The sequence below is a fragment of the Hypanus sabinus genome, chromosome 3, assembly GCF_030144855.1.
Source record: "Hypanus sabinus isolate sHypSab1 chromosome 3, sHypSab1.hap1, whole genome shotgun sequence".
Classification (NCBI taxonomy): Eukaryota; Metazoa; Chordata; class Chondrichthyes; order Myliobatiformes; family Dasyatidae; genus Hypanus; species Hypanus sabinus.
In genome coordinates, this window is record NC_082708.1 from 145,366,003 (window position 1) to 145,487,898 (window position 121,896).

Sequence of the window (121,896 nt, forward strand, 5' to 3'; positions counted from 1 at the left end):
GGCACATTGTCTCACTTCCCCAATTTGAGAGAGTTCAAACAAGGTCACGACATGATAAATTCGGAGTATTTACATTCTGCAATCATCGCAATGCAAACATCGTTTGGGAAACGCTTCTGTGAGTTCAGAGAGGAAAAAAACACATTATCCTTCCCGGTCACTCCCCTAAGCATCGATCCATCCCTACTGAATACGACTGCATTGTCAGGTGTGAGTCAACCTGACCAAGTATGATAAATATTTTAATTGCCTATTATTTTACGTATATTCATATGTTTTCATTGTTCAGTGAAATAGTCCTTTTATTTTTCAGGTTGACAGCTGGCTGACGTTATTTTTGGTTTGCTGCTGGCGGCAAATTTAAGTTTAGCGTTTTTCATAAATACAAGAAGGACTCAAATAGACGTTGAGTATTTTACTTAAAAGTAACCTTCAACCCAACGTCTTATTTTCGGAGTTCAAAATGCTTTTGTTGCATGCAGAAATGTAATTTAGTTTTCTCTGCAGGAGCTCATCAATTTCATAAATGCAACACATTATAGTTTGTTTATACATAGCATAAAGGCAAAACAAAAAGTTGTATGCAGTGTTATTTCATTTTAAATGTCATACGGGTTTTGCGGCTCCCAGTGTTTTCTTTTCTGTGGGAAACGGGTCCAAGTGGCTCTTTCAGTGGTAAAGGTTGCTGACCCCTGGCCTAGTCGATCCAGTCTTTCTTCATATGAAAGTCCTGCCATCCCAGGAATCAATCTGGTGAACCTTCTTTGTACTCCCTCTGTGGCAAGAATGTCTTTCCTCAGATTAGGGGACCAAAACTGCACATAATATTCTAGGTGCGGTCTCACCAAGGCCTTGTACAACTGCAGTAGAACCTCCTGTACTCAAATCCTTTTGCTATGAATGCCAACATACCATTTGCCTTTTTCACCGTCTGCTGTACCTGCATGCCCACCTTCAATGACTGATGTACAATGACACCCGGGTCTCGTTGCATCTCCCCTTTTCCTAATCGTCCACCATTCAGATAATAATCTGTTTTCCTGTTCTTGCAACCAAAGTGGATAACCTCACATTTATCCCATTAAATTACATCTGCCATGAATTTGCCCACTCACCTAACCTATCCAAGTCACCCTGCATCCTCTTAGCATCCTCCTCACAGCTAACACCGCTGCCCAGCTTCGTGTCATCTGCAAACTTGGAGATGTTGCATTTAATTCCCTCGTCTAAATCATTAATATATATTGTAAACAACTGGGGTCCCAGCACTGAGCCTCTAGTCACTGCCTGCCATTCTGAAAAGGTCCCATTTACTCCCACTCTTTGCTTCCTGTCTGCCAACCAATTCTCTATCCACATCAATACCATACCTCCAATATCATGTGCTTTAAGTTTGCACGCTAATCTCCTGTGTGGGACCTTGTCAAAAGCCTTTTGAAAATCTAAATATACCACATCCACTGGCTCTCTATCCCTATCCACTCTACTAGTTACATCTTAAAAAAATTCTATAAGATTCGTCAGACATGATTTTCCTTTCACAAATCCATGCTGACTTTGTCCGATGATTTTACCTTGCTTTTTAATTTACTGTTGTACAGGATTTCATCTTGCTTCTTAATTTCCTGTTGTACAAGTAACTTTTGGTTATTGGTACAAAGTTACTTGGGGCCCCTGGCTACGTTTTGAATCTCATCAGAAAATGTGTTTTAATTGATCAAACTGATTACATGTTTTCTATCTGCCATGGCTTTCTCCATTCACTTAGCCTATTCATATTGCAGCAGGTGCAGCACTGCCAAGCAACCTGTCATTTGTAACGACCAAAAGAAATACAGCTGCTCCCACTCCTACACCATGTAGCACTGCACATCACATTTATCCAGCTCCTTTTTGATAGCTAGAATTAAATTAACTTCCACTACTATTCCTTGCACTACTGCTCAAACCCACTTCATTATTATCAAGAGAAATTCAGCAGATGCTGGAAATCCAAGTAACACACAAAATACTGGAGGAACTCGGCAGGCCAGGCAGCATCTGTGGAAAAGAATAGAGGAAGGGAAAAAGATGCGTTAGAGTTAGAAGGAAGAAGTGCAAAGTGCTAGGTGAAACGGGGGGGAGGGTGAAGTAAAGAGCTAGGAACTTGTATTCTGTCTGGGTATCCTCCAACCTGAGGGCATGATCATTGACTTCTTGGACTTCTGGTATTATTACCCTCTTACCTTCTCTCGCCTTATTTCCTTGCCTGTCCATTGACTCCCTTTGGTGTTCCTCCCCTTTTTCTTTCTTCCGTAGCCTTCTGTTCTCTCCTCTTAGATTCCCCTTTCTCCAGCCCTGTATCTCTTTCACCAATCAAATTCCCAGCTTTTACTTCACCCCCTTGCAGTTTCACCAGTCACCTTGTGTTTCTTTCTCCCCTCCCTTCTAACCCTGATTCCTCACCTTTTTTTCCCCATTCAGTCCTGTCTTGGCCTCAAGCATTGACTGTACTGTTTTCCATAGATGCTGCCTGGCTTGCTGAGTTCCTCCAGCATTTTTTGTGTGTTGCTTACTTCATTGTTGATTTTAAAAATACTTTCTGAATGTTGGGGGCAAATGCATTAAACGTGAGCAAGTTTCCTGCATGTTGTCTTTTCATAGTTTGGTCACAATTTTTAATTAAAACAAGAAGCATGGTTACAGGTTGATTAGTCCAGTCTTTGAGTTTATTTGTCCATTTAATCAATCTAATCTTGGTGTCAACACACTTTTTCCTCAATCTTCCTTTAAATTCCTGATAGTGCAAATGTTTATTGACCTCTCCCATGAACATATTTAATGACTCTGCCTCCTAAGCTGAGGTAGATAATTCCAACAAATTATAACCCTCACCACTGTTAAATACGTGTCCCCTGTTTTACGAACGTTCACTTTATGCCACTTTGCTTTTACAAAAGACCTACATTAATAACCTGTTTTTTGTATTACAAAGAGCATCTTCACTTTTACGAAAATTTTTCTCATTAATTAATGGTTCTTCGCTTTATGTCGTTTCAGCTTAAGTGAGGTTTCATAGGAATGCTCTACCTTTGTAAGGTGGGGGGGAGACACCTATAGACCCTTATTCTTTAAATTATACCGTGTATTGATAAACTAGTGGAAATGTCTTGTTTGAATCCATTCTGCAATTCCCATCAGGGTTATTCTAAATTCCAATGAGTAAATGCTCAACCTCTCTTCAAATTTCTTTCCTTCCATCTACAAATCAAACAGGTGAACCTTTTCATTGCCTCCAATGCAAGTATATTCAGAATCAGGTTTATTATACTGGCATGTGTCGTGAAATTTGTTAACTTAACAGCAATAGTTCAATGCAATACATAATATAGAAGAAAAATAATAGTAATAAATAAGTAAATCAATTACAGTATATGTATATTGAATGCATTAAAAGAAGCAGAAATAATATATATCAAAAAAGTGAGGTAGTGTTCAAGGGTTCAATATCCATTTAGGATTCAGATGGCAGAGGGGAAGAAGCAATCCCTGAATCGCTGAGTATACACCTTCTGGCTTCTGGTAACAGTGAGAAAAAGGCATGCCCTGGGTGCGGAAGGTCCTTAATAATGGATGCTGACTTTCTGAATCACTGCTCCTTGAAGATGTCTTGGGTACTCTGTAGGCTAGTACCCAAGATGGAGCTGACTAGATTTACAACCCTCTGCAGCTTCTTTTGGTCCTGTGCAGTACCACCTCCACCTCCATACCAGACAGTAATGCAGCCTGTCAGAATGCTCTCCACAGTGCAGCTGTAGAAGTTTTTGAGTGTATTTGATGACATATCAAATCTCTTCAATCTCGTAATGAAGTATACTTGCTGCCTTGCCTTCTTTATAACTGCATTGAAACGTTGGGACCAGGTTAGACCTTCACAGATCTTGACACCCAGAAACTTGAAACTGCCCACTCTCCACTTCTGATCTCTCTGAGGATTGGTATGTGTTCCTTCGTCTTACCCTTCCTGAAATCCACAACTAACTCTTTCGTCTTACTGACATTGAGTGCCAGGTTGTTGCTGTGACACCACTCCACTAGTTGGAATATCTCGCTCCTGAACACCCTCTTGTCACCATCTGAGATTCTACCAACAATAGTTGTATCATCAGCAAATTTACAGATGGTATTTGAGCAATGCCTATCCACACTGACATGTGTATATAGAGTGTAGAGCAGTGGGCTAAGCACACACCCCTGAGGTGCACTAGTGTTGATTGTCAGTAAGGGGGAGATGTTATCACCAATCTGCACAGATTGGGGTCTTCCAGTTGGGGATCCAGTTGCAGAGGGAGGTACAGAGGCTCAAGTTCTGTAACTTCTCAATCAGGATTGTGGGAAGGATGGTATTAAATGCTGAGCTATAGTCGTTGAACAGCATCCTGACATAGGTGTTTGTGTTGTCCAGGTGGTCTAAAGCTGTGTGAAGAGCTATTGAGATTGCATCTGCCGTTGACCTTTTGTGGCGATAGGCAAACTGCAATGAGTCCATGTCCTTGCTGAGGCAAGAGTTCAGTCTAGTCATGACCAACCTCTCAAAGCTTTCATCACTGTAGATGTGAGGGCTACCAGGCGATAGTTATTAAGGCAGCTCACATTATTCTTCTTGGGCACTGGTATAATTGTTGCCTTTTTGAAGCAAATGGGAAATTCTGCCTGTAACAGTGAGGCATTGAAAATGTCTTTGAATACTCCCGCCAGTTAGTTGGCAGGTTTTCAGAGCATTACCAGGTACTCCATTGGGACCTTCCACTTTGCGAGGGTTCACCCTCTTTAAAGACACCCTAACATCGACCTGTGAGACAGATCAGAGTTATCAGGTGCAGCAGGAATCTTTACAGCTGTAATTATATTCTCCCTTTCAAAGCGGGCATAGAAGGCATTGCTTGATTACCAGATGAACTCATCGCTGCCATTCATGCTATTGGGTTTTGCTTTGTAGGAAGTAATGTCTTGCAACCCTGCCAGAGTTGTCGTACATCTGATGTTGCCTCCAGCCTCGTTCAAAATTGTCTCTTCACCCTTGATATATCCCTCTGCCAATCATTCCTAGTTTTCTGGTACAGGCCTGGGTCATCAGACTTGAATGCCACAGATCTAGCCTTCAGCAGACGATGTACCTCCTGGTTCATCCACGACTTTTGATTGAGAAGGTACAGTAAGCCTTTGTAGGCACACACTCATCCAGACAGGTTTTAACGAAGTCTGTAACAACTACAACATACTCATCCAGGTTTGAAGATGAATACAGTCCAGTCCACTGAATCAAAGCAGTCCTGTAATTGCTCCTGTGCTTCCCTTGTTCATACCTTCTTGGTTCTCAGTCTTCATTCTCTGCCTATACTCGGAGTAGAAGTACAGTCAGGTGATCAGATTTCCCAAAGTGAGGGTGTGGAATAGCACGGTAGGCATTCTTGATGGTGGTGTAATAATAGTCCAGTATGTTTTTTCCTCTAGTATTGCAAGTGATCTGTTGATGGTAATTACGTAGTGATTTTTCTTTTCCCGTAGCTCAGATTATTTAAAGCGTGACTGATATTGGTCTGAAGTGCAATGTATACTTCTACCAAAATGATCCTGGAAATCAACCGCAGTAGGTAAAAAGGATGACACTTTACTGCTAGTTATTCCAGGTCTGGTGAGCAGAATTGGGACAGTACTGGTATATTTGTGCACCAAGGAGAGTTGATCATGAGGCATACTGTTCCACCTCTGCTTTTCAGAGACTCTATAGATCTATCCTGATGGTGTATAGTAAACCCATTGATTTGAATTGCTGCATCCAGTACAGAAGGGGTTAACCAGGCTCCCATGGAACATTGCATCCAGTACGGAAGGGGTTAACCAGGATCCCGTGAAACAAAGGACAAGTGATCCTAATGTCCCTCTGATTCAGCACCTTTTTTTGTGACCAAATCAGAATGTAATACTGCAAGACCATCAAGTTAAATAAATTCTTGCTGCTTGTAAATTCTTATATTCCTTGTAAATGCCTTGTAATACTCCTTGCCAATATTCCATATGTCTCTGTAATTACTTAATGTACTTACATACCTTGCTTTGAGATTCCTGCACTAGACATCACAAATCCTCTTGTATCCAAAGTCTTTCGCTTCACTCAATTTAAATAATTTCCCTTTCATTCTTCCTTTCAAAGAAATGTATATTGCATTTTCCTACATATTCCATCTGACAACCTTCTTCCAATTACTGAAAAATTATGACTTTGCAGGCACTTCATGTACTGCTATCAACTTGCTAATTCATCCGTGGATGTCTTCAGCTTAGAGTCTCTGTGATAAGGAGTGAATGTTGGCTTTTACCCCCTTGTCTCCAATGAGCCTTGTCGAAAGCATATCTGAAGTAATAATGAAAAGCAAAGGAATTAATCTTAGTCTGCTACCAAACATTTCCCCTACAGCTCCTTACCACCCTAGACTTTTTAATACTGTATTTAATTGGCTTTTTAACATTCATTATAATGTACGTGCCTTAGTGAAGCTGTTGAAAAATTCAGCAACTTTGCTCATGTCCAAAATTCAGGACCTAAAGAACAGATATGGTACTAAAGCTTAGTCAGCTCAAACCACCTGATTTATCAGCATAAAAGAGGAATCTGCCAAATCACTGTTTTCTGTTATGAGTGTTCTTATGTACTTTTTGTACAATTGTTCATTCTTGTAAAAATTGTTTAGTTTTTCGTGTGAATGCTGCTTGTATGATGCCATATGCCTGTGATGCTGCTGCAATTAGGCTTTACATCGCACCTGTGCATACTTGTGTGTGCATATGTCAAGCTACGATTGTACAGAAGCACAGGTTCTGTAGCTGTTCAAGCAGAACTTTCTACTGTCTAAGCAGAGACTCCAAGAGATATGCTCATTTTTAATTACAATTTTACAAAAAAAGGACTATTGTTCCTGGATATACAAAAATAATGTTTGATCTTGATAGTGTATATTTATGTTTGAAATTTACAAATGTTTATAGAACACATTCCTCTTGGAAAAGATATGAATTATTTTCTTTTTTACCTCCTCTAACCAGTATGTACCAACTAAAGGTGAATATGTAATAGGAATTGTGACCACAAAATCTGGTGATATATTTAAAGTTGATGTCGGAGGAAGCGAACAAGCCTCATTATCTTATTTAGCATTTGAAGGAGCTACAAAACGAAACCGACCAAATGTACAAGTAAGTATTGCTTTTCTTACCCTTTAAAGACAGACCAGATTGAATAACAGCCTTAAGATTTTTACTGCATATATCTTGAGCGCTAGACTAATGATGAACATGAGCTGTGTTTAATAATTATCTAGTCTTCACAAATTATAATTATTAATAAAAATCAAATTCCTATAGTAATATATTTTAAGTTTAATGCTAAATACTCCCACTACTTTTGTCAGCTTGGACAGATGACCCAGCATCAGCAGTGTAAGCCTGTATAGTGGAAATTTTTGGAAGACTTTTTACTATGCAAATATTCTATCACTGTCGCTATTCAACACAAAGCCCTTAAGACATAGGAGCAGAATGGAGGCACCACAGTGACATAGCTATTACAGTTCAGGCCTTCTGGAGCATGGAGTTCAATTCCAGTGCCATTTTATGAGAATCTGTACGTCTTCCCCGTGGAATGCATAGTTTCTCTGGGTGCTCCATACTGGGTTGGTTAATTGGTCATTGTAAATTGTTCCATGATTAGGCTAGAGTTAATCAGGTTTGCTGGGGCAGCATGGCTTGATGGAATCGAAGGGCCTACTCTGCACAGTTTTGTTAAGTTTAAAAAATAATTTTTAAAAATACCTCTTGGCCCATCAAGTCTGATCCGGCATTCCATCATGGCTGATTCATTAACCCCATTCTCCTGCTTTCCCTTAACGTTTGATGCCCTGACTAACCAAGAACCTATCAAGCTCTTACAGCCAGGACTTACTGATGCCCATAATGTCACATCTGCTAATCTCTAACTGCACTACAAGATAATCTACTTTTTTTTTGTATTCAAATATAACATTTTCAGTCCTGTATTGTTCACACTTTCTGATGTCTACACCCATGTTGTACTTCAACTCATCCCACTGACTGTAATTTTGCCTTGTTATCTGCCTGTCCTTCCTCAGTCTCGCTGCATCAACTTGTATACCAACTGCCTCAACCTTATCACTCCAGTTCCCATCTCCCTACCAACTTAGTTTATACCCTCCCTAGCAGATCTAGGAAACCTGCCCGCAAGTGTATTGGATCCCCTCTGTTCAAGTTTAACCTGTCCTTTTTGTTCAGGTTGTCATTTCTCAGAAGAGACCCTAATGATCCAGAAATCTGAAACTCTGCCTCCTGTTTTACTTCCTCAGCCACTCATTCATCTGTACTGCCATTCTGTTCCTGCCTTGACTAGCATCTGGGACTGCGAGTGATCCAGAGGGTACTACCTTGGAAGTCCTGCTCTTCAGCCTCTTCCTCAGCTCCCTATATTCGCTGTATAAGACCTTTTCCCCCTTTCTATCCATGTCATTAGTGCCCAAATGCAAAACAATCTCTGGCTGCTCGCTATTCAACTGACAAGCCTCACAGGCTCCGCTCGTTTTTAAAAACTGGCGCACTGTGTCCGCAAGGAACTACCTCCAACTCGCCCCGTGATCATCCGCTCCACAGTCAAGACCCCATTTGGTTTTTTAAAGGGCAATAATGTAGACTGCTTTGAATGTCTACTTGTAAACAGCAGCCCAAGACTCTGCCAAAGGATCAGACATTCAGTAGGAAATACTGAGGCTGGCTGACGTGTATAAGTTACAGTTGGTTCACTTTCGGTGACTAATGCACATTATAAAGCATGGTTTGCTATGTCACCTGCTCTGCCCGCCAGAAGAAATTGCAGAGACTTGAGGATACAGCTCAGCGTATCCATCATTCTTGCTACCTCAGTGAAGTAGCCATCAAAATCGAAGATCCCAGCCACCCTGATCATTCAGTCTTCTCCCCTGCTCCATCAAGCAGAAAATGCAACCTGAAAGCACGTCCCAACGGGCTCAAGGACAGCTTCCATCCTGCTATTAGAATGCAATTCAATGTTTCCCTAGTACAATAAGATGGATTCTTGACCTCATTCTACTTTGTTACACTTACTGTATACCTGCACTGCACTTCCTTGGTAGCTTTTACAATTTAATTCTGCATCCTATTTTTGTTACACTAAGTACTACAATGCACTGTGTAATGATCTGTATGAATAGTATGCAAGAGATTTTTCTTTTGTGCCTCGGTGATGATAACCTAATTTCAATTAAAATTATAATTGATATATTGCACAAATTAATGACTGGGAATTTGTAGCTTTCTGATTCACTGTTACTCTTCTGACTTCACCTCTGTTTGTAGGTAGGAGATCTTATCTTTGCGCAGTTTGTTGTGGCCAATAAAGATATGGAACCGGAACTGGTTTGCATTGATAGCTGCGGACGATCCAATGGAATGGGAGTGATTGGTCCTGATGGATTATTATTTAAAGTCTCACTGAGCGTTGCACGCAAGTAAGTTACTAAATTGTGAATATGCTGAGCGCTTCACTGTCACAGTTATCTGATTTATATTTTGTTTAATTATTGATTTCAGGCTCCTTTCTCCAAACTGTGAAGTCATCAAGAACCTTGGAGAATTGTACCCTTTTGAGATAGTCATTGGAATGAATGGACGAATATGGGTAAAAGCCAGAACACTTAAGCATACTTTACTTGTAGCCAATATACTAGAAAGCTGTGAAAACATGACCTCGGAGCAAAGAAAACAAACTTTCAAAAAATTGTCTGAGAATGTGCCGTAAATCTGTCATTTCTGATTAAATAAAAGCATTTGTATTTTGGCCCTGCCTGAATATTTTAATTACTCCATTTGTTGATGGTCAGATCTGACTTATTTCTGCAATGTACTTGAATTCTCAACCAGTTATCACAATAACTGACAACAACATAGTGGACTGACAGCATCTATTCAAGCTGTGCTACGGTGATAAAATTAGTGCAAACTAGACAAGCTTCTTGAAGGTTTAATTGAGAAATTTACTGAAGAACCTTGATGTACAATGATGAGTGTTTCATTTTAAAATGCGGCAAAGGTAAGGTTTCATTTTTTGAATGTTCAGAATTAAGTTGTGAGCTTCCTGTTTTAATTGTACCAATCAATCCTGTAGCATTTGGGAAGTTGACAGATTATAGAATTAGAATGCTATAGTTCTGAATGTAACAATTTTATTTCTGCAGTGCACAGTTTAAGTAATGCTTTGTGAAAGGTATATTAAATGCAAGTAAATGCTTTGGTTTTTCACATGTAGATTTCACTTTTGGTAAACTATATTGAATCTTAATCAGTGCATTTGGAGATTAATCTTCACTTTTGTTTTAAATGACCTTTTATAACAAAATATTTGTACAGTAAGAAAAACAATGTTTTTCTTAGTATCAAGATTTCTTAGTATCTTGTGATCAATGCACTGTGTGGTGTTAACACTTATAATAAAACAATGCTGTGGCCTGCCGTAGTGATACACTCTTCCAGTGTTTCATATGCTTCCCCACCTCCCTCTGCCTCTCCATGTCTGATAGCAAAAGGACTCAAAACTATGGTCCTTCCCCAGGGTGCTTTAACCAAGCTTCAGTTCATTCCTCAACATGCACTTCATGCAGCTTGAACCTGCTAATTGGTAGTATTCCTGTACAGGCATCTCGCCATTTCCAAGAACCAAGAAGTTTCAGTCAAACCAAAAATTGTTTTTCACCAAGTTGATGATTGTCCTGTAGCAGCTGATATCTGTCCTGGTGTGTAACCTTGGAAACAGCCTGTTGATCGGAGAGTCTCCACATGGCATAGCACATGGTCATTGTTGAGCAGTTCTTAATTTGTCGGCTTTCCCTTTTACATTGCATGTATAATGTCTGGTGCATACTGTAAAAAATATATAAAGTTTTTGCACAAAGCTATGTGTATAGAATATCTATGTGGATATTAAAAAACAAGGATAATCTCAGTTCAGTGACTGGGAGAGCTAGAATTCTGGGAGTCTATATATGTAAAGTTGTTGTTGTGTATGTCACTGTATTGCTAGAGAAGACCATGGCATAGCAGGATTAGACCATTTGGCCCACCGAGTCTTCTCCATTCATTATGGCTAATTTATTATCCCCCTCAACAGCATACTCCTGCCTTCCCCCGTAACCTTTACCCCCTTACTAATCAAGAATTCCTCATTTTCTCTATTCTGTAGGGACATCCTTCTATTCAAAAGCTGTGCCCTCAGTTCCTAAACACCCCCCCACTATAGGAAATGTCTTTTTTGTGCCAATTCTATCGACCTTGAAATATTTGGTAGGTATTAATGACATTCCCCCCACACCCCCATTCTTCTGAACTCTAGAGCCTACAAGTCCGGAGTCATCATGTCTCTTACTTTAACACTGTCATCTGCGTAAACATCCTTTGGACCCCCTCCATTGCCAGCACATGTTTTTCTTAGATAAGGGGCCCAAAACTGTTCAATGCTCTGCAAGTGCAGTCTGGCCAATGTCTTATAAAGCCTCAGGATTAAATTCTTGCTTTTAAATTCTAGTCCTCTCAAAAGGACATTCACTGAAGGTGAATGAGCAAGTGCAGCAGGCAGTGAAAAATGTTGGCCTTTATTACAAAGGGAATTGAGTACAAGAGCAAGGAAATCCTCTTGCATTTGTACAGAGCCCTGGTGAGACCACACCTGGAGTATTGTGTACAGTTTTGGTCTCCAGGGTTAAAGAAGGACATCCTGGCTGTAGAGGAAGTGCAGCGTAGATTCACGAGGTTAATTCCTGGGATGTCTGGACTGTCTTACGCAGAGAGGTTAGAGAGACTGGGCTTGTACATGCTGGAATTAAGGAGATTGAGAGGGGATCTGATGCAAAATACAAGATTATTAAGGGATTGGACAAGATAGAGGCAGGAAATATGTTCCAGATGCTGGGAGAGTCCAGTACCAGAGGGCATGGTTTGAGAATAAGGGGTTGGTCATTTAGGACAGAGTTAAGGAAAAACTACTTCTCCCAGAGAGTTGTGGGGGTCTGGAATGCACTGCCTTGGAAGGTAGTGGAGGCCAATTCTCTGGATGCTTTCAAGAAGGAGCTAGATAGGTATCTTATGGATAGGGAAATCAAGGGATATGGGGACAAGGCATGAACCAGGTATTGATAGTAGTTGATCAGCCATGATCTCAAAATGGCGGTGCAGACTCAAAGGGCCGAATGGTCTACTTCTGCACCTATTGTCTATTGTCTAAAATGAATGCTAACATTGCACTTACCTTCCTTACCACCAAGTCAACCTGCAAGTTAACCTTTCAGGAATCCTGTAGGAGGACACTCAAGCACTCCCTTAGCACCTCTGATTTCTGAATTTTCTCCCCATTAAAAGCAGTCTCCACTTTTATTCTTTCTACCATACACATCCGTACACTATACTAATCTGCCACATCTTTGCCCATTCATCCAATCTAAGTTCTGCAGACTCCTTGCTTCCTCAACACTACCTGCCCTTTTACCTAACTTATTATCGTCTGCAAACTTGGCCTCAAAGCCTTCAATTCTGTCATTCAAATCATTGACATGCTGTATAATGTTAAATTAAATGGTCCCGGCACCACCCCCTGTGGAGCGCAACTAGTCATCAGCAAGAAAATACCCCCCTTTATGGCCTGAGTTTTGCCTCCTGTCATTCAGCCAATCTTCTACTCATGCTGGTATCTTTCCTGTAATATCAAATTTTGTTTAGCAGGCTATTATGTAGCACCTTGTCAAAGACCTGTGAAAATCTAAGTAAACTGACATCCGCTGCCTCTCCTTTCTCTATCCTGCCTGTTATTTCCTCAAAAAATTCCAACAGATTTGTCAGACAAGATTTCCTCTTAAGGCTGCGTTTCCCAACCTCTTTTGTGCCATGGACCCCAGTCTGAGAACCCCTTCGTTAAGGAATCTTCTGTTTTATAACTCTGAAACATAAAACTAATAAAATGAAAACCAGACCTGGGAGATGCGTGTGAAATCTGTTTCTTTCTTTAGTGAGGTGCACATTTGAGTTGTGATGACGTATGTCATTCAGGTACTTCTACATATAACCTGTAATGAATTGTGTAAACAACAAAGACTGCTTAATAAAACAATGTTTACAGAGTTGACTCTGGGATTGCAGGAAGTGGCGCTGACAGCTCTGGACCCCTTTCTGTTCTAAACAAATGACTCCGCTCTCCTCAGCTGATTGTCTCGTTTACAGATGACATCAAATGCCATCTCCACTGTGTAGTAGAGTGGTCCAGTTCTGTCCTCCAGGTACCCATTTCTGATCATCTCTGTAGTCTCTTACCAGGACTGTTTGTTCAGGAGTGAAACATTGAATATCCTTGACTGAGAAGCCCTCAGTTTGTTTTGGCTGTTTGTCTTGTATACTCCTGGATCGGGTTCGAAGAGGTCCAGGCACAAATGCATTCGACTACTCAGGAATAGCATAGCTGGTGAGTTAGTTGTGGAGAATGCTGCATTGCGATATGCAAGGAGAAAATTTACGAGCTTCTGATTAGTTTCAGTGTAGTGTGTTCTGCTGACATTCCTCAGTGATTCTTTAGACTGGACAAACCTTTCTGACAAGTGATTTGTAGCTATAGGGTACAATGCTGATGTAATGTCTTACTCCGTTCATTTTCAGGAATGACTGAAACTGTTCCGCAACAAACTGTGGTCCATTCTCACTAAGTGTTTTAGAACACCAGTCCTTGAGAAGAGGCTGAGAAGAAAAGAACAGTGTGCGAGGCTGTTGGGAACACTCCTGGCCACTGTAGCTGTATCCTCTGCTACCAAGAACTTTGCTGCATGAATCCTCTGGCAGACTAATGCAGGCCATTCGCAGTGATGAAGAGGCACTACTCTTGGCATCTGGATATGTACAGCAAGTGCTTGATCTGCTGATCTATCGCAGGCCACCAGACAAAGCTTTTAAGCCAATTCTTTCATTTTGACCATGCCCAGATGACCAGCCTACATGTAGCTCCTGCAACACTTTAGCTCTCAGCTTGGATGATACAAGAACTCAATCCCCACATACGGCAACCTCCATCAAGGTCAAGTTTATCCTGGTACTGATACATATGGGAATCTGGAATTACTGCTGTACATTCCAGTCATTTTGGATTGCCATGTAGACCTGAGAGAGTGTAGGGTGTTTTGTGTTTCCTTTGATTATTTCTGCCATAATAGGGAGACTTGATCTGCATTAGGGAGAATATGCTGAGGAGTTTACCCTGTTGTAACTTTTTCAGGTATTTCCTTTTCCAGGGGTAAACGGGACAATCCAACAGAATTTCCATGATTAGTTGTCCTCTTGAGTTAAACTTGTAATTGTGTCCTCAAAGAAGAAGAGTCCATGCCTGCATTCCTGCTGCTGTTAGTGGAACACCCTTCTGTGGATTGATAATCAATAACAAGGATAAAATCTCTCCCGTACAAGTACTGGTTGAAGCATTTCACATCCAAACCAAACTTGAGGTTTCTCTGTCAATCTGTGTATGATTTTTCTCTGCATTGACAAGTGTGATGCAAAGGCTATAGGTATTCACTTCCATCACTCATTAAAATGTTGCTTAACTGCACTTGCATGATATGGCCAGGTGTCACAGACAAGCTTCACTGGATGATGTGGATCACAATTTGTGAGTACAGTGTTGAATGTCACCAGTTCCTTTCTTTTGGAAAGCCTCCTCAACTGCTTTGTCCATTGCCATTTCTTCCTGATCTATAGTAATGAGTTCAAGGGATGAAGTAGGAACCTGTTACAATAATTGACAAATCCTGAAAAGAATCAGATGGTGACATATCCTTTGGCCTTGGGGCATCCAGTATTGCTTGAATTTTCTTGGTACACTTGTGTAATACTTCTGTGTCAATGTTGTGACCACAGTAAGTGATACTTGATTGAAAGAATTCACACTTGTTGCATCATGTTCTGTGCCCATAATCTAATTTTTTTAACACTTGAGATTTTGGAGATGTTCCTCATCATCCTCACTGGTAACAATGATACCATCCAGGTAATGCTGGAAGTGCCTAGGTGGCCTTCCTGCATCTGGTCCATAACAGGTGGAGATGCTGCTCCAAAAATAAGACTCTTATAGTGATGAAGCCCTTTGCGTGTTTATGGTTCGAAACACTTTGTATTTTTCTATTTCCATCTGTTAGTAGACCTCAGCTAAATCCACTTTGCTGAAGTATTTTCCACCAGAAAAGTTTGCAAAATGTCCTCTATCCTGGGCAGAGGGTATTGATCTACTTTAAGTACTGGGTTGATGGTTACCTTAAAATTACCAGAAATCTGATAGGTCCTTTCTTCTTGGCCAGTAGCGTTGCCTTTGGGCTCCAGTCAAACTTGGAAAGAATTCTTTCTGCTTCCCTGTTCAGTTCATTTATTTGTCTACCTGACATACTTTTTGTATATGTCCTACTTACTTGCATTTTCTCCAAGTTTCCCCTTTAAATCTACATTGGTCCAGTGTTTGTGAGCTTCTGCCACAATGGTAACACAATTTTTTTCAACCAGCCCTGTTTCTGCTTGGTTGTTGCTATTTTGTTCATGTTCACTTCCGTTCCGGACCACAACTCAATTGTATCTCTGTCTGAAGTTTCCATTGATATGGTGATTTCAACTGCTCTTTAATGTGAGTTGTATATCAGTTAGAAGTCATTTTTTTTTTTGAATGCTTGTAAGATTCCAAAGACAAAACAAACACTCTGCATCATTAAGCCCACCACTGAACCCAGAATGCTCAGTGAACTTTGTTATTTCAGCCACGTATGCTGAAATGGACTTCCCTCCCTTTTGATTCTGTTTAAGATACCTAAAGCTTTATGTAATCAACATTTCTTTCAGTTCAAAATGTTCCTGCATTTCTTTTCCAATGTCAGTAAAACTCATTTTGTCTGGTTTGGTTGGAGCAGTTAAACTTATTAGCAAACTGTATGCTTTTCCACCAAGTGCAATTATCAACATTAGTATTTGCTTTTCACTGGCTATTCCATTTGCTTTAAAATACTGTTCAATTCACTCGGTATACATCATACAGTTATTGCTTATGCAATTGAACATGTCTACATGACATGGCCAGACATTTCTGCTTTTTTAAATTTATTATCGTCTGGTACTCAGTTTGTGAAGCCATGAATTTCATCTCTCTTTTGCCTTTTTTAAAAACTTTTTTGCTGCACTTCAACAGGTTGGTAGTTGTTTGGGGTTCATTTGAATCTTCCTCGTTGCTACTTGTTTTGATGTATGCCATTCATGTATTTTAACATAAACATAAAGAGCTATGTAAACAATAAAGAATGCTTATTCAAACAGTATATTTACAATATTACTTGAGTATTAAATACACAACAGAAACCAAATTGTCTTTGGCCTGTTTTATCTTGTGCCTCAAAAGACCTATAAATGTCATCCTTAAAAATGGACCCATTAACATCTTCCCAACCAACTACTGAAGTCAGGCTAACTGGCCTATAACTTGTCTTTTGCCCCCTCCCTTCTAAAGAGTGGTGTGAGATCTGCAATTTTCTAGTCCTCTGAAACCATTCCAGAATCTAATGATTCTTGTAAAATCACCACTAATACCTTCATAATCTTTTCAGTTACCTCTTTCAGAATGTTGCGTGTAGCCCATCTGGCCCAGGTTACTAAACTACCTTGAGATCCTTCAGCTTCCTAAACACCTTCCCCTTAGTAATAGTAACTATAGTCAATTCTGCCCTGCCTCTTTCTCTTCTTTCCACCCCAGCCCCCAAACTCCCGCATTTCTGGCATATTGTTGATGACTTCACAGTGAAGACTGATGGAAAATGTATACTATGTCTGCCTTTCCTTTGTCTCTAATTACTGCACCTCCAGAGTCATTTTCCAATGGTCCTATGCCCACTCTCACCTTTCATTTCAGATTGATGAGGAATAAGTTTCAAATATTTGCTGTTGTTATTCCCAATGTATTTCATTGGCTGGAAAGAACTTTCTAGCATATGAAGTGATTTGTAAATTGATAAGAGATTCTGCAGATGTTGGGAATGTTGAGCAACACAAACAAAGTGCTAGGGAAACTTAGCAAGCCAGGCAGCATGTATGGAGAGGAATAAACAGTCAATGTTTCATGCCAAGACTCTTCATTAGGACTGCTTATTCCTCTCCATGGATGCTGCCCAACTTGCAGTGTTCTTTCAGCATTTTGTATGCTGCTTTGTAAATTGAAATCATTGTCTACATATAATTGCCAGTAGTGTTGGCATGTGACCTAGTGGATAAGGCATTGGTCTAGTGATCTGAAGGTCATGGGTTTGAGCCTCAGCTGAGACAGTGTGTTGTGTCCTTGAGCAAGGCACTTAACAACACATTGCTCTGTGATGACACTGGTGCCAAGCTGCTTGGGTCCTAGTGTCCTTCCCTTGGACAACATCAGTGGCGTGGAGAGGGGAAGACTTGCAGCTTGGGCAACTGCCGGTCTCTCATACAACCCTGCCCAGGCCTGCCAAGGCGCAAATCCATGGTTTCACGAGACTTAACGGATGCCTATAAACTGCCAGTGTTTGCACCTTCCTATGCTATTGTTAAAGTAACAACAATAGGTCTCACCTTCCTACCTCAGTTGAAATAAAGTGCAGAAACTCTTGGCATTTAGGTAGCACATGTATCTATCGTGGAACAATGCAAAGATAGTATGCAATGATGTACCAATTTGTGAAGTGTTTTAAAAATGCCATTTTCAAATAATGCTGTAATTAATCAAAAACCTGTATAAACATGTCTTTGGAATCCATGAATAGATAGAGTGAATGTGGAGAGGATGTTTCCTATGGTGGGAGAGTCTAAGACCAGAGGACACTATCTCAAAATAGAGGGGCGTCCTTTAAGAATGGAGATGAGGAGGAATTTCTTTACCCAGAGAGTGGTGAATTATGTTGAATTCTTTGCCAAGGCTTTTTGTATATTTATGGCAAAAGTTGATAGATTCTTGATTGGCCAAGGAATGAAGTGATATGGGGAGAAGGCAGGAGACTGGGGCTGAGAGGAAAATTGGATCAGCCATGATGAAATAGTTAAGCAGACTCAACTGGCCAAATGGTCTAATTCTGCTTGTATGTCTTATGAAAACTTTGAGTGTTTACCCTTTTGCATAGATGCTGCCTAGCCTACTGACTTCCTCCAGCATTTTGTGTGTGTTGCTTTGGAGAAGATGGAAAAGTCCATACTGCACCAGAGGTCAGAATATAACCTGTGTCCCTCAGGATACATGGCTCTGCTAAATGTGCCACAGTGCACCCTAATTTCATACTACTGTACAGGGCTCAGTCTGAAGTGGCAAACAATCTACTGGAGGAACTTGGCATATAGAGCAATTCCTCTGGGAGGAATTGTTGACATTCTGGGTCAAAACCCTGCATCAGGACTGAGATTGAGATGGCCACCACAGAAAGGAGGAGGAGGAAGGAGCGGGTGAAGAGAAAAAAATTATGGACTGAAGAGGGATGAGGGGGGCAAAAACTAAACATTTTCCCCTACCAAGGTGCAACACTTTATATGGGTTAAGCTTCATCTGCCTTTTCTCTGCAACTGACCTATATTGTCCTGTATTCTTTGCCAGTCTTCATATCGTCCACAAATTTACTAACCCACCCATCTGCATTTTCATCCTTGTCATTTATGTATTTCACAAACAGCAGAGGTCCCAGCACTGATCCCTGCGGAACACCACTAATTACAGACCTCCAGCACAAATTAGTCCCTTCAACCACTACCCTGTCTTCTATGCGGAAGCCAGTTTTGAATCCAAGCAGGCAATTCGCTGAGGACCCTATGCATCTTAATGTTCTGGATTAGCCTCTCATGAGGGATTTTAAAGATTCTTTAAAATCATTTCCAGTACCCAAGGGTACAGCAGAATAAAATAATTGTTACTCTGGATCGGATACAACACAAAAAAAACACACACACAGTAAGATAAAGAAATAAGTGTAAATACATAAAATAGCTTGTAGCTGATACCCATAGATTGATTTGTGTCTACATGGACTAGAGTACAAGAGGGTCTGTTCTTAAGGTGACTGACAGGAAATCGTAAAAGTAGTGGTGGTGAGTTCGTGGGTAGAGTTGTTGATCAGCCTTACTGCTTGGGGAAATAACTTTTTGAGTCTAGTGGTGGTCGCGTCCCTCCACTCTCAGTCCTGGTGCAAGGTCGACATGTCGACAGTTTATTTCTTCCCACTGATGTTGCTCGGCTCGCTGAGTTCCACCAGTAGACTGCTTATTGCTGCAGATTCCACATTAAAAGTCTTGAGTCTCCTTACTTCGATGCAGAAATGGGTGTCCCCGTGATTTCCCGCCCCCTTTCTACTGGAATATGTGCATTCCAGAATTCCCAGGTTAGAAAGTGGGCGGGACTGGGATTTCCATTGCCGGCAATGGTAGCATTTTAGTTCACAGCACCACCTGTAGTGTGCAGGAGAGGATCGATGGGTTAATCAACAAACAGCCTTGTAGGAGTCGGCACCGCTCCCGACTTGCCTCGCGGAAAACATCGAAGCAAATGTCTTTAATGGAAATTTATTCGGAGTGGGCAAACAGTGTGGGCACAGCCGGTCGGTGAGTCCAGCTCTTTCGCGATTTCGGTTTTATTAAAACGGTTGACAAGGGTGAGTTTGGGTACAGAGTTCAACGGAGTTGGAATTGTTGTCTTGTCGTTTCCATAACAGCAATGCTCACAGGGCTGGAGCTAAAGCGGAGATTAGTTCCACAATGGGATAAGTCGCTGGGCAGAAACAGATTTGTACAAAGGCCTGTGGAAGTATTGCCTAATCATGTTATTATGGTGTTGAGATCAAAGCGTGCTCTATAGCAGGTGAGAATACAAGTATTGCGCTCTGCGAATCGCATCAACGCTTGAAAGGTCCAGTGTTTTATAGCTATATACATATAGCATAGAAACAGGCACATCCGTTCACCAAGTTCAAACCTCTTACACTGATTCCATTTTATTCTCCTAATACATTGACCCAGACCTTTATTTGATTACAAGCTCCATTTTTCTAACAAATTCCACCATCTGCAGCACCATATCACCACCTGTCGCCTCTCAACCTCTGACATTATTTTCACTCTTCCCTCCATTATCTGCTAATCACCCGTTCTCACGTGGATCCACACTCTTGCTCCAAACCTTACCTTTCACCTTTTGTTATTGACTATCTCCTCTGTATCTTTCAATCCAAATAAAGGTCGTTGACCCAGTTTCCATCACAGATGCTGCCTGGCCCACTGAATTCCTCCATCTTGTTTATTGGTGCACATTAACCCACCAGCCTCCACATCTTTGGTGTTTGTGAGGAATCCAGAGCATCTGGAGGAAAACCACACCTTCACAGTGAAAACATACAAGCTAAGCAGCACCAGACTCTGGATTGAACCCAGGTTGCTGGTCCTAGGAAGCAGCAGCTCTACCATCTGTACCACTTTGTCTATTTAATAGCACAGTAACTTTTTTGTTATTTAGATTAAATGACTTTCACTTATGCTGGTATTAGTTGATGATATTTTCCTCCACTGTGAGATTGTGCTGGCAGAAGTCCTGCTCCAGATGAATAATGCAGAAGTCTAGGCTAATGGTCTACAGCAGTACTGAGTGGATGCAACACTTAAAAATGGTTTGTGTGTTTGACAGACTCCTCTCTGAAATCCAGAAACTCAAAGGAACATCCTTCCAGAGGTTCGAAGAGCAAAGATAATTGTATTGCATTGTTAGTACATACAATAGAAGACAAATTTCTCTCTTGTGTCTATAACAATAAAAACCTTAAGCTCAAGATCCATGGCTTAATTTTTAAGAAATGCTGAGAAGTCAACCATTGGATCAGGACCAACGTTTATTTCTAATTCAGTATTATTGAAATAGATAATTTAGTCCTTATGATAGAACCAGAAAATGCTTAATAAATAATCAGTAGGTCAGACAGAATGTGGAAAAATAAAAGAATTATTGACCTTTTATATGAGGAATACTTTAATGAAAAATCATATTAGGTCAAGATGCTTAAACAGATTAATTATTATAATAAAAAGCTAGATATTTCTATTTTTACCTTCGCTCTTTGAACCTCTGAAAGTATGTTCTTTTGAAAATGAAGAGATTACTCCTGCATGAAAACCAGCACAATGATCAAGGTCTTACGTGCAGGTGTATTCCCTATCCCCCTGTATGCTTTTGAGATGTGGACTACCTGTAGCAGATATCTCCAGACATTGGAAGGATACCACCAACACTGTTCAATCCTCCAAATCCATTGGGTGAATAAGTGAACTAACATTACGGAGCTCTCCCAGCACTGTGATCTGAATGACTTTCTGTTAACTCCTGTAGGCAAGCCATGCCATTTACAGGATCAACACTGGACTCATGACACAGGCATTATTTTGGCAAGGCAAAGGAAATAATACAAGGATGTTCTCAAAGCCTCCTTGAAAATGTATTTTCTAGAAATTAATTCTTGCATACTCCTGAGAATCCTTTGTCCATGACCATCAAAATGGGAGCATTTGGAATGGCTTTGAGAATCTCGTTCATTCATCAAAAACACACAGAAACCCAGGATACACACTGGAAGGAACACAACACCTCCCAAACTAGCACCCGGTCAAACACCTTCTGCTTTGTCTGTACCAGAGTTTGATGACCCCACTCTGGAATTGTCAACAGCCATCTCAGAACCTATCTAACTGGAATAGTAACAATAGTGCTAAATTTAGTACTCTCCTAACAGGAAAAATAGGGGAAATCCAATTTTTTGAGTATGCTGTCATTATAATAATGTAGAGCTTCTGTTTAACTGACAGCACAGTGATCTATCTAGTAGAGTCATTGCATCAGTGCCACTGACAGGAGTTTGATTCTGAGTCTGCATGTTCTCTGTGTCTGCAGAAGTTTCCCCTGCCATATTGTCATATGAGATCATGTGAGTTCCAAGGTTATTTGAATATTGTGACTATTGTGTAGATGAGTAATAGAGTCTGGAGTAATTGTTAAGAATTGTGAAGAATAAAATGGGATTATTATAAATGGATATTGATAGCCAGTGTGGACTTGCTGCGCCAAAAGTGTCTGTTCCTGCGCTGTATGATTCAAAGCTGAGCTCTTTCATGCAATCTGTTAAGCCCAAGACAAAATTTTCTAGCAAGCAGAGCCAGTGAAAATTGTATTACATTTCAACATTTTGCATCAGTCTAATTCTGACATGAAATATATTGACTCCTTCATACACAGGTGTTGCCTGAGTATTTCCAGCATTTTTAAATTTGATTTATGATTTCTTATAGCTTTGAAGTATCTTACTTTAGTGCCAATATATGCAAAGTTTGGTTTAATTTTAGCTAAATGTCCACTTTTACAAGTTAGCAAATTTATTAAACATATTATTTTTAAAATTTGCAGACATTATCAAATCCAACTTCTTGTAATTCCCCAAGATTCCTGCTGAATAAAACAATGGACACAGACAGTGGAATTCTGAGGTATTATTAAACAGTTAGTTGATTTTTATGCCAATTTAACTGGAGTAAATTCTTTACACATGCACATGTACACACCACACCCACCATCACCATCATCCCTCCCTTCTATTGATGTTATCCTCACCCCCCTCTCCTCCATTTTCTGGACATCCGTGCTCACCCCATCTTCCCACCAGCTTAACAGTGATAGAGCAACACACACAAATGCTGGAGGAACTCAGCAGGCCAGCCAGCATCTATGGAAAAAAGTACCGTTGACATTTCGGGCCAAAACCCTTCGGCAGGACTCTAGTTTGTAACAGTGTAACAGAGTTCCTTTTGTCCATACCAACCACCCCATGAGCCTCTGCATCCAACACGCCATTCTTCATAACTTCTGCCATCTCCAAAGGGATCCTACCACCACACACATTTTTACCTCCTCCTCCCTCCATGATTCCTCGGTCCACTCATCCCTCCCCACTAATCTTCCTCCTGGCACTTACCCCTGCAATCAGCCAAAGTGCTACACCTGCCCAATTACCTCCTCCCTCACCTCCATTCAGGGAATCTAAAAAGTCCTTCAGATGAGGCAACACTTCACTTGTAAACCTGCTGGGGTCTTCTATTGTATCTGGTGCTCCCAATGTGACCTCTGCGTTGGTGAGACCAATGGTAAATTGGGGACTGTTTTGTCGAGCACCTGCTCCATCAGCCAAAAGTGGAACTTCTCAGTGGTCCAGCATTCCAATTCCTACTCCCATTCCTGTTTTGACATGTTGGTCCATGGCCTTCTCTTATTCCTAAATAAGAGCAGCACATTTCCTGTCTGTGTAGCCTCCAACCTGATGGCATGGATATCAATTCCCCCACCCCCCCATCTTCTATGTTCCCCATTCTGGCCTCTTACCTCTTCTCACTTGCCTATCACCTCCCCTTGGTGCCACTTTCCCTTACTCCTATGGTCAATTCTCTTCTCCTACCAGGTCCTTCATTTCCAACCCTTTACCTTTCCCACCCACTTGGCTTCACCTATCACTTTCTAGCTAACCTTCTTCTCCACCCCCGCCCCCGCTACCTTTTTATTCTGGCATCTTCCCCCTTCTTTTCTGCTATTGAAACTGAGTCTTGGCCCAAAGTGTCAACAGTGTGTTCATTTCCATGGATGCTGCCTGACCTGCTGAGTTTTTCCAGCATTTTATGTACGTTGTTTTGGATTTCCAGCATCTGCATAATTTCTTGTGTTTATGATTTGCAAATAGTCAAACATTACTGCATATTAATATCAAATTAAACTGTTGTTATTGTTCACATTCCACCAATCATTAATTGATATTGCCATAAGCTTCATAAGTGTTATTGTTGGTTTATACAAAATAATGTTATATGTATGTATCCTGACAACGTGGTTGACTATCTAGTTCCTGCAGCAATATATCAAGTTCTGAAACGTATAAAGTGGGTAAAGAAATGCTCTCAGCAGTTGGTCTGGAGGATGTCTATCCAATAGGTCGATATGACAGACAATCTGAGAGGAAAGTCGCCTTAACATTATTGCAGTCTGAGAGCAGAAGATGTACTCTAACCGAATGTCTTCAAACTGCCTGGTGTACATTAAAAGAACAACGCGAACGTATATGCAAGAAGGATATGGAAGTGGTCAATCATAGTGCGGTAATTGACAGCATGATATTAAAGCAGAAGGTAAAGTAACTTTATGTATTCATTAAATTATTAATTATCAAAATACCATATATATTTTTTGTTGATAGACACAAAAGTAAAAGAAATTGTAGCAGGAGTAGTCTATTCAACTTTTCTAGCTTGCTCTTGTCGGAGTCCAGTAACATAGCCATATGTTAGTGAGCTACAAAACAATGACCTGACTTGGAGCCGATGGAGAAGATAAACTCGATTCATTAAGTAAATCAATTCATAAATGTTCTCAATAAGAATCACCTTGAAACTGTGGGTTGTTGTTAAACTCCCCCATCCAATTCCCAAGGAAAAGGAATTAACAGTTTTTATAAACAATGAAAATCTGCAGGTGCTGGAAATCTGAGCAACACATACAAAATGCTGGAGGAACTCAGCAGGCCAGGCAGCATCTATCTCCAGCATCAGCAGATTTTCTCTTGTTTGTAATTAGATTACTACTCTGTGAAGTCCCTTCCAGTGATGCTCTAGATGCTGCCTGGCAGTTTTTACCTTGCCTTCCGTAAATGTGACTCCAGGCCACAATATATGGGAATCTTAACCGCACTATGAAGTAGGCTAATAAGGCAATTTTTACTAACTTGTTTTGTGTCTTTCCCAGTCTAATGAAGAGTCTTGGGCTTAAAAAACATAATTGTTTATTTTGACCTAGTAAGTGCTTCCAGCATTTTCTGATTTAAATGCAGAATAGCAGAAGCTGATTGTTGTTCAAACCATTAACTGGAGAGGAATGGAGCTGGTTAGGATTGCACAATTAAGCCGCATACAGGTGGAAGATATTTCTACCTGGATACTCAGTCTTTCTCGTCGTGCTTGATCCTGTTCCTCTCTATAAACCTGTCCAGTTGTTCATGGATATATCAGTTGTTCATGATGTTGTAAATGTATATATAACCTATCTATCAATGTTTAACATCTGCACATTACAATTGTATACACATTCCCATCCCAAAATGTACCTATTTTTCTAACTCGTATGTCTGTTGTCCATATCAATTTCTTGATGTCTGTGTAAACACAGAATTGACATTTCAAGGGAATATGTTCTTGCTTACTGTTAACTGCACACTAGAGGGCAACCTAATTTGAAACAAGCACAGAAAGGCACGGAGCATTATTGAAAACACAAGAGACTGCGGATGCCGGAACCTGGAGCAACAAAAAAACTGACAGAAGAACTCATTGGGCTGAGTAGTATTTGTTGGAGGGAACAAGTTGTCAATATTTCCAGACAAGGTGCTGATGCAGGGTCTTAACTTGGAACATTGACAATTAAGTTCTTTCCGCAGATACTGTTCAACCCATAATGAGTTTATTTTCTGGCAGATTGTTTGTTGCAACAAGCATTATTCTTTTTCTTACACAGTACTTGAGAATGAGGCTGATTTTCTTCAGTCTGCTTTTGTTCTGGGTTCTGAAGTGGCTAACAGGCCATTCCTCCATAGATAATGCAGGAGGTGGCTGATGGGATTGGTTAGAATGGCTTGTTTCCAAGGTGGTGCTGTCCTTCCATAATTTACTCAGGAATTCATTGTACTACCAGTGCAAGTTCTCCGGGTTTTCAACACCATCCTATATCTTTCTTCTCTGCTTTGAATGGAGGTGTTATGGAGCAGGAGTTCCCAAGTGTCAGCGGGGATATTGCATGCATCTCTTGAAGAAATGTTTGAGCCTATCTATGAATCTTTTACTTTATTTGGTAAGATTCTTCTATGACACAGATTGGAATAGTGTCAGAAGTCTGGTGTTAGGTGTGAGTGGAACAACCCACAGTGAGCACAACTAGGGTTTCATTGCTGGGTATGTCTTAGTAAAGGGCCCACATTATTTACTTACCTTTCTAATGCTTCTTATGGTTTTTACAGAGACAGTGTGGCACATTACTACTCTACTGTTCAATCCTAGCTTTCTAAAATCACTGTTTTTCCTTTCATCTGTATGGCCTTATGAAACTGTGTCACTTCTTTGGGTCTTATTTAGATTCTAATTATCAAAGCGGTGTATAGCTCTCTCCTTTTTCCAATCAGAATATGACTGCTCACACATATCCACGTTGAAGTTGATTAGCCGACAACCATATTCAGGGAATTTATTAATATCGTGTTAATTTTGGTGGCAGTCCTCTATTTACTATACCTCTCAGTTTGTTGTCAACTATCAATTTTGATATTTTCTTCTGATTTCTGAGTATAAGTCCTTTATGTGAAATGTGAGCACACCCAATACTGCTCCCATTTTGTCATTCTGATCTCCCTTTGGACCCTACTCTCTGTTTTCAATTCTGTGACCAATGTTCTATCCTTACTCCTGCTACCCCATATCCTATGGTTATCAGACCAAGCTTTACCATTTCAAGATCTTTTGAAAATCCGAAGATACTACTTATTCCTTGCCCAGCAATTCTATTGCCCCTTTGAAGAATTCAGTATATCAAGTATACCAAATACAGTGCACCACTAAACCCTTACCCAGCACTGTTTGCTTCTACCTCCTACCCAAGATCCACACAGCTGACTGTCCAGGTAGACCCATTGTCTCTGCCTGCTCCTGCCCCACTGAACTTGCGTCCTCATACCTTGAGTCCATTCAGTCCCCCTGGTTCAGTCCCTTCCCACCAACGTCAGTGACACTCATACCATTCAGTCCCCCGGTTCAGTCCCTTCCCACCAACACTTCTCATGCTCTTGATTTCCACACTAAATTTCAGTTCCATGGCCCTGATTGCTTCATTTTCACCATGGATGTCCAGCCCCTAATCACTTCTATCCCACATCAAGAAGGCCTTAAAGTTTCTCCACTTCTTTCACAATAAAAGAACCAGCCAGTTCCCCTCCACCATCTGGCAGAATTGGTCTTTAACCTCCTCCCACATTCTCCAGACTTGAGGGGTAGCCATGGATACTAGTATGGGCCTCAACTATGCCTGCCTTTTCACTGGCTTCATTAAACAGTCCATGTTCCGAGTCTTCATGCTTCCTGGGTAAAGCATGAATATTGCTTTCTCCTTCCAGTAAAAGATTCCCTACCACTCCTCTCTTCTTCGGTTCTACTCTCTGACCTCTTACCTCTTCTCACCTGTCTATCATCTAGCCCTGGTAGCTGTCCTCCTTCCCTTTCTCCTATGCTCCGCTCTCCTACTCTTTATATTTCCCTCCCACCTGGCTTGAAATATCACCTTCAAGCTATCCTTCTTACCACCTTTTTATTTTTGTGTTAGTTAGAAAAACTAACACCAGAATATCTATAGTTAGAAAATTTCCTAAGTTAGAAAAACAATGATTCATGGTAAAGGCAAAGAAGTTTCTATTTATTTATCTATCTATCTATCTATCTATCTATCTATCTATCTATCTATCTATCTATCTATCTATCTATCTATCTATCTATCTATCTATCTATCTATCTATCTATCTATTTATTGACCCGTTTATTTATTTATTTGTTTGTTTGTTTGTTTTCGGAGGTGCAGAGCTGTTGATATTGTCAATGTCTTTAAAATCATAGGAATTCATTTTCAATAATTTTTATGAGAATCCTTTGAATTACTCCCATCACTGGGGAAACCGAGAGTTGTTCACATATCCCAGGGAAGATTTATAAGAAGGTCCTGAATCAGAAATTATTTCTAGGGCAGCCGGAGGGATTTACAATAATTTTGTGAGATATACATAGTTGAATAATTTTTGTTTTTTAAAAACCAGATTCAGTGGCAATACTATGTGCTGTAAATTGTTTTTGCACATTAATGCTTAAGCACTAGAGGGAGCCCAAGTAGGAGAAATAGAACTACAGTAAGCATACTTCAGTCTTTTCAGATTTGCTTTAAATTACAGAGTCAAAGTTGGGTGTCAGATAATGCATTATATTAATTTCTCAGGACAGCAACTCACCATGCCAAATGGGCCTGGGAGGGACATTAGCACAGATTAATCAACATGATCCCAGAATTTAAATGTTTCAATTCTTGGGAGGGGCTGGATATAGTTAGTTTTTATTCTATGTGTTCAGATCTAAGTGAGACTTAAAATGAGAAGTAAATTCATTAAATTATATAAATTAGCTTTTCCATTGAATCCAAAACAAGGGGAAATCTAATTGCTTGAATTTTTATACAGAAAGAGGAGTGAAAATCTGGAAATTTTACCCTTAAGTGGCTGAGGTTAATGAATTAATGTTTTTTTTTCCTTTTTGAACATTGCATCTCTAATTTTACCTGTGATGTTGTTGCTTTCAAGTTTATCACTGCCACTGTGCATAAGTGCACTTGTGCGTATGACAATAAATTTGACTTGAGAATGGAGATTTTATTGGCAAACACTGTCAAGGGGTATGGAGTAATGTAAATGCAGAATAAGAAGACATATACAACTTGATGTAATCATGGGACAGATCAAAGGAATGAAAAATACATTTCTGGTATATTATTTGTAATAACTACTACCACCAAGTGGGATGATCAAAGCAAAATAACAGACTCTTTGGTCCTCTACCCTGTGTGCTGACTGGTGCTAGTCTGTTGTAATGAAATCTGCAATAAAATAGGAAGTATTGGGAGACCTCAGCAGAACAGTCAGCATCTGTGAAGTGGAAACTGAACCAATGTTTCATGATGATTATCCTATTTGACCATATTACTTGGTTTCATGCAGTTAATTAGGTAACAATAAATGTCAACGACAACTCTCAAAGTTTACCTAATTTACCTATCCCAAAATAGCTTACTGTAAGATGATGGCCCATTCAGACACAGAAGCCTCTTCAGAGTCAACCAAAGGTATTTTTGACTTTTTAAATGTCTTTTATACAGTCGCAAGATACTTCTGGACATTAAGTAGTTCAAATACTGCAGGTCTACCCCATCAGTGAGTCGCTTGTTAGTGGAGGAGCTGGACTTAGTGTGCACTGTGTTGTTGCCTGCTTCAGAAAGGCGTTAGAGTCAGTGCTCAAAGGCAGTGTGCGGTCTAACAGTGAGTGATTGTCTTGCACGTTTTTCTTGTGATCACAAGATCTTTTTGGACATTAGTAATGCAGAATGCTGCAAGTCGAATTCACTGATATATTGGTGAAACCTGTGATGTTCTGTAGCTGAATAGTGGGAAGTTCACATCTACAGATGCACTAGGCTGTCCGCACCACTCTCTGCAGAGTCCTGCGATGGAGGAAAGTACAGTTCCCATACCAGGCAGTGATGCAGCCAGTCAGGATGCTCTCAACTGTGCCCCTATAGAAAGTTCTTGGGATGTGGGGGCCCATGCCAAACTTTTTCAACTGTCTGAGGTGAAAGAGGTGCTTTCACCAGCCAGTATGCACAGCCTCATGAGATCCTCAGTGATGTTTATGCCAAGGAACTTAAAGCTGTTCACCTTCTCAATCCATTGATGTCAATAGAGGTTAGCTTGTCTCCATTCCTCCTGTAGTCCACAACCAGCTCCTTTTGCAACATTGAGGGAGAGGTTGTGTTCTTGACACCACTGTGTCAGGGTGATGACTTCCTCTCTGTAGGCTGCCTCATTATTATTTGAGATTAGGCCAATCAGTGTAGTGTTGTCAGCAAATTTAATTAGCAGCTTATTAGGGATAATGTCTTTACTGACAAGGGGGATCACTCTGTTTAGCAGAATAGACTTGTGACCGACTATGAAGCAATCTCAGGTTCTTTGGCCTCCTCTATGATGGTTGTAGGAGTTGACTCTGAGATGGCAGTAAGTGGTTCTGACAGCTCTGGACACCTTTTTCTCTCTTTCTCTCTCCCTTCTCTCCTTTCTAACTTGTCTTTCTTTTTCTCACCTTTTTTCTTCTTCTAGTTTTTTATGAGTATCTCTGAATTTGTGAATTCCTTGAGAAATTAGGTCTTATCTATCCTTTTCCATTTCCAGAGCACTTATGTCATCCTCCTCTTTCTCTTCCTTTTTCTTCTTTCTAGGATGTGCATCTTGATCTTGGGAAGGTGCATTTAGTTCACTGGAGTATTCTTTTATTAATCCTTCCTTTATGATCTGATCTCTGCTCTTGATTTCCTCATCCACAGCATCATCTGATAAATCCTCTGATTTCATACCTCCATTGACTCCTTTCTTCCATCTAGCTGGGCTTTGGCCTTTGCAACTGCTTTTACAAGCTCTTTTGTCTCCCACTTGAAGTTCATGCAGTAACCTTAATGCACACAGAGTAGATTCTAGTTCTTTATACTCACAGAAGCTGAATGCTTACAACTTTGCTAAAGCTCCTTGAACTCTCTTTTAGCTTTAAACCAAGCCACATTTCGCAAATAATTGCCTGATTAATAAATCAGAAGTTTTCTTAGATATAGGTAATACACACAAAATTCTGGAGAAACTCAACAGGCCAGGTAGCATGTGTGGAAAAGAGTACAGTTGACATTTCGGGTCAAGACCCTTAAACAGGAATGGAAAATAGATGTCCGAGTAAGAAGGTGGGGGAAGGAATGGAAGGTAATAGGTGATTGGTGAAACCAGGAGAAGGGGAGGAGTGAAATAAAGAGCTGGGAAGTCAATAGGTGAGAGATAAAGGGCTGGAGGTGGAGGGGGGGGGGTGGTGGAATCTGATAGTAGAGGATAGAAGTCCATAGAAAAAGGGAAAGGGGAGAAGCACCAGAGCATCACAGCTGTAGAGGAGACCATAAGCAAGCTACAAAAAATGCTTAATCAAACTATATATTTACGATATTGCTGTAATATTAAATACACAGCATATGGTAGGAGAGCTACGTCGTCTCAGATGTAGGAAGGACTGGGCCGCAAACCACAGAGTTACAACCACCAGGAGGGGAGAAGCTGGAGGAGGTCTGGTGTGGCGGCTGTGCTGGGTCGAGTGCTGGCCCCTTCTCTCCAGTGTTTGCTTGGTGGAAGACAAGCTGCATTGCGTGCATGTACTTGTCAGTGGACTGTTGGGGGCTTGTTCATGCTTCCTCATTCTAGGGGACACATCATTTAGGAATTGGGCTATGTTATCCTTTTATTTTGTGACTGTTTACTGCTGCTTTATATGTGCCCAGTGTTGTGTATGTCTATTAGTACTGTGTTTTGCACCGTGGCCCCAGAGGAATGTTGTTTCATTTGGCTGTATTCATGCATGGTTGAATGAGGATTCAGCTTGAACATTAACTTGAACTTGAAGATAATTTAAAGTTATTAAACAAAATATAGCAGGTAAATCACTTTAATCAGTGAACTTCCAAAGAGTCTATCTAACAAAGTGCTTTGAATCCGTAGACTTGCATCCTAGTTTTGTGGCTGCTTAAGTGATTCTTATTGGAAAAACAAGTAATCAAATACAGGGGAAGATAATTTTTTCTTAACACAGTAACGGCTCCCTGCTTTAGATTTGGATGCCACAGTAGCATAATGATTAGTGCAACATTATTACAGCTTGAGGCTGTTTGGAGTTCAGGGTTCAATCCATTCTGTAAGGAGCCTCTGCCGTTCTGTGAAGAGTCTCTTTATGTCCTCCCCAAGGAATGTGTGGGTTTCCTCCCCCAGTCCAAAGATGTACCGGTTAAGTTAATTCATTATTGTAAATTGTCGTGATTAGTTAAGTTTAATAAGGTTTGTTAAGGTTGTTGAGCCAGTGTGGCTGGAAGGGCCTACTCTATCTGTATTGCTAAAATAAAAAAAAAACAAACAGTATTAAATCCGGGAAAGATGGAACAAACTTCAGGGACAAATGTTACCTTGCAGTTGACCTAATGCAGCACTCTTCCAGTCTCCACCATCATTGTGATCTGCTTCTTGTTCACCTGCCTCCCCATTGCTCCATCCACACACACCTACCCATTAACCTTCTGCCTTCCCTTGAGTTTATTAATCATTTACTGTAGCTTGTGGCAATAACTAGAGACGTGCAAGGTTGATGTTAATAATTTCACTGAGAGCAGTTAATCAAAGAACGTGGTGAAGAACATAGGGAACGATACTACAACATGTAATCATCAGTATTGGAACACCTTGAAAGTAAGAACACTAATTGTATTTATTTTCTTTTCATACAAAGTTTCCTATGGGACATATTGAACTGGGAACAATCCAGATTATATTCATGGATTCAATTATAGCTTTCTAGAATCAAGACCATGGGTGTGTAATTCTCAGCCTCCCTGACATTATACGTGTTGAAGAATTGTCAGGAATAAAGCTCCATCCAATACCTTGGCTTTTGTTAGACCAATACTAAGGATATCAAACAAATAAAAATACTATCGAATAGTTAGACTTAGAGGGCTGACTGTTCTTTTTTATCACCAGCTGTTGGAAACTAAGGTGGGACTACTCCTCAAAGAGGAGGGGACCTCTTATGGAGTCAGGCTGGATGAAGCTCGAAGAGGGAGAGAACTCCAGAACAGGTAAACAAACTCAAAATGAAGATTGGTACAATGTAGTCAAAGTTTGATCATCTCACCTGCAACAGATTCAATTTTTACTGAAACAGAATGAAGGTGACTTAATTCAAACTCCAGTTATACTAATCCAGTATGGTTAGCTTTAAGATTGTTTATTGTTATTCTTCAGTGCACGTGTAAGAGAATGAAATGATTGTTACTCCAGATCCAATGCAGCATAAAAACAACAATAAACATAAAAACACTATAAATATAAAAGCAATCATATAAAACACAATGTACAAGAAAAGTGGCTGTGCATGGGGAATGAAGGGTGCTGAGGGGCTGTGGAGAGGAGTGGGTGATGTGGATGTAGTGATGGTGGGGTAGATTAATAGGTGAAGGTGTTGCTCAGCCTGATGGCTTTGGAAAGGAATTGTTTTTGAGTCTAGTGGTCCCGGTGTGGATGCTGCCTATCCTCTTCCCTGATAGAAGTGGGACAAACACTCTATAAGATGTAAGTCAGGAGCTGCTTCACTATACAGATCTGAATGTGAGTACTTCGCCTGACACAACTTGTTCTCTCTCTCAACTAAATTTAAAAGTGCCTCAGCCCCATGCCTACAGATCATAATCCATCTTGAAATTGGGGATTAGAATAGATTAAAAGGTTGGGGGGGGAAGAGAAAGGGGTTGTGTGGTCAAGGCTGTAAGGCAACGGGACACCGCTTGTTTTGAGGATAAACACAAGTATGATATAATTGGACAATATTGCTTCTTTCCATGTGAATGAAGCTGCCTTCAGAAGCAGAGACTGATACAGTAGAGTGACACAGATTGCACTTAATTATTTAGCAATTACCAAAAACTGTGTCAGTGAAAGATGGGGATAAATCTCCATTGTTACTAAGTGAGGTTAACTTAGTGGAATGGCCCCTGATAGTTATAGATTCATTTCTCTTCCGTTGATTTCCATAGAATGATATAGATTCTACAATGGATGGGAGACACATGTGATATATCTTCCTTCCTCTTGTCGCAATGATTATGGTTTAGGTTTTAGAAGTATGGAATCATAGAGAAAGCATGTATTTACACTTTCCATCACTAGGCTCATAGCGCTGCAGATCTGTCTGTTCAACCACATGTCAAAGTAAATTTGATGAGGGCTTTTCCCTTCACCATACTTTAAGGCAGTGAGTTCCAAACATCAAATATCCTTTCCTCACCTACCTATTAATCCCTTTGTTACTTACTTGAATCCATTCTCTCACATTATAATCCTCTGATAAGGGAATAGGTACTTCTTTTACTCTTTCTAGACCACTCAGAGTTTCATATAGCTCAATTAAGTCTGCCGTTTCTTCTCTGTTCCAAGGGAAACAATTCTGCTTTATCCAATCTAGCTTCATAATAGTCTCCTTGTAAATCTCTGAAGATTCTGCACTGTAATTATATTTTTCCGGTAATGTGAGGACTAGATTTGGACTCAGTACTTAAGTCTTTTGTATTCAGCTCTACCAAAACCTCCCTACTCTCACATTGCATGTACCCAGTAATAAGGAAAATCACCTCGTTAATAATGTAAAGGTATTAAAAATACAGATTTTTAGTATCTACCAATCTAATTGTCACTTGTAAGGCACAAACATGCCATGGTGTGTTTTGTTTTTCTAGGTCATTCAATATCCTAACATTTATTGTCTATTCTCTTCCCTTGTACCTCCCCAAATACATTACCTTACACTTCTCTACATTAAATGTCATTTGCAACTTTTCAGCCTGTAGCTTCTGGTAGTCTAACCTTTTTTTCTTACACTGTCAATTACACTGATATTTTTATTATCTGCAAACATGTTTATTTTGTCCCTACAATTAAATTTATGTCTTTAACAGATATTGCAAAAAGCAAATGATTGGATAATGTGGAAGCCTACAGGGCAAAAAACCTCCAGTCACAAAATATTGGTGAAGCATTACCCTTCACTTCATGCCACTAAGGACAATTTTGGATTTAATTTTTCATTCCCTTAGATTCCTTTTGCTTTTATTTTCTAACCAGCCTATAGTGTAAGACCTTGCTAAAAGTCATATTGACTACATCAAGTTATCCAATAACTATATGAGTAATCCTGCCCGAATGTTATCATCCAGCTTTGCATGACTTTAGTTTCTACCTATATTGCCATGCAATTTTGCTTTTGAAACATTTTGTAGGATCTAAATTATATCATGAAATGCACCAAAATGGAGCAATTCATATTCGCAAACTCCCCCACCCCAGCTCCCATACTCCAGTAAGAGAGTCTACCCTTCTGAAGGTGTGTATCAGAAAAAATGCAGAGCAAAATTTGCCCTTCACTCTGAGTCAGGTAATTAATCAAATAAGACAGAGGAGCAGAATTAGGCCATTTAGCCCATCAAGTCTGCTGCACCATTCAATCATGGCTGATTTATTTTCCCTCTCAAGCCCATTCTTCTGCCGTCTCCCCATAACTTTGATGCCCTTAATAATCAAGAAGCTATCTAGCTGCAAATGGGCATCTAAATTTCTGGTGGGCCCTTTGGCAGGTAGAGCTCCTTCTTGAGTACACAGTATGAAGTTAAACATCTTGGTATCCAACTTCAATTCTTTGTGATAGGAACTGAGAAACGAGTTGTTGAGTTATCGAGTAAGGCTACCATTATTTATTTTCAACAGGATCTGGTGCTTGGAAGAGGAAATTGAGCATTTTAATCAAAAATTAGGACAACTGACCTCGAAGAGAAGAGATCCCGAGCCTACAATGTCCTGTTATCTGACAGAGGAGAACAGAGAGGTGGTTATATGCTTTTACACACTAAATAAATAGTTGATTCATTCTACATCATTTCCAAGATGAAGGGTGACATTTCTCTATCCCGCTCTCACAAAGCATTGTACTGCTAGCAAAAGGTTTTTGAATATATCCACTGTCTCATGCAAATGATGAGCAGTTTGCACAAGCTGACAGCGACCAGGTTATTTGCTGAAGGCTGACAGATTGGTCAGGGAACTGAGAAGGACCACTTTTCCCTTCAGAGAAAGCATTTTGTATTGTTAAGTTGAGATGTTAAACCAAGGCCCTGCCTGCCTGCCTTCTGACAATGCAGGCCTTCCTCAACCTTGTGCTAGTTATCAGCTGATTTTTTTGCACTCAGAGTTCTGTAGCAGGACTTGAACTCACAACCTTCTAACAGAGGCATAACAGGCGCTAAAAGGTGAGCTCTACTGGGTTGGGAGTGTTAGACCCATTAACACGACAGATTAATTCAATGATCCATAAAAACATTGAAACTAGAAAGCAGAAACAGAAGTAGGTCATTTGGGTATAATCCATCCATTCAATATGATCATACCTATCATTCACTTCAGTACCCTGTTCTAACCTTCTCTCTGCTTGCCATTCTAACATCCATCCATGGACGAACACTTTGCGGGCTTTAAGAGAAGAACGTGGTGTGCCTAGATTCTGGCCTAACCTCTAATTCTTCCACATCGCTGTCCCTAGACCCTAACCTGAGCCCTAACTTTCCTCTCTGTCCTCCAAACTATCACTAGAAACCTTAAAAAAAAACAACTAAATCTGAGCAACAACCTCGATGGAGATCACAACTCAGTGCCATATTGACTAGAGTCACTCTTAATACAAGATATGAATAGTGTTTGCATTCTGACATGGATTATTAATCTAAATTGTACTGGACACAAGCTTTATTGTATGAGAGCAGATTCAGATCCAGTTGTGGTATGATATATAACCGTTATGCTGCATACCGCAACTACTTCGTATTTCAACTATAGCTGAAATTAATTAGCTTCAGCCAGCAATGACTATTCAGCTGATGCCTTTCCTTTTTCATTGGATTAGCACCATTTTAAACCCATACTTAAGGAAAAATTGGCAACCATTGGCTTCCTCAAGAGGGGGTATTGTCTGCTGGGCAAAAGCCTGTGTTTAACTTAATGCCAATGAGAAAAATTAGTTCCATCTTGTTTAGAGAACAAGGCTTCCATCTTATGGTCTTCATGAAACAGGATTTATGTAAACATAGCAAGCCCAGGCATGCTGATTGTACCACAAAGGCTCTGGCAGTTTTATTGTTTATTAATTGTTTCTGTTGTGACTAAATTGAATAGGCTTTGTGAATGACTTTATGAACAGTGTTCACTGTACCTGGAGTTATAAAAGTCTGCCAGGGGTCCTAAATGTCTCTTGAAGAAGTTTGTCAGCATGGATATGCCTGGTCAGTGGCAATTTTCCTGGGAAGAATTCTTCCTATGGTTTGGAGGAATGCTACGTCGTTAACTATTCGACACAGCATATATTGCAGTTTGAAATTTTGATATAGGGGCAATGGTAGATCTGGTAATCATAGCCTTTAGACAGATCACTTAGGATGAGCAACAGGGGAAAACAGGGAAGGTGATGAAAGACACTATGTAACCCTAATTTTTTCAACTGGTTTTCCATTGGGGTTGTGGACTAAGGTCAAACCCATGATTGGCAAGTCTTAGGTTTGGTATTGTTGGAAGGACTGTTTTGGCACCTATGCAAACATGTGACGTAAGCGAAGTCCAGAGAATAAAGCCAAAGGATGAAAATCAGAGCTCGGCAAGCTGGTGGCTGAAGGTTGAAGACCAGTTGACTTGACCAGGCATCAGAGGCCGATGTCTGCAAGACTGAGCAGGGACTGGAGTTTGGAGGCCAGATACCTGAGAGTCCAGGGCCAAGAACAGGAGGCCTGCTCAGGGTTTGGAGGCCTGTCTGTGTATGTGAATGGGTGGGTGGGAAAGGGGCTTGCTTTGCTCTTGTTGTCTTGTTTTGTTTCGTTGTTGCTGCTTGTATTGTTCTGCTGAACATTGTGGGCACGCTGTGTCAGTGCCAGAATTTGTGGCAATACTTGCAGGCTCCCCCAGCACATCCTTGAGTATGCTAATTGTTAATGCAGGTGATGCATTTCACTCTGTTTCAATGTACATGTGATAAACAAATATAAATCTAATCTAAATCAAAATTTTCTGTCGTGGACTAGTCGTTGGAATTGTAAAAAACAGAAAAGAAAAGTGAGTGTTGAGTAAGACAATGCTGGTTAGAAAATATGCAAGTGAATCAGTGCTTCACCTGGAAGGACTGTTTTGGCACCTACGCAAGCAAAGGAAACAATACCTCTTCCTTTCCCACCATTCAGGAGACTGCAATTCACTTGAACTTCTAGGGTACTAAATTTGGTGTTCATAGTGTGGCCTCCTCTGCATTGGACTTCTAAATATAGATTTGTAAACCATTTTGTGGAACACCTGCATTAAATCCATGTGTGTGACAATAAACGTCCGGTTACTGGTATGTTTGTTCTTAATAAAGACAAACTTGGCAGGGGTTTACATTAGAACATTTTATACTGAACTGCTGCTCAACCCTGTGCACGTGCAACCAGGTCACCCTCGTTGCTTCTGCTTCCAGGGGAACCCCATGCATTGTCCACTGGCATTTGAAGTCCTTCATTAAGCTCAGATAATAACACAAGTCTATGTCAATGCTGTAGTGGCATTTGCACCAGACTTCAGGGCAAGAGCTCCTGGGTTCAAATCCAGTCGACTCCTTGCCCAGGTTCCACTTGTGTTGGGCTGAAGGCTGAGCTAGCAACCTGACCTTGTAAAACCGTCACTAAAAAACAGCAAAGGTGCCACCCCATGTGCCAAAATTGAGGCGTGTGAGGAATTATATAAATAATAACACATCTTGTACTTGACTGAAAAACAAACACAATACCATGTGTTCCTACTGTAAGCCTGCAGGGAGCAATCATCCTTTCCAACAAAAATGTCTACATTCTGTAGCTAGTCTCTTTTCTCATTTTTTTGTGATTTTTCAACTGTTCAATATTTCAGCTTCAGTTGTAATGAGCAACTGCTGCCCCTTATCCACTCAACAACTTTCAGTCAGTCTCTGAGGTGATTTAATGGCCCTTTTTAGTCTGCTATATGTTTCCACTGGTGTGTTACTTGCAATTGTGCCACCAATGTTTGTGTCTTTCTGAGAACTCTGATTGATATGTTCATTTCTTGCATATGCTGGATCTTTGGTGTACTAATGGGGTGACGCCGCAGGTTGGAGCTTGTGGTCATAGATTCACACGGTTCCTTCTCAGAAGTGTCCCTTGCTCTGTCTCGATCTCGTAGGAATGTGGAGCTACTTCCTCTTGCACATATTCCTGTATGCCAGAATCATTATCTCAGATTTCCAGGCATCAGGATGGTAGTAGGCCTTTTGCAGTCTTGTCATGATACTCTTTCTGTTTTTCTTTCCCTTTCGCCTTAGGCAATTTGACCCTGTGTACTCCTTTTTCATGCATTGGAAGGTTAGTGTATATGTGTTAACACAAAGTACACTGCAGATGCTGTGGTCAAATCAACATATACAAACAAGCAGTACAACAAGTATAAACAGTCCTGACGAAGGGTCTCGGCCCAAAACGTTGACTGCTCCTTTCAATAGATGCTGCCCAAGCTGCTTAGTGCATATGTGTTGATCCACCAGCATTTGGGCTGGTGAAAAGCCATTCTACAGCGGAGCACTTTTGACCATCTTGCACTTTCTTCAGGAGGCCTTTCACTACCTTGACTGAACTCTCTGCTAGCCCTTTACATTTTGCGTGATATGAACTTGAAGTTGTATGTTAAAACCCACAAACATTGGCAAAAGACTCAAATTCACAGCTCAAAAATTGTGGACACTACTTCAGATTGAACTTCATACCTTGCAGTTTTCAAGAAAGCAACAGCTGCTTTGCTGGATGTTGATTGCAGTGAGCCAACCTCTGGTAATTGGAAGAGTAGTCTATTACAACAAAATGATGACTCAAATCCACTCCAACTTTGAAGTACAGTCTCTCTAGGACAGGGTGTAGTGTAAGTGGTTCTACTTGCTGCTTTGGTCTGCAGGTAAGATATATTTCAATGAAGCTGGCTGATTGGTTCATTCTTGGCCAGTATGTCACCTCATGAGCTCTATGTTTACTTTCTTCCTCACCAAGATGCCCATCATGTATCTTCTTAATTGCTGGCCATCCTTTCTGTATTGACTCTTTGAGTACTTTCATTGTTTCATCTGTCCCCACTGCTGTCCTAATCTACTGTGTTCTATCGGGAGATACTGGACTGGAGGTGTCAATCATGTCCACGCAGGCCTGTATATCTGCTCACAAAGGTCATGTGGATAGTTTTATGGTAGACTTCTGGTATGGGCAGAATCCCATGCAGTAGCTGAAGAAAACGATCTCTTCCCTGTGGTGTGTTAAAAGTACAGTATCGAATTTGCCTCATCATGCTTCATCTGCCAAAACCCAGATGATGCATCAAGCTTGCTAAGCTACTTGGCACCTGCAATCTGGGACATGATTTTCTCCCATGTTGGCAATTTTTAAAATGCTCTCTCTTGATGGCCTTATTAAGATCTCTTGGGTCAAGACATGTCCGCAATGCTCCATTTTTTCCTTTGTGCAACGACCAGTGAGCTCACCCAATCTTCAATCTTCTGTATGACATTTATCTGTTCCATTCTAGTTCTTATTTATGTTCATCTCTAAGTGGAAACAGAACTTTCCTGTTTGCTTGGACAACAGGAGTCACTGTCTCTTGTTCATTTGTATGAATTTTTGTGTACATCAGCTAAACATTAAAACTCCTCAAAGGCACCTGCATACTCTTCCAGGAATGTTGTATGATCATATTTGGTCTGTGAAGCCACTATGAAAGCTCTTTTCACTAGGCTGAGCTTTTCACATGCACACAGACCTAACATTGGGTGTACTCTCTTTTCTACAATCAGGAGCTGTGAACTTAGATGCTATAGGTCACTATACAGCCCCCTTTTACTGGAATGTCCTCTCCAGTGAGGCCTGTCACTTTTAACTTCACTAGGTAAATCTTGCTCTTTACTGTAAGGCTTTTGTAATCATTCTTGGATAACAGATTCACCTGGGCTCTGGTGTCAAGTTTGAATGGTATTTCTGTCTCATTTGCAGCCACTGGAATGACCCATTCTGTTTTACCAGCACCAACAGTGTGTAAAGAATCCATAAAGAATTCCTCCATTTTCTCATCAGCTGCGAGCACCTTTCTCTTGGTAGCCCCAGTTTTGCAGTGCTTTGCAAAATGGTTTTTCTTCCCACAATTATTGCAGGACTTTCCATAAGCTAGACATGTCTTTGGAATGTGACTACTTCTACATTTGCTGTCTGAGCCTTCCTTTTGGCTTTGCTGTTGCTTTGAGAAATGCCTTACGCACTGCTCCTCTGTGTTCACAGCATGCACTGTTGTGTCTGCCCTGTGCAGCTCCTTAGCTTGAGCTCATGTGGTCTCTGCTGCCCTACACACATTCACAGCCTTTTCCAGTGTTAAATATTATACATGCAACAGTCTTTCTTTGAGTCCATTATGTGAAATTCTACAAACTATTCTGTCTCTAACTAGTCAGCTTCTCAAATCTCCAAATTCACAGGGCTTACGCAGTGTGTGAAAGTTGGTTGAAGCTAACCACAGGAAAAATCATATCTCTCAAATGTGATGATTTTACTTGGGATGAAATGCTCCTTAAATTTTGGTATCAGAGTGTCCAATGTAAAAGCTATCTCATCAATTTGAAAGCTGTTTTAGATGTCTTGCCTATTACATGCAGAAAAATAGATGCTTTCCACTTTTCATCAATCTCTCCCACTCCGCTAACAGCTGAACATATATTGAATCCCTGTTTGAAGCATTAGATTGCCAGTAAGCTGCATAGGTGCGGGAGAACTTAGCCTATCTGTGATGGGAGCTCTGAGCCTCTCTTAGTGAAACTGGTGACTTCTGAACTTCTGGAACAACGTGCTCTCTCTTGCCTCACTGGCCAGCTTTCCTCCGTCACTTGCTGCTAGCATCTTTCCTGCTCAGTCGTGCACGGTATGTATTTACTCTCTGTGTTTAGACCTCATGCCATCTTCTGACACCATGTTAAGTCCTAAAGAAAGACAAACCTGGCATGGGTTTACATTATAACTGCTGGTGAACCCTGTGCACATGCAACCAGGTTGCTATTGTGGCTTCCGGTTCAGGGTGAACACCTCACATTGCCCACTGGGGATGAAGTTCCTTATTATGTACACATTATAACACAGTTGCCAAGCATTTTAATTCACCATCCCACTCCATCTGTGACCGCCCTGCATTGCTACAATGAGATTCAATGCATGCTTGAGGAACAACACCTCATCTTTTATTGGGGCATGTTGAAACCTACAGGACGCAAATGTAAAATTCTCCATGACTCATTCTTTCATTTCTGCTTGGCATAATTTTTGCTCAGTTCTTTTATTCGTATAGTCTACCCTACTGGGCTTGACCCACAACTTTGCTATATAACATAGGCAGGAAAGAACACTTTGCTTTCAACTACTGCTATAATTGCCTCCATTAACCCATTTACCTCTGCCAATCGGAGGTATTATCTTGTTCTACACAGCTCTCCCCAATCTTTACTATCACTGAAAACCAACACATTTTTTTCTTCCTTGCATTTCCAGTCCTGAAAAAGGGTCCCAGAACTGGAACATCAATTGTTTCTGTGTCTACTGCTGCTGCCTGATCTGCTGAATCTCTCCAGTATTTTCAGTTTTAATTAGCAGGAAAAGAGTATTTATAGTTGTTCATTCTTGGAGACTGGAGTTTCAGACATAATGTTTTAGACAAAACAATGAACAAATAAATACATGTACTCAAGAGTTACAGTAATAATATAAATAGTAATAGTATAAAGGTCTCACATAGTGTGTGTAGCCTTGAATAAGACACTTGTGTTAGTTTAAATTAAAATAAGTCTAAGTGCCAGAAAGTCTACAGTCATTGTAACCCTTAACTTTTTTATCTCTGATGTTCAGTGGGAGGGGTGAAGAAACTTTAGATATATGCCCATTATTAGAACAAAATACCTAAACTAGAATATTATCAACTCCCATGATAAGCAGCAATAACACTCTTCATAATCTTTCCAAAATAGCTTGGCATATACTTTCAATTGCATTTACATGGTTATAAATTAATGTAATAAAATTGCATTTTTGACACATGCCCTATATTGTAAATATTTTACAAAGTTCTCCCAGCACTGCACAACATTTCCTTTCTAAATAGATAACAAGCCAACTTAGTAAAATTATACCAAAATGGGTAATAGTATTAACAGAAATAGCCCAAGAGAACTATTTCATTTAAATTTTCCTCCAAGTGCCTAAAAGAATGTCCCCAATGCCCCATGGAACCCCCACTTTGTGCAGTATCTCATCACTTCAATCTTAACTTTAATCTTAACAGTGGAGTATGCAAATCACAGATATAAAGATTGGCAAAATTTCTTTGCCAAGAGATTGAAAAGCAATGAAGCAGTTAATTTAGCAGGGTTGATTTTATCTCTGGTGTAAAAACACAAATATGATTTTAAGTTTAGAACAGTGCCTGGACAGTTTTAATGTGTAATTGCTAGGAGATCATCCTAAATACTATATTGACATTGCACTTTCTCTCAATTCTGTAGCAACTCCCAGTGGTACCAAATCCATTAGAATGTGTCAGAATATTGCATGTGGTTAAAGGACATCCAAAGTACATAAAGCACCACAGATAAAATGGGTATTCATGACCTGTGTATTATTTCAAAATATGAACAGCATAGATTTCATTATTACTGTAACTCTTGAGTACATGTATTTATTTGTTAATTGTTTTGTCTAAAACTCCAGTCTCCAAGATCGAACAACTATAAATAAATTCTTGTTCTGCCAATTAAAACAGAAGAAGCTGGAAGCATTGAGCAAATCAGGCAACATCAGTAGAAAAAGAAACAGATTCAAGTAGAAAGGAACAATGAATAATAAAGATGGACATTACAATCTGTTCTTTGGAATTTCAGAGGCTCATTCTCTGAGTGGCTACATCACTTTATGTTTTCCATCTGCTTTTCCTATTTTCTCTCTCACTGTCGCTTTCATTCTCATTCTCACACTCAAGTACACAGATCCCATATTTCATCTTATTGATCTTGCAAAATAATTACCAATTTCTTGAACTATCTGACCCCTGATTCAAACCTACATTTTATGTTTTATTCATTACTTGATTCTGGTCAAGATGGCACCAGCATACAACACTCCCTCAGTCAACATCTTCCAGGTAGCTCACAAAAATAGCTCCTTACTTCTCTTACATCTGTTTTTCACCTTAAATGTGTTTGCGGGACTGTTAGAGCCTGCGTTATACAGTTTGGAAATTGTTTGAGTGATCCAGAATTTTGCTGTTTCTGAGAAGATTCCAGGAAGTGTTCATATACTCAGCTGGTCTCCATTTGAGGAAATGTCGAGACAGCGCGAGCCAATGTTCAACTCCATTTTGCCGTTTAAAACGTCCATTAATTGCCAATTAAAGTTAAGAAAGATTGAGACATCGAGGTGAATGTGGAAGGTGAGCAAGGTTTTCGGTGCTGACTGCCTGCGTTTTGATCACTGCCAGAGCAGTATTCTGTGAGCAGACTATCACTGTATGGATTGTTGTGGCAGCCAGCTAGGCCTCTCTACCTCGTGTGGTGTCCCTCTCCTTCAATGAATGTCAGTGGTATCATAGGATGGTACTGTGGTTCTGCGATTCTGGATTGGACTATTGTGTTTATGCTCTGTACACATTTTCAGACTTGTGTTTTTCAATATTCTGTGTTTCTTATCACCCTTTTCTTTTCTGTTTTGTTGTGCAAGGGAAGGGTGTTTGGGAGTTAATATTCTGTTGTGTTCTACGTATTCGTTTTTGTGTGGGGGAGGTGTCATTTTTTGGGCGCGGTCAATGTTCCTGTTCTGTTTTTTGTGGGGGAGTGGGGGTTTTGGGGGGATTGATGATCAGGAAGCCATTCTTTTTTGTACGGGGGGAGGGTGGGTTTGATGTCTCTCTCTCTGAATGACTTTCATGTTCTTTGTTTAGAGTTGTGTATGGATACATGCTTTGATCATACAGTAAATGAATGTTTGAACCTTCGTTCCACTTCTACTTCTGCATTTTGAACTATTCCTGATATTCTTGTTTACTCTCCTCAAACTAATAAACCCACACACGGATTTAATAGCATTCTGCCACAAATGATGTTTGCTTCATTATTACAGTCCCTGGCCTACTTCAGCTCAATCCTTTTTTATTTCTTTTCATCAATATTGTTTCAAATACCATATTGTGGCACTTTTGTGCAGTAGATTTTATGTTTTAATTCTTTCCTTGTTAATCTGTTTGCTTCCAACATAACACACAATCTAAACTGTGCCATACACTTCATGCAATGTTTAAAACATCAATCTGTTCTAATACATTCTTAGTACATGATGATGTTTTTGACCTAATGCTTTACTATTTGAACTTAAACCATGTTAATACTGTACATGTTTTATTTACTTTAGAATCTCTAACTCTAAGTTTCCAATTTTTACAAACTGTTGCCTTATATCAACAATACAGAAAAAGTTAAATCATGTCAGAAACAGTTTAGTAAGGTTTTACATTTAAAACTTAACTACTTGCTTAGTCTATCTCTTACAAATTTCTGCCTTGAGGGCATGTTATCTTTATGACAACCATCTTAACTTCTCTCATGTACCTAATAAAGTGGCCACTAAATGTATGTTCATGGTCTTTTGCCACAGGAGCCCATCTATTTCAAGGTTTAGTGTGTCATGCATTCAAAGATACTCCTCTGCACACCACTGTTTTATGAGATTATTCTGAGAGCATAGAGCCATTTCTGTGAAACCAGAGACACGAGACTCATAAGGCAGGGCACTCAGACCCTAATGGACCATAAGTCCACTCTGCACGTCAACAACAGTGATGCCTCTCTTCCTGCTTGTTGGATGTCTTTAACACTCGATTTGATGCACACAACTACATGCCATTGAGTAAGGCTGCCCTTTCCCCGGAGAAGCAGGCAGTCTGGCCACAGCTGATGTTCAAGTCAAGTTTATTGTCATCTGTCTGTACATATATACAACCAAACAAAACAACATTCCTCCAGGCCACGGTGCACCCACACAACATATATTGCACACAGCACATAAACCAAAATATTATACTATAAAATAGTTAATAAAGTTCAAAGCGCATGTTGTGCACAGCACAAGTGAACAGCTTGCTGTCCGAGTAATGAGACCTTGGTGGTGACATAGTATTCATTAGTCTCACAGCCTGAGGGAGGAAGCTGTTATCCAGTCCTGGTGCCTTTGTACCTCCTTCCTGATGGTAGTTGGTCAATCAGGTAGTGGGTTACGGTTGGTAGGGATTTTGGGCCCTCGTTTGCAACAGCCCTGGTAAATGTCACAGATAGTGAGGGAGGAAGACCTCAGTGATCCTCTCAGTGGTTTTTGCTATCCTCTGGAGGGTCTTGAGGTCCGATGCCTTGCAGCTTCCGTATCACAAAATGATGCAGCCTCACAGGGTACTCTCGATGGTGCTCCTGTAAAAAGTTGTTAAACTGGGGTCAGGGAGCATTGCACGCCTCAATCTCCTCAAAAAGTGTAGACGTTGCTGGGCCTTCTTCATTAGTGAGGAGGTATTGAGGGTCCAGGTTAGATTGTCTGTTATGTGCACACCAAGGAACTTTGTGCTCTTCACTCTCTCCATGGTAGAGCCATTGATGTGCAATGGAGAGTGGTTGAATTTCGCTATCATCCATCAAGAAGTCCAAGATTCAGTTACAGAGAGGGTGTTGAGTCCCGCCTCTGAGGGATCATCGTGTTAAACACCAAGCTGAAGTTGGCAAACAACATCCTGGTATAAGAGGCATTGTTTCCAATGTGGGACAGGATGGAGTGAAGGGCCGAGGCTATGGCATCATCAGTGGATGGTTTGAGCAGTGACCGAACTAGAAAGAGTCTATTGTAACTGGCATGTGGGATTTTATATGATCCATACCAGCCACTCAAAACACTTAATGATTGATGAAGTCAGTGCCACTCAGCAGTAAACCTTTAGGTGAGTTACTGTAGTTCTCTTGAGCACCAGAATGACCGCAGCTTCAAGGTGGCTTCTATCATCCCCATACCCAAGAAGGTGACAGTAACTTTCCTCAATGACTACCGTACAGTGGCATTGACCTCAACAATAATAAAATGTTTTGAGTGGCTGTTCATGGATTGTATTAATTCCCATCTTCCTGCTACATTGGACCATTTCCAGGTCACTTATCAGCCAGATCAGTCCATTGATGCCACTGCAATCCATTTCATCCTGTCCCAGCTGGAAAATGGTGCCTCACATGCCAGGATGTGGTGTATCGACTTCATGTTGGCTTTTAAAATGATCGTGCCTCCAACGCTGGTGGGTAAGCTGTCCTCATTGGGTCTCAACATCTCTCTCTGTAACTGCATCTTGGACTCCTTGACAGAGAGGGCACAGTCAGAAACATCTCTAGCTTTATTACACTGAGCACTGGCGACCCTAGGGCTGTGTGCTCAGCTTGCTGCTTTACTGTTAGAACCAATTCTAATTGAATCATCAAGTTCGCTGATGACACATCAGTGGTTGGCCTCATCAACACCAACAAAAAGACACTAATAGAGAGGAGGTAGAGCAGCTGGTAGAGTGGTGAAAGCACAACTTGAGTCTCAGTGTGGATAGGACCAAAGAGATGATTGTGGACTTCAGGAAGGTGCAGGCTGACCACTCCTCACCGTACATAGGTGGCTTCTCTGTGGAGAGAGTTAGGGGAGCCAAATTTCTGTGAGTGCTCATAAAAGGTGAACTCACCTGATCCCTCAACACCATCTCTTTGGTCAATAAAGCACCACAGCATCTCCACTTCCTGAGGAGAATGAGGCGAGAAAGGCTCTCAACCCTCTCCCCATTCAGGCAGCATTGAGAATGTCCTGACCAGGTGCATCACTGTCTGTTACAGTATCTGACTGCAAATCCCTACAAAGGATTATGAGGACTGCTAAGTGGATCATCAGAGTCTCCCTTCTACCCATCAGAAATATTTATCTGGAACCCTATGTATGCAGGGCCCTTAACATTGTCAATGATTCCTCCCATTCAACTAACAATATCTTTGACCCCCTACAACCCCAACCGTCAGGCAGGTGGTACCCGTAGCATCAGGACAGGAACAGTTAGGATGGGAAGCAGCTACTTCCCCCAGGCATAAAGACTACTGAACTCCCTGCCACCAACCAGGGCTTGTCATGTATGAAGTGCTAGTAGCATTATACTCTTTAACTTATGTCATTAAATGTACCTTATTATTTGTTAATTTATTTGTGGTAGTACTACTTTACATGTTGTGTGTGTGAGTTATATGTACTGCATTGTGCATCTTGGTCTGGAAGAACATTGCTTTATTTGCTGGTATAACAGTATGTTTGACTTGAACTTGATCACGTGGTACTTGAGTTACTGTCGCCCTCCTATCAGCTTGAGCCATTCTCCTCTGACCTCTCTCATTAACAAGGCGTTTTCAGCTACCGAACTGCCACTCATTGGATGTTTTATTGTTTTTTACATCATTCTCTGTAAACTCTCAAAACTGTTGTGTGTGAAAATCTCAGGAGACCAACAATTTCTGAGTTCCTCAAACCACTCCATCTGGCACCAACAATTGTTTCAGTCAGTTCTCATTCTGATATCTTGTCTGAGCAACAACCAAATCTCTTGGCCATGACTGTATGCTTTTATGCATTGAGCTGGTGTCGCATGATTGGCTGGTTACATAATTGTGTGAACAAGCAGATTTGCTTAATAAAGTGGCCACTAAATTTATATGTCCATGTTTATTCATTTTCCAGGGATTTTGAGTTGTAATCATATTTAGTTGTGATTTTGTTTGGTGCTTGATGAGCTGTATTAAATCTGTATTTTTTCTAATGCAGAGAAGAAATGTTGATGCTTTTCCCATGTCCTTATCTTGAATATCTGGACCAGGAACATGTATTATATGAGTCAGTACTTTATAGCTGCCTACCTTGTGCCACTTGTGTTTGGTTAAATAGATGTCAGCTTATTCTTGATTAAACGCAGCTTTGCTATGTCTCAATAATTAAAGAGCTCTGAGTTACATTCAAAATGATTGTCATACCCGGGGTGGGAGCGGGGATAAGCTGCCACTACCTATAAAGTGCTCCCAATGGCATGCATCTCAAATTAGTCTCTGATAATCAAGCCCAACTCCTAGCTTCACATGGCAGAACTGTTTACACTGACAGGAGAAGGGGTGAAAGTAAGTCACTGGTGCCTTAGAGCCAGTTGCTTCAGGCAGGTGGAACTCGTTAGCCTGGGAAGGAAACACATCTAGGAGAAGGAAAACTCTGATTAATACTTCCACTTAATGGCTTTGGGAGTAAACTCTGAGGAAGAAATCCAGAGTCAGAGCCCCTAAGGCATTCTGATGTTGATTCAATGTCATTCTGGCAGCTCCTACAGTTCAGCTGTCATCAAAACGTTATGCCTGGCATCCCTTTTGACATCAGCATCTAGACCAAGAGGAGGATTGTGATGCTTGGGCAACTCATGGTCTTCATACACCTCCTGCCCAGGATTTGGTGACACCAATCTTCACAAGCAACTCAAGACCTGGGGCGATGAGCAAGTGGCAATGGTGGCAGGCATAAGATGGTGCTGGGAGCCATTAGTCGTGGACCTGCACTCAGGCAGCTAAGGCAGAATGGTTGCTCTCTTCTCACGAGGCAGGGGCAGTGTTCGGCAGCCATCTTTGCATCAGAGCAGACCTCTTCGAGGGACTACACTGCTCCCCCCTCACAGGAAAGGGACCTAAAGAAAGCTTGCCTCACCCTATCATGTCAGCATACCGCAGCTGACCGGCCATGTATTTTGCAGTCGAACTACCTAAAAAACCACAAAAGAAAGGAGAACCATCAGAAAGCTGGGCAAACTCTGTGCTGAAGCCTGGAACGTCAGGACGTTCATGGACAACAATGTGAGGAACAGACCAGAGAGGTGACCTGCACTTGTAGGACATGTGCTTGTAGTACAACGTCGACATTGCAGCGTTCAGTGAGGCACATCTGGCCTAGACTGGTGAAATCACAGAAGTAAGGGCTGGCTACATGTTTTTTTGGAGTGGCAAGGGAAAGGATGAAGCTAGAGAAGCCATCTCTAGCCATTGCCATCTGGTCCACAATCACTAAGAACCTGGAGTCCCTCCCCAGAAGCATCAATGATCTCCTCATGGTAATGAAGCTGCCTCTGAAAGCCAAGATCAGTGCCTACACACCCACTATGACCTACACCTCTGAACAGGACAAACTGTTCTACCAGGAACTTGGCCAGCTATTACACATTGTCCCCAAAGACGACAAGATCCTGCTGCTTGGCAACTTTAATGCCCTAGTAGGCAGTGACCATCAGGTTTGGCCAGAAGTCACTGGCAACCTTGGCCTTGGAAAGGAGAATTGAAATGGGCAGGTACTACTTAACTTCTGTGCATAAAGTTGGCTGACAACCATCAACACCTTCTTGCGGCTTCCAGACATCCGCAAGGCAACCTGGATGCACCTGTACTCCAAAAACTGACATCTGGTTGATTACATAACCACAAGGCACCAGGACATCAGGGATGTGATCGTCAGCAGAGCAATTGAGGGGTGTAGACTGCTGGACCAACCACATCCTGCTGAGAAGTGAACTGCTACTTCAGATCGCCAGGACACACAGGCACCTGCAGGCTGACACGAAGCGGAAGCAGAACATTCAACAGCTTGGTGAACCCAGCATCAAAGAAGATCTGATCAGTAAACTGGAGGAACAACTTGAGCAACTGCCTGAGGAAACAGACCCAGAAACAGTACGGGCTGTCTTCAGAGACACCCTGTACAGCACTGCAAGTGCTGTTCTCAGGCATCCCAAGAGGAAGCATCAGGATTGGTTCGATGTGAACAACTCTGACATCATCATCCTTCAAGCAGAAGCAAAAAGCCTTGGCAAGCTGGCTCAATGACAAATAGTCAGTCTCCAAACATGTCCACTTGAAGCGCCTCTGTAGTCAGGTCCATGCTGAGCTGTGGAAGATGAGAGATCAGTGGCGGGAGGCCGAAGCGGCAGAGCATCAGCACTACGCCGACCAGAACAACACAAAGACATTTTTGATGGTCTAAAGGCAGTTTGCGGACCTTCCTCCAACATCGTGGCACCAGTCTGCTCCTTGGATGGAGCGCTGCTCACTGACAAAGGCAACATTGTCCAACGCTGGGCAGGCCACTTCAACCAGCTGCAGAACAGACCATCCCAGATAGACGATCAGGCCATAGAAGACGTGGCCCAGCACCCAGTCTTGGAGGCCTTTGATCCCTCCACATTGGTAGAAGCTAGAAAGGCAGTCAACCAGCTGCAGCCAGGTAAGGCCCCTGGCCTGGATGGGATTCAAGGAGAGTGGCAACACCCTCCTTCAGAGGCTGACAGAGCTCATGCAGCAGTTCTGGGAGAAAGCCTGTGTGCCACAGAACTTCAGGGATGCAAACGCCATCCAACTGTACAAGAACAAGGGGACAGGGCATCCTGTGACAGTCGCAGAGGGAGATCTCTCTTGAGCATAGCTGGGAAGATCATGGCCCATATCATACCAAACAGGATCACCTCTCACCTCCTTGTTGACGTTTTCTCAGAGGGCCAATGTGGTTGTAGATCTAACAGACGGACAGCGAACATGATCTTTGCTAGTCAGACAGATCCAGGAGAAGTGCCAGGAACAGATCCAGAATTTCTATGTCCTCTTTGTGGACCTGACAAAGGCATTTGATACCTTCAGTTGCTCATTTGTACCTTTGGCTCATTGTTACCAAGTTAAGACTGCCCCCCCTCCCCCAAAGGCTGGGCAGCATTGTCAGGTCATTCCACGATGACATGATGGCCAGGGTCATCGGAAACGGCTGAACCTCTAACCCTTTCCTAGTAACTACCGGTGTCAAGCAGGGCTGTGTCTCACACCTACTCTGTTCAGCCTGCTGTTTGCCGTGAAGCTGTTCTCTGTTCTGTCACAGACTGATAATAATTCGCTAAGGACTGATGGACTCTTCTTTGATCTGTGACACCTCAAGGCTGAGAACAAACTGCTGGAAGCAATAGTACGAGACTTCCTCTTTGCGGATGACTGCGCTCTTGCAGCGCACGGTGAAAGGGACCTGCGGGAGCTCACTGACGGCCTTGCTGTGGTAGCAAGAAAATTTGGCCTAACCATCAGCCTGCAGAAGACAGAGTTTTACTTCAGCCGGCTCCCCATACCTACCCTGTGGAACCACAAATTGAGATTGAAGGTACACAACTCAACAATGTTAACACCTTCACCTACCTGGGAAGCTGCCTCACCACCTCCTGCAGTCTAGAGTGAGAGGTCTCAAACAGACTTGCAAAAGCTGGGGCATCATTTGGCAGGCCATGGACACGTGTGTGGGAAGAATATGGCATCTGGATGAAGATCAACATGGCAGTCTACAGAGCAGTTTTCCTGACTTCTCTGCTGTATGGTTGTGAAACATGGACCCCATACTAAAGGCACACCAAGATGCTTGACCAGTTCTACCTGTGGTGCCTTCACAAGATCATGGGCATCTCTTGGCAAGGCAGAGCCCCACCACGGAAGTGCCATGAAGGGCCAAGAGCTCTGGAACAGAGACACTGATCATGAAGGTTCAACTTTGATGGGTTGGACATGTGGTCCGGAAGGAGGACAACCACCTTCCAAAGATGGTATTCTTTTCTGAGCGGGCACATGGCACCAGAAACACACAAAGTTCTATAAAGACTGTGTGGAAAGCATCCCTGAAGGCATGCAATATCCCTGTGACCGGTTGGTAGAGCTTGGCCAAATCCGCAATGCCTATCACCTGGCAGTCTGCAAAGGCACCAGCACATTCAAAGAGCAGTGGCTGAAGAACCTCAATCAAAAGTGCCAGGACCACAAGGAGAGACAATTTGTCCCTTCAATGGCCGTAATGTGCCCGGCCTGTGGGCACATCTGCGCTTCCCAGTTCGGGCTTTGGTCTCCTCGGAGTCGTCACTCCCAACAGACTTCCAAGAAGGAGATGATATGAATAGCGATTTCTGGGTCAGATGACTTCCTTCATTCCTTAAATACTATAAATAATATGTAGCTAAATAAAATCCTAATGCCTCACTAGTAAAGTAAACAAAGATTTTTTCAGTAACACAAGGTTCTGTACATGATGGGAATCTTGAGCAACACACACAAAATGCTGGAGGAACCAGCAGGTCAGGTAGCATCTATGGAGATGAATAAATAGTTAACTTTACGGCTGGGATCCTTTACGATGACTGGAAGGGAAGAGACAAAAGAGACAACGACATAAACCTCTCCAAATGAGTAATTAATTAACTGTTCTTGACTACACTGATACTGATCTTTATTTTTGAAACCAAGCTTGCAGTTTGTTAATGAATTACATACAGGTAATTTGATCCTAATTCAGAAAAACTTTAGGGAAACTGCGATGAGGTGGACAAACTTCTTTGGCTGTGATTTAAATTATTTCATTTTACTGTGGAGCTCCAGAACAACTTTACTGGTAAATTCTTCTGTAACATTTAAAAAATTTTAAATTAGTAATGTGATCTTTGATTAATTAAAAACAGAAATCTACAAGCATATTTTGATGGTGTTTAATAGGCTTTTAAGTAGACACATGAATATGAATAGTACATCTTGTTCCAGAAAATAATGAATGACTTTGTACGTGTTCAGTCCAATTTTCTAATAGGTAAAGCCAAAAGTCCTAATTTTGTATCTGATGTTTGTAGACTTAAGTAAGTTTCAATAGGTACATTTAATGTCAGAGGAATGTATACAATATACATCCTGAAAATCTTTTTCTTTGCAAACATCCACGAAAACAGAGGAGTGCCCCAAAGAATAAATAACAGTTAAATGTTAGAGTGCCAAAGTGCCCCCCAGCTCCCCCTTCCCATGCAGAAGTGCCCCCAGCTCCCCCTCCCATGCACAAGCAGCAGCAAAGCAACAACCCCCTCCCCAACTCCCCCACCAGCAAAAAGCTTTGGCACCTCCCCCACCCCCCACCACGCACTCAAGCGTGTAGAAAAGCATTAATAAAGACACAGCCTTGCAGTACCTCAAAGACTACTTGTTCACCCGGTAATTCAATATACCACAGGCTCTCTCTCTGCCTAAAAAGGAAAAAGAGGTATCCCCGTTTCACAGCGAGAGGAGAGTCATAACAAAACAACTTGCCGATTTAAGGTGTTAGAAGTCTTTTGCCTCACTTTTTCCGAGCTCTATGCCCAAAGAACTTGAGCCAGAAGCCAGCTCACTGCTTTTCATCTTCCGTCTCCCACAATGCACCAGGCAGCAGCGACCTTGAGTCCACCCACCTCCAGGGCCTTGAAAATCTGGCATCCTGAAGGCATGCTGGTCTTTCAGGCCACGTCCTCGGCTTATTGAAAAGCGGCCAGTCATGAGAACCTGAAAGTGGATCCCATTTCCACAATGAACAGAAGTCAGGGTGTAACTCCAGGTCAGGGTCTTCAAAAGAACCCTGAAAAGGAAAAAAAAAAGGAGATATTAAAGATAGAAATAGAGCTGTTTCTGAAGATGCAAGGAAAGGAGTCGCTGTTAGGTGCCATCATCTTCCTAAGCTCTGCCTTTATTTGAATATTATTTATATCTTAACTTGAGATTTAAGTGAAATATTGCAACATTAGTAATGTTACTGGCACACTAAACATTCTCCCATCCTATGCTCTGGTTCCTAGTTGGTTCAGAGAGAACATGGGAATAATATGAATTGTTTTCCCACAGAAACTAGCAAATGACTGTCAGCCTTCTCACATCTTCATCCTCTATCTCCCTCACTATTTCTGTCTTTCTCTCCACCTCTCTCTCTTCCCCCATCTTCATTGCCAAACCTTGTACATAATTTTAAAACATAATACATTCAAGCAGTTGACTCTCAAGGGTCAAACAAACATGATAACTTTGAAGCACAATCATGAACACTTCAAGGAAACTTTTCTTTCTTTTTCAATATTTTTATTAATTACTTGCATAGGCGAATACAAAATACATTATGATATTATGGAAACAGAAACGGTTGAAATGCCCCATATCTATGTATAGTAAGTTAACCATAATATTGAAAAGGTCTCTTTTATTCTAATCTAAAGCAAAATCAAAACCCATAACAAAAAAAAGAAAAAAAACAGCTGTTTGCTTAAAAGAAAAAGGAAAAAAATATCTTGGACATATAGTTGTAATTTCAAACATATAGTAGCCATCATCATTGCTGAACAAGTCAAAGATTGTGAAAGTAGTTCAAAAAAGGTCCCCATAATGTGATAAAATCTTGTCTAGTTATAGAAATAGAACACCTAATCTTCTCTAGATTTAAACATGATGTAACGTCAATCAACCAATGGGCATGAGTAGGTGGAGTGGCATCTTTCCATTTAAGCGACAAAACTCTTCCGGCTAAAAGAGAAATAAAAGCCAAAATATGCAAATCATTCAGCTTAAGAGTAAAATCATTTCCTTCAACAATGCCAAACAAGGCAGTCAGAGGGTTGGGTTTAAAGTTTACTTTAAAAAGCTTTGAGGATTTGGTTACAATTTAGAAAATTCTTTGGGATATTTGGTTTTTCACTCTCTAGTCCCATTTTTTCTAATTTTTTTTAAACCCTCTTTGACTGATGTAGTTTGTAAAGAGTGGAATAGACTAGGTATTAAATGTTTTCAGCATCTGTTTGTTGGAGATAGTCTTTTCTCATTTGATCAACTATCTATTAAATATAATCTTCATAAAGCTCTCCTTTTTAGATATTTACAAATTAGAGACTTATTGTGTTCTCAACATACATTTCCTAAATGTCCAGATAAGAATTTAATTGATACAATTTTTACTCTGAAACCTTTTCATAATAGATCTATTTCTAATATTGATAGTATGTTGTTGGCAATGAGAAACATTCTGTTAGACAAAATTAAAAATCTCTGGGAACAAGACCTACAGATTTCAATTGATGAGGATACTTGGAATGAAATTTTTAAACTTTTTCACACCTCTTCATTATGTGCGTGTTACACTCTTTTACAATGTAACGTGATCCATAGAGCCTATATGACTAAAAATAAGCTCTCTTGTTTTAACTCAGATTTTTCTTCATACTGGAATAGGTGTAATGTCAAAGAGACCTCCCTAATTCATATGTCTTAGAGGCTTTAGAACATGAGAATGGTGAAAGTAATCAACCAAGCACCTACATTCAAACACACCCGCATTGCCTACATCTCTGGCAGCCTCTCAGATTTCTTTCTTTCTAATCTTTGATCCATGGCAGAACTCAGATGATGAAACCTGTGTCATTTGCTCTCTCGGGCAGTGTGCCTGACCTTACCACAATTAATTCATACTGCCTTGTGAAGAATCAGTGACCTGAGGCATTATCTTTCTTCCTTTTTCCTCAAACGTTGCCTGACAACTGAACATCTTTAATGTTTTCTGCTATTTTTTTTTATTTTTAAAAAGATATTGCCAACCCCTTAAGAGGGTTGCACAAGTAGAAGAGTTCAGTGTCCTTCTGAGTTAATAGTTTCTCGTTCTAGATTCTGGGAATGAAAGAGTTAACGTATAAGGAGTGTGTGACAGCTCTGGGCCTGTACTCACTGGAGTTTAGAATAGGGGTGTGGGGGCAGTATCCCATTGAAACCTATCAAATATTGAAAGGCCTAGATGTGGAAGGATGTTTCCTATAGTGGGTGAGTCTAGGTTCAGAGGGTACAGCCTCAGAAAAGGACATCCACTTTCAACAAAGATGAAGAGGAATTTCCTTGACCAGAGGCTGGTGAATCTGTGGAATTCGTTGCTTTAGATGGCTGTGGAGGTTAAATAATTAAGTATTGTGATGAGCATTTGGTCCATGATGACAGATGAGAAAAGCTTAATTAACCCAACTGCCATTTTTATTATGATAAGCACAAAAATAGACTGGGTGCGTTGACCCATGGAGAGAACTGCTCAGTTGCATACAGACGGGGCAGCTTATTATCACACACCCTGGTTACGGTCAGGGTGATGCACAAACACACAAGTGAACAACTGTATAACCTAAGCTAAAATGTAACAATAAATGAACTTGAAGATCCCACCATAATCCCACGAACGCATTTTAAAACAATTAGCAGCGCTGGCCGCCAAGAATGCTGGGGCAAGCTGTCGATGATGCTCCACTGAAACGCCACACTGCCTCCTCCTGAGGCGTCAGCCATTCCCAACAAACCCCGAGTCCCAGTGGTGGTTGACGCAGCTGCCTGGGGTGCTGGGGTATTCCCCCCCCCCCGGGGGAAGTACTGTTTGGTGAGGCAAGAGGCACCTCCTTCCTTCAGCCTCACTGCGTTGGTCGTGGCCAAGGGCTGATCGGCTGCCAGCTGATCCCAGTGCAGCACGACTGCCTTCTGCCACTCAGGCAACTGCACATTGGAGATGCAGTCGAGTACCTCTCCCAGCCCCCTCCAGTGGCTTTCTAGCTTGGGGGATCGCCCCTTCTTCCGGGAGGGGCAGTGGACCCATACTCTGTCTCACCCAGTAAGGCCCTGTCTCCAGCCGCAGGCGTCATAAGCCCGTTTTTGGTGGCATTCTGGTTCTGCTGAGCCGCATCGTGAACAGCACCTCAGGGGGTGCTGCTGGTACTCCAACCCGGCCTCCCCAGGAATCTCTGGCTCTGAAGGAGGGCCAAGCACCAGGTCGACCGACGTGTGCAGCTCCTGCCCGAACATGAGCATAGCTGGTGTATGCCTGGTGCTCTCCTGAACAGTGGCCCAGTATGCCCACAATACTAAGGGAAGGTGGCGATCACAATTGCACTGATCTTGGCTCACGAGGATGGCAAGCTGCGTAGCTAGGGTGCAGTTAAAGCACCCCATCAGCCCATCACTCTGCAGGTGAAGGTGGATGCTACACGTTATGAGCGGCCTACAGACCTCACCAAACATCCATGCCCCAAATTTGTGCACTTGCTTACTGTGAAGCTCCGCAGAAATGCCAAAACAGCAGAAGAACTCCTCGAGCCTCTCAGTGGTGGTGGTGGCACACTGATCGGGACCACGTACACCTCTGGCCACTTCGTGAAGTAATCTAGTGCAGGTGTAGGGGAGGGGCCCAGGACGTTCACCTTTACATGCCCCATTGGAGCCCCCACCAGGTACTGCTCCATTCGTGCCCTAGACTGGTGGCCCGGCCTCTTCTGGGATGTGCACAAACAGCTCCACATCCCGTCTGCACTCAGGCCAATAGAAACATTCGTTCAGCTTGCCCAACGTCTTTGTAACCCCAAAATGGCCAGCACCCACCAACCCAGGCACGGAGCCCCCAGGGGAAAACACCTGCGGGAGATATCTGTCGCCGTAAGGAAACTGCCACCGCTGGAGCGGCAACCCGTCGCGCACCTCCAGTGTGCCTTACTGAGAGTTAGGGCCTTGGTCTCTGGATTCAGGGAGGAGACCACCCCCCTTCCCCCCCCACACACTCAACCGTCCCTCACCCGGGCCAGCACGGCATCACTCACCCGCTCACTGCTGCTGGCCCAAGATTGGGAGGTCGCTGCCGGCTGCCTGCTGAAGGGGCGCTACTGCCCCTTGCTCCTGGCTCTGCTCCTCGAGCTGGGACAGTGGCCACACTCGGTGGCATCACAGGGACAGCAGGAGAGGGCATCAGCATTGCTGAGATGCCTATCGCCGTGGTGTTGTAGTCCTGGAGAGCCTCCATGCACTGTGCCAGCTGCCCCTGGGGACCATTGAAGCTCAACAGCCAAGTCAGCGACGCATGGTCCACACAAAGCAGGAACCGGTGTTTGAAGAGGCAGGGGCAAAAGTAGCAGAGGACCTGGACCAGGCCAAGAGCTCCTGGCAGTTGACACAGTAGTTCCATTCAGTGCGGCTGAAGTACGTCACAACACGCTCTTCTTGGCCTCCTCCTGTGACAGCACTGTGCTAGCCCCTCGTTGCTGTTGTCTGTGTCAGCAAGGAACGGGTGTGCTAGATCGGGGCCTAGTTGAATGCAGCTAAGAGCTGATCAACTCTTTTGAATTTAAAAGTGGCATTAAACCATTATGAATTTTTCATAATGGTTCAATATCTAAGATTTATGGTATGTTACTGGAGATGAGGAATGTTCCTTTAGACAAAATTAAGAACCTTTGGGAACACGATTTACAGACATTGATATCTGAGGAAATCTGGAATGAAATTTTTAAACTGATTAAAACTTAATTGCTGTCTGTTCGTCATTCCCACATACAATTTAAGGTGGTACATAGAGCTCATATGACTGAGGATAAAGCTATCTCGTTTTTATTCAGATATATCTCCCTACTGTGACAGATGTAATAATGGAGAAGCCTCATTAATTCATATGTTTTGGTCCTGCCTGAATCTTAAAAAATATTGCAAGGAAGTTTTTCAAACTTTTTCCTTACTTTTTAAAGTCAATTTTAAGCCTAACCCTCTGATGGCCCTATTTGGTATTGTTGCAGGACAAAATATTAAGTTGAAGGCATCTAATTTACATATTTTAGCCTTTAGCTCTCTTATAGCTAGGAGGGTGCTTTTGTTTAAATGGAAAGATGTTCTTCCTCCTCCTCACGCTCAATGGTTATTTGACATTATGTCATATTTAGATTTAGAGAAAATTCGTCGTTCAATTTCTGAATCTCGTCAAGACTTTCAAACACTGTGGGGACCTTTTCTGAATTATTTTCAAAACCTTCAATTTATTGTTTAAACTCAGATGTTGGCTATTATTCATTTTTATTATATAAGAAGGTATTTGCCTTCTTTTCTCTGTAATGGACTTTACCAGCTTCGGTCTTGGTAGGGGTTAGATTTTTTTTCATTTTGTAATAAATTAATATAGTTTAATATAACTATTATATAACTTATATGAATACGGGGTAATGTAATTGTTATGAACAGATATATGTAACTGGTGGTTTTCTTTTATCTTTTCTGACCTCTTATATACACTTTCTTGTATTCTGTATTCCTCTGTGTAGAAACTAATAAAAATATTGGAAAAAGAAAAGAGCTGATCAAAGGCAGCAGCATAGGTGTCAGTGCAGACGAAGGGCCTCCCCTTCTCAGTGAGCTGTTGCAGGGAACTGGCGATATTGGCGAGGTGCTTAATAAACTGGCAGTAGTATGATGTCAGCCCAGGAAGCTGTAAACCTTGGAGACATTGCAGGATTTGGGCCATTCCCTGACCTCCACCATCTTCTCAGGGTCCATCACCATGCCTTCCACATACATCAGGTGCCCCAGGAGCTACATCTACGCAGCGGGCAGCATCTTGTGGGGTTGTGGCACAGCTTCGCCTGGCGGACAGCAGCAAAGGTCTTTCCAAGTTCCGCAGGGCATCATCAAAAACACTGGCATGCACCAGGAGATCGTCCAAATAGGTGACACAGCGACTCCACCAAATGTGAGCCAGCACCCTCTGCGTCAGTTTCTCGAATGGCTGGGGTGTTGCAAAGGCCAAATGGCATTACCAGGAAGTGCCACAACTGTTGATCAATGGGGAAGGCAGTCATGGGCCAGGCCATTGGGGCCAGTTTGACATGCCAATGCCAATGCTGAACCAGGTCGACCCACGACACAGTCCAGGGCAGCATCAATTTGGGACAGTGGGTAGGAGTCGGTAATCACACATTACTGCCACAACCTATCTTATATCCTGACCAACACCACTGGGGCTGCCCACGGGCTGTCAAAGGGCTCAATGATGCCAGCCACTGCCAGCTCTTTGATTAGCTGCTCTGCTACCTGGCATTTAGCGAGAGCCATGCGGTGGGGCCATTGGTGAAAGGGCTGGGCGTCCCCAGTGTTAATGTGGCGTTGCACTGCCCCGTGCATCTGCAGTCCTCATCCCTGGCTGCGAAGATATGGAGGTGCTGGTCCAGGAGGTCCTTCAGGCCCCTCCACTGGTCCTGATCCAAGCCCTTGCTTCTCTGTTGCCTCAGCTCTCGCAATGCCCGCACGGTCTCTCTGGAGGGTGCCGCAGTAGCGCTGCTGATGTTGTTGGGCTGTGCTGATGCGGTTATTGACATCAGGGGCCAGTGAGTTGCACTAGGGTGGCCATTGGTCATTGTTGCTGCGCCCACCTGGTCCGTTTTCTGCAGCTGCCCTGCCAGAGAGCCATGGCTTCAGCACCGAGGCAGGGTGTCACTCCCGGCACATCCACACAGGGCTCCCAGTGGGACAACGGGTCCAGGCCGATGATGCAGGGAGCTCCAGATGACAGCTAGCCACACCTCGTTTGCCACTGCAACGTGCAGCCACCACTTACCTCTCTTCACCGCACAGCCATCGGGGACCGTAGCCAGCTGGACTGATGCCGTTGTCCTTCTGGGTGGAGATGGTTGGTCCACGTTGGTGAGGGTACCGGATGGATGACGATGATGGTTGACCCCACACTCCTACCAATTCACGGCATCTGATGCCCTCCGCCACGCAGTCCACCCAAGTGGCCCACCCTGGGATCTGATAGTGGAGGGATTCTCAAGCAGCGCTTCCCTCATGGCACTGCCTGCTCGGCATTTCCCAGTGGCTGTGCTGGGCTGTGGCGTGGCACTGGTGTGGGGCAGTTCTGGGCTGTAGTGGTAGCAGAGCTAACTTGTGGCACAAGGCAAGGTTGGTGCGGCGCTGGTCATACCTGTCTCACGGGATCCTCCTTGTCAGTTACTCCTCCACCTCGGTGATACAAGCAGAGGCTTATGGCGTGTGGGTGACACTGGAACACCTTGGGGGTCTAGATGTTAGGTGAACAGGCTGCTGAAGGTGCTCCGGCATCAGCGCCTTTGCAACAGCGTGGAGGTCAAACTCTTCCTGGGACGCAGGAGGGTGGGCCGTGCTGAGCACAGTTACGGAGATCTGCTGCGAATGCCACGAGATTTCACCCATGTGATGCCATCTAAAACCCGGTTCTTCCTTCGTTGCTTCTTCCGATGGCCTCTGCTCGAAATGCTGCTACAAGGGCCCTGTAGTCACGCTGCTGTCAGCTGGCGTTCGGTTGACGTACCCCTCCAGCACCAGAGCAAGGTGCACCACCGTCTCAGTACGTCTCCACCCATTGTGTCATTCAGCAAGTTTGATTTGTGCTAGGTAAGGCTCCAGGTGGCTGGTACCATTGTATCTGGAGAGCTTCAGGATGGACCTTGTGGCATTAATTGCTCAGGCCTGTTGGTCTTCCTCTTGCTCTGGCAGCACTGGCGGTGCCTGCCATGTTGCCTACCCTTCCATAGCTGTGGCGTCTTGGGTTCCCCGGTGTGGGCCGCGAGGGAGGCAGGTGATGTGCTCTGCCGAGTCAACTGGGTTGGGGAGCCTGGACAAGCTGGTCCCTTTGGGGTTCCCTGGGAAGACATGATACTGGGGTCACTGGTCCTCCGTCCGGGTTGGTGTCCTGTCTTGGGGAACCCGGTGTAGGGGAAGCATACTGCTCGGGCTTCGTGAGTGGCCTAATTCTGCTCTTATGGTCTTATCATTTGTCCCATTTATTCTTTGCAATTGATTTAATCATTCCTGTCTGCCCCTTCATTGATTGAGCTGTTGTGTGACTGGACTCTCAAACTAATTTGATAGCATTCTGCCATAAATTATAAAACACTAGAGATTCTACAGTTTCTGGAAATCCAAAGCAACACACACAAAAAGCTGGAGGAACTCACCAGGTCAAGCTGCATCTATGGGAAAGAATAAACAGTCAGCGTTCCAGGCCGCGGCACTTCCTCAGGACTGAAAAGGAAGGGGGAAGAAGCCAAAATAAGAAGGTGGAGAGAGAGTAAGGAGTACAAACTAGAAGTTAATAGGTGAGGCCAGATGGGTGGGAGTGGAGGGGATGAAGAAGCTGGGAGGTAATAGGTAGAAAAGGCAAAGTTAACAGGGGGGTAGAGTGGGGAATTGGAGAAAAGGGAGGGTGGGGGAGTTATCAGAAGAGGATGAAATCTATGTTCTTGCCATCAGGTTTGGTGCTGCCTAGACAGAGGATGATGTGTTGCTCCTCCAACCTGAGAGTGGCCTCATCATGGTAGAAGTGGAGGCCATGAACCAACAAGTCAGAATGGGGATGGGGATTGAAATTAAAATGATTGGCTACCTGCTAGGAAATCTTGCTTTTTGTGGGCAGAGCAGAGATGCTCAATAAAGTGGACCTCCAATCTATATCAGGTCTCAGCAATGTAAAGGAGCTGCATCGGGAGCACTGAATGCAGTGGACGACCTCAACAGATCTTCGGGTGAAGTGCTTCCTCAGCTGGAAGGACTGTTTTGAGGCCCTGAATGGAGGTAAATGAGCAGGTGTGGCACTTTTTCCACTTGCATGGATAAGTGGTAGGAGGGAGATTAGCGGGGAGAGACAAATGGACAAGAAAATTATAGAGAGAGAGCCCCCAGTGGAAAGCAGAGAGTTGGGGGAGGTAAAGATGCGTTAGGTGGCACTGTTTCGTTGAAGATGCCAAACTGTGTATTCATTTCCGTAGATGTTGCCTGATTTGCTGAGTTTCTCCAGAATGTTGTGTGTGCTGCCATAAGTTATGTTATTTCCACTAATATGGTCCATTGACTGCCTCAATTCCTCCTTTGATCTCTCTGTATATTATTATTTTGGCGTTTTGTCACTCTTTTTCCTTGTTCAAAGACAATAATTTGTTAGCTCCTTGATAGATATAATGTACTTCTTCTAGCACAGCTTTTCTGCCAATTTCAAACAAAACACCACAGTCTAAATTGATGCCCCACCCTTCACAATCTGGAGGGCTGAAATATAATTATGTTCCAGCACATTCCTTGCAGTTAGCATCATTTCTTAAGCATCGAATTAATTCAATTTTTAACGTAATATAAACAGCCTTTGAAACGCTTTTCCATTATACTAACAATATTAATGTGTTAAGAGAGGCTGTTTTAAATTTAAATATTTTACCATTTACTTAATAAAGACCGAAAAGGTTGGAAATACTCAGCGAGTCATGAGGTAGCTATAGTGTTGTACAGCATAGAAATAAGCCCTTCAGCCCACCATGTTCATGCCAACCTCTACATGTGCCTGTCTAAAGGCTGTAATTGTATCTGATTCCACCACCTCCACATCACCATTATGAAAGATGAAGTGTTAACCATTTTAAAGTGCATGAAGGTAGATAAAATCCCTGGGCCTGACTAGATGCATCCTATGACTCTGGGAAGCAAGGGAGGAGATTGCTCAGCCCCGGCAGTGGTTTTTGTGAATATTTTAGCCAGGGGTGAGGCACCGGAAGACTGGAGGGTGGATAATGTTATGCCTCTATTTAAGTAGGGCTAAAAAGACAAGCTGGGAAACTAGAGGCTGATGGTGGTGGGAGATTTACAGGAAGAGATTCTGAGAGATGGGATGTATTTTCAATTGGAAATTTAAGGATTGACTAGTGATAGTATGTCTTTGTTTATGAAAGATCATGCCACTCAAATTTGATTGAGTTTTTCGAGGGGGGGCCCAAGAAATTTGCTAAAGGCAAGGCAGTAGATGTTGCCTACATGGACTTTGACAAGGTTCCGCATGGCAAACTGATCCAGAAGATTAGAATACAAAGGATTCAGGGCAAAATAGGAAAACTGAAATCATAATTATTTTTGATTAGAATTATTTTGAATCAATGAATTTCAGATCAGTGGTATGCTGCAGAGATTGGTGATGGATCATAGAAACATAGAAAACCTACAGCACAATACAGGCCCTTCGGCCCACAAAGCTGTGCTGAACATGGCCCTACCTTAGAAATTACACCTTAGTTGTTAATTTTATATATATATAAATTAATGATTTGGAAGAGACTATAGGTGGCATGATTAGAAAGTCTGCAGATGACACCAAAACTGGTAGTGCAGTGTACAGTGAAGAAAGTTTATAGCAGGATCTAATTCAAGTGGGAAAATTAATGAGGGAATGGCAGGTGCAACTTGTAATAGGCAAGACTGAAGTGATGAAATTTGTAGTTAAACCAGACAGGACATACACAGTGAAGGGCAAAACTCTGGTGAGTGTTATTGAACTATGAGACCTTGGGGTACAAGAATGTAGTACCTTAGCTATCTGTGTTGTCACTTCCAAGGAACAATGACTTGAATCCTAAAGTCCCTTTGTTCATCAGCATTTCTTAGTAACCTACATCCTACCCCTATTTGACTTCCAAAAGTGTATTTCTTCTCAGCTGTTGGGATTAAATTCTATCTGACAAAGTTCTGTCCAACTTCCCACCTGATCTATAATATCCTGCTGTAGTGTAACATAACCTTTCTTTCAATCCACGACACTGGCAACTGTCATGTCATCCCCCAAACTTAACAATTGTATCTCCTGCATTCACATCCAAGTTGTTAATATACATCACAAGCAGCAAAGGACCCAGCCCTGATTCTTACGGTGCACCATTGGTCACAGGCTTCCAATCAGAAAAGCATGTTTCCACCATTAAACCAGATTTGAATCTGTTAACACGAGGAAATCTGCAGGTGCTGGAAATACAAACAACAACATATACAAAATGCTGGTGGAACACAGCAGGCCAGGGAGAAGCGCTGTCAACGTTTCGGGCCAAGACCCTTCGTCAGGACTGCTCAGCTACCTCCTCAAAAAAACTGAATTTAAATAATGAGGCAGGGTTTTCCCTGCACAAACCCATGCTGACTGTCCCTGATCGGCCCATGCCTTCGCAAATATACATTAATCCTATCCCTTAGAACTTTCTACATTAATTTCCCTACCATGTTCTCACAAATTGAAAATGGGAAAACAACTGTGTATTGAGTTGCATCTGGGGAATGGGTGGAGAGAACACAGGCAATGTCAATGATTAAGTAGAAACAGCGTTATACTGGTGACACGGTGCTCTAAGTGCCATCCAATTATGAGGAAGGGCAGTGACTGAAACAATAACAAACAGTCTCAGTGTTTAATTACCCCAATTTGCATTCATCCTATCACGCAGTCAGTTACTACTGTTTATTTGACTAATTGTTTTTCCCATTTGATTTGAGTTGTGTTTAGTGAAAGTAATTGAAATTTTAATTTGAAACATAAACATTAAACATTGAGTAGCAACTGCCAGATGTTGCAGAAAGACAGTTTCATGGACTTTGGAACTAAAAAAAATACATATTCAAAGTTTTGAGTATAAAGGTTGGACTTCATGTTGCAGCTGTACAAATCTTGGTTGCGCAATACCGGCAAGCGGCCAAAGTGCTATACCTGCCCACTCACCTCCTCCCTCACTTCTGTTCAGGGCCCCAAACAGACCTTCCAGGCGAGGCAACACTTCACCTGTGAATCTGTTGGGGTCATCTGTTGTGTCTGGTTCTCCCAGCGCAGGCTCCTCTACACTGGTGAGACCCGTCATAAACTGAGGGACCACTTTGCTGAGCACCTCTTCTCCATCTGCCAAAAGCGGAATTTCCAGGTGGCCAAACATTTTAATTCCAATTCCAGTTCCTATTCTGACATGTTGGCCAAGGCCTCCTCTTGTGCCACAATGAGGCCACACCCAGGGTTGAGAAGCCACACCTATATTCTGTCTGGGTAGCCTCCAATCTGATGGCATGAATATGGATTTCTCCTTTCAGTTAAAAAAACCACCTCCTCCCCTTTTATTTTATTCCCTTCACTGGTGTCTTACCTCTTCTCACTTGCCTATCACCTCCCTTGGCTCCACTCCTCCCTCTCTTTCTCCTATGGTCCACCCTCCTCCCCCATCAGATTCCTTCCTCTCCTGCACTTTATCTTTCCTACCCACCTGGCTTCACTTGTCATCTTCTAGCTGCCTCTTTCCCTGTCCTCCACCTTTTTATTCTGGTGCTTTACCCCTTCATTTTGAGTCGAGAAGAAGGGTTGAGGCCTGAAACAGCGGCTTTTTATTCATTTCCATTGATGCTGCCTGACTTGCTGAATTCCTCTGCAACACACACAAAATGTTGGAAGAACTCAGCAGGCCAGGCAGCATCTATAGAAGAGTCAACAGTCATCGTTTCAGGCCAAGACCCTTCATCAGGACAGGAGGAAAAAGATGAGAATTCAGAGTGAAAAGGTGGGAGAGAGGGGAGGAAAAAAATACCAGGTAGTAGGTAATAGGTAAAACCAGGAGCGGAGGAGGGATGAAGTAATGAGCTGGGAAGTTGATTGGTGAAAGAGATGAAGGGCTGGAGAAAGAGGAATCTGATAGGAAAAGACAGAACGTCACGGAAGAAAGGGAAGGGGGAGGAGTACCAGGAGGATGGGTAGCTAAGGTGAGAGAGGGAATGGGGAATGGTGAAGGTAGGGGGCATTACTGAAAGTTTGAAAAAACGATGCCTTCATGTTAAAGGCTACCCAGACAAAATATAAGGTGTTGCTCCTCCAACCTGAGTGTAGCTTCATCGTGGCAGTAGAGGAGGCCATGGACTGACGTGTCAGAAAGGAAATGGGAAATGGAATTAAATGGGTGGCCACTGGGAGATCCCACTTTTTCTGGCGGTTGGAACATAGGTGCTCGGTGAAGCAGTCTCACCGTCTATGTCAGTCCATATCAGGAGCACTGGATAAGTAGATGACTCCAGCAGACTCACAGGTGAAGTGTCACCTCATCTGGAAGGACTGTTTTTGGCTTTGAATGGGAGGAGGTGTAAGGGCAGGTGTAACACTGGTTCTGTTTGCAACAATAAGTGCCAGGAGGGAGATCAGTGTGGATGGATGACTGGGCGAGAAATTTGCATAGGGAAGTAGAACGTGGGAGGAGGGAAAGATGAGCCTGGTGGTGGGATCCTTTTGGCAATGGTAGAACTTCCAGAGAATTATGTGCTGGACGTGGAGGCTGGTGGGGTGGTAGGTGAGCTCAAGAGGAAACATATCCCTACTGGGGTGGCACGAGGGTGGGGTGAGGGCAGACGTGCATGAAATGGAACAGATGTGGTTGAGGGCAGCATTGGTGGTGGAGGAAGGGAATCCTTTTTCTTGAAGAAGAAGGACATTTCCTTCGTTCTAGAACAAAAAGCCTCAACCTGAGAGCAGATACGCCACGACAGAGGAATTGGGAGAAATGGATGGCATTTTTACAAGTGACAGGGTGGGAAGAGTCCAGGTAGCTGTGAGAATCAGTGGGTTTATAAAAGATATCAGTATAAAAGCTGTCTCCAGAGATAGAGACAGAGAGAGATCAAGAGAGGGGAGAGAGGTGTTGGAAATGGACCAGTTAAATTTGAGGGCAGGATGGAAGTTGGAGGCAAATTTGATGGAGTTGATGAGCTCCACATTGGTTCAGGAAGCAGCACCAGTACAATTGTCAATGTAGCGTGTGAAAAGTTGGGGAGTAACATTAATGTAGGTTTGAAACGTGGACTGTTCCACTGGAACATAGCTGACAAAAAGGCAGGCACAGCTGGGACCCACGTCAGTGTAGCAGAGTGATGCAGTGGAAGCAAGCTGGGCCCACAACACAGAGGTCGATGTATCAAAACCATCCTCTTGACAGCATCAATTTCCCTCTCTGCTGAATTCCTCTAGCATTTTGTGTGTGTTATTTGGAGTATTGTGTGCAGTTCTGGTTGCTACTCTGCAGGAAGGATGAGAGTGAGAGAGAGAGAGAGAGAGAGAGAGAGAGAGAGAGAGAGAGAGAGGGAGAGAGAGAGAGAGAGGGTGGAGAGGGAGGGAGAGAGAGAGGGGGAGAGAGAGAGAGAGAGAGGAGAGAGGAGAGAGAGGGAGAGGGAGAGGGAGAGGGAGAGGGAGAGAGAGAGAGAGAGAGAGATCAGAATGTTGCCAGGAAAAAGGAATAAGGAATAGGAGTATAATTAAGCCATTTGGCTCATCAAGTCAGCTCTGCCTTTCAACTACAGCTGATTTATTTCCCCTCTCAACCACTTTCTACTGCCTTCTCCCTGTAACCTTTGATGCCGTTACCAATCAAGAAGGTATCAACTTCCGCTTTAAATAAACCAAATGTCTCGGCCTCCACAGCTGTCTGTGGCAATGAATTCCCACCCTCTGGCTAAGTAAATTCTTCTTTGCCTCTATAATAAAAGGATGTCTTTCAATTCTGAGGCTGTGACCTTTTGTCCTAGCCTCTCCCACTATTATTGGAAACATCTCCTCCATGTCCACTCTGTCTAAGCCTTTCAATTTTTAGTAGGTTTCAATGAGATCCACCCTTATTCTTCTGCCTGTGAGTACAGGCCCAGATCCATTAAATACTCCCTGTGCATTAACCCTTTCATTCCCAGAATAAGTCTCGTAAATCTCTGGACCCTCTCTAATGCCGGCACATATTTTCTTAAATATGGAACCCAAAACTGTTTTCAACACCTTATAAAGCATCATCATTACACCCTTGCTTTTATATTCTAGTCCTCTCGCAATGTATGGTAAAATTGCATTTGCCTTCCTTACTACTGACTCAACCTGCAAGTTGGTCTTTAGGGAATCCTGCAATAGGACTCCTAAATTCCTTTGCACCTCCAAATTCTGAACTTGCTCCCCACTTAGGAAATAGTCTATGCCTTTATTCAATGCAACAAAGCGGGTAACCATTCACTTCCCCACACTCTATTCCTTGCCCATTGTCTTGTAGCTATAAGAAGAGGTTGGATAGTCTAGAACAAAGGGGGTTGAGGAATTAACTTACAGGGATTTATAGTATAGAGTAAGAGGGTCATAGATAGGGCTGAGAGAAAGACTAATTTTTTCCCCCAGGGCAAGAAAGTCTAGAAGTTGTGGCCACACATGAAAGGTGAGACAAGAGAAATCCGAGGTTATCTGGAATGAGTTACCAGAGGAGATAGGAGAGACTGATCCAATCAGAATTTTTTTTTTTGTTTTTGAAGATACAATTTTATTTCTCATTAAGTTCATTTTTCTAAGAGACATTATTTTCCCAGGGTGTATTATCAGAGTACAAAGAAATAAAGAGTTATCTGTTTTATGCTGCAGCTTTTTTTTTTGAAAACTTTTTTTATTGCATTTTTAAGTAGTTACAAAATGATAATTTTTCAAAGGTATTTGTACAGCTACTTGGATAGGAAAGATTTAGAGAGACATGAACCTAATTCAGGCAAATGGGATTAGCATAGAAAGGTATCAGGCATGACATGGATGTGGTGGCCTGAGAGGATGCGTTTCTGTGCTGTATGATTCTACAATTCAACGAGCATGCTGGAACATGCAATGACTGAAAACCTGTATCAAAAGAGAATGCTGAAAATACTCAACACATTAGGCAGTATCCAAGGGGGAGAGAGGAAAACGGTGTTAATGCTACAACCATATGACCTTATAACAGAACTTGCCAATGCCGATAAAAACAGGAAGGACTGGATATTTGAAAAGTGTTGCTTTCAGTATTAACTATGTACCCAATCAAAAGATGGAAGTCAAGTTGCTGGAGCTTATGTTGAACCTTGAACGACACTATAGAGTACAGAGTGGAAGTTTGCTGGAAAGTTGATGTGACAGCCTTCTGGAGGCTTGGGCTGAATGGAAGTGTTCTGTGAAGTAGCCAGACAGTCTCCAATCTCCAACCCACTGCCCCAGCACCCACATTACTAGACCTACACAGTCCTGAACTAATGCGCTTTGTGCCACTGAACCTATGAACCTATTCTGAGACGGAAATGTTAATATTACAAGTTAGTGTTTCAATTGCAGTGCATTCCACTTTGAGAGTACGTTAATAGATAAAGCCATGTTTATTACAGCTTCTTGATGAAACGTCGACAATGCTTCTCCCTATAGATGCCGCCTGGCCTGCTGTGTTCCACCAGCATTTTGTGTGTGTTGTTGTTTACTACAGCTTCCTGTGTTTCGTGCAGAAAATACTAAGAGTTTGCAACTGAACTTACACCATGTACTGCGGGCAGATAAGGCTTGCTAATGAGAATGAAAATTAATCTTTAAGAAATTAACTGAATTCTCAGACAGTGAAAAAATTAAGTATTGCCATTGCTCTAGTTTCACAGATAATCACTACTGTCACTTGTTCTTTCTAATATTTTAGCCTAAGGGACAGCCACAAAACTATTTGCAGACCTTAAGTGACTCTTTGGAGTGCCGACAGGAACATTGGAACTTCAAAGAAATGAATGAAGGTGGAGATCCAGCCAGTAACACACATGCAAGTATTAAGACATGATCCTGCTCACTAAAGCCGTCCATTACTTTCAATTCTGCTGCAGGTTCTTTTGTCAATTTATTGTGGAGGGTGTTGAACCTTAAGGCATATTCCAAGGGACGAAAAATATGTTACCAGGATGTTGCCTGGGCTTGTGGACCTAAGTTACAATAAGAGGGTGCATGGTATAGGACTTAATACCCTGGAACATAGGAGATTTATATACCTGTTAGAGGTATATAAAATCATGAGGGGTGAAAGCACATAGTCTTTTTCTCAGAGTGGGGTTGCTGAAGTCAAGATAGCATATGTTTAACATCAGAGGCAAGAGATTTAAAGGAGATATCAGGGGCAGCTTCTTTATGCAAAGGGTGGTGTATATTTGGAATGAACTGCCAGAAATATTGGTTAGGTGGGCATATTAGCAACACTTTACAATAATCTAGGAAGAGCCACAATCAATAATTCAGAAATAGCTTCTCTCCCTTCATCAACAGATTTCTGAATAGTCTATGATCCCATGAATACTCCCTCGTTATTCCTCTTTTAAAGTACTATTTATGTATTTTGTTGGTGCTGGAAGCATGGTATCACTTGCGGACTGCCCCAGCACATCCTTGGACTGTGTTGGTCATTGATGCAAATGACACATTTCACTGTGTATTTCAATATTCGTGTGACAAATAAAGCTAATATTTATCATTTCTTTATTCAGAACTTAAAGAAATATTAATTTCATTTCATCTAGTCAGTGGCTTTGGAATGGAATTGCAGATTAGGGCTTATGTGGCTGAACTGAAGAAATATAGGTCTAAAGGTAAAACTTGCACAAAATGCAACAAAGTAGAATGCATAGAAAGAACATGTTGGTTGGACGAAAATAAATGGAGTGTGCGGGCAAAGATAAAGATAAAAAGTCAAGTTGCAGTTTCAAACAGAACAATAGCCTGCATGCTGTTGAGGAAAAATCTGATAATGATGAGAGTGACAGTGTTAAAAAGATTAAAAGATTATGGGCTCAGAGCATGATGCTGTAAGTGTGAATTCTTTAAACCAAGCATCACTTACTATGGTCACACCATTAACAAACAAGTATTACAGAAGTGTGCTGAAAAAATTCAAGCGGTGGTGGATGACCCACAGCTAAAGGACTTGTCACAGTTCTGGTGCTTTTTAGGATTTGTGAATTCCTATAACAGGTTCCTGTCAAACCTGGGTACTGGGTCCCATGAAATGCATTCCATATTCCCATAAATAGTAAACTATTTAAGAACTTTTTTAAAAGCTATTTATTAATGCTTTTTGGGAGGGTGATTTTAGATGCATATCATATTTATACTGAGTTAAATACTGTATGTAATTAGTTTTGCTACAATAAGTGTATGGGACACTGGAAAAATGTTGAATTTCCCCTTGGGGATACATAAAGTATCTATTTATCTATCTATCTATTCATTTTGTACACGAAGGAATAATTAATGTGAATTTCCCAGAGCTAGCATTTCAAAAACAATTTAATTTGCGTAATAAAGAAAGTTAAAAAATGTAAACTTTTTATATTATTTCAGCTTCTGTCTTAAAATTGTGTATGTCATTCTTTACTCTAGTATCCATAAAATGTTTAATCAGTTAACATTGAATTAAATCTCTGGTTTGCTGTTGATGAGAGTTGATCAATGCGATGGGTAGTTCAGTTTGTCTGATGAAACCCTGTGGAATGGCTGTCTGGTACTCACCACAGTCTGGATAGGCCAATTCACTTCTGACAAATACGTGATCCCTGCCAACAGTTTTCTTTGAGCCCTTGCTTGTGGGAGAGGGAGCCTGAACTTGTGAGCTTGTAGCCTTTTGGGACTTTTTGGCAGATTGCAGTCATAACAATCTATTAGGCATTCAGCAAAGGCCAATAAAAAAAAGCAAGGTGTAAGCGGAGTGCCCATTGTGTGAGTGGCCAGCGTTTGAGTGGTGCAACTTTGGCTCACAAGTTTTGGGCAAGAAGGGATGAAGGCTCTAAATAAGTTCTAGTAAGTTTTGTTTTACTCTTTTCTTTGTCTATTAGTACATAGCTAGTGTGGTGAGAATGGGTTAGCGGTATGTTCTATATGTAAAATGCAGGATCTGTGGGTGACCTCCACTCTCCTGATAACTACATCTGCATGAAGTGCATTAGGCTACAGTTCCTTAGAGAACTTGTTTAGGAAATGGACCTGCAGCTGGATGACCTGCAGAATAAGGAGGTGAAAGAAGGGAGCTACAGGGAGTCAACCCTAAGTTGCAGGGGCCAGGTACTTGGGTGACTGTCAGAAAAAGGAAAGGCAGCCAATGCATAGTACCTCTACGGCCATTCCCCTCAATAATAAGAATTGTATACTGTTGGGAGGGGTGGGACCCACCAGGGGGAAACTGCAATGACTGGGTGTCTGGCACAGAGTCTGCAAGGGGAAGAGAAGAGGAGAGCAGTACTGCTAAGGGATTCCAGAGTTAGAGAAGCAGATTCTATGGATGTGAAACATAGATTTAGATGGCATGCTGCCCTCCAGTGTTACAACACACACCCATTCACGGCAGTTTCCGAGGTTCCGATACTCTGACTCCCTGGAGTATGGATAGCTGGTGCAGCCCCTTTTAAAGATTCAGGACAGTTCTGTTAATTGGTGATCATGTTTTGGGCATCAGGGATTGAGCGTTTAAGGGGCACCTGAACTGAGGTTTGGTGCTCAATCGTAAGCCTACTCGTGATTTTTGCTAGTGTCCGTTTTGTGCTCAGATTCTCGAACCAGTTTAAAACCGTGTCTCAATCCTAGCCTCGGATACTCCAGCATTTGGATCCAAGCCATTCTTGTCAAGGACTTTCATCACAGTACGAATGAGCCACAGTATGGGCCCAGTGGGGTACTGAGCCTTTTGTCCGCTGTGACCAGCCACAGCGAAGATACTTGGCAACAGACCCTGGAGGTGCATGACCTCCAGGTAGCCATTGGTCAATTTTTGCAAGGAGGAGGTCGGAGTCGCTTGAGAGAACCAGTTGTCCTGCTCCAGAGCCAATACATCTTCCAACCCTGGAGAGGTTCCATGGTGACCTGGGTTCTTGCTGCAGCTTCCTCACCTAGTGCTTGTTAGTGTTTGAGCTCCAGCCATCCCGGTTCCCTTTGGAGTGCAGAAAGGTGACTTTCATTATCTCTCTTCTGACTGAGAAAGCCCTGGCCTGGGCCACCGCACATTGGGAATGCATGTCAGAGATTTGTTCGGCCACCATGAGGGAGGTGTTTCATCACTCCGCTGAGCTAACCAAGCCTCAGAGCACTGATGAAGGTTTGACAGGGGGCTGGGGGAACAGTCAGCGGCTGACTATGCAATCGAATTTTGGACATTGCCCTAGGAGAGTGGTTGGAACGAGGAGGCCTTGGCCACTCTATACTGCTATGGATTCCGAGACAAACTGAGAAATGCCCTCGCCTTGGGAGAGCCAGCAGAGAACTTCTCATCAACCAGCCTATCCGTCTCCATAATCAGCTGGCAGAGTGCAAGTGAGATTACATCATGAATTTGAAGAGAGCTAGGCTGAGCCAGGACTCCGCATCGTTGTTCCACTCCCCAACCTCAGACCATGACCAGCCTATGGCCTGCTCAAGATCCAGTCGAACTCATGCAGGTCGGTTGCACTAGACTCTCCGCTGATGAAAGGTCCCAGTGCTGGAGTCAAGGTTGCAACGTTTCCCGCAGGAAAGCAGGCCACCTGGGGAACTGCTAAGACAGGCGTGTTGGGAGGACCATGATGGTAGCAGCCACTCTGCCCAACCCCACAGATTCTGGTTTCATGCTGAAGGTGGAGTTCAACTGCCATAAGAACTTGAGGCAGGTGAAGACTTCTGTAGTCTCTGGGACTGTGGGTAATTTTCTGGATAAAGGAGCCGCCTGTGGGTTCAACATACTGTTGTGAGAGTTGAGTCAGTCCTTGCCTTCAACTGTCTTGGATAGTTGCCTGCTAGGCTCTGGCCGGATCTAGCAATAGACGACAGTTTTGCAGATAGGGGATCATGTGGAAGACATTAATTTCTACTTTATTGACACTCCACTCATACCCCTGATCTGCGGGTACCTTTGGCTGTCTCAACCTAACCCATCCATGGACTGGACAGAGGGGAGCATCACAGCTTGGTCCATACATTGTCAGAGGGTTTTTTTCAGCTTGTTGTTCCGACCCCAGACTCCCATGACCACAGCCAACATGGACAGACCTCTGCTCAGGGTAACCTGGAACCTTCAGGAGACCTAGTCCTACCTTCAAGGGAAGACGCCAGCTCCAGCCAATAGACCTGTGCAAGTTCTGACACTGTCCAGTCAGGACTGCACTGGAATGAGATCTCTAGTTCAGGAGCAATCCAAGGAGGTTTCCAAGCAGTATGGAACTCTAGCAGTTAAGCGTAAGGGCTCCAGTTGGCAGGTCCCGTCTAAGGGGAAGGCTGCAGGACAAAGATCCTTGGAAACTAGGCCCATGAACACAAGGACCATTTGCCACACCTTGTTGTTGATGTCTGAGGAGACAGATGAGGATTTGGACTGTGGTTTGGCTTCTGTTTTCGCTAAAGACTCTTGTGGACCTATGGGGCAACTCTGGGGTCTGCCGAAGCACCCCCTACTACCAACAGAGTCTCTGAAGTTATCCTCAGACAAAGGTTCAGGGGTAATTGTAGCACCCATGCCAGTAGAAATCCTTTCCATCTGCAAGGATTTGGAAGAGGTCTTCAGTAATAGAGAGGCCTCGACTCTTCCACCACACCGACCCTATGACTGTGCAATAAATCTACTGCCTGTTGCTCTCCGCAGGGACGATTAAACACTCTCACAGGCCAGGAGATAAGCGCCACGACAGAGTATATTAAAGAGGATCTTGCACTAGGATTTATTTGGCCCTCCACCTCTCTAGCCGACGCTGCCTTTTTCTCTGACCAGAAAAAGGACGGGAGTCTGCGGCCTTGCATTGATTATAGAGGCTGAATCGGGTAATGGCTAAGAATCACTACCCTCTTCCACTCAGGAACACTGCTTTCGAGATTCTCCAAGGGGCAAGAGTATTCTGAAAGCTGGACTTATGGAGTGGTTCACATAAAGGAGGGTGATGAGCGGAAGATGGCATCCGACATACTGACAGGGCACTATGAGTATTTGGTCAGTCCTTCAGCCTTGTGAATGCGCCAGCAGTTTTCCAGGCCTTTATAAATTATATGCTCTCCATATGTATGCCTTCGTCTACCTGGAAGACATCCCAATTTTCTTGAAGTCAATGGAAGAGTACGTTGCTCACGTCAGAAATATCCTAAAGAGGTTTCTTGCTCATGAACTTTACATCAAGCTGGAGAAGCCTGAATTTCATGGAACCACCATTTAATTTTTGGGCATTGTCATCTTTAATGGCAATCGCAAGATGTACTCTAGTAAGATGTAGGCAGTCAGAGATTGGCCACAGAAAAGTGTGGCATCATGTTTCTGAAGACCGTTTTGCAAACTGATTGGGGTGACAGCGAGTCTTTCCTCTGGGTTTCACATGCAGTCCACGGCCAGATGGAGCGGGTGAACCAAGATATGGAATGTACTTAAAGATGCTTGGCCTCTGAAAGACTGAACAACTGGAGTGACCATTTGATCTGCGCAAAGGTCACCCAGAAAAGTGTGAAACTACTTTAACGATTTATCAGATTCAGATACTTCAGCTCAATGGTGGCCACATTGACGGCACTAACCAAGATATCCTCGGGCCCTTTGGTTTGGACTGCTGAGGCAGAGGCTGCTTTCACAGAGCTCAAACAACAGGTCGTGACAGCTCCCATTTTGTCGCATCTAATCTGGACCTTCCCTTCATCGTGGAGGTGGACGCCTCAAATTACGGAGTATGTGAATTGTTGTCTCAACAGACAGCTTCGAACAATAAACTGCACCCATGTGCATTCTTTTCCAGGTGGCTATCTCTGGCAGAGGTGAACCTGAACATTGGAAATAGAGAGCCGCTCGCAGTCAAGTTGGCATTGGAGGAATAGCATCATTAGCTCAAGGGGGCCAAGAACCCTTTCATCATATGGGCAGACCACAAGAACCTGGCTTATGTTCAGGAGGCCAAGAGATTGAATTCCAGGCTGGTCAGGTGGTCTCTTTTCTTTAACCATTTTAATTTCATCCTGACCTATTGACCAGAATCTAAGAACCAGAAACCAGATACCTAGTCCCATTAGTTTGATGAACCTGAATAAGAAAACCAGCCTACCACCATTTTGTCCCGAGCCAAGGTGATAGCATCAATTTGTTTAGGGATTGACACCCTTGTTTGCAAGGCCCAGGCACAAGTGATGATTTCTCAGAACAGCCCTCCAGGTCGGCTGTTTGTTCCTAGTCCTGTCTGGTCTTGGGGTCTTCAGTGGGGACATGCATTAAGAGTGACATCTCACCCAGTGATTGCCAGAACCCTTAAGTTTATTAAGAGGAGATATTGGTGGCCTGGAATTGTGAGGTAGGTCCATCCATATGTACAGGCATGCGAGGTGTGTGCCCAGAACAAGCAGCCCCGCACTCAACTGCAAGGGTTCCTTCACCCTCTGCCTGTTCCAGAAAGATCATCATCTCCCATCTCCATAGACTTTATCACAGGTCCTACTCCTTCTAAGGGGAAGACCGTTATCATGGTAATTGTGGAACATTTTTTGAAGACCTGCAAATTCTTCACCTTGAAGCATCTGTAGTGGAGACAGCCAAGACTGTCCTGCAGCAAGCCTTCAGGATCGATGGTTTTCCAGTAGATATTGTGTCGGATCATGGTCCTCAATTCGCATCATGTTTCTGAAGAGCGTTTTGCAAACTGATTGGGGTGACAGCGACTTTCCTCTGGGTTTCACATGCAGTCCACGGCCAGACAGAGTGGGTGAACCAAGATATGGAATGTACTTAAAGATGCCTGGCCTCTGAAAGACTGAACAAGTGGCGTGACCATTTGATCTGCGCAAAGGTCACCCACAACACTTTACAGCATTTGGCACATGGGAAGTCTCCTTTCGAATGTGAATTTGGATATTCTTCGCCATTCTTCCTTGAGCAAGAGGCAGAGGTTGGAATTCCTGCAGCTGAAGATCTTGTCTGACACTGCAAGGAGAGGCGTTCTCTGAGGCGCCCAAATTCATTGGACCCTTCAGGGTTCTGTGTAAACCTGGTGGACTGCACCTTGCAGTTCCCCAAGACATTCAAGATGAATCCCACTTTCCATGTTTCCAAGTTAAAGCCTGTGAACACCAACCCATTAGACCCCCTCCCATCAGAATGAAATCAAATCCTCAGAAACTGGTAACCTGGGATTTGAAGATTTAGAATCTTTGTGGGTAGAGTTAAGAAACTGCAAGGGTAAAAAGACTCTAATGGGAGTCACTGTATATACAAACCTCTTAACAGTAACCAAGATGCAAGGGCAAATTACAATGCGAGATAGAAAAAGCATGTAAAAGGGCAATATTACAATAGTCATGGGGATTTTAAGATGCAGGTATATTGGTGAAGCAAGTTGGTGCTGGATCCCAAGAGGTGGAGTTTGTGGAATGCATATGAGATAGCTTTTTAGAGCAGCTTGAAGTTGAGCCCACTAGGAAAAAAGCAATACTGATTGGATGCTATGTAATGAACCAGATTTGATTAGGGAGCTTAAGGTGAAGAAGCCCTTACAAGACTGTGATTACAATGTGATTGAATTCACCCTACAGTTTACGTGGGAGAAGCAAAACTCAGATATATCCGTTTTATAGTGGAGTAAAGGGAGTTACATGAGAGAGGAGGTGGCCAAAGTTGATTGGAAGGAGACACTAACAGGGACGATGGTAGAACAGCAATGGGTCAAGTTTCTGGGAGCAATTTGGAAGGCAAAGGGTAGATTCATCCAAAGAAGAAGTATTCTACATGACACAACCATGGCTGACAAGGGAAGCAAAGACAGCATAAAAGCAAAACAGAGGACAGCATAATGTTGCAAAAGAAGTGGGATTCTAGACAATTTGGAACCATTTCAAAACAAACAGAAGACAACTAATAAAGCCATAAGAAAAAATAGTTGAAATATGAAGGTAAACTGGCCAATAATAAAAGAGGGGTCACCAAAATTTTTCTCAGATTATTTAAAGGGTAAAAGAGAGGCAAGATGATGTGAAGATAGGTGGAGGGGCAGATAGGTTGAGGAAGCAGGGAGTCTGCAGATGGGCAGAGAGATTAGGAGAATGGGCAAAGGAGTAGCAGATGGAATACAATGTAGGGAAGTGTATCGTCATGCACTTTGGTAGAAGAAATAAAAGTGCAGATTATTTTCTAAACAGGGAGAAAATTCAAAATTCAGAGGTGCAAAGGGAACTGGGAGTCCATGTGCAGGATTCCCTGAAGGTTAACTTGCAGGTTGAGTCAGTGGCAAATTTAAAGTTAGCATTCATTTGAAAAGGACTAGAATATAAAAGCAAGAATGTAATACTGAGACTTTATAAGGCATTGGTCCAACAATACTTGCACTATTGTGACCAGTTTTGGGCCCCTTAGCTAAGAAAAGATGCATTGGCATTGGAGAGGGTCGGGATGAGGTTTGCGAGAATGATTCTGGGAATGAAGGGGTTAATGTATGAGGAGCATTTGATGGCTCTGGGCCTGAACTCACCGGAGTTTAAAATAATGGTGAGGGATGGAATCTCATTGAAACCTATCAAATATTGAAAGGTCGAGATAGGGTGGATGTGGAGAGGATATTTCCTATCATGAGGGATTCTAGAATCAGCTACCACAGCCTCAGAATAGAGGGATGTCCATTTAGAATAGAAATTAGGACAAATTTCTTTAGCCAGAGGGTGGTGAATCTGGGGAATTCATTACCACGAATGGCTGTGGAGGCCAAGCCATTTGGTATATTTAAATTGAAGCTTGATAGGTTTTTAATGAGTCAGGGTGTCAAAGGTTAAAGTGAGCAGACAGGAGAATGGTGTTGAGACAGGTATTGAATCAGCCATGATAGAATGGTGGGGCAGACTCGATGGGCCAAATGACCTAATTCTGCTCTTATGTGTTGTGGTCTGATGGTCTTTTGGAATAGTGGTGCCACTTGTCTCTGGTTGCAAAATCCAAGTTACTACAAATGGATTTAAGTGTGAAGTAACTTGTTTTGTGTTTGTTGATGAGGTCATGTTCGAATATTCCATTTGATCTTTGCACATGGATCAGATAAAGATTTCCTGTACAATAAATTATTGAAAGGGACAAATTACTTGCTGCAATTTCCTTTTCCATAATTTATATCTTTGCTCTTTAAATTTTAGCACTGTGTTTATTCATTTTGTAATTTGCCTTTTCTTAAAAGTCAGGTGTGTTTCCACTGTTTATAGAAAAAAAACATAGAGAACCTACAGCACAATACAGGCCCTTCAACAAACAAAGTTTTGTGCTGAACATGTCCCTACCTTAGAAATTACTAGGCTTACCCATAGCCCTCTATATTACTAAGCTCCATGTACCTATCCAAAAGTCTGTTAAAAGACCCTATTGTATCCACCTCCATCACCATTGCTGGCAGCCCATTCCACGCACTCACCACTCTCTGAGTAAAAAACTTACCCTGACATCTCCTCAGTACCTACTACCCAGCACCTGGTAGCACCTTCTATGTTGAAGAAAATCTCCAGATGTTCACTAAGAAGAACCAAAGAAGCTTACTACTTCAGAGAGCCTAAAAATAATCTTCCTTTCAACATTCTGTAGATGAATACACAGTCCAAATATGGCATGAGCAGTCGAGCCTATACCTTCACAAAATTTAAATGCCACTTGAGTAGGCACATGGATAGAATGGTTCAGAGGGCTATGGGCCAAACACAGACAAATAGGACTAGCTCACCTGGGCATCTTGGACCAGTTAGGTCAAAGGGCTTATTTCCCTGCTGCAAAAATCTTTGGCTCTGTACCTTGCTCTCTGATTTTTTCCAGGAGGAGGACCTCCGTGAACTGGCATCTTGCCTTGTGGATGCTGAGAATGGGAAAGCATCATTGGAGAACCAAGTGTCAGAGCTACACACTCAGCTATTCCAAACTAAATGTGAGAGCTATGGTCTGAAGAAACAACGCCTGGAGTCAGAACTGCAATTAACCGCAAATCGAAATGTAAGAATATCTGGAGGTCCTTTATTCTACCTAACTGATTAGAACTATTCTAGATTACCAAAGAATGGACATTGAAACTATGTAACAGTACTAAAGAGTGGAAAAATGATTTAAAACCTATTTTAGGTTTCAGTTTATCTCTTCTAGGTAGGTACAATGAATGGTTCAGCCTTCTCCAGTAACTCTCCTGCAATAAAGAAAGGAGTGTGTTAGTGTTAGTCTTGTGAAGTGTTTAGAGAATTCACCTGTGGTACAGAGATTGTGAGGAACATGAGACATGCAGCTGGAAATCAGAGAACATTTCCTCTGTAACTAAACGGATACTGAGTCATAACTGCGGCCAACTGAATTGTTGTTGGGCAAGCACACAGCAAACGGTGGGCAAATAGAGACAAGATGAATCTCTAATTGAATGGACATACATACTCAGCATACTAAGTGACCTGCCCTTCTTTCAATGTTTCATGGTGTATCTTGCCTGTTATGATGAGGTCATTGAGCTCCATTGGTGCACAGGCAAATAAGCTAGTAATTAGTGCTGCTTCCCTTCATGAGGTTTGAATGATGTTTCTGAATCATTTACTGACATGCAGATACATGAGTCGGTTCTGCTGTGTTCAATTTAGTCTGATATCAGTCATCTGGATAGGTCTGAGAGTAATCCAGTTATTTATCGTTGCATTGTTTTCAGTATATGGATGAGGAAGTCTCTCGATAACTTCTGCTTTCCTCACTTCCTCAGTATAAAACCTTCTGGAATGTCGTTTATCATATTCTGAATCACAAAGGCTTGTGTAATATAGAAGTGATTTATGCTATCATGCAGCGTGATGCACAAGGCAAGTTAATGCAAGTGTAGTTATATGCTTTTACTGTTTGTAAACTGTTGAGTTCTTGTTGAACTTATGCTTTTGATTGGATTGGCACTCATGAAAGTGAGCTTTCATCTTTTTTTTTGAGTGTGTCACACCATACAGTCAGCCATTCTTGTCTGGCGCGAGGTGTCAGGATTGGTCTCCTTTCGGATTAATCGGGTCACGGTATGAACGTTCCTGACTCGACCCTTGTATCCATCCTGATTAAGTGATGAGATTAACCTAAAAATTGGAACAGATGTAAACTGGATTACTAATTTGCCACTGTGATTTTGATGATCACATCATTGCCAAGATCTACCTGAATCTCAATTCCATTTTTGCAGGCGGCTTCTGCAAATGTACATTATACAATTGACTCCTGTTTTATCCCCTTTTTAAGTTGGGAATACTTCTGACAATGCCTAGACAAAAAAGTGATTAAAATCAGTCAAATTTCAAATCTCCTTTTTGATAGAAAGCCTATGGGTATTATAGTGGTACCAGATAATATCTCTTCAAGGTATCTACAATATATAGTAACATTGGTGAGATGGTGTCACATTAGTTGTTCCCAGAAACATGTGAAGATGTGCTTTTATTTCCTATACCACAGATAAATGAAAGCCTTTTGTGGGAGATAACAAGACTGAAACAAAGCTTGCAGGCTTTGGAACAACAAATTGTAAACCTGCCGAGTGAAAAGACAACTTTATCCTCTCAGCTGAAGACACTAGAATCTGAACAGCAGCAGTTATCTAATGAGAAAAAGCTGTTGGTGGAAACACTGAAAGGAATGAAGTGTCTCAGATGCAGTGACTCCTTGTTACTGAATCAATTTGATGGCAGGTAATTTTGTTTAATTTATTATTTCATAAATGGTAACAGGATTCAGCATTATAATTAAAGGACGGAAAGGGGAAGACGGAAGTTATTTTCCACAGTCTAATGTACTTGAAAGAAAGCAATAATTTAAACAAATGGCTTGTAAAACAGGGAGCACCATTTCAAAGGAATTAGAAAAGTGCTTGAGTGGAACGATATAAAGGCTGTATTTAAAGGGGGCACCATAGCAGTTAGCATGTTGCTATTACAGCTCATGGCGTCAGAGTTCAGAGTTGAGCTTTGGCATTCTCTGTGAGAAAGTTTGTACAGGCTTCCTTTGGGTGCCCCTGTTTCCTCCCACAGTCCAAAGACATACTGGTTAGTAGGTTAACTGGGTATTGTAAATTGTCCTATGATTAGGCTAGGGTTGAACAGGCAGGTTGCTGTGCAATGTCGCTTGTTGGACTGGAAGGGCTTGCTGCACAATGTATTTCCATAAAATAAAAAAAAATAAGTGACGTAGGATTCAAGCAGATAGCATTATTTGTAAATTAGCATAGATACAATAGGACTCAAATTCACCAACAGTGTTCCTATTTCTATCAGTCTCAATTTTACCTCTTAAAATTAAAATTGTTTTGACAACACCAGGTTCAGGAATAGTTATTACCTTCAACCATCAGCTTCTGTGCTGATAACTTCTCTCACCTCAACACTGAACAGATTATTCTACAGCAGCTATGCACTCACTTTCAAGCACTCCAGAACTCATGTTCTCAGTATTATTTATTTGTTTATTGTTTTTTTTTGTGTTTTCACAAAAAAATTTTGCCTTTTGCAAATTGGTTGCTTGTCAGACTTGGAGTGTAGTTTTTTACTGATTCTGTTTTACTAGTTTGTTTTACTGTGAATGTCTGTCAGAAAATTAATCTCAGGGTAATATATGGTGATATATATGTACTTTGATAGTAAAGTTAATTTGAACTTTGAATTTTGAGCTGATTTCCATGCTGTCAATCAACAAAATTAAAATTTACTACCAAAGGAAGATAAAGATTCATTGTTAATTTATTGACCTTCCATTATCATACATTTTGCTATTTTCTCATGCCTGACTTCCACAAGTTAATGACTTTGAAGAAAGGAATAAACAAGATTGCCATAAGCAATCTCTAAATGGCAGGTGATATTCCTCTGTAGGGTATGGATCTGCAGAACACTATCAGTACTGGTGATTATTGATATAACCACCTTACTATATTTGAAACAAAAAAAGAAATGAGGGGATTTACCTGATGTCAACTACTTTCCAAAGAGGAGATTTTTGCATGGTAATTTATAGCTTGAGAGTAGAATAAAATGGCAGGAGCTATTACTTTCTGATGGGAATTTTCCAGGATAGGAGTTGAAGTAGCTCATACACTCCATCCTTGGACAGAAGCAGAAATTCCACAGGTGGGTAATGAAGCTAAGTTTTGAAAGTGGACTATGAAGTGCAGCCTATATTACATGGTATATTCATCCTCCGCATAGGTTGACAACAGATGTAACCTCACTTGATCTTGGATCACCTAGAGAATAGTAATAACAGCATCAGGCTGCTGTTTCGTGATTAAAGCTCAGTGTTCAACACAATCCTACCCTCAGTTCTAATCTACAAGCACCAAAACCTGGGCCTCTTCATGTCCATTTTCAACTGGATCTTTGACTTACTGACCAAGAGCCCGTATGAATCAAAAATAACATATCCTTCTTGCTGACAATCACACTGGCACAACTCAAGCCCAGTGCTCTACTCTCTCTACACCTATGACTATGTGGTTAGGCACAGCTCAAAGTCCATCTATAGATTTGCTGACAACACAACTACTGTTGGCAAAATTTTAGATGGTGATGAGGAGGCATACAGGAGTGCGACAGATCAACTGGTTGAGTGGTGTCACAACAACTTTGCACTTCAATGTCAGGAAGACCAAGGAATTAATTGTGGACTTCAGGAAGGGAAAGTCAAGAGAACACACACCAGTCGTCATGAAGAGATCAGCAGGGAAAGAGTAAGCAATTTCAAGTTTTAGGCTATCAACATCTGTGAAGATCTATCCCGGACCCACTATGTTGATGCAATTACAAAGAAGGCATGACAGTGGCTATTCTTCATTGGGAGTTTGAGGAGAACTGGCATTTCACAAACTTCCACAGGTGTACCCTGGAGAGCATTCTAACAGTTTGCATCCATCTCATTGCTACCATTCAAGAAGGAGGTGCAGGAGCTTGAAACCACACACACTCGACATTTCAGGAACAGCTTCTTCTCCTCCACCATCAGATTTCTGAATGAACAATGAATCCATGAACTCTTATACCAGTGATATTAAAATTGTTTCTGATTCTGATTCATATTAACAACTAGGGATGAAGCTCCAGGCACAGTGATATCTTATGTTTCTCTGATAAAAAGCAGAAACGTCCAGCCATTTTGCAATACAGAAAAACATACTTAAAGTAAAGTTGGTATTAGTTGTCACAATGCACAATAATTTGATTCAAGATCTTGAATCTTAAATTCTGATAGAGTGGAATATGTTATACATGCTTTGATTGCCATAATCTGAAAGATTTAATAAGTTTAACCAGTGAGTGTTTGCCCAAAGCTGACACATACCAAGACATTACTAATAGCTCACCAGGATATCTTAATATGTATGATAGGCTGATGAGACTTTCCCTCCATAGCCTTGTCCAACCCTTAATGATGACATTTAATATTTCATTCCATAGGGTGTCAGCAATAGACCTTCACAATATGCCCTCCAAATCATGTCCGCAGTGTAAATTTCTTCCAACAAAAGAAGAATCAACTAAGGATAATGTGTACTTTAATGATTGGGAACAAATGGGAGATGTTAAGGAGGAGGTGAGCACAGTCAGTAACTCCATCAAGGCCACAGGAACAGAGCTACAGAGGACTGACATGGAAACAGAGCAGCAATTGGGGGTAAGAGGAGGAGAATGTTTGTCAATATAAAAACAAATAATGGTCTTTATTAGAGCTTCAAGATTAATTTAATGTTAAAGACAACTCTCTCTTTCTGATTTTCAATACTGCAGCAGACGATACACCCAAAATGTTAAACCCGCTTGTTTACTGACATTTGAAAGCCTGCCATATTTCAGTAAACACTGCTATACAAAAAAAAAACAGCAGGTGCATGCCATTATTAGAATGATAATGGCATTGATGTTACTATCGAGCAACATTTTTTTTTATTATATTCAGGAGGTACAGGGATGTCATACTTCATAAGAACAAAACGTGTACGCCAGCAATACCGAAAGCAGAATTGGCTGGTCAATGGATACATCACCAATGATGCCTTGTCAGCAAAGTAGTTAAACATTTAGTTATTAATTATGCATTGTTGTTAGATTTTACATATGACATTTATGTATCAGTGCAATACTTTTAGAGAATCAATGCTGCATTTTTGGTGCTGGAATTCATCATATTAAATATATTTACGTTCTTTAATGTATTATTTAGACACTGGGAAGTCACTTTTAGTAGGGGCAGGAAGATTTCTGTACAAGGTTACCACCCATAATATGAGTTAACAACTCATTATATAATCTGCTTACTTTTGCTTTCTAAGGAAGTAAAATTATTGTTGGTTGAAGCAATTATGGGGGGGGGGGGGACTGAAATCTAAACATTACACAACTCTGTCTGTGGGGCAGTTATGGCAATGTCCTGGCTCTGCGGAATCCAATCATCGTGCATATCTCCAATCCCAGGCAAGGTACAATCGGTCCCGTGCTTGTGGCCCTCTCATGAAGGTCCCTGCTGAGAACAAGGCAGCCTGTGAATAGCAATTAGATATTAATTGTAGATGTGTGAGGCACTGTCCCTGACAGTCTGTTCTCAGATTCTAATGTTTTAATTGAATGTCCATTCAGAAGTCAGGAAAAGGCTTAAAACTTGTTGCTTCATGATTGTTTTGTTAAGTGTTAACACAGCAAAGAGAAATTGAAACAAACAGTGATAGCGGTCTACTAAGTGAAGGAAGAGACAAAAAGCTGAGGCTACATCCACACTCGACCGCATAATTTTGAAAACGCCGGTTTCATGTAAAAATGATAGGCGTCCACACCAGGCATTTTTAAAAATAACCATATAACAATCACAGCACGGAAACAGGCCATCTCGGCCCTTCTAGTCCGTACTGAACTCTTAATCTCACCTAGTCCCACCTACCCGCACTCAGCCCATAACCCTCCACTCCTTTCCTGTCCATATATCTATCCAATTTTACCTTAAATGACACAACTGAACTGGCCTCTACTACTTCTACAGGAAGCTCATTCCACACAGCTATCACTCTCTGAGTAAAGAAATACCCCCTCGTGTTTCCCTTAAACTTCTGCCCCCTAAATCTCAAATCATGTCCTCTCATTTGAATCTCCCCTACTCTCAATGGAAACAACCTATTCACGTCAACTCTATCTATCCCTCTCAAAATTTTTTTATCCCTCTCAAAATATATCTGTCCACATTAAAAAGGATATTTCGGTGAATCTCCTCCTACTGGGCATGTGCAGGACACATCTACCGAAAACAAGCAACATGTTTGGTGTCGAATCTCGCTGTGAAAGATGGTGCATGTTTGTTCAGTTACAGATTGGAAAAACTTAAACGAGGGGCAGCTGTTGGCTCTCTCGCAGGAGGACTTAAAATTTAAAAAAAAATACTGAGGCGTATGGAGGCAACCGACAGGGAGTTTACAGAGAATATGACCGGGCTGATGACAAACATTGAAAAACTGACTAGCTCTGTTGCATTAATAAAGCACCTCGTTGAATGTGCTCCCACTGATGTCTGCATCAGTACTATCTTTATTTCTGTACAATGTTACATTAGGCTGTTACACATCTATTGTCAGAGAAGTACTTGCATAAATAGGTAAACAACCTTCATACCAGCAAGGACAGAAAACAGGGCAAAGTGAGTACAGTATACTTATTTATTCAGTAAGTTATGGGTCAAAGTATTTGGAGAGTACATTTCTAACTCTTCTGGCTTCAGTTTCGTTGCCGTCTGTTCTGAAATTGTTAGGTTGCGTTCAAGAAAACAAAGAAATGGCGCACTGCCGTGTGATACCGTTTTCAGATTTCTCCGGTTACCCCATCCACACTGATCTGCCCAAGTGGCGCTTTCAAACTTACACACCCTGGAAAGTGTTTCTGAAAAGCTCCTGTTTTGGGGGACGAAAATACCGTTTTAGTGTGGATGGAGGGTAAAAATGAAGAGAAAAAGCTTCGGTTACAGATTTATCTGGTGTAGTGTGGACATAGCCTGTGAAACTAAGATGGCACTGAGCTCCCACTGCAGCTCTTTTATACCCATAGATAAGGAAAATTGCATTCAAATTTGTAGATAAGAGTCGACCAATGAAATAGTTCTTTTTCAATTCTTACTCAAATAATGTAGCACCGAAAGAATCGTCCAGAATCATACCAATATAACCACAAGGAGAACACACTTAACATATTGTGGCCACTAGGAAACATAATAAAATGCCAATAACATACATGTACTACTTAAAATACAAACAGATTATTAATTGTTAAGCTGCAAAGCACATAAGAACACAAGAAATAGGAGCAGGAGTAGGCCATCTGGCCCATCAAGTCTGCTCCACCATTCAATAGGATCATGGCTGATCTGGCCATGGACTCATCTCCACCTACCTTTTTGCCATAACCCTTAATTTACCTACTATGAAAAAATCTATCCAACCTTGTCTTAAATATATTTATTGAGACAGACTCCACTGCTTAATTGGACAGAGAATTCCACAGATTCACCACTCTCTGGAAAAAGCAGTCCCTCCTCATCTCCATCGTAAATCTACTCCCTCAAATCTTGAGGCTATGTCCCCTGGTTCTAGTCTCACCTACCAGTGGAAACAACTTGACTGCTTCTATCTTATCTATCCCTTTCATAATTTTATATATTTCTCTAAGATCTCCTCTCATTCTTCTGAATTCCAGCAAGTACAGTCCCAGACAATTCAATCTGTCCTCATAGTCTAATCCCCTCATTTCTGGAATCAACCTGGTGAACCTCCTCTGCACCACCTCCAAAGCCAGTCTATCCTTCGTCAAGTAAGGAGATCAGAAGTGCACGCAGAACTCCAGGTATGGCCTTGCCAGTACTCTGTACAGTTGCAGTGTAACCTCCTTACTCTTAAATTCAATCCCTCTAGTAATGAAGGCCATCATTCCATTTGCCTTCTTGATAACCTGCTGCACCTGCAAACCAAACCAATCTTTTGTGATTCATGCACTAGTACACCCAAGTCCCTGTGCACAGCAGCATGCTCTAAATTTTTTTTACCATTTTTCCTTCCAAAGTGGATGACCTCGCATTTACCAACATTGTACTCCATCTGCCAGACCCTTGCCACTCAGTTAATCTATCTATATTTCTCTGCAGACTCTCCATATCTTCTGCACAATTTGCTTTTCCACTCAATTTAGTGTCATGAATAAATTTAGGTACACTACACTTGGTCCCCTCTTTTAGATTATTAATGTATATCGGGCCCAGCACAGACCCTTGCATCACACCACTCACTACTGATTGCCCACCAGAGTAACAGCCATGTATCCCAACTCTCCACTTTCTATTAGTTAACCATTCCTCTATTCATGCTAATACATCACGGCTAACTCTGTGCATCCTCATCTTATAGATAAGTCTTTAATTCTTCTAGAAATCCAAGTAAATAATAATCCATCCGTTCCTCTCTATCCACTGTGCTTGTTATATTCTCAAAGAACTCCAGTAAGTTTGTCAAACTGGGCCTGCCTTTGCTGAATCCATGCTGAGTCTAACTGATGGATCAATTTTTTTCCAAATGCCTCACTATTTCTTCTTTAATGATAGTTTCAAGCATTTTCCCAACTACAGATGTTAAACTAACTGACCTATAGTTACCTGCCTTTTGCCTACGTCCTTTTTTTAATAGTGGCGTGACATTCACCGTCTTCCAATCCGCCAGGACCTGCCCAGATTCCAGAGAATTTTGGTGAATTATCACCAAAGCCTCTACTATAACTTCTGCCATTTCTTTCAGTACCCTGTGACTGGGGGCTTATCTATCTTCAGGTTTGCTCAGCACTACCTCTTTAGTGATAGTTATTGTATCGAGGTCTTCACCTCCAAATGTATCCGTAACATCTCTCTTTGGTATGTTAGACGTATCCTCCACCATGAAGACTGATACAAAATAATCATTCAAAGCCTTGGACATTTCCTCATTACCCAATATCAATTCACTCTTCTCATCCTCCAAGAAACTTACATTCACTTTAGCCACCCTTTTCCACTTAATATAATTATAAATATCTATTTTTATATTTTCATAATCCCTTTCTTTATTGCTCACTTCATGGTTCTTTGTTGCTTTTTAAAGTTCTCCCATTGTTCCAGTTTCCCACTATTCTTGGCAACTTTGTATGCACATGCTTTTAGTTTGATGCCTTCTTTTATTTCCTTAGTTATCCAAGGCTGGCTCTCCTCACCCATACTATCCTTCCCTTTAACTGGAATATACTTTTGTTGACCACTGTGAAAAACTATTTGAAGGTCTTCCACTGTTCCTCAACCGTCCCACTATATAGCCCTTGTTCCCGATCTATACTAGCCAAATCCTCCTTGTCCCATTGTAGTCATAATACACTGTTTTATTATGTTTAGGCATAATACACTGGTTTTGGATCAAACTATTGCACCCTCCATTAGTATGTGAAGAAAATAACAATTGAACAGTTGGATGCAACAATATTGATAGCTCACTTCTGTCAAAGACCTTTTTCAATATTAATTAGCAATTATTAAAAAATAAAAATAACATTTACTTGTTAACATCTTAAAGCACCATAAATTAATTTAAATCATCAGGATAAAAAAAATAAATAAGCCATTTCCCTCAACATTCCTTTTCATTCTATATAGGTAACGCCATTCAAATGAATGGTGTTGCACAACTTCCATCAGCCATGACCCTCATATAAAGTGAAGTGCATTCTGTCCTTCACTTTGGTACATTTCTGTTTTATTGCTGGTTCTTCTAGTGCAGAGTGGTTGAGCAGGAGATGTCCTGCATTAATGTCTGATCACTGAATTCCATTGTGCGGACAGCAAAGAGCTGCTTTACAAAGGCCACATCATTGGCAGCTCTATGTAAAACTGCTGGTGAGAAGTGAATATGTTTGGGTCCACTGAGCCCACATTATATGCATTCTTTGCACCATTTGTTGCTTACTGTCCCAGTCAATTACTTTCACTATTTTACTTCTCTTTGCAGAATATCTTAATTTTCAATCAAGATCATCAAGAAAATGGGAAAGCATGGAAAGATTTGAGATATTCAGGGGAAGGGTAAACAGACTAAACCTTTTACTTACAACTTTGTTATAAAGATTAAAGTACAACAGTAAATTATTTTTTGAATATTAACAACCCACTTATTATCCTTCCCTTGTTTTCTTGAGAAGTGGGTGGTGAGATATCAAAATGGCTTTCATCGATTTCCATCGCTAAAGGATACCAAAGAACTAGGATACCAGGAAATCCTTTCTTCTGATAACCAACTGTTCCATGATATGGAAGTAGCCTCTTTTCTGATTGCTTTAGCTAAAGTAAAATTCTGAAATAAACACGGAGGAATATGGACTCACATTCAAACGAAAATCCACGCCACCTTTTGATGTTGGTTTCTAAATTGTGAATTATGGAAATGTGTCCTGTTACACATAATACTAAATAGGGGATGTAGAAATCTACCTGTGTTGAATTTGGCAATGAATGAATTTCCACTCTCTCACGTTAGTTGCTTCCATTGTTACCAAATGAAGGTAAGGTCAAAGATTCCCTGAGTGCCAGGGGGATGTCAGAGGTAAGTTTTTTGCACAGAGAGTGGTGGATGCATGGAATCCACTGCCAGCAAAGGTGGTAGAGGCAGATACAATAGGGTCTTTTAAGAGACTCTTGGATAGGTAAATAAAGCTTAGAAAATAGAGGGCTATGTGGTAGGGAAATTTTAGGCAGTTTTTAAAGTAGGTTACGTGGTCAACTCAACATTGTGGGCCTGTATTGTGCTGTAGATTTCTATGTTTCTATGCCAGCATGTGACCCAGAGGTGCACTTCTGTGAGGAATGCACAGTGATTGCTTTTCTGTACAACAGTAGTTGATAAAAGTGTTTCATAAAATTAAAGCAATTCACATACACACCCAATGCCTGAGTTGGTGTGGACTTTCATTGATTCTATTATGTTTATTTTTCTATTATGAATTTTTTGAGTATGTCCACAAGAAAATTAATCTGAGGGCTCTAAATGGTGACATACATGTACATTGATAATAAAGTTTATTTGAACTTTTGATTATTTGGGGTTGACTTCACCATCATCATCACTTGAAACATTAACATACATGCTAAATTAAAATGCATGCTTAATGAAATGTATTTCTTTCCTTTAAAAAAATAGGTTACAACAACCAAATACAGATCCGATCAACACTCGGAACAACATAAACCTGAAAGTTGAAGAACTTTTGGAAAAAATAGAAGGTATAATTCACTGATTTACAATTAGTTCAGGTTCTTTTTTAAGATTGGCATTTTCATTGCCAAAATTTTCAGAAGCACCTTGGATGCTGCTATGTCCATTCTACCTATTTGTCCATGAAAAAGAATTCAGAAAGCAATGAGCTGAAGCTGTGGTTATATTTTACAATGATAATTTCAACATTTTAATTTGTTTAATTTTGCTGAATTTTTAAAATGCTGTGATATTTAATGTGTTAAATGTGCTGCATTAAAAAAGCTGCAGTTAAAGACTAAGCTTACAAACCTTGGCCATAATAATCTATCATCGCAATCACAGTACTCATTGTCTATAACTTTCTAATTGATGGTGTGGGTTTGCCTCAACAGTATTGAGATAGTCCATTAACATTGGGGTCAATTCCAAGTAAATATTAAACTGATTTTATGTTTCTAGATTTTACGAAGCTAAATCTGAAACTGGAGAATGATATAGACCAGATATTGTGCAAGTTGAGAATGCAGACAGCTGAAGCAAAGGTGAGATAATACATAAGACCATACCGCAAAGGAGTAGAATTTAACCAATTGGCCAAGAGTCTGCTCCACCATTCCTTCATGGCAGATTTGTTATCCCTCTCAGCCCCATTCTCCTCTTTCTCCCTGTAATCTTTGACGCTTTGACTATCAAGACCTATCCACCTCCAGTTTAAATACACACTATGACTTGGCCTCCACAGCCATCTGTGGCAATGAATTCCACAGATTCAACACCATCTGGCTAAGGAAATTCCTTCTCATCTATGTTCTAAATTGGTGTCCCTCTGTTTTGAGATTTGCCCTCTGGTCCTGGACTCCCCCACCACAGGAAGCATCCTCTCCACATCCACTCTATCTGTATTCGATAGGTTTCAATGAGATCCTCCCTGTTTCCTCAACACTACCAGCCCCTCTACCTATTTTTGTATTGTCTGCAAACTTGCCATAAATCTATCAATTCTGTCATCCAAATCATTGATATATAATGTAAAACAGGTGGTGCCAACAGCAACTCCTGCAATAAAATACTAGTCTTAGGCAGCCAACCAGATTCTGCCTCTTTGCCTCCTGCCAGTCAGACAATCTTCTCTCCTTGCTAGTATCTTACCTGTAATACTATCTTGTAAAGCAGCCTCGTGTGTGGCACCTTGTCAAAGGCTTTATGGAAGTCCAAGTACATAACATCCATTGACTCTACTTTGTCTATCCTGTCAATTGTTTCCTCAAAGAATTCCACCAAATTTGTCAGGCAAGATATCCCTTTAAGGAAACCAACCTGAAACCTCATCCTTAATAATGGACTCCAATATCTAACCAACCACTGAAGTCAAGCCTACTAGCCTATAATTTCCAGTCTTTTGCCTCCCTCCCTTCTTGAAGAGTGCAGTGACATCTGCAATTTTCCAGTCCTCCAGAAACATTCCAGAATCAAGTGATTCTTGAAAGATCACTACTAATGCTTCCACAATCTCTTCAGCTACCTCTTTCAGAAACCTGTCTATTTGGTCCAGGTAACTTATGTACCTTCACACCTTTCAGCTCCTCAAGCATCTTCTCCTTAGTAATCGAAACTACACTCACTTCTGCCCCAACATTTTACATCAAGGATAATCTAGCAATAATTCTGGCTATCTCAGAACATTTCTATGGAACCAGTCAAACATAATGATAGGGATGTGTCAGAATGGATCAGAAAATCTTGACATGATCAAGGTGATATCGGAGCCCCAAAATTGGCAGGTAACTTTAATGAAATCTCAAGCAATTCTACCAAATACATGTAAATATGAGGATGGTTAAGCTACTTGACGTGGTGATGTAAGTTCAAATCTTACCTTATCTAGATGACTTAAATTCAAGTAATTAAAAATCTAGTCTAAAAAAGCTGGTATCAGTAGGAGTGGTTCTGAATAAATGTTTGTTTCATTAATAAACTTTACAAAGGGAAATACACCATCTGTATCCAGTCTGGTCTGTTTGTAAACCCAGACCATACACATCTTTAAAACTCAACTACCCTTTGGATCAGCCAGCCAAGTCAGGCAGTCAGGCATGGAAAGGCAATTCAGCCAGTTCACGTCCCATGAAGAAATATGAAACCTTCTCATACTCGGAATGCTCAGGTTAAACAATATGCAAAAGAATAGGAAGAGGAAATTCCACCTCCAGATATAGCATATTTGAATGTCAAATTTAATTACAACTTCCACCTTCATATTGTGCATAGGGCCTTGAACTATCCAATGAATGGAACAGAAAGCAACTTCTACATCTTCTGAGCAAAAACATTGACCTCAGGCATGAGAACCAGATAAAGGCCAACCAGGTACGCGTGTCAGATGCTGGCAAGTGCTGGTTCGTATACCATCACTGAAATATAAAGCAAGTAACTATTTGCTTTTTTGGAGGGAGGAGGGATATATTTATTTATTTGTTTGTTTATTTAGGAATACAGTGCAGGATAGGCCCTTCCAGTTCACAAAGCTGCTGCCCAGCTACTCATCAACCTAACCCTAGCCTAACTACAGGACAATTTAGAATGACAAATTCACCTACTAACCAGTATGTCTTTGGACTGAGGGAGGAAACTGGAGCACCCAGAGGAAACTCACATGCACATGGAAGAACATACAAAGTTTCTTAGAGAAGATGCTAGAGTTTATCTCTGAATTCCAACATCCCAAGCTGTAATAGCCTTACACTAATCGGTGTGCTACGGTGGCTCCTTAGGATTAATACTAGATGTCCTTCTGAAGTTCAGAATCACATATCAGCCATTTTGGAAAATCTCTCATCTGCTTTTGTACAAAGAGAACATCCTAATATCTTTGCAAATAAAAGTGGGATCTGGGAAGAGACTAAGTACCCACAGATGGAGCTTGGAGTTCAGATATATAGTTTCCTGAAAGTGGAATCAGAGGTAGACAGAATGGAGGAGAAGGCTTTTGGCATGCTGACTTCAGTCAGTTGGGGCACTGAGTATAGATGTTGGGAGATTATGTTGCAGTTGCACAAGATGCTGGTGAGGTAGCAATTTGAATATCATGTTCAGTTTTGGTCACTCTACTATAGAAAAGATGTTATTAAACTGGAAAAGAATGCATGAGAGATTTCTGAGATCTTAATGGACTTGACATTACAGGGAAAGGTTGTTCAGGCAATGACATTTTTCCTTGGAGTGTAGGAGTCTGAGAGGTAATCTTTCAGAGGTGTATAAAATCATGATGGTCATAGATAGGGTGTATGCACTCTGCCTTTTACACCAGTGCTGGGAAATAAAGCTTTTAGCTGAAAGGGTTAAGACTTGATATGGTTTTGAAAGGCAACTTTTCTGCACAGAATGTGGACAGTATGTGGAATGAGCTGTCAGAGGAAGTGGTACAATAACAGTGTTAAAAAAAACTGTTGGCGGGATACATGGATTGGAAAGGCATCTTGTTTGGTATGCACCAGTTGGGCCAATGGGCCTGTTTCTGTGCTGTATGACACTATAACTCTATTCCTTTATCTTACTTGGTAGCAGAATTGTTGAATAAAAATGGGGTATACTCATTGGAACAGGAGCAGAGCTTTGGGGGCCGTTTTTGAAGGTGAGTTATTTAGTGGGTGTGGAGCGGGGTGACTGTAGGAAGCCAAATGTTGTGAAGGATTATTAATGGACATTATGGCATTTGAAATGGATCTGGGGACTGGTAGTTAGGAAAGTGAGTGGGAAATAGAGTGATGGACAATGGAATGGCAGTGGCCTTTCAGGGACTGGCAGGGATAGGCAATGCAGGACCAGAATATTAAATAATGTAGTGTTAGAGGTACCGATTGGGGATTTGGTGCTGGGATGGAGTTCGAGGAGAGTAGGGATAATGAGGTGATGGCAACACAGTGATTAGTGAAGGGATGGGAAGGAGAACTTGACCAACTAGAGAATGGATATGATACAGCCGGCTGTATAGGAGCGCATTTGCAGCAAGCAAGAGGATCTGAAACAAAATGTAATATGCACACCATGCTGTGAATGTTTGGTGGCCAGAGAAAAACTCTATGCATGCATCCTGCAGGAAGAAGACTGACTACCAGCTGTCATTCAGGATTGTCACAGTCAAGTAGCAAAGCTTGAGCTGACAGACAGGCGAATTGTTAGGCAACATTTGGATCATGTCCACCAGTGAACTGATGAGGGGCTACTGAAGGATCCTCCGCAGGTGAAACACTGGATATTTCATCAAGAGAAGTGGAGATTCACAGCCCACTGCCCTCAACATTAGATAAACAGAAAGGCACAGAGAGGGAAGCTGCCTCCCTGAAGCTGTCCACAATGGGGCACTAGCCAATTGACTGGTAGCAAGCAGGATGGACATTTCATCATTTTTCTTTGTTTAACTCACTTACTCCCTTTCTCTGTAGTCTCCATCCACAGGGAAGGGATGTACCATATCAGATTGATTGTTCAAATTGGCAAAAATATATATGGCTGCTCAAAAGCACAGTAAATCAATTGGGCCTCCTTCGCAAGAAGGACTCTCTCTTCTGGACTTGAGCTTTCGAGTACGTATGTCTTTCGTCTCGGTGGGCCTGATTCGTCCCTCCCGTATTGTAAGCTGCCCAGTGTGCACTGTTACAAACATGACTCAGTAAAAACATTCAATTATACTACTCTGTTGTAGTTCTTGCTCTGCACGTATGTAACATGTTTCATTGTGGAAGAAACAAAATTCATTTTCAATTGCTGAAAAGACAGATTATGCAATTGAATTTCAAGACTAAGCTTGAAGACTGTCAGGCGGTAGCATAGATCTTTCGTTAAGGAATTACCGTGATGTAGAAGCAAACTGATTGGCCAGACTCTGTTCCAACCTGATATCAGGCAGCAGTGTATCCAGAAGAGGTCTGGATTACTTCACTGACTTTATCATGCCCACATCTTCAACTCCAAATCACATGTCTCCCCCAGGCCGGCAACTCTCCCAGCAATAAGGACTAATCTTTTTCATTGCCTGTGGAATCTTGCGTCTGCCCAGCTCCACTTGTCTTGATACTATTCCTACTTCCTCCATGTGGAAGACAGATCTGAAGAATTAGCATGTCTGGGGGTGAGGGTTAAAAATGAGTGAGGGCTTCCCCTCCTTTCTACGTACTTCCTGTGCAACCGCGCCCGCACACTTACCTCAGCTAAGCGGGTGTGGTTGCACAGGTTGCTCTGCTGCCTGTGAGGTTTCAACCATCTTTGCCCAGAAACCATCCTTTGCTCCTCCCCAGTAACCTCCTGTTCTCCAAGTTTATGTACCTGCCCATTGATTAGATGTAATTTCTTGCCTATCATGCAGAGATGACCAGGGACATATGGCTGGGGTTCAGGAGTTAAAATTGAGTGGGCCTCACATTGCCCCTGTTGGCAATCTCCTCACCCACAGGTTGCACTTGGTTGGAAGAATGGCTTTTGTAGTGCTTCAATGTAGGCATGCAGATTTCTCTCATCAGCAACACTGGTTGGCCAGCATGGTCATGGCATCTATCTGCTCTTGTCTAAAATGGTTCATTGTAAATGTGTTAAGGCCATGAGGAGAAACAATCTGATACTTTCTACATTACTCAACAGCTCACAGTCCTGATCATTGAACTTCACCACTCCAGAAAAGCTTATCAAACACTTTCACAAAGCACAAATTGCCCTGAAGACACCTTATCAGCTGAATGGATAAACCGTCTGCGATTAATTAAGGTCAGTAAACTACATTTAAAATTTGAATATTGGATCTCGCTAATTATCTGAAATAATTAATTCAGATCAATCTATATTTCAAAATGATGGTGTGACAATACTGTTAGAACAATGTACACCTTTGAATAATTTTCCTTTATCTTCTTTCATGGGATAAAATTCATCCATACCACTGCTAATGGCAGAATCTTAGATGGTGATGAGGAGGTGTCTGGGATTGAGTTAGATCTGATAGTTGAGTGGTGTCACAGCAACAACCTCACACTCAATATCATCAAGACTAAGGAAAGTTCAGGAGAGGAAATTCAGAATATGCACCAGTCATTTTTGAGGGGTCAGAAGTGGAAAGTGTGAGCAAGTTCTCAGGTGTCAACATTTGAGAAGATCTATCCTGGGTCCAACATATTGATGCAATCATAAAAAAAGACACACCGGTAGCTCTACTTCATTGGGAGTTTGAGGAAATTGGGCATGTCACCAAAAATTCTTGCAAACTTCTACAAATGTGTTGTGAGGAGCATTCTGACTGGTTACATAACAGCCTGGTATGCAGCTTCCAATGTACAGGATTGCAGAGGGTTTCTAGCCTCAGCAGGTGACATCCATCATTAAAGACCTTCACCATCTTCCCCTTACTACTGACACAGAGGAGGGACAGGAACCTGAACACCCATACTCAATGTTTTAAGAACAGCTTCTTCCCTTCCACCATCAGATTTCTAAACTGATGAACATTGCCTCACTATTACACTGTTCATTTATCTTTGTAATTTATTATAATTTTATGTCTTGGCACTATACTGCTACTGCAAAACAACATATTCCCAACAAGAATCACAACATTTGCCAGTGATAGTGAACCTGATTCTGATAATAAAGTTATTTTTAATAACTGAGTCAGCATATTGCCCACATTTATTCACAAATAAGCCAGAATGTGTAAGGCGAGCAGACTTCCTTCCCTAGAAACATTATTGGTCTTTATTGAAATGTTATTAAACAATGTGATGCACCATCAATAACTCACACTGAGACGTAAGGCGAGATATCGGCTTTTATTGACTGGAAGAAGGAACCAGGAGTGAGTGTCTATCATACTATGTCCTGGAGACTGAGGCCGAGCGTCAGGCCTCAGATCGCCTTTATACAGGGGCCTGTGGGAGGAGCCACAGGAGCAGTCACAGGGGGCGTGTCCAGACAGGCACATAGTTCACCACACAATGATAGAACTGTTCATTTGTTTTATGGTTGCCATAGGTTCAAGCAAGTGAAAAATTCACGAGCAGTAATCACCAGTGTAAGAAGAGGGTGACAGCTTGACCTATAGAGGATGGGTTCTTGCACATGTTGTGCGTGAAGAGCTTTCCCCTAAGTTGTCCAGTGCAGTGCTTCATACCGAGGATTCCTGCAAAGGTAGCTGGCAAACCATTGTACAGTGTCTAAAGACAAGTTAATCACAAAAGAGACTTCAGTGGCCACGAAAACAACATGAAGTAGGGAGGCTTATTTCCCTAAGTCGGGCGAGGTCTCTGCAACAGTGCATCAGAACAAAGAGGCAGAGGACCAAGTATAATTCTCCAAGGACCACATCAGAATAAATCTGACAGGCTGCGGTCATCAATCTATTCCTGTACCTCATCTCACTTGTCAGGACTTTATGAATTCTGGTCTATGCCAAGGCTCAGGGCTAAGTGTGGAAACAACAGGAGAGCAGCTGAGCATATTCTCCTCAGTGTTTGTGAGTGACCATGAGATTGCTTCATTCCTGCAGCTATAAAGAACAAGATGCTTTAATATTTTTGGGCCTTTTTTGACTGACTTCCACATGTCAACTTAAGGAGCTGTGGATAGATTCATGGGTTCTATATTTTAAGTTCTTGCCACGACTTTTTTATAGATGCACCATGAGAAGTGTTCTATCTGGATGCATCAACAATTGCTCTGTCCAAGGCTGCAAAAAATTCTTAACTCAGCCCAGTCCATCCTGGAAACCAACGCTGACTTTGTCTACATTTCCTGCTGCCTCAAGAAAGGACTCCTCCCAGTGTGATTCTTCTTTCTTCTTCCTTCCTCCATCATGCTGAAGATATAAAAGCTTGCGACCATATACCACCAGAGACAATGACAGCATCTATCGTGCTATAAACTCTCTTGTACGCTAAAAGATGAGCTTTCAATCTCCTGATGTATGCCCTTCCATTTTATTTGTCCACCTGTACTGCACTTCCTCTGTTGCCACAAAACTATATTCTGCATTCTGCTTTTTTCTTCTTATTACATCAATTTAATCGTGTAGGGCATAATCTTTCTGGATGGCACACAAATGCCTTTCACTCTGTCTCAGTACCTGTGAGAATAATAAACCAATCCAAACTAGATTTAAATTTTCTGATAAGAAATTGTTAAGGACTTTACTTCATCATTATGGTGACCTGGCATCTTAATAAGAATGCAGCCTAGGCATTCAAACTTTTTTTTCCCCTTCTTTAATCAACTCTAGTATATTAATCTTAATTTATGCTCTTACATGGATTACCATTCTCCGTTACAAGGTGTATCCTCACCACATTAGTTTAGTGGAACATTCTGTGTATGCCCTAAGAAAAGCAGATATGAAATATTCAATATCTCTAATTTTGCTATTTTTATTGACAGAACGCTGTTAAAAAAATTGAAACCCAGCAGCTGAAACTAAACCTCTTGAAAAAAGAAAATGAGGAGTTAATGGAAAAGTCTGAGTTGGAATCACTGCGAAATATGGATGCAAAATTACGAGCATTAAATGCGAGCACTCGAGCCAAGATACAAAAGGTATGTAAACAATTAGAGGAGAATGCTAACATAATTAACTCTGGTGGCGCTGTCGTTTATCAGCCTAGACACTTCTATCAGGCTTCAAAAACTGCACAAAAATAATTACTGTGTTCAGAGGGGAAAGGGAAAAAAAAAGCATAACTAATGAAAAATCCACTTTCCTCTTCCTTAGGCAGTTGACCAGTTTCATTCTAGTTTTGTGTTTTCTGAGGTGACTGATTGCCCCAGTATGGAAACAACAGCTTTTTCCACATATGGGGCAGGAGGTGCCAGATGAGATGATGGGTGGTTTATGAGGTGGTGTGTTCCATCTGCCATTCATGCAGAAGGTTTGTATGTTCCTGGTGCATGGACCTACTTGTTCTTCACCACCAAATGGTCATGGCTGGACATTTCTCAGAGTCAGAGTATGGTTTGAGGTTCTTAAAGGAAGCTTTGAGAACTCTTTGGGCATTTTCCTCAGTCTTCCTGCCAATCTTTTCCCGTGACAGTACCCTGAATAGCATCTCTGTTTCAGGATTCTGATTTTGGCCATGCCTATGATGTAGCCTGTCCAATGGACAGGTAGGTAAGCATGGGGATGTTGGTCTAGGAGAGGATACAGGCATTGCTTTGATGCATCCTTGCCATGGATTTGCAGCATTTTGTGGAGAGTATTGTTTATCTAGTGCTTTGAGGAGCCAAAACATGGTAGTTCAGGTGTCAGAAGCATGTAAGACTTAGAGACCATTTCTGACAACAAGTAGACAACGTCTTATACCTGTTTTGACTTCATCAGCATCTGAAAAGAGAAAGGAGAGGGTGATTTTTTTTGTTAAAGACTTGCTGAAGTTTTAACAGCATTCTCCACTCTCACCATCATCTGCAGCTGACATAAATCAGGAGGCAGAAAAATTAAGCAGGATCACTACATTCCAATTGAAGTACATTTGTGGTCATGGCATATATTGGGACTGCATAAAAAAGTGTAGAAGATTCAAATATTTTTTTTCATACAAAGTCCTTTTATCTTCAATGACCTTTTAACCAAAGTATGCTCAGGTCACTGCCACAAGTACCCACACCCCATCTCCCCAGCCAAAGCTACTCTGAAGATTGAAGAGGTTATATTATCCATTTTCTCAAGATTATATGTGAACCTTGGCTTAGTGGAGCAGGAGACAAGAACAGGCCTGCTTCTCTGAATTCCATAAGGAGAGTCCTTGTCTCTAACCTAGACTCCCTTATATCCCCACCCCCAACTATACTAACTTCCAATCCTTTCTACTTCTTCATCTAGCTATGTAAGTTAGATCTGCTTTCATACCTTATGCCTGAATTTTTCCCATTCCCATTTTTGATAAGATTGCACATGGTAGGCTTATGCAGCAGATTAAGATTAATGGGATCCATGGTGTCTTAGCCTTTTGGATTCAGAATTGGCAAGTCCATTGAAGGCAGAGAGTAGTAGTGGTTAGGACTTTGTGGCTGGAAGTTAGTGGTTAGTAGTGTTCCATAGGGATCAATACTGGGATCTCTGCTGTTTGTGATATATATGTGAGTGACTTGGATGGAAATTTAGATGAGTGAGTTAACAAATTCTCAGATGATACAAGGATTGTGTAGAAGGTTGCCGAAGATACAGTGGGATGAAGATCAGCTGCAGATACTGGCAGAGGATTGGCAAATTGACACACACAAAATGCTGGAGGAAATCAGCAGACCGGGCAGCATCAATGGAAAAAATGTACAGGGCCAAAACCCTTTGGTCCTGCCGAAGGGTTCCAGCCTGAAACGTCAACTGGATTTCTTTTCCATAGACACTGCCTGGCCTCCTGAGTTCCTCCAGCATTTTGTGTGTGTTGCTCAGATTTCCAGCATCTGCAGATTACCTCTTTTTTGTGGAATGGCAGACTGAGTTTAATTTGGCCAAGTGCAAGGTGTTGAACATTGGGAGGTCCGATGTAGTTCTATGGCAAGACACTTAACAGTGCTATTGTACAAAACTGTGGTGGTGATAGGAGATTCCAGAGTCAGAGGAACAGAGGTGAATTTCTGTGGGTGTAACAGAGACACCCAGATGGTATGTTGCCTCCCAGGTGCCAGGGTCAGGGATATCTTGGATCAGGTCCATGACATTCTCAAGGAGGAGGGTGAGCAGCCAGAAGTCTTGGTACTTATTGGCACCAATTACATAAGTAGAGAAGGTGAGGAGGTCCTGAAGATAGATTTCAGGGAGCTAGGTAGACAGCTGAAAAACAGAACCTCCAGGTTAGTAATCTCAGGACTTCTGCCCATGCCACATGCCAGTGAAGGGTGAGGGTAAGAGTATTTAGCATGTGAATGCATGGCTGAGGAACTGGTGCAGGGGGCAGGGGCTCAGATTTCTAGATCACTGGGATCAGTTCTGGAGAAGGTTACAACCTGTACGGCAGGGGCAGGTTACACCTGAACCCAAGGGTGGCCAATACCCTTGAGGTCAGGTTTGCTAAAGTTGTTGGGGGGGGGGGGGGTGGGGTGGTTAAATTAATTTGGCATGGAGATGGGAACCAGAGTGATAGTGCTGAGGATGAGGTAGTTGGTTTACAAACAGAGGCAGTGCGTAGTGAGATGAGATGATGATGACTGGGTAAAATTGCAATCAACAGGATGAGCTTCAATATAAAAGGCAGACAAAATAGAAAAGGGTGTTATATTTCAATATGCGCAGTATACGGAATAAAGTAGATGAAGTTGCAGCACAGTTACAGGTTTGCATGTAAGATGTTGAGGACATCACTGAATCATGGCTGAAAGAAAATTATTGCTGGGAGCTTAACTTCCAAGAACACACATTGTATTGAAAGGACAGGCAGTTAAGTAGAGGGAGTGACATGGCTTGGTTGGTAAAAAATGAAATCAAATCATTTGAAAGGGGTGACATAGGGTCAGAAGGTGTTGAATCATTGTGGGTAGAGCTAAGGAATTGCAAAGGTAAAAAGTGGTTGATGGGAGATATATACAGACCCTCAAACAGTAGTAAGGATGTGGTGTACAAATTACAACGGGAGATAGAAAATGCATGCCAAAAGGGCAATGTTAGAATAGTCATGGGGGATTTCTATATGCAGGTAGATTGAAAAAATCAGGTTGGAGTTATATCCTAAGAGGGGCAACTTTTAGAATATCTACAAGATACCTTTTTAGAGCAGCTCATGGTTGAATCCACAGGGGGATAATCTATTCTGGATCGTGTGTTGAACCAGAATTGACTACAGAGCTTAAGGTAAAGGAATACTTAGGGGAAGGGATCATAATGATTAAATTCACACTGAAATTTGAGAGGGAGAAGCTAAAGTCAGATGTATCAATATTACAGTGGAGTAAAGGGAATTACTCAGCCATGAAAGAGGAGTTGGCTAAAATTGTAAAAGAACACTGGCAGAGCAGCAATGGCTGGAATTTCTGCAAGCAATTTGGAAGGCACAGGACATAAACGTCTCAAAGAGGAAGAAGTATTCTAAAGGCAAGATGACCAACAAGAGAAGTCAAAGGCAAAATAAAAGCCAAAGAGGAAACATATAATACAGCAAAAATTATTGGGAAGTTAGAGGAATGAGAAACTTTTAAAAACCAACAGAAGGCAACTAAAAAGTCATTAAGAAGGAAAAGCTATCCAATCATATTAAAAGATACCCAAAGTTTCTTCAGACACATAAAGTGTAAAAGAGAGGTGAGAGTGGATATCAGACCACTGGAAAATGATGTTGGAGAGGTAGCAATGGGGGACAAGAAAATGGCAGATGAACTGCATAAGTATTTTACATCAGTCTTCACTGAATTGAGTAAAGTTTCCGTAACTAGAGAGAAAGTTCTTGGGAAACTGAAAGGTTTGAAAGTAGATAATTCACCTGGACCAGATGGAGTACACCCCAGGTTTCTGAAAGAGGTGGCTGAAGAAATTTTGAGGACTTTAGTGATGATCTTTCAAGAGTCAATTGATTCTGGCATGGTTCCAGAGGAATAGAAAGTTACAAATGCTGCTTTACTCTTCAAGAAGGGAGAGAGGCAGAAGAAAGGAAATTATAGGCCAGTTAGTTTGACTGTAGTGGTTGGACGGATGTTGATGTCAATTGTCAAGGATATGGTTTTAGAGGCGCATAATAAAATAGGACATGGTCAGCATGGTCTCCTGAAGGGAAAATCTTGCCTGACAAATCTGTTGGAATTCTTTGAAGAAGTTACAAACAGGATAGATAAAGAAGAATCGATTGATGTTGTGTACTTGGATTTTCAGAAGGCCTTTGACAAGGCACTACACATGATGCTGCTTAACCATGGTATTATAGGAAAGATTCTAGCATGGATAAAGCTGTGGCTGATTGGCAGGAGACAAAGAGTGGGAATAAAGTGAGCCTTTCCTGGTTGGCTGCCCATGACTAATGGTGTTCCACAGGGATCAATGTTAGGATCACTTCTTTTTATGTTACAGTATATGTCTATGACTTGGATGATGGAATTAATGGTTTTCTGGCCAATTTTTCAGATTATATGAAGATATGTGGAGGGGCAGGTAGTGTTGAGAAAGTAGAGAGGCTACAGAAGGACCTAGGCAGATTAGGTGAATGGGCAAAGAAGTAGCAGAAGGAATACAGTGTTAGGAAATGTATGGTCATACTACTTGGTAGAAGAAATAAAAGAGTAGACTATTTTCTAAATGAAGAGAAAATTCAAAAATCTGATGTGCAAAAGGGATTGGGAGTTCTTGTGCAGGATTCCGCAAAGGTCAATTTGCAGGTTGAGTCGGTGCTGAAAAAGGCAAATGCATTCACTTTAAGAGGATTGGAATATAAATACACGGATATAATGTTGAGGTTTTATAAAGCACTGGTGAGGCCTCATTTGGAGTATTGTGAGCAGTTTTGTGCCCCTTATCTAAGAAAGGATGTGTTGTTACTGGAGATGGTTTAAAGTAGGTTCATGAAAATGATTCCAGGGTTGAATAGCTTGTCATATGAAGCAAATTTGATGGCTCTGGGCCTCTGCTCACTGGAATTCAGAAGAATGAGTGTGACTTCATTGAAACCTATTGAATGGTGAAAGGTCTCGATAGCATGGATATGGAAAAAATGTTTCATATGATAGAGGAGTCTAAGGTCAGGAGTCTAAGCCTCAAAATAGAGTGGCGTCCTCTTAGAATAGAGATGGGGAGGAATTTCTTTAGCCTAGAGTGGTGAATCTGGAATTTGTCATCAGAGGCAGCAGTGGAGGCCAAGTCATTGGGTATATTTAAGGCAGAAGTAGATAAATTCTTGATTAGTCAGAGAACGGAGGGATACGAGGAGAAGACAGGAGATTGGGACTCAGAGGGAAAATGGATCAGCTATAATAAAATGGCAGAGCTGATTCAATGGGCCAAATGGCCTACTTCTGCTCCTATATCTTGTGTCTTGGTCTTTTAGTGGTGGGTGTCTGAGTGCACTACGAGGGCGGTATTGGAGGCAACTACGACAGTGGTCTGCAGTAGGCTCTTGGATGGGCACATACTGTAAATGTATAGAGAATGGAAGGATGTGAACATTGTATAGACAGGAGGGATTAGTTTAGTTAGGTGCTTAAATATTTTGCTCAACAGCTGAAGGGCTTGCTCCTGAGTTGCTGGTCAATGTTCTCCAATTTCTTCCATTATAAACACACATTCAGATCACCTTCAAGTAATATTCCAGCCTGAACTTTATTGGTTCTTGTGATTTTGATAACTTTCTGACAGTGTAATATATCTTCATTTTCCCCAGGTAACAAAAACTTGCTGCACTGTTCTTTCTGTTAAATTATTGCAACATTAAGATAAGAGGATCTATGGTTCTATATGTGCGATTTATGATGTTAGAATTGACAATTTGTCATTTTGAACATCTTTTCAGTTTAATCCATTTTGGATAATTTTCAAATTATTCATTTCTATCTGAAGATTAGTTTCTTTTGTGGATTCTAGTTGATAATCTCACCTAGAAACGGAATGCAGCAGTGTACAAGGGAATACGGAAAGGTGCATACTGTTTAAATATTTACATATGATGTTAGATTTATGAAAATAAGTTAAATGACATTATATAATGGATTGAGATAATATTGGCACAGAATTTTGAATCTGATAGTATCTTCATGGTGTTATACTTTAATGCCTTCAGATGGTCTTTTACAGTTAACACATTGATGCAGAATTTCCTAGATGAGTTCTTCTGAAAGGCAATATTGTGAGTCACTGGCACCAAGCCATACTGGTGATCACAGGGAAGTGGTTGGTACCAGGAAGAAAGCCCCAACTGAATTGGATAGGCGTGACTTGAATCGAAATGTTTTCTTGCATACAGTTAAACGGTGCCACACAGGGTCTGGCGTGGATTGAGAAATTGTGCTCCAATGGAGTGTACTATTAACATTACATTATAAAGTCGATTGAAAATTCAGCAGAAATCGTTATTGCAATTGTCTTTTCAATGAGCTCATTTCTTTTTCTATTTTTCTACAGGGCCACTGTAAGCTTAGGATTTGATGTCTGTCCTCAATTGCTTTTGAGGGCAGATGAGACTCATATTGGCAGAGATACAGCCTTTTGGGCATAATTCCATATTTTCATTTTATATCAGAGAATGTATACAATATACAACCCAAAATTCTTGTTCTTTGCAGACATCCATAAGAACAGAAGAGTGCCCCAAAGCATGTGACAGTAGTTAGATTCCCAAAGCCCCTCCTACACACAAGCAGCAGCAAAGCATCAACCCTCTCCCACCCCCACTTACTTCAGCAAAAAAAAGCATTAGCATCCTCCACCCACCAAAGCCCCCAAGAAAGATCATGATCTGCAATACAACAAAAACTAATCAGTCAGCCTGACAATTCAACATACCATAGGCTTTCTCCTCCCCTAATAAAGGGGCAAAGAGGTGTCCCCCTTTCACAGCAAGAAGGGAGACCAACAAAGGCAAACAACTCACTGATGATGGTTTAAAAGTGTGTTGTGTTGCTTTTTTTTTCCCGAGTTCTCTGACTCGAGAATCGACAACAAGCTTTCCCCAACCAACAAGAGAAAGAGAGAGAGTGCATTTCACAGAGTACAGAGCCCCCGACAGCCAATCCATTATGCCTTCTCCTGCATCAGTTGGTAGTCCAGCAGTGAATTGGCTCATCTTCAGGGTCACAAATCCTTGGAACCTTAAAGGCACACTCATCTTCTAGGCCGTGTCCTTGGGATATCAAAAAATAGCTGGTCGTGAGCCCCTGGAAACGGGTTCCACCACTGCAAAGAACTTACATTTGAGTGTAGATTTAGGTCAGTGTCTTCAACAGAACCCCATCCACCCTTGAAAAGGAAAAGGAGAGACTTTAAAGGTAGAAATTAAGCTGTTTCTGCAGATGAGCTCAAAGGAGTTACTGCTGAGTGCCATCAGTATTCCTTCCCTGAAAGAAGTCAGTGAACAAAATGGGTTTCTATATCAAAAAATAGCTTCCTAGTCAATGCTAATTCCAGATTTATTTAATCACTTGAAGCAAAATACCAAAGCTCCTATAGTAGGATTTGAATTCATGTTTATAGTTAAAGCCTCTGGATATTAATCTAATGACGTTGATGCTTTGTAACTGTACTATATACAGATCTGTGATCTAACTCCACTCTAACTTGTGGAGTGAGATTAACAGCAGAGGTCCATGTAAGGAAAAAATAGGAAGACATGAGGAAGACAAGATATGAAGAAAAAATAGATTGGAAGTGCTGGAATCTGGAAAAACAACATACCATGAAAAAGCTCACTGCGTGAATCAGCATTTGTGGATGCAAAAGATGTAAATCAACACTTTGGGTCAAGACCCTGCATTAGGCTGATTGTGTCAACAGGGAAGACTATCAGTATTTCCAGCTCTTTCTACTGACATCTTCCCAATTCCCTTTTAGTCCTCATGAATAATCTCAACTTGTAATGTCGATTTATACCTCTGCAGCTGCTATTTGACCACTGTGTTTTCAGTGTTTTGTTTGTTGTTGATGAACAAAGATGTGTTGGTGAGAGTTCAGAGGTCGGGCGAGGTTTTCAGAGATTGAGAAGCACAAGTATCCATTTTCCTTTATCGGGGCAGATTTTAAAATGCCCAGTGAGAGAAACCTCTGGAAGATATTCTGCCACTGAGTCAGTAAACTGGTTTAAGTCTCGAGATTAATCCGTAAATCAGGAATACTTGAGCACAGGCTCAACTTCGTAGGACAGGGCAGGCTTCAGTACAGCAGCCAGTCCTGAGAATGCAGGCAAGCTGACAAAATCGATCATGCTGCAGAAATTCTCTGGCTACACATCCAGGGAAGAAACTACTTTAGAAACAGTCTGTGCTTTCATTAAACAACTTTTCACATCGCTGACAAATATTCAAATAACAAAGACGAGCAAACAAATAAGCCATCTTCCCCATCAGCTCTTCATGGCACATGTGGCCATGTACAGGAACTCATTTATAATATATTTGCATTGTAGCAGTCAATCAGCACTGAAGCCAGTCAACAAGCATGATACTTAAACTTTCAGCTTCTTTTATGATTTAACCAGCTTTGGGTGGCATAGTGGTGGTGCAGCTGGTAGGACTCCTCCCTCATATGAGGGGCACACATACGGTGAATGGCCACAGTCCTTTTCCTAGGTTAGGAGACTCTAAAAATGTAGGTTTAAAAAGGGAAGGGGAAAGATTTGAAGAGGACCTGAGGCACTGCATTTTCATATATGGTATATGGAAGAAGCTGCCAGAGGACACCGTAGAGACAGGTAGAATGACAATGCTTAAAAGATATTTAGACGAGTACAGTATATAGATAGGATGTGTTTAGAGCAATATTGGCCAAATACATCGAAATTGGAATAGCTCAAGTAGACAAATATATTGGCGTAGATGAGTTGGGCTGAATGGCCTGTTTCCATTCTGTATTACTCTATGACAACCCAGTGAGTGAGGATCAATCCTACCCTCTGGCACTGTCCATATGGAGTATGCACATTGTCCCTGTGATCATGTTGATTTCCCACATTCCAAATAAAATCAGTCTGGAAGTTTAGTCGGCCACTGTAACTAACTCTGCTGTCTATGTGAGTGTTGGAATCTGGAGAAAGGGTTTTGAATGGAAACATGGAGAGAATAAAAAAGAATGTGATTGGTTTGGATGGGTGCTTGGTGTGGACTCAGTGGTTCTGGTTCTGCCTCTCTGAGATTCTGGTTCTGCCACTCAGAGAGGAATTTGTCTCTGAGAGTGGTCAATGATCCAGTTTCTGTGCTGTTCTCCTTCTCTCTAAGAACGGCAACAGGTATTGTGGTGCATGTTTAACAAATGCATATTACCGAGTATTAGCCTTTATTTCTGACCTTTTCTATTGGCAGCCTGCGATGGAACACTGAATCCTCTGCCTGCTTTATCTTTATACAGGCATCTTGGCAGCTTCATGACTGTAGAACTCATTGTACACATTGTATCTGCATGTGCTTCAGTATGTCACCTGGCTATTTCTGGTCTGGTGCTTTCTTTAAGCTTTAAATCTGATAACAATATACCAGATCCCATTCATCCTGAAATGAAGACTTCCAAAACAGGAAAGCATCTTATAAGCTCATTGTCCTGTCGAAACCACCCATTATTCTAATAGCCCAACTGTCCCAGTGAATTTTATCCTCTCAGTGCATTCTTTTCTAAGCTTACACTTAACAGTTATATTTAGACAGAGGTTTAGAAGAGGATGGGACTTAAATGTACTTAATTTTGCTTGGTAAATTGTTGCAAATATGTTCATCTTTATTGGAAATTGATCAGGACAAACCCTGCAGAAATATATGTTCTGATTTTAAATAACATAATGTTCACTGATAAACTATATGTGCAATTTGTACTGAGCTGCCTGAACTCATGTGTATGGTTCCCAACAATTCAAATGTTCTTCCAATATGATAAATATGTTTATATTTTATAACTCTAAAATTTGTTTCAGAATCAGGATTGTGTTTAATATCACCAGCATTTGTCATGGAGTCTATTTTTATGAGGTGATTGAGCATTTTACAAGCAGGCACGACTGAAGCAGGAGTGACACAAAACTCTTTGGTTAAGTTGGAGGAATTACAAGTTATTATTACTTTCCATTGATTGTTTTTTGTAATTTTGAAGTTCATCATCAAACAAACATTTCCATAAGATGTATTTCAGATATTTGTGTGTGTGTGTGTGTGTGTGTGTGTGTGTGTATATATATCATGTAGTCATATATGCCACAAATCACATAATATTTATCTGAGGTATACACATAGAAAAGAGAGGAAAGAAAAAACAAGCTAAAGGAGAAAACAATGTACACGTAGGGAGTGATCTTTTTTTACAACATATTCATTGATTTGTGAGAATAAAATCGGGCCTATGAGGTGTTATGTAATTAAACCATTTTCCCCTCCATTTATGTTGTTGTGGCAATCTAATGATTTCTAGTTAACTTCATAATGCTGACAACCTGTCGTGCTATGCAGGTATTACAACCTTGCATTTGAATCTTCAGACAACGGGAAGTTCACCAAGTTGTGAAAAACAGACAAGTTTGCAGGAAAATTGGGATCAAGAGCTCCAGGACCTTATGGCGACCCAAAAGTGCCTTGTCCATTTCCTGGAAAGGAAATGCCCATTGGAGATGTATAGTAAACTATCAATCAAATGCAGCTTTGGTCAGAAACATATCTTACAAGGTTGTGCAGGTTCAATAAATGCTTCCTGATCAATAATGTTTTACAACACTAAGGTAATCAAGTTAGGGCACTGTCAATTCTCATTTAGAAGTTCAGTTGAAATCAGGCTGGACTGATAGACAATAGACAATAGGTGCAGGAGTAGGCCATTTGGCCCTTCTAGCCAGCACCGCCATTCACTGCGATCATGGCTGATCATACACAATCAGTACCCCGTTTCTGCCCTCTCCCCATATCCCTTGACCCTGCTATCTATAAGAGCTCTGTCTAACTCTCTCTTGAATGCATCCAGAGATTTGGCCTCCACTGCCTTCTGGGGCAGATCATTCCACATATCCACCACTCTCTGGGTGAAAAAGTTTTTCCGCATTTCTGTTCTATATGGCCTACCCCTTATTCGTAAACTGTGGCCTCTAGTTCTGGACTCACCCATCAGCTGGAACATGCTTCCTGCCTCCAGTGTGTCCAATCCCTTAATAATCTTATATGTTTCAATCAGATCCCCTCTCATCCTTCTAAACTCCAGTGTGACGAACATTTCAACTTTGGTACCAGTAAGGTACTCGCAAGGAACTAGCTCAAGTAAACTTAATGGATATGAGGCACAGTGCACAAAACCACAAAATGTCTACTTACTTAATCAAATCATACTCTAATATACAGTTTGAGATTGAGAAACTTTGGGGGCAAGACCATAACGTAAACACAAGCGACTCTGCAAATGCTGGAAAGGTTGAGCAACACAACCAAGGTGTTGGAAGAACTCAACAGGTCAGGCAGCATCTATGGAGGTGAGAAAAAGAGTCTGCATGTCAAGCTGAGATGCAACAATGGGACTGGAAAGGAAAGGGAAAAGCTAGACAAAATTGGTGGTGGGGAGGAATACAAGCTGGCAGCAAGGTGAGGACAGATGAGAGAAAAGGTGGGTGGGTGGACGAGAAGGCATGAACTAAGAAGCTGGGAGGTAGTGGTAAAGGGCTGAAGAAGAAGGAATCTGATTAGAGGGAACAGTGGATCACAGAAGAAAGGGAAGGAGGAGGGGCACCAGAGGGAGGTAATAGCTAGGTATGGAGAAGGGGTGAGAGGGGAACCAGAATGGGAATGGAAAAAAGAGGGGGGGAGAAATTACCAGAGGTTAGAGAAATCGATGTTGTTTCAGCCAAGCAGAGGAAGGGTTTTGCCATTATTGTCCTGAACAGCAACCAGTATGTGACTGTTTGATGTTCAGAATTTTTCTATCAATAATCATAAATCCATACCTCAATGGAAAGTTACATAGTTCTAGTTCCAAGGCCACTGATTTAATGTAACACATAAAGAGTTGAGGTAACTTAACAAGTCAGGCAACATCTATAGAGGGAAGTGGACAGTTAACATTTCAGCTGGACTGACTGAGCATAAAACATTAACTGCCCACCTCACTCCATAGCTGCTGCCTGGCTTTGTGCTACGGTGCTCTGTGTGTTGCTTCAGCATCTAGCTCCACTGATTTAATGCTGCAGTTTAATATTAATGTGTTTCTATATTTCTTCAGAGGTATCTCTGTACCAATAATGCTGCTATTCCAAAAATCTCCAACTTCTCTTCTATCCAAATCAGAGAAAGGAAACTCTGATGATTTCTCACCTATATTCATATATATTGAATTATTCAGATTATATATGTATTAGAATCAGTGTACAGTAAGCTGGTAATGTTTGCGTACAGAAGAGAACCATTAGCTCAGACTTACAACCCACACATCCATACTTCCCACTGTGCTTGTGGTGCAACGTTTTCCCAGTTATTATTCAACCAATTCATTAACAAAAACCCACTTATGGATCAGAATCTATTCCTAGTTTTCATTTCACTCGAGCATTTTGTAAGTTGAGACCTTGGTGATTAAAATCCAAGTTAGTAATCAATTTTGATGGTATACTGAAGCATCAGATGGTATTCAGAGACATAAACTGAGGTCTCTGTAAGTGCACACAATTGTACTTACTTTGAAACAGCTGTAACCACTTGGGATTCGGTTTTATCATGGAGATGAAGAGAAGTTACTTCAGATTTTAGATAGTTCAATCAATAATGAACCAACATTCCTTCCACTACCTCTCCCCCATTAATCCAGCCTTGCCACTGGAAGGGTGGCTACTTTTTTGGGCAGAACTTGTATCCAATCCACTTTGGCCATCAATATCAATATTTCAGTGGTCTTGTTAGTGTAAATCAGCACCACATGCTGCAAAAGTAAACTATTACATTTTTTAAAGTTTGTTCCTCTAATGACTATGGCAGTATTGAGTACAAACATTTTTTTTAGGAAATTGGAATTCTTATGAACAAGAAGAAGCACCTTCACTCGTCCTTGTCAGTGCATTGCCTGGGTAACTAATTTCTTCTCAGCAAGACTACAAAGGATGCTGCTTCTGGCATAGGGATAGGTAACTACAGCCATAAAGAGAGATTAAAACTATAGTCTTATTTCCAATGATAGAAAAATTAATAGAGAAATTATTGGAGGCTTTGAAATTATCTGAAGTTTTAAAACCATTAATGTTTCTTTTAAACAGTACCACTCTTTGATTCAGTAAATGAATACAAAGGATCATTATATTGTTATACCAATTGCAAGGAGCAGACTTAGAAGGAAATTTGTTGAGGAGTTTTGAGCATTAATTGCTTTTATACAAGAAATAGATGAGACAGAATCCAATGCTAATTTTAAGTAGAGGTTGATTAAATACTTATGCAGGTGCAAGGTTACAGGAATGCAGTGGGGATGTGGGATTAATTATGGATAACTCTAGCAGTGGGATGCTGACTTTTTCCTTCCCAAACCAGGGTCACAGAGGGCTGCTTAGGAACATAATACTGTCCCATTGAGATTAACTCATGCAGCCCAGACTAAGGAAAGAAACTGAGGCATTTCCGGTTGAAGTGACAAAGTTATTTCCTATCGTTTAACCATCTATGGGTCTAGATATACAAGGCATGTAGAATATTCATAAGAACTCATGAAATAGAAGTAGGAGTGGGTTATTTGAGTCTGTGTGTCAGTGCCACCAAACAATGTGATTATGGCTGACCTACCTCTGCACCACTATCCATTAACTCCATATTCCATCCTTCCATCAATACCTAAACATGTATTGATCTCACTATTGAATATTTACACTGACCAAGTGTACTTAGTCTTTTAGAGGAAAATTACAAAGATACATTACCCTCTGGCTGAATAAATTTCTTCTCCTCTCTGTCCCAAATGGCTGACTTCCTGTTTTGAAACTGTAAACCCTGTTTCTAAACACCAAGACAAGGGAAACATATTCCCCAGAATAATTCTATCAAGTCCAGAAGAAATGTGTACAATGAGGTCACCTTTCATTCTTTTAGTCTTAAGTACGTTTGGGTTCAGCCTACTTAATCTCGCCTCCTTTGACAAACCTGGCATACTATGGATCGATCTGCTTAATCTCTTCACAAGTATATTCGCCCTTGGGAAGGGAGACCAGTCCTGTGCACAATATGTTGGATGCAGCCTCACCAGGAGCTTATATATCCAGAGTAAGACGTCTCTGCTCTTGTGCTTAAATGTCCCAATGTACCATGGTCTTCATTTAATGTTCTATGTTTACAAAGTCATCATTGACTTAGATTATCCCTCTCAAATGCCATCTGACCTATAGCTTTCTCTTTTGTTTCAGATTTCCAGCAACTCTGTCTTCTACTTCTCAGAGGTCCAGTGCATTTCCACTTTCTCTATTTCCCACATTTTTAATTTCTCTATTCACTTTCCTCCAGCTGGGTGTACTTTTCAATCATTTGGACAGCACTAACAGCAATTGTGTTACTCAGTAAACTTACATCACAGGCATTTCCTCTGTTCTTTCCATTTTTTACAAATTAAAAATGTTAGCTTTTACTCTTTTCCATTGCTAATAAAGGAGCATTAACCTGATTCTTCCCACATGGATGCTGTCTGACTTGCTGAATGTCATAGCTTTCTTTTTTGATTTCAGATTTTCAGCATCTGCAGGTTTTGTTTTCACTTTTCAAGTCAAAACATTGTTTACCATCCTAATTCTCTGCTCTACCTACGTTAACTTTGAGTGATTCAGAAAGAATGAAAGAGCACAGTGAAAGTAATTGGAGGTTTACCCTGTGATTCCATGTGCATTGAGATTTTAGAGCAGAGAGGCCATTTTTGAATCTCATATAATGTTACTCTTTAAACAGTTGGGTTATATAATCTGAAACCTGCTGCTTCATTTTAGTGCTCTGATACAACCAGTCCTTGGAGCAATGTGTTTCTAAGCCTCTTAGTATTGTGGGTAACTTCATTTGCTGCTTGAAGATGTGTTCAGTTGCAATTGTTGGACACTGAGGAGTACTTGATAGTGTAGATACTCTTGTCACTTTTACAGTGGGATCGCTGCTCACAATATTCAAATACTACTTTCAGACCTGAGGATGTCCTAGAAGTAACAGTTTCTTATTAAGACCTCACCTTAGCTTACTATCAACAACATTAGGCACTGCATTCTCTTTCTCACGTAATCTCTATAAGGGATGATCCACATCCAGCCACTGAAGAAAATGAGTCAGGCAGTCTCCTGTCCTTTATCGTGATTTCACTTCACCCAGGTGGAATGAGAGGCTCACCCTCCCGGAAAGCTCTGACAAATTCTAGGATGCACTGACACAAAAACCCGGCAACACAGATCCCACTTCCTTGGCACTTGGGAATAACAGTATTCTTCTGCCATGTGGGAGTACTCTGTTTGGACACAGCTTGGAATGTAGTATAAATGTATTATTGGGCATGGACTCCGGAGTCACGGAAACCTTGCCCTATGCAACGTTTCTCAAAGAAACAAAGTGAGTGTGTCTTTCATTACAACCTGACAAATAATTTAATTAATGAGTTATCTCAAAACTGATTTAGAATAAGAGCAGCATGAACAATATTGTGCTATTTGTGTACTTTATAATGCAGCCATACCTTGGGAAACTTGGAAGTATTTTATTAATGATATGAATTTCTGATCTCAGCATCACCATATGATCACAATGTTATCACTGTACTTCTGAGCAACAATTATCTGTGAAAGGGTGAAAAGTACTTGAATAAAATGAATTCACAGCTTCATACCAGCCTGGTTTCTGCCTGTCTAATTAGTGAGTTTCATTTTCAGTAGACACAACAATATATTTGGTGATGCTCAGGCTCAAAATGTACGGCAATGCAGATGTCAGTGTTATTTAGAAATACAAGTGATTATATATACTGACTGGAGGCAAATATACTGTGACTTACTGACAATGTACAAGAATACATTTAATGGTACATACAGCATTCAGGGATATACTATACACATGGTATATATAGGTCTGCATAAAGAGAAGTATACTCACTCACAGAATATATCTGGTTCTGTACTTGCTGGAATTTTGAAGAATGAGGAGAGATCTCATTGAAACCTATAAGGTATTGAAAGGAGAGGATGTTTCCTATGGCGGTGGAGTTTATACAAGGATATTGCTTCAGAACAGAGATGGGGAGGAATTTATTTAGACAGAGGGTCCTGAATTTGTGGAATTTGTTGCCACAAATAGCTGAGGAGGTCAAATCTTAGTATATATTTAAAGTGGAGGTTGATAGGTTCTTGAATTGTAAGGGTATCAAAGGTTATTGGGTGAAAGCAGGAGAATGGGCTTGAGAGAGAGAATAAATCAGCCATGATGGAAAGGCAGAGTAGACTTAATGGGCTATATGGTCTAATTTTCTCCTTTGTCTTATGGTCTAATATACTGAATTACAGTGACTCCTGCATCATATACAAAAAATATAGTCATGTGTAGTAATATGGTTTTTCTTGGTTTCTCACGGGTGTACAAAAGTCCTGACCACTTCTCATACAGGAATCAGGAAAATATAAGTCACTTGGATTATTCTGTGTCATCACAGTAAGATTGACATCCTCCATCCTAATGCCCAGTTCTCACACACAAGGCAGGTAATGTACATCAATTACAATTCAAGGTGCCATGCCATAGTGGTCACAGTCCTGAACTAGTTGTCTGTAGCCCTTTATTGATAATGCTCTGAATGACAATGAGAATTAGAATTCAGTTTATGAAATACAAATAAGACATAGGAGCAGAAATAGGCCATTCAGCCCATTGTATCTACTTCACCATTCCATTATGACAGATCTATTATCCCTCTCAATCCCATTTTCCTGCCTTCTCCCTGTAACCTTTGACACCCTTAGATATAGAAATAGGGATCAAGATCACATTTGATTATTGTCTCATTATGAAACTGACCTATTAGAGTAATACAGAGAAAAACAGGCTCTTTGGTCCAAACCCAAGATCTATGAACCAGAAGTGGTTAAATGAGATAATCTCACTAGTCAACACGGATGTCATGAACCAGTTGGGCTGAAGGGCCTGTTTTGCTGCTGAATGACTACAGCCACCTACAGTAAACTTACATTAATTCCATTTTATTTTTAAAGGAATATAGACAAGCTAATAGAAAATGGATTATGATTCTAATGAAAACACAAAATGCTGGCAGAACTCAGCAGGCCAGATTCTAATGAGTTTTACACTCTTGATTTGAGTCTCTGTTACACATAAACACAAGAGATTCTGCAATTTAGTGCAACAAACACAAATTCTGGAGGAGCTCAGCAAATTAGACAGTATCAATTTAGAGGAATAAACAGTTGACGTTTAGAGTCAGAGTTGACAGAGTCATCAGGACTTTGGTACTTATGTCTCTGGGTCCTTTCCCTAGACATATTGCTAGACTAGACTAGTATCAGCCTGAGCTGGGATATAACGGTTCAGCTGGATAACTTGGCCTCTCTGCTTGTAACAGGACACCCACATAAAGCAGGCATTGGCAATGAGGAGGACTCTGACAGTCATGCCAAGGTTCAAGGAGTGTCCCAGTTCCTTCCTGGTGTGCTTGGAGACAGAGTTGCTGGAGAAGTCACCTGGCTCTGGTGGAGACCAGGATAAGTTAGAGGATGCCGGTCCACAGGAAGGTGAAGACAGCAGTCAAAGTGAGCTGGACCTTGCAGCTCAACCCATGGATGAGTTTGGTCCAATCAATGGTCTGGAAAAATGACAGTCACAATGTCAGAGTGTTGGAAAATAAAACATTTTCTCCTTTTGGAAGTCCATTGTCACTTTCAGAATTTGAGAAAAAAAACGAGACAATAATCTCCAAAGCTGTGCTCAGAAAATCTAGACATGGGCATTTGAAACTGGACAAGTTGTGTAAGACACAGTTTATGACACAGTTCACAAACAGTAGTGCAGTAACTGACTCCATCTCTAATTCTCTATTATAGGATACTGGCAAATTCCAATACAAATAATTGAAACAATCCAAGGGCTGGCTTCCAAGCAGATTCCACTCAAAGCTGCAAGTGTGGCAATAATTTCATAATGGAAAAATGTTCAAAACATTTATGTGATAAAAAAATTAGGAATTTTCTTTTGAGTAGATGCAACCATTGATTGTATAATTAAAACAGCTTGGCTGAAATTCCTGGATTGGGGAACTAGCATCCATAGTGAATGCTATTTGAAATTGTTCCCGGCATCCACTAGCAGAATACATTATTAGTTCAAATAGTGAACTTAAGAAAGCATGCACAAAGCTGGAAATTTCATCTAAAGAGGGTCAATATCAAAGTTTAGTAAAACTGTCAACAGCTATGTACCTTAATAAATAAATGTTGCAACTACTGTAGTCACATCTTTAAAATTATCAATATCATTTAAAAACCAAAACTGTTCACAAAAAAAAACAAAAATCCTATTATGATACTAAACATACTTATTTTGTATAATACACCTAGTTATATGTGGCTTCATTTTAGATTTTAATGAGACCTGTTATCCATTGCCCTGGAAATAATAGCCAGCTGCCCCTGATCCATGTGATTTGTTCTTATCAGCCCATGTGCAGTCCTCCTCTGGGACCGTGGTTCCCACCACTTTGTATGGCCAGGTATGGCACAAAGGTCATCTCAGCATAGACAGATGGCTGCACTCACAGAAGAGCTATGACAGCCAGTGAAGCTTCAGCACCCTGCTGACAGAAGAAATATCTGTGAGATAATCCACAGATTGTTTGTGAATCTCTTCCATGTCCATAAGTGTGAGGTTATCCACTTTGGGAGTAAGAACAGGAAGGCAGATTATTATCTGAACGGTGTAGAGTTAGGTAAGGGAGAAGTACAAAGAGATCTAGGAGTCCTTGTTCATCAGTCACTGAAGGTGAATGAGCAAGTGCAGCAGGCAGTGAAGAAGGCTAATGGAATGTTGACCTTTATTACAAAGGGAATTGAGTACAAGAGCAAGGAAATCCTCTTGCATTTGTACAGAGCCCTGGTGAGACCACATCTGGAGTATTGTGTACAGTTTTGGTCTCCAGGGTTAAGGAAGGACATCCTGGCTGTAGAGGCAGTGCAGCGTAGATTCACGAGGTTAATTCCTGGGAAGTCTGGACTGTCTTACGCAGAGAGGTTAGAGAGACTGGGCTTGTACACGCTGGAATTAAGGAGATTGAGAGGGGATCTGATTGAAACATATAAAATTATTAAGGGATTGGACAAGATAGAGGCAGGAAATATGTTCCAGATGCTGGGAAAGTCCAGTACCAGAGGGCATGGTTTGAGAATAAGGGGTAGGTCATTTAGGACAGAGTTAAGGAAAAACTTCTCCCAGAGAGTTGTGGGGGTCTGGGATGCACTGCCTTGGAAGGTAGTGGAGGCCAATTCTCTGGATGCTTTCAAGAAGGAGCTAGATAGGTATCTTATGGATAGGGAAATCAAGGGATATGGGGACAAGGCAAGAACCGGGTATTGATAGTAGATGATCAGCCATGATCTCAAAATGGCAGTGCAGGCTCGAAGTGCCGAATGGTCTACTTCTGCACCTATTGTCTATTGTCTAATGTCTATAATATTTAATAATAGAAATAAAAGCATTCATAAAATAATTAAGAATTGCTTTACATTTAATAGGTCATACCCATACACTAAAAGTAACACAACATAAATAAACATAAGTACGCTTTCCCTCTGCCAGGAGCCCATGACTCCCAGTTGTTAATGAAGTGAGCAGCTCAATGGCCAGCTCGAATAGATGCTGCCTCACAGCACCATATACATGGGCAGAGTCCTGACCTCGGGAGCTGCTGTGTGGAGTCTGCATCTTCTCCCGGTTTCCCCCCACATTCCAAATGGGGTTGTTAGATAAATTGCCACAAGTGTGTAGGTGAGTGGTAGAATCTGGGAAGCTTTTTGAGAAAGTGTAAGTAATAGCAAGTAATAATGTGAGATGCATGTAGTAGTGTGTGATGCTCAGTGGTTGAAGTGCCTTTCTCCTTGCTCTATCTCTCTCAGACTCCATTGGGTTCAGTAGGCAGCTTGTGAACTGCAGAAAGTAGATCACACTGTTGAATTCCTTGCTGAGCAGTACAGGGGAGGTTACGTCAGGGAAAAAGGTCAGTTGATGACATAAACAAGCATCTGTTGATTGTGAAACTCAAAACGATATCCCAATCCATTGAAATGATTATCAGTTTCATAGAGCATGAAATGGTACAGCACGGGACAGGCCCTTTAACCCTCAAAGTTGTGCAGACCCAAATAAATTAGTAATCAAACTGATCCCCTACAGCTCTACACAACATCCATATCTCTCCATTTTCCCCACATTCGTGTGCCTATCATAAGGGCTCTTAAAGCCATTTACGACAAAGTAAGTGCAATTACAAGGAAAGCATGGCAGTGTCTACTTCCTTAGGAGTCTTCAAAGATTTGGCATGACATCTAAAACTTTGACAAACTTCTATAGATGTGTAGTGCAGAGTATATTGACTGGCTGTGTTTCGGCCTGGTATGGAAACAACAATGTCCTTGACAGAAAGTCATACAAAAAGTAATGGATACAGCCTAGTCCATCACAGGTAAAGCCTTCCCCACCATTGAGCATATCTACATGGACCGTTACTGCAGGAAAGCAGCATTCATCATCAGGGACCCCACCATCCAATTCATGCTGTCTGCTCACTTCTGCTATCAGGAAGAAAGTACAGGAGCCTCAGGACTCACACCACCAGGCTCAGGAACAGTTATTACCCCTCAACCATCAGGCTCTTGGACCAAAGGGGATAAGTTCACTCAACTTCACTTGCCCCATCACTGAAATGTTCCCACAATTAATGGACTCACTTTCAAAAACTCTTCATCTCCTCTTCTCACTATT

At 41.5% G+C, this 121,896-nt stretch overlaps 3 protein-coding genes across 7 annotated transcripts in view; 2 read left to right on the plus strand and 1 right to left on the minus strand.

Annotated features, from left to right (window-relative positions):
• LOC132391737 (exosome complex component RRP40-like) overlaps nucleotides 1–9,901 on the plus strand; it is an 11,973-nt gene extending 2,072 nt beyond the window's left edge. The window contains exons 2-4 of the mRNA XM_059965296.1: nucleotides 7,084–7,233; nucleotides 9,421–9,572; nucleotides 9,655–9,901. Of these exons, the coding sequence (XP_059821279.1) occupies nucleotides 7,084–7,233; nucleotides 9,421–9,572; nucleotides 9,655–9,862 (510 nt within the window). The 3' untranslated portion in view covers nucleotides 9,863–9,901. The remainder of the gene's footprint in view (nucleotides 1–7,083; nucleotides 7,234–9,420; nucleotides 9,573–9,654) is intronic.
• Nucleotides 9,902–19,523: 9,622 nt separating this feature from the next.
• Nucleotides 19,524–119,015, plus strand: LOC132391738 (uncharacterized). Of its 5 annotated transcripts, none has more exons than XM_059965298.1 (16): nucleotides 19,524–19,719; nucleotides 22,559–22,638; nucleotides 24,039–24,321; nucleotides 32,595–32,692; nucleotides 35,370–35,487; nucleotides 70,755–70,871; nucleotides 80,853–81,026; nucleotides 82,497–82,729; nucleotides 85,484–85,700; nucleotides 91,075–91,148; nucleotides 92,260–92,342; nucleotides 92,776–92,858; nucleotides 94,585–94,683; nucleotides 97,951–98,073; nucleotides 100,729–100,884; nucleotides 118,968–119,015. In XM_059965298.1, the coding sequence occupies exons 2-16, from the start codon at nucleotides 22,613–22,615 to the stop codon at nucleotides 118,992–118,994; spliced, it is 1,911 nt and encodes a 636-aa protein (XP_059821281.1). In that variant the 5' UTR covers nucleotides 19,524–19,719; nucleotides 22,559–22,612; the 3' UTR covers nucleotides 118,995–119,015. The 5 variants fall into 5 exon arrangements, with proteins under 5 accessions (XP_059821281.1, XP_059821284.1, XP_059821285.1 ...); XM_059965301.1 differs by lacking the exon at nucleotides 118,968–119,015 and adding an exon at nucleotides 108,505–116,739; XM_059965302.1 differs by lacking the exon at nucleotides 118,968–119,015 and adding an exon at nucleotides 111,397–116,739.
• Nucleotides 53,796–58,721, minus strand: LOC132391739 (uncharacterized). The gene is made up of 2 exons (XM_059965303.1): nucleotides 58,284–58,721; nucleotides 53,796–54,262 (listed from the first exon to the last, which is right to left on the minus strand). Exons 1-2 carry the CDS (start codon nucleotides 58,643–58,645, stop codon nucleotides 53,971–53,973), a joined length of 654 nt encoding a protein of 217 aa, XP_059821286.1. The 5' UTR covers nucleotides 58,646–58,721; the 3' UTR covers nucleotides 53,796–53,970.
• Nucleotides 119,016–121,896: the final 2,881 nt, after the last annotated feature.

Coding starts and splice junctions, on each gene's coding strand:
- LOC132391739 (XM_059965303.1), bottom strand. CDS start 58,645: ATGGAACTACTGTGTCAACTGCCAGGAGCTCTTGGCCTGGTCCAGGTC. Junction 54,263..58,283: donor GGGCCAGCAGCAGTGAGCGG/GTGAGTGATGCC, acceptor TTTCCTTTTCAG/GGTTCTTTTGAAGACCCTGA.
- LOC132391738 (XM_059965298.1), top strand. CDS start 22,613: ATGGACACAGACAGTGGAATTCTGAG. Junction 70,872..80,852: donor ATCCAGCCAGTAACACACAT/GCAAGTATTAAG, acceptor GATTTTTTCCAG/GAGGAGGACCTCCGTGAACT. Junction 91,149..92,259: donor TTGAGATATTCAGGGGAAGG/GTAAACAGACTA, acceptor TTAAAAAAATAG/GTTACAACAACCAAATACAG.